General features: G+C 36.3%; 1 protein-coding gene and 2 long non-coding RNA genes across 3 annotated transcripts; 2 read left to right on the top strand and 1 right to left on the bottom strand.

The window, feature by feature from the left end:
* Positions 1-34,331: 34,331 nt before the first annotated feature.
* Positions 34,332-124,266, bottom strand: LOC103884724. The gene is made up of 10 exons (XR_004182635.1): positions 123,539-124,266; positions 123,060-123,308; positions 122,434-122,498; positions 121,315-121,367; positions 117,344-117,559; positions 89,270-89,415; positions 77,988-78,128; positions 57,610-57,814; positions 51,225-51,324; positions 34,332-34,416 (listed from the first exon to the last, which is right to left on the bottom strand). It is a non-coding gene; the product is annotated as an uncharacterized LOC103884724 (long non-coding RNA).
* On the top strand, positions 81,211-89,270 carry LOC110740442. Its single transcript, XR_002522270.2, has 3 exons — positions 81,211-81,745; positions 83,109-83,221; positions 87,615-89,270. It is a non-coding gene; the product is annotated as an uncharacterized LOC110740442 (long non-coding RNA).
* A 3,330-nt stretch (positions 124,267-127,596) lies between the features above and the next one.
* Positions 127,597-136,124, top strand: NPY2R (neuropeptide Y receptor Y2). Its single transcript, XM_009207748.4, has 2 exons — positions 127,597-128,229; positions 132,954-136,124. The coding sequence occupies exon 2, from the start codon at positions 133,002-133,004 to the stop codon at positions 134,145-134,147; it is 1,146 nt and encodes a 381-aa protein (XP_009206012.1). The 5' UTR covers positions 127,597-128,229; positions 132,954-133,001; the 3' UTR covers positions 134,148-136,124.
* The last annotated feature ends 8,055 nt before the right edge of the window (positions 136,125-144,179 follow it).

Below are 144,179 nucleotides of genomic sequence, written 5' to 3'. Positions count from 1 at the left end.
AAATTCCTGGCTGAATTAAAATGACAGATGAATTATTGTGTTTTACCAATGCTCTCATAGGTGTCTAAGAACACATGTATTCCTAATCAAAGGAATTTAATAACAGGTAATGTCATGATTATTATGAGAGCTTAAGTCCACTTAGGAAGCTGAATAATGTAGAAAAGTCAAATATTTCTGAAACATACACAATTCCTTGAAAAAATCTTCTTGAATCAAAGCACAATGCACAGATGTTTCATTGAAATATTAACAGATAGTTTTGATTTTTAAAACCTTTTCTTACAATTTTTATTACAAGACCTGTGTATCTAACTTCTAAACCAGCCCCCTGACAGAAACAAATTTCATAACTTTCCCAAATGTGAGATTCCATTTCCTTTCAAACCATATTTCATTCTTAGGAGATAGTGTTGCAATGAGCCACATTTAATAGTCTTATTCAGTGGAAAACATTTTCAAAATCACCACCTTTTTTAGTATCCAAACTGTTCTCTAGATTCAGAGAAATAAAAGAAAAAACATGCTATAAATATCTTCATTAAGCAAACACTATGCAGAATAAATGTGCTCTTTTCTCACCTCAGTGTAATTTTCAGTATTAAGAACAGTGATTATGTGGGAAAATTAAGGTTTTGGTTTCAAAGAAAGTACATTTTCTTAACTCAAGGATGAGATTAATTTTTTTCATATAGTGAGAATGTATTAGAAATAAATATTCATGCTAGTAAATATTAATGGCTATGATCACAGTTAATTGTTGTATGGTGTTCTATGTTATGGGACTGAATTATGTTTTACTTAATCATGCCTCTTGTTAGTCATTTATTTTATTTTATTCTATTTTTCAAATAAGGACATTTAAAATTTCAATAGTTTTGGGTAACAGGTGGTTTTTGGTTACACAGATAAGTTCTTTAGTGGTGTTTTCTGAGATTTTGGTGCACCTGTCACCTGAGCAGTGTACACTGTACCCAATATGTAATCTTTTATTTCTTACCCCCCACCCACCCTTTCCCCCAAGTCCCCAAAGTCCATTATATCATTCTTATCATTCTTATGCCTTTGCATCCTCATAGCTTAGATGCCTTTGTGAGTGAGAACATACGATATTTAGTTTTCCATTCCTCAGTTACTTCGTTAGAATAATGGCCTCCAACTCCAAACAAGTTCGTGAAGGCTATTATATCATTCAGTTTTATGGCTGAGTAGTATGTCGTGGTATTTATACACCACATTTTCTTTATCCACTTGTTGGTTAGTGGGCATTTAGGTTGGTTTCATATTTTTGCAATTGCAAATTGTGCTTCTATAAACATGTGTATGCATGTATTTTTTCATATAATGACTTATTTTCCTCTGGGTAGATACCTAGTAGTAGAATTGCTGGATCAAATGGTAGTTCCACTTTTAGTTCTTTAATTTTTATAACTGCTTATGTAGTTGCCTTTAGCACAAGTTTACAGTTCAAGTATGCAAATTGCTTTAAAAAACTAATGGTACTTACAAAATTTTTGTTTGACATTTTTTTGGCTAGTTCTTCTTGTCTCTTCTCTTCATTCCAAATTTCTACTTCTTCTGTTTCCAGATCCCTTGGCTAAAAGACAGAGCATCTTCCTTCAGCGAAGATACTCATACTGTAACCTAAAACATAGAAGTTAAAAAAAAAAAAAAAAAAAAGATTAGAAGAAAGGCAGAGCATATGTGATTCCTTTTAGTTTCCTGCTGGGATGTGTATGTATCCCCCTAAAATTCATAGTTGAAATCCTCACCCCTAAAGTGATGGTGTTGGGAGAGGGGCCTTTGGGAGATGATTAGGTCATGCATGGCATTGATGCCCTTTTATATGAGGCCTGAGAGAAACACCTCGATGCTTCCTCCATGTGAGGTTAAAATGAGAAGAAGCCTGTCTATAAGGAAGCAGGTCCTCATCAGACAGCAAATCTGCTGGCATCTGGATCTTGGACTTTCCAGTCTCCAGAATTGTGAACAACAATTCCCTGTTGTTTATAAGCCACATAGTCTACGGTCACAAGGCCTGCTTGCGGTTTGAATCACTCCCAAATTACTGCTGTTGAGCTTACCAGAATCTATTTCACATTTTTTCCCTTTAAAATAACAATAATAAATCTCTCCTTGTAATTATTGCAATCCCATCTTTTTTGTCTATATGTGACATAGACCTGCAAATCTGCATTATGGTGGGAAGATCCATTGGAGAGTCACAGGAAGCATTTCTGGCTAGATTTTGGTTCTCAGGGTTTGTATGAAAGCTGCTGGCTACCTGAGAGAGAAGAAGGGAAAAGGAGGGGCATGAAGGTCATTGCATGAAGAAAGCAGCAGTAGTAGTAATGAAGAAAGGAGAGAGGGCACTTCTCCTAGGACCCCTGATTTTTTAGGGTTAAGTGGTAATATCCCACCCACAAGCAGAGATTGAGCAGATAATTTTCAGAGAGCAGCTCTGCAGAGGGTATAATCACATCTCTGAGAGAGGAGGCCCTTTTGCCCCTGTCCACTTCTGGCTATGAGTGGATAAAATGGAGTGCCAATACTTTGAATGACAGTTGGAATACTGCAGAATCTATAGCTTTGTCATATCTGCAGATTAAATACATGCATTTTTTCTGTTGAGTAAACCTCAGTCTGTATCAATATCTTGAGCATGCATTTAACTGAGGAACATTAGTCTTCCCATGGTAGTATGTTTTGTCCTAGTTGAGATGAAATACACTCAAACTGCGACCTTGTGTTAAAAGTGATCCATCATGTTATACACATGTCAAACAAAATCCCAGTGACTGAAATACCATTAGCATAAAATAATCAGCCAATCTACAGGTAGTTTGGAATGCATACTTTTCACTTGTTTGCTTATTCCTTAATTCATTTAATTATTTTTTTTCAGGTTTTAGTCATGTGTCATTTTTTTCTGTTCAGAACTTTGCAAGGTTGAAAAAAAAAAAAAAATAAGAAGTGGCCCTTGAAGTAGATTCAGTGTAATGCCTTTGAGACACTTATTGACCCTTATAGAGTCAAGCATTAAAAAGCATTGTAGCCAGAATATATTTGTGAGCATGTGAGGTACTAGTGCAGAAGGGATTTCAGTGTCATTCTTACAGCAGATAGTGCACTGTGCTCCTCTAGCACCAAAAACATCCACAAGGGAGGATATGATAACTTGGATATTTGACTTTCCAAACCCCAAGTTGAAGTTTGATCCCCAGTGTTGGAGGTGGGGCCTAATGGGGGGTGTTTGGGTCATTGAGGCAAATCTCTCATGAATGTCTTGGTAATGAGTTGAGCTCCTGCTCCGTTAGCTCCCATGAGGGATGATTGTTAAAAAGAGCTTGGCACCTCCCTCCACTCCCATCTTTCTATTCTATTACCTTGTGATCTCTGCCCACACTGACTTCCCTTTACCTTCTGCTATAAGCAGAAGCAGCCTGAGGCCCCCACTGGAAGCAGATGCCAGCACCCATGCTTCTTGTACAACCTGTAGAGTCATGAACCACATAAACATCTTTTCCTTATAAATTTCCCAGCCTCATGTATACCTTTATAGCAATGCAAACAGAGGGTATATCATGGGTGTTGTGAGGTCTCAGTGACTCAGGTGATCTAGTCAATTTTGGATTTCCAGAGAGACCTTTTTTTTTTTAAAAAAAAAAAAGAAAAGTTCCATTGAAAATAGATGTAATGCTATATATTGGTGTAATATAAAACTAAGCACAGAGCAAGTACTTTTACAATTGCAAAGTGTCCTTAAATTCAATAAATTTACAATTAAGGTAGTGAGTGTGTTTATTGAGGCAAGCACTCATAATGCTATTTTCAAAATAACACGAAAGGAGAGTCACAACTGATTCAGCAAAATATGGCAGTTACCCAAGGACTTGTTTTCCATTCTAAATAGGTTCATTATAAAGTCCTGAAATTTTAACGGATTTTGATAGCCTTTGACCAAATAGAATGCCATTATATATTGTATAGTGACATTTCTTTCATATAGCAAGGGAGATTTTTTTAAATAATGAGAAAACGGCTCTGTGACTTAAAGTAAATCTTAGAGCAACTCACTTTTCATTCTTGTTTGATCATTGACAGTATTAGTAAGCTGTCCCTTCTGTTCCATGTGATACATCCAAGAACACAGAGAAGTGTTCTGCAACAGCCACTCTGCCCACAGTTTTAATTCAGCACTGAGTGTCATAGACCTTGCTGCTCTCAATTCATGTCTCTCCTTTTAATTTTACTTCCATGATTGGTCTGAAACTTGGTACTACTTAATTACCATGATCTTTGGTTTCCCTTCAAGATTTCTATTTTAGATTTCCCTGTGAATTTGCCTCCTTTGGCCACCTCAGGCTAAGTTCAGTTCCATCTGAACTTCTCTACCTCTGAAAGAACCTCTCTTTACTACCTTCTCATATTTTTCACTCTGTCGGCAGATTCTGGGCAAAATTATTCCTTTTACAACATAATTTCACATAGCTATTGTGTGGAACATTGCCTGTTTCATTTGCCTTAGGAATTTTAGGTTTCCTAATTATGGAAATAATAAAAAATGAATTAAGTAAGTGATATTTAAAATACAATTATTTTTAAAAATGGAGAAAACATTAGGACTTGTAACTTTGGGACAGAAGCTTGATGAACATGGAAGACCACCATGATTTTTCAGGATACAATGGCACTGAAGTCTATATCTCTCGAAGTTCTTAGATGACTCCAATGTAAACCAACATGCTGCGTCTGATTCTTTCCCAGGTACATTAGGGCTCTGACTAAATTACCTTCCACATGAGAAGTAAAATATTGCAAAATTGTGATCTCTGCTTGCTCATGCTGGGATATTTCTTGTTGCTATCAAGGAAGTTATATCAGATATATGTCAAAGTTACTGGACTGAGAGGAATTGGTATGAAATACGATCTGAGGACCATGAGGGATTTATCAGTGTCTTCATGTTACCTCAATCTTTTGCGAGCTCTTGCAGGTCAAGAGATGGAGGCAGGGGAAATCATAGCTGCGTGGTCACAGGTACCATTACCCCTCCTTCCTCTGCACACAATGGGTCTCCTTGGCAACACATTTTCTCTCTTGCCTTTGAAAATTGTTATAAAGTAGAAACAATTTGGGTTGTTTTAGCAATCAAGATGACTAAAACCAAGGCCAGGAAATAATTGTTTTTCTCCCCAGTAGAAAAAGAGCTATGCCATGAATGTAACTTAGTCATGAGTTAAGCATTTTACTCATACTTGATGCATCCTGTGTTTTCACAGGACCTTTATGCTGGCGTCCCATAAACTGGGTTTGAATGTACCTTGGAAACCCAAGTGACTGTTGCCAGGAAATCCAAGTGACTGCTGCCAGGAAAAGAACAATTCAAGATTCATTATAAGAACCAATTCTAGGGGCGAGGAAATCAAAGACTGGGCATGATCCATTTTCTGCCTTGTTTTCTGTTAAATGGAAGGGACCACAGTCTTGTTAGTTATCGATCAGAAAATAGTACAGACCAGCGCTGCAATTATTTAACACAAATTTACTGAGACTATGTAAATATTAAACTTGAAATTACTGATAAAAAACGTAGTGTGTCAACTAAGGATTTTTCTTGCAATCTTGAAAGTAAAAAGAAGCAATGTATTTAAATAGATGAGGATCATGCACTTCATTCCTTCCAGCCCTGAGTACAAATGAGATGGCATTAGTATCTCCCTGGCCTCTGGATCCACCTAGTAATATAGTATCTTTTGCATCATTTAAAATAACATAAAATTACCGCTGAGAATCTCTGGGGATGTCACATATGACAGCATGAAAGTGTTGTAATCCATGCTCTGCTTTAACCCTTTGGAGATGCCCATTTCTCTCCACAACCCCTAAAGGCATCCCCCAACTATTACTCTTTCTGGCAGTTCTTGCCCTAAGAATGCTGATGTCTACAACAAGGATTTTATTTCTTGATGTTCCAAATAGCCCTGTTTATATTGAGGTCCTCCATGCATTGAAAGATGAGAAGGCTCCCACATCTCACAGAATCCCTATGTGTACAGTTCCTTCAAATTCTGCCTATAGGCTTGCTTGCATAGACTCAGGCATAAATCCATGAGGCTTGGCAAGATCAGTAAAATTTTAAGCGTGACACCATTCTTCAACTTCCTAATCTCTTTCCTCCAGTCACTCATGTGCAATACCTCACCCTTCATTTCCAGTTCTAGCTCTTTGACTCCATGAGGAATTATTTTATTCTTAAAATAAACCCTTAGGAAAATTTGAAGAATGCAAACCAGCAGTTCCAAAGGTGTAGTCCATGTACCTCTGTTGCAGGGTGGAGGGGGTCCCTGAAACCCTTTTAGGTGGTCCATGAGGCCAAAAACAATTTTATAGACAGAAGACCTCCTTTCATTTACAGTGTTCCTAGATTGCCAGAAAGTTTGTGTTCTCGACATGAAGTGAGCACTCTTGAGGTCTCCACCCATACTAATTCCTCTGAAAACTGAAAAATAGCAGGATTTGCAGGAGCTAAAAGAGCGCCATGACTCCATAAGAAGTCCAGTGCTAAAGCTTAAGAGACTTTGGTTTTATGCAGGGCAGGGTGACTGCCCTGTATTGCAGGGCAGAAAAAAACCTCTGTGATAAGGGATAGAGCCGGTACTCTGTGAGACATCTGCCTGTGCTGCGCATGAAGTGAGACCTCATGGTCCCTGCCAAGTGGGTCCTCACTACACTGCCCAGCCCCTTTAGCTGGCTGGCCCAAACTGAACCGGCTAGAGACTGTCCTTTAGTAACTTGGAAGGAGGACAAAGATGATCTAGCAAGTGTGCACACATGACTACATTGACTATATTTGTCATGTATAACAGCAGTAAAGAATGTTGTTTTTTTAGAAAGAGAGAGAAGCCTGAGACAGGCACAGAGTAAAGCAGAGATAAGTGACCATGCAGCCCCAGAAAGTGAGCAGCAAGAGAGTACCTGGGCACCTTCAGTGTGGGGTGCCCTCCAGGTGCTCGTTTCAGGCTTTCACGAAGACGGTTTCATTCCCAGTTCTTTCATTCCATAAAACATCCCTTTCTACAAAAATAAATTTCCCTTTTTAATTTAAACTAACTTGAGTAAGTTATGTTCCTTAAAAAGCATACAATTCCTGATGAAGTTAGAAATTGATCAGAAAGGGCTGCTATTAGCCCACATGACACCATTGAGCGAGTTTTTAAAAAGCATTTTTTGGTTCTTCAAATAAAATATATTTCAAGTCAGTATATTATTTATATAGCAATTGTATAAAGTATATATTATAACATACATAATTTACATAACTAATATATAAATTATATATAATAATTAACTATTTAATATTAATAAATAGTCATGTATCTGCATTAGTAGAAAGCACTTGTGTGTAATAGGTCATTTTTTTTTCTTCTAGTTTTTCTTCAAATTCATGAGATATGGTTGATATGGAGGTAGAGGGTAAATTTATATCTTGCCCTGTTGGTGACATACCTGTACTTATAGTTTGCTGAAAGTAGTAGCTCTGATTGCTCTTCTCTTTTATTCTGGTATTCCATCAAAATTTTCAATGTTCCATTTAATGATACAGAATAGTGTTATTACAGTTTCTCTACTAACAGCTCTGGTTTTCTTTAATCCTGACATCTGTGATGAAATGATACAGTGTGAAGCAGGTCACTGTGCACTGAATACCAACTTCTCTGAGTCTAATGAGACAGAAGACCCACAAATACAAGTTACATGAAGCGAGTTTATCACTTGCAGATAGGCAGCAATACACAAAAGAAGCCTTGGATTCATTTCAAACAGGTTCCCCAAAGTTCAAGAAAGCTTCCTGGGCCAGATGGAACATCAACTCTGCATGCCTCGCTTGAACAGCAGCTGAGGACCTGGAAAGCAGTCACCCTAGGTTTCACATCCTGGGACCACTTGGTTCAATGCACTGAGACGTTAAAGCACAGTAAGGCAGGGTGGTGAGGATCCACTGCTTCTGGGGCTGGGGACCTGCAACAGAGTCTGGGCTGTTCTAGCCAGTTCTCCACTTGTCTTGGCTGTTACATTCCAAGCACATTCTACAATTATTCTTGAGAACGACACATGAGAACCTAAGGGGTGGGACGGTGGGGGACAGAATGAGTCCGTCCAAGGCCACCAAGGGAACTGTCCTGCATGTAGCAGTTAGTATGTTATCTTAAACTGTGTAACATTTTAAAACAATATGCATCTAAAAGTTTTTTAAATTTGAATGAAGTTATATTTTAAATAATGAATCCTGGAAGCAAATAATGTTGCACTTTAGACGCCAAACTGTTACAGAGTAATTCTTAATATGAATACATAGAACACTTTAATAATGAAAATAAATTTTATCAAATAGTGGCTTACATCATAAAATTACTTGTATATTTAATTTTAAAATTCAGCAATGTAATTTTAGTAAAATTAAAGGAGTATATGAAGCTACAATATGAAATATCAAACATAGCCACTGTGCTAAAAATAATAGGGGCTTAAATTTTTTTTAGAATATGGTGGTTAATGGTAAGTACATTACTTTGAAATACAGTCTCTTTGTTTAGAATATTATTTTAGATCTTGTTAAATCAACAATGTCTTGATTATTAAACAGATATAGATGTGTGTATATATATATAATATATAATGTTATATATATATATAATGTTAGAACAATGCACTGTATTTCCATCTGCCTAAAAGTTGGTATAACATACTGACTTCATTAGAAAGAAGCACTTTATTGGCATAATAATTTCAGAATTAAAAACATAATTTTTATATAAAACCTGAAAATATTATCAATGTGTGCTTTGTAAATTGCAATTCCCAACATAATTCTTTGGCTTCATACTTAAATGGGTAATTTAAAAAACAATGAAATAAAAAGACCAAAAAGTATCAGAAATGTTAGCAGTTCACAAATACCATGAAAAAATATTGAGTGTATAATAGAGTACTGGGAACAACTTTACATTCTCTATTCAAGGAAGAACTCTCCAAGGTGGTTTAAGCTGAGCTATTGCAAAAGTCCTTAGGTAAGAATTATTCAGAATGTTTCAGAAACAGAAATAAGGTCAACAGAAATAAGGTCAATGAAGCAGGAACATAGTGAAAGAAAGGGAGAAGGAAGAACAGAGAAGAGGACAAGGTGATGTCCTTGGCCAGGGAGGGCCTTAAATGCCAAAGTGGGGAGACTGGATTCTATTTCAAGGTTTATGGGACATCACTGCAGAATTATAAGCAGCAATGTCCAGCCTGGTACATATTTTGAAAAGACACTTTGGCTGCTCTGGTGGTGGATAGATGGGGATGGAAGAACAGTGGAAGCTGAGGAGATCAGTCATCACTATAGTAATTCAGATGAGCAATGATGGAGTCTTGGATTAAGGTAATAATATTGAGAAATATGAAAGAAAGGAGACTTGGGAATTATCTGAAGGTAGAGTGAAAAGACTTGTGTATATATTGATTTGGAAAGAGGGAAAAAAGTGATTCCTAGGTTTGAGGCATGGACAACTGGGCAGTTCGTTTTCTTATTGACTGAGACTGGGAAACTGAGAAGGAGTTGCTTGGGAGTATAGAGAATCAGGAATTCTGTTTGGGACACTTCATGTTTGAAGTATCTGGGAAACAAATATGTATAGATATATTAAGTAGTCAGTTGAATACATACATGTGAAATCTAAGGCTAATGCTAGACATAGATAGATTTTGAAGTCATTGGCATACAAGAGATATGACCTGCATGAGAGTGTTCAGACACGCAAGGAAGGCATAGGGACATTGAACTGAGACATGTTAAATTAGAGAGTAAAGAAAGGATGATAAATCAGCAAGGAACAGGCAGCTTGGTGGAAAACCAGGAAGATGGAGCCAGGAAAGAAATGAGAAAAGAAAGTGTCTTGAGTAGTAGTTAGTGATCAACTTTACTGAATGCCGATGAGTGGATAAGTACAATGCGAGTTGGGATGGGACCATTGGATTTGGCAACATGATGGTTTCTCAGTTTCCTTGATAGAAGCAGTATTGGTGGAGTGGTAAGGACAGAAACCCAGCTCAGGTGCTCTGTAGCTAGTGCAGGATTCTATGCTATGGTCCCATTCATGTATTAGGTTGGTGTGAAAGTAATTGTGAGTTTTGCCATTCAAAATAATTGAAAGTAATGGTAAAAACTGCAATGAGTTTTGCACCAGGCAATGTTCTGGTTGGGAGAGAATAGCATTATGATGACTGGAAAGAGACTGTCTGGAGAAACCAATTATCCTAGGATGCTGCAAAAGGTTTTTATCTGCATCCCAGCTAGGAAAAGTGATGATACAATTACTCCATGATGAATTTCATAACACAGAGTCTCATTGGTTGAGCCTACATCATGATTTTTTTTTGGTTGGCACAATCCAAAACTTTATTTCTGGACCCTAAAATTTGAATTTTGTTTAACTTTCACATGCCATGAAATATTACCTTTATTTTGAAAAATTTTTCAGCCATTTAAATATGCAAAAATCACTCTTAGTGCATGGGCCATACAAAACAGGGGGCAGGCTAGGGTTTTGGCTTATGGATCAGAATATACATCAAGTCGTTAAAACTGTGGTTAGGTTTAGGAATATGAAGGAGAAAAAAAGATAAGGTTTTTTTCCCTTTCACTTTTAAATTAAGACTAAAATCTTCAGATATAATTATTGTTTTATTTATTTTTCTGCAGTTCTGCAGTTGTTGATTTATATATATTTAAAAGTGCATCATTAGGTACATATATGTGTATGACCATCATATCTTCTTCTCTGATTGTAATGTAAAACTCTTTGTATTAAGATAGCATAACTGCTACTAGAAAATCCTAGTTATTTTACAAATCATCAATGATTTCGTAAAATATAAAATTCTTTCTATCTCACACAAGGAGTGATTAACTCCAGACAGGTTGGTGTGTTCCTTAAGGCCATTCAGAGACCAGGACTGACAGTCAATGCTACCTCCAATACATAGCTCCCAAATTTGCCTTGAGCATCAATATTGGCCAACATACGTGGGACATAAACATCACACGTGACTTTTAAAGGCCAGGCCTGAAAGTGGTATACTTCTGCCCATTTTCTCTTGGCCGAAATATAACTACAGGGCAACACCTAACCTTAAAGAAAGCTGGAGAGGTAGTCTTGCTGTGTGTATGCTTCAAATTTAAATAACAATCTGACTGGTTTAAAAATTATAAGTTGATTTGATTTCTTTAAATACTTTAAAAATATTACTTCATTGCCTTCTTGCTACTAAAGTTACTGTTAAGAATTTTCATATGGATCTGGTTCTGTCTTCTTTGTAGAGAGCTTTTAGAACTTTCTAATGTCCTTATATTTTATTATAAGTTCTACTTTTACTTCATATGATCTTTTTTGAATACTTCTATTTTTCATATGTTGGTAGTTCTGCTTCTATCATCCATATCTCCTAGCTTTTTTATGTATTACTTCTCATTTCCCTTTCATGCTACCTTTGGGAAGAATTCTTCAATATAACTAAGTGCACTAATTTATTTGTTAACTGTTTTCATCCTACAATGTATTCTAAACTGTCACAGCTACTTTACTTGGCAGAACTAACATGTTCGTTTCCTATATATGATTTCTTCCTACTTCACAATACTTTCATCTTTTTGTTTTTGAGAATATTTATCAAGCTTGTCTAAAATTATTTCTTCATTTTCATAACTGTATTATGTGATATTCATTGTTACTTTTGCTTTCTTTGTTGAAAGGATTGTTCTCCTGAGTCTACTCATATTGCCTTGCAATTCTATACACTCTTAGAATATCTTTCTGTTCTGATGTGTAATGCGCATTGGGGAAAAGCTAAAGGCTTGGTAGGACCTCTCATCTCTGTGAGTTTAAGGAAAGGGCAGGAGAGGAGACAGTGCACACAGACCCAGGCACTACAGAGCCACTCTATAGACCATCAGATACAGACGGATTCACCCTTAAAGTCATCTTAGACAGAAGCAGATTTAGAAAAGGTCATTCCCTTGATTTGATGTAAAGCCTGCTGTTTGGAACAGAGAGGAGGCAAAGAATGAATACCTGAGGGAAGCTCATCTTTCCATAACTGTTTACATCAACCCCTTGCTCCAGCAGTACTTTTGTGTTACCCTTGAGTTATTTTCAGTATTCATTTGTTTTTCCAAGACCAAGCAACCTAGGCTTGAGGGAATTCTTATGGTGATGGGGCGGACAATGATTGGAGGGAAGAATAAAACTTAATACCTCTCCTCCAAAATATTTCCTCACAGATGAGATGCGGCATTCTCAGCCAGGTGCTAATGCCGCTTGTACCAGGTTCCTTCTCCACACTTTCCCAGATGCTTTCAGTCAGTCTGGGGCTCTCAGGTGTGCATTCGTTTTTCAAATCATTGATTCCTCCTATCTCCTGTAATTTATGCAGGGCTAAGTCAAAGGAGGGAAAAAGAATAATTGTGAATCAGATTATTTGCTTTTAATTAAGATTATGTTACTTTTGGGTAAATAGAAATGTCAAATTTTACTGTAATCAAATATTTTTTTCTTTTGACTTTATTCCATGTGGTTTTCCCTTCAATTCAACTCATTTGGGAGATACAACAAAGACACATTAGAAACCTTTTCAGACATTGGTTTTCTACTTTGTGACTAGGGGGCACATAATAGTATGTGGGTGTATGTGTGTGTGTCTTCTGTTGCAGTGTCAAATACAGTGTCAAAGGTGAAGAATTTAAGCAACAAGCCACCTGAGAAGTCAAGCAGAAGTGTTTGGCATTGTTTTTCTAGAAGACATATCTATTTTACTCCATTTATCCATTTATTTTCTGGATAGTAGGGAGCTATTGAAGTTTTGTGAGTAAAGAATCAACGTGAGAATAGTAGTGTTTTCATCAGATTGCACTGTGCAACATAAACTGGAAGAAAAGATGGTAGAGAAGAGGAAGGCCATATAAGAAGCTATGCTGATGCGTCAAATATGAGATAATGGTTTAGACATGGGTTGTATTCACTTGTTTGTGTTGCTATAAAGGAATATCTGAGGCTGGGTAATTTATCAAGAAAAAAAGTTTATTTCACTCATGGTTCTGCTCTGCAAGAAGCATGGTGCCAGCATCTGCTTTTGGTGAGGGCTTCAAGGGGCTTTCAATCATGGCAGAAGGGAAAGGGAACAGGTATCATATAGCGACAGAGAAGAAAAAGAGAGAGTGGAGGAGAGGCCAAATTCCTTTTGACAGTCAGATCTCAAGAGAACTAATACAATGAGAACTCAGTTATTGGCAGGAAGATGGCACCAAGCCATTCATGAAGGATCCAATCCCATGATCTAAGTTTCTTCTACCAGGCCATGACTCCAACACTGGGGATCAAATTTCAACATGAGATTAGGAAGGGTCAAACATCCAAACTAAATCATGGGTCACTCTAACACAGTAAAAAAGAAAGAACAGAATGAAATTTAAGGACATTGAAGTTGGAAGTTGGAATAAGATGATTTAATGATTATACGGGAAGAGAAATGAAGAGGCAATAATAATTTTACTAAAATAATATAGAATAGAGAGAAAATGGTTTTTGATATGGAATAATGACCACAGTATAGAAATAAAAGAATGGGTTTAAAACTATGTTTTAGGAATTATTATAGGTCCTTAGATATATTTCAAGCCTTATAAAAGTCACTGCACTTAATTTAAAAAGAAATTATTATAAATGTTGATATAAAATAATACCCTCACTTAAATGCATAATATATAAATTTTATCCCATTGATAGCAACCAATGGCTTTAAACCTGAGTCTCCACATTAACCCATTTTTAATGTGCATGTTTCCTCTATATCTACCAATCTAGAATTCTTATCAAATATTAATCAGAGCCTGTTGCTCCTCAATGGTATTTTGTGAATTTAGGCCTGATAACATGGACACACTATATACCTGCATTCCATGCTATGGTTTGAATATTTGCCTTCCAAAATCCAGGTGTTGCCAATGTAATGGCACGAAGAGAAGGGACTTTTAAGAGGTAACTACATCATGAAGGCTTTTATCCTAATGAATAGACTGGATGCCCTTATAAAAAGGCTTGATGGAGAAATTTTAGAGGGAGTTGTTCCCTTCTTGCCCTTCTTCCTTCCACCATTTGAGGACAAGGTATTCTTCCCCTCCTGAGGATGCAGCAATAGCGGGCTATTTTGGAAGCTGAAAGCAGCCTTCATAGTTCCACCAACCTGCCAACACTGTGTTCTTGGATTTTCCAGCATCCAGAACTGTGAGAAATAAATTTCTGCTCTTTATAAATTACCCAGTCTCAGGCATTCTGTTATAGCAACCACATGGACTAAAACAATCTACCTGCAAAACAAGTTACAGAAATCTAGCTGAACTGCCATCCACAACTCGATGTATGTATGTAACCATATAGTTATCACATTTAAGGACTTTATAATAAGTACATGCTATTTTGTTAGTTTTAATCTGATTAAATATTGGGTTTCTCTTTAAGACTTGGGCTACACAATGGAATCTAGATATAGAAAGATTTGAAAGCTACTGGTTTAGAACACATTATGAAAGTTTGGAGAAACAGATGAAAATAATAGAACATTGGGAATGTAGGATTAAAAATTCCATTGATGATTTTGAGGCTGGTGATTGATTTGAAAATAACTCAAGTAATTAAAACTATGAGAAGGTATGAGTATTAGATGCACCCAAGGTATGAAGGGTGAGAAGGAGAATAATCTAGGGCTAAGATAGAAGGGAAATCAGAGGCTTAATCAGGATTTAAGGACCTTAGATTATTAGTCTTACTCTGAGAAACCAACTAAAAAAATGCCGATCGTCACTGAATTAATCTCTTAGCTTTATGCCTGTTGACTCTAAGACAAATGTCTGGACAGTAAAAACTAAACTCCAGAGAGTTTAGGAAGTTGTTAAAGGGGACTTTAAAATGTCTGGTAGAAGGAAAAGCCTGCCCAAAAGAAAGTAGTAAATGGCTAAATTGATTCTGTGATAAAGTAATGGTCCAAGAGAAAGTGTAGCTAATACAACTTTCTTTCTTTGTTTTTTTGAGATGGAGTCTCGCTCTGTCACCCAGGTTGGAGTGCAGTGGTGAGATCTCGGTTCACTGCAGCCTCTGCCTCCCAGGTTCAAGCGATTCTCTTGCCTCAGTGCCTCAGCCTTCCAAGTAGCTGGGATTACAGGTGCACGCCACCACGCCCAGCTAATTTTTGTATTTTTGGTACAGACGGAGTTTCACCATTTTGGCCAGGATGGTCTTGGTCTCCTGACCTCATGATCTGCCCGCCTTGGTCTCCCAAAGTGCTGGGATTACAGGAGTGAGCCACTGCGCCCAGCCACAACATCTTTTGAATTGACCAGAATGAGAGGGAGGAAAAGGGAGAGAGGAGAGCAAAGGAAGAGAGTAAAGGAAATGGAGAGGAATAAGGAGAGAAAGACTTCATTTAGTATCTGAGGTTAAAATAAATCCTCACTATGTATTTCAAGTATGCACAGTGTCAAATCTGGAGACAGATGGAAAAAGAATAATAAAATGGCATTCTATTATACAACGAGTTAAAAACAATCAAATTGAGAGATGGGAAACTGGAAAATAAGACTGGATAAAACCAAAGAGAGAATAAATGCAAAATAAGTCAAAGGATAATTGAGCACATAAGAAATGTATAAGAACTGGAGTTCCATCAAATTTCTCTGGAGCATGAGGAAATGCAAAACTAAACTAGGAGAGAAGGAAATGCAAAACTGAACTAGGAGAGGAAGAGAGTAGTTTCACAACAAGGCATGTAGGAAAGGAGGGGGGATTTCAATGAAGTGAGTCTGTTTCCATTTTCCATGCTCTGGAAATTACTTTTATTTCTCTCCCAGGAGGTGGGAACACTTACACTCCATTAAGGATCCCAGGCAGCTCTTGTCAGAGTTTATATTTTTTCACTCTCAATTTTTCTTTCTGATTGGAGGAAGTATTTTATCGTCTGCCTTAATAAACTGGGTAGAAAACAGAAAACTTGCTGTTGAATTCTAGCGTCTTTTCTAAAAGTCTAAGAAGTGATTCAGCCAGGCTTTGGGCAAAGTAAACGTTTGTCTTTCTGTTTATTTAGCTTTCTAAACTTGTTGCTTTTCTCCATATTGCATAATGAGTAAGCTTGTGCAGTATATTTCTGTATATATAATCTATTTAAACATGCATACATATTTATATACAGACAGAAAGACTGTGAGTGCAATTTCATGTACTGTGTCTCTGTGTGTTTATGTATGTATAATATACAATTCAGGAGGCTTTAGTGATGATAAGAATAGATTCAGTGAAGCTTAATGTGACACTTTCTAGGGATGGCACATTCACAGTAGCATAATTATACACATAAACTGCTTCCAATTAAGCCTTGTCTAAACCAAGTTTTGCGTTTGAGACTTTCTAATCTAGAAAATAAATGTAAAGCACTCTTGGGCCACAATCACACTGAATTATCTCAACTTTCCCATAAGGAATGTACACAAAAATAATCTTCTCTCGAAGCTGGAAAAATTGAGTCAGAATGATGAATAGTTCTTTCAAGAATCTATCATAAATCTAAAAGCATGTATAAAAATTCATGGAAGTTCCTGCTCTCTGTCTTTATTTTCTTAACAAGAAAGTCTACTTGAACCCACCTGCAGGTTCAAGGCAGCCCCAAATGCTAGAACCATTTCTGGTTTTTAGGTGGAAGGGATTTATCTTGTGCTATGATCTGGGGGACTAAACACAGCTGGAGCAAATCTGGTCCTTCCATTGTGTGTTAGTTCTGATAACATTTCCAGGACAGAACGTCTGTTTTGGAAACCGGCTTTGCCGTTGTCAGGCCCCTTTGAAGTCCAGTCCCAATTTCCAGGTGCCCTGCTTTTCACGGCCAGACCTCCTATCACTGAGTTCCACATCAGTCCATGGTGTTCCGCTCTTCTCACTTGGGAAGGCACGATGCCATATCCTCATGGCCCCTGGTGAGTACCTGCCTAGCCTCTGGTCTTCTTTCTATCACCAAGCCCACTACAATAGCAGTGTCAGAGCTTCAGGCCCAGTTCTCAGGCCCTGCCATCCATTCATTTGTGCTGTAGGTTTCTCCTCTCTCCTAGCCAGCTCTGCATCTATCAGACTCCTTCAATTAATCCAGTATCTCCTGATATTGGTGGAAATTATAACAGAAACATAACAACATTCATTTTGTGATTGTACATTCAATTTACAGGTTTATAATTTGGGAAAAAGTGAGTAAAGGCCAGCCTGAAGGTTGATATAAATTAATTAAGAACAACAATCTGCTAAACAAAATAATAAGGCATCAAGTAGAATATTTACATTTTGTGAGAGAATAAATTTTCCAAACACATTTCTACCTATTTACATAAAATACTAATGAATTCCTTGGGAATCTCATGCACTTAACAAAGCACTTCCTTTAAGGAATACTTTTCAGATAAATTCCGCTTACTTAGTAGGTTAATAACACTGCGTGTCTTTAAAAAATTTGTATTGATGGCCTTCAAATAGGCTGCTATTTCTCTTCACTTAGTTAAAATTGACAAGAGATTATTACAATAGTTTGAATTGTTTAGATTTTCTATTGTAAGTACTTCTGTAAACTGACAAACATATAAATGCTAGCAGAAGTACCTATAATAGAAAATCTACAGGAATCAAAGCCTCAATTTGAAATAACTGGCAAAAAATAATTTTTTTCTATGTTCCATTGAAAACTTGTACTGTCTGAGCAGTGTTAATACATGATCAACCTAATCATGTGAGGGTGAGAATGTGGCCAATGTAAAATTCAGTTCTCTTTTCTTTATATTCATTCTTAGTGTTATTTCCCTGCTGTTGAGTTTTCCCATTAAGAGTGTGCATAAGAAAGTAAAGGATCTCAGAGAGCTGGAAAGTGTGTGAATTGAGAAATATTTGAACCCCGGATCTCCTTTAGAGGTCATGGTGAGTCCCTGTGAAATGTCACAGAGAAGGACATTTTGGTGTCCTGGGGACTTGTGCAGTAGTTAGTAATAAGAACAAACGGGGAAGGGAAGGAACTAGCATGTTTTGAACTCATACTGTGTGCCAGGTACTTTACACATATAACTTGCTTATTGGGTTGGCTATACTTAGTGTTAGATAATGAGCGATTAGTTTTATTTCTGTTTTCATCAGTGCCCTTCGGACTAATGCTATTGTTTTTCTCATCTCTGAAAGGTAATCTTGCATAAGATTCACACAGTGTTATTCACACAGATCTCATAAGATTCATACTGTGTTGTTCACACAGATCTCATGTTCAAGTATTACAAATCTGATGGATATTGAAGTTTCACCTGACTTAAATTACAATTTAGACTATTGGAATAATCTCTGGTCAATTTTAACTAAGTGAAGAGAAATAGCAGCCTGTTTGAAAGCAGTCAGTAAAAAGTCTTTAAGACATATAATCTTTCATTTATCATCTGATTTATATCTTCTCTCCCATCCCTGCACCCACCACCAGCTTAGTGTTCTGGGGTAGGATAGGGGGGAAAGGGTCTGCTTTTAAAGAATTCTCCCAGGTTCTTCATCCTCAACTTTTATCATCCATGTGAGGAAGAGAGGAAAGTAGAAAGGGACAAGAATGTCTTCTATTTAGCTAGAGATATTCGCAGGCTTTTAAAAAGATATCAGATGCATTTTCATGTTCCACACTGGGCCATTCTCTCATCAGGCAATGATGTAGATCCCTTGGCAAACCCACAAGGGTCTTCCAAAGCTGCACTAGTCACTGATGTGGAAGCTGCTCTCTCTAGATAACCTGCAGCAACCTCTCTTCAGCCCCTGCTCTAGTGGTGCAGCTTACCTAAACTTTCACCGCATGGCTTTGTTTATTCTAGAGGACAGTCTTTTGGGGCAGAGTACTTTAAATAGAATGCAAACCTAGCTACCTTCCTTAATGTCCATTTTGGCCTATATCCTTGCATATCCTTTGCATGTCCTTATCCCACCAATATTCTGGGAGCTACATGGAGAAGACCCACATGATCTGCATCTAACAAGCATCCAGCCAGGGGTGGCAAACTCACCACTTGGAGACTACTGTTTTGGAAATAGTATTTTCTGCCTCAATCATTCTATAAAATATTCTGTATTAGTAGGATTTCTTCTTAGAAATTTTATCAATAAGAGTAAAATATCTCATGTTGAATTGTTTTGGGTCATGTTCTACTTTTCTTTCAAATAATTTAAATAGCAAACAGGAAACTATCTATCACCAAGTTCAGATCATAGGTGAATCTGGCACTCCTCTCCTCCCTCCCTTGCTTCCACTCTCTCTCCGTGTGATCTAAGATGGATTCTCACTCTGTCACCCAGGCTGGAGTTCAGTGGTGCAACGTCGGCTCACTGCAGCCTCTGTATCCTGGGCTCAAGCGATTCTCCTGCCTCAGCCTCCCAAGTACCTGGAATTACAGGCGTGCGTAGTCCAGCTCATTTTTGGGGGGTATTTTTAATAGAGACAGGGTTTCCCCATGTTGGCCAGGCTGGTCTTGAACTCCTGACCTCAAATGATCAGCCTGCTTCAGCCTCCCAAAGTGCAAGGATTACAGGCGTGAGCCACTGCGCTTGGCTCCCCTTCTCTTTCTACCATGAGTAGAACCCCTCACTAGAAGCAAAGGCTGATCTCATGCTTCCTGTACAGCCTGCAGTACCATCAGCCAAATTAACCATTTTTCTTTATAAGTTACCCAGATTCAGGTATTCCCTTATAGGAATATAAATGAATTAAGACAGTAGGCAACATGTTCTTCTCAAGGAAGGATAATTGGAATCAGGTATCATGGGGATAATAATAATAACAACAGCCAGCATGTAGTGGGAATTTACTGCATGCAAAGCCCTCTTCTGAGCACTTTAAGTCATTTGATCCTATAAGCATCCCTGTGAGTTAGGTGACCTTATCCTCATTGTACAAAGGTTAAATTAAGGTAATGGTCATTCCATTAATTTGCTCACATGGTGTTCCTGGGTTTCAAAACCATGTATTTGCAATCCAGAGTCCAAGCTCTTCTCTCTACCTTATACTCATTTTCCATGAGCATGAACATAAATAAATAATTAATTTTAATACTTTTTATTTTGCTTTTTCTCTGATCTCAGGTTGAGTTATTAGAGCAGCACTAATACCACTAAAGAACTGACAATGAAAAGGTGATTTATTGATGACTTTATTTTGTCTGTTAAAAAATCTAATAATATTAAATATTACAGATCACATCAATAGATATTTATGAGTTTTTAATTAAGAGGTAATATTTTTAAAATAAAAATTCTAGCTTGCTAGAAAGGATCAGAATATGGATTGAAGGTTTGCAAAGATTTACGTGTTTGGATATGTTGGAGGCAAACTTGTAATTTCCAAACAAAAATAAACACCTCTGATAATTCCTAGAAAAATGAATAAGTACTGAGGTGTTTTTACAGCTGTTCAGAGCTGTTAAAGCTCTGCATGCATGTGGCACAGGTTTGAAGAATACGAAGAAGTGTGATTGGGTGGTAGGAAGAAAGGAGTGGGAGTCAAGGTGACTTAAAGGTGTGACTACTGCTGATTCATAACCTTTACGTAAAACCTCTGGGATTTTATTTCAGTTCTCTGCATGGCATAAAATGAGGCACTGCATTACTAGTGAGTGAATTGTTACAGGCAAAAGTGAAGGGTGAATCTGTGCTTCTTACACTAAGGAATCTCAGTGTATGGAAAGTTCTAAGAGGGCAGGAAGGGCCTCTGCTTTAGGCCTTGATATATCCCCAGAAACCAGCAAAAATCCAGCAGAGAGCATGTATTCAACACATACACATTGAATGAATGAATTACATGAATGCTCTCTTATAAGAGTATTGACAGAAGGACTTTGTTGCTAATCTAGCTTGGACATAAGAATCTGAGTTTAACTAAAAAATGATTCGACCAATTTGCACTTGGTATAACCCCTGAGAATGGATCAGTCAGGTTGCTTTAAAGCAGAGCCTAAAAAGGGGAATCGAATCATGTACAAGTAATTTGTTAAGTGGGAACTGTTAGGAGATGGGGAGAGATGATAGCCAGGGGAAGGAAGACGAGCCAGGATGCAATTTCAGGTGAAGTCTAGTCTTAACCTGCTCCTCTTTGAAGAATTCATCTGTAAATTGCACCACACTTTGTTTTGCCTTAAGACAAGGGAACTGGGCTTTTCCAACCTTGGTATCAACTGTCTGCTTGAGAATTGTAAACCCAGAGGCAGAGGCAACAGCATCCGCAGTGAATTCCTCTGGAAAAGCTATCAGGTCTGAGCCCTGCAGTAATACAGAAGGCAGCTGTGGGCCTGGATAGGGCACCAACCACATCTTCTATTTCTTCACTTTGCAATTCCCAAATCATTTCCTTTGGGTTGTTTGAAATCAAAGACAAGGTTTTGGAAAACTTAGGAAAACAGAACAAATGCTGATAAAAATGCCATGAAGTTTCTAGCTCAGAAAATAGCTATCCTTAAAGCTGCATGGGTTAAATAAGTTGCTTTCTAACCCTCCCTCACTCCTTCACTGAAATCATCACAGTGTGACTCTTTTTGGTCCAATATTGAAAACTGTTTTGGAGACAGACAATGAGACAGTGAGGGTGAGGATGGGAGTGACTACTAGGCTATCACAAGCTATTTTGAAGCTTTGGGTGAAAACAATGGCCCCAAATATACACATTCCTGTGTATTTTAGCCAGAAAACCAGTGCTTCTAGAGAGCCTGGTTATATTATCTATATCTATGTCCATCTATCTATATCTATGTAATTTTTTTGCAGAGACACAGACTGTTCTATTCGACTTGTAGTATTTATACAGGTATAATATTTATATTAGAATTGTTTGCTGTAGCATACGTTTTTCCTTGGCTAGCTAAAAGGAATTCAACAGCTGTGGGATTTTTCATGACAATACTAGAAAATAAATTTAACTTATTTTATGAGACTTCCAGATCAGAAGATATAAGAAGTACCTTAAAGGGATAGAGATCCTACTGGCAATATACATAGTGTTTCCTTAAGAGTGATCCGATTGTTGTTCCTTTAAAGGAGGTAGGTCACTATTATTACTGTGGTTATTATTGCCTGGAGGATCTCTGAATAGAACAGACTGATGATTTTAGCAATGCAGCTCCAATATTAGTTTTCATTTCTGGTGTACTAGGTTTTGAGATGGCCTGAGAAGCATTTTGTTGCTATGGAGTCAAGGTCCTTTATTTATTTTACAAAGATGAAGTTTAGAATTCATAATATGATAGGAATACAAGGATCAGAACAGTCTTATAAGATGATATCTTCCTTTTGATATGTTGAAAGGAATGGCTATTACATTATTTCTTTTTGGTCAGCAGAGTCAGTTGCACAATGACAGATCCAGCCATGAATTAATTCAGAATAGTATCTAAAAGAAAAATGAGCAAGAGTTTTTTTTTCCTTATGTAACAGAAGAAGATCTTAGGGGATAAAAGGTAGCAGAATGACAATAATGAAGTATGTGTTGACAAACATTTAGTTAGTAGAAGGTATCAAAGTATAATAATAAGATTAGAATTAAAGAAAAATAATACTAGGAATCAAAAAATTAATCTTGCTCTGCTGTCTTTGATGGATGCAGTTTATGTTTGCAGTGATCAGCTCTATCAGAGAATCTTGGGAGGACACAGTTCACCCTCTGCAGCAGCCTATTTCTGGATGATGCCTGGGAATCTTCAGTTTATGTACAACTAATGAAATGGACATCCAGTGGTCTAGATAAAATGGTATAAGTCTTGTTAATTGAGAAACATGAGTCTAACGATCAATATCTTGGCGTTTTACTGCCATGCTAATTGTTAACAGCACATTATAACGTTCTTTCCATCATGCTTCAAGGACAGAGATCTCCAACGCTTTGGCCGAAGGATCAACTTTTCAGGCTGCAGATCATGCCAGGGATGCTTGGGTAGTCGTTCTAAAAATGGAGCTTGAAGCAGCTGGTGATAAAGCTGGAGGTAACAGATAAGCCCTGTGTAGTATTTACTCACATCACTTTGTAAAAGGTAGACTCTGAGGTTGGAAATGAAATTCTCAAACACATAGGATGGCTTATTATTAAGTGGTGGGAAGATAGCACTTGGATCCTAGAGGGAGCTGGTCTTGTTGCTATCAAGTCTGAATAGTAATACTTTAGTCTTTGAAGTTTCAAGAATTTATTAGAGCTTTGCTTACAATTCCATTGGTTCTCTCCACGTTTCCTGATCATTTTGGATAAAAAGGACAATGGAGTTTCAGAATAAAAGGTTAACTTTCAGCGATATTTAATCACAATACCAGTGAAATATGAAGCCCATCATCATTACTCCACCTCAAATTAAGAAAAGAAAATTGAACATTAATAATAATTATAATTAATTTATTACACATATATCATATAAATATATATAACTATTATAATATATAATGTAATACACATTATACATTATTTTAATTGCTTACAGTAATATATTATATTGTTGTTGTTATTATTATTGCTACCTTTGGAACTATAGCTCTTTGACCAGGAAAACCTTCAATTCACCCTAAGCATAAGTAAACAATAGCCAGAACATAGTCATAGCCATTGGGGCTGTACAAATGCTTACGACATTTTTATAAAATTTATCTGGAGGTATTCAAAGGGGTTGCCATTCCTTTTTGTGTCCTTCCTTTAGTCCTGCCAGGATCATGAACACTAGATGCGTTGATTGTTCTGGGATAGGGCCTGGGAGTCATTCGAATTTTTTAAACTCCACAGGTGGGTCTCGCATGAAGCCAGCACTGAAGACCAAGATCTAGAAGCAGGCCTGGTGCTGCTGCTTTGCTATGGGAGTCCAGGTAGCACAGGGAAAATAAGAGATTCTGAGGAACCTGTCCTCCTCTAACTGCTGAAGCCTCTGCCAGGGCTGCTGCACAAGCTCATTGCTGCCTGTCATCCAAGATATGTAGGAAACAACAATCAATAAGTAAGCTAAAATTTTTATGGAATGGAATTTTGACTGGGTAAATGTGTGTTTTAGAAAAGAAAAGATTGAAAGGTAATGTACTGCATTTTAAAAATTATTTTTATGTATTTTTGTTTTTTTGGGATGGAGTCTTGCTCTGTCGCCAGGCTTGAGTGCAGTGGCGCCATCTCAGCTCACTGCAAGCTCCGCCTCCCAGGTTCAAGCAATTGTCTTGCCTCAGCCTCCCAAGTAGCTGGGATTACAGGCACGCACCACCACATGCAGCTAATTTTTCTATTTTTAGTAGAGACAGGATTTCACCATGTTGGCCAGGATGGTCTCGATCTCCTGACTTTGTGATCTGCCTGCCTCAGCCTCCCAAAGTGCTGAGATTACAGGTGTGAGCCACTGTGCCCAGTCTATACTGCAATGGTTAGTAGTAGCAATAAAATTACCTCTTGATATTGGGATTGTAAGTACATTTTTCTGCTTCTTAATATGTTTCTATTTTTAAATAATAAATAAAAATCATTTTTTCTCTAATCAGAAAAATGAGTGTAATAAGTACCACTTGTGAGTATAAGCCTATACATTTATCAAGTCATTGCTCTTCACTATGATTATTTCAAGATAAATTTTTTTTATTCTGTATTTTCCTATCAATAATCTTATTTTTCTTTTGCCTAATTCCAAAAGACTGCTTCTTCACCAAATGAGTTTGTTACTCTTGCTGCTCACGAAGGCATTGTCTCTATGGGGACCCATGCATGTTACCTGAAGGTTATGAAAGCAAGGCTGTTTTCCTCGGACGTGACCTGTTCTCCACAGGAATGGTACTCTAAAGCTATATTAGATTTTGTTTCTTCAAACAGAATATAAATTAGTCTCTTTGAAAATCAAACTATCTGAAAATAAATTAAAATGCCTATTTAGTGCCCTGAACTCAGATCAATTTAGCTAAATTTCAGATTTTTCATGACAATAGATAAAAGTGTATAATATTGGGCACACACACACACTCACATATGCATAAGGTGACACTGAAACTGAAAGCTAGCAGCGCTACCACAGGGATTTAGTGGCTACTGGCTTTTTTGGGCACAATCCAAGGGGTTAGAAAGTTCTTTTGTAAGGGCTGCTACTTGAAATTATAGTCCATGTCATTAATGCGCTTCATTTTCCAGTCCCTCCAATCCCTGCTTTTACATGACCCTATGTCTTTGTATACATTACCATCTCTAGCTAGAGAGAGAGGGTAACTGGCGTAAGTGTGCACTTTGGGGTTATATAGATGTGGGTTCAAACCTATTCTTTTACAACTTGTTCATTATGTGGCCCTAAGAAAGTATTTTATGCTCCCTCAGCTTCCATATTTCCATCTTTAACATGTAGATAAGAACAGTGACTATCTCACAGAATCCTGAGACAATACTTGTGAAGGACTTGGTAACTTGAAAAACTGTTTAGTCTTTCTGTTTCTCACCCTTCTCTAACTCTTGTCTTTTCATAAAAACACACTCTTGAGACAATAAAAGATAAGATCATTGACTGAAGCCCTCCTAGTGGCAGAGGTGGTATGGAAGAGCAGAACCCATCCTCAGCCAATGGTAATGGATGGTCAGGGGATAGCCAGAAGTGCAGGGGCTTTCACATTTCACTTGCCTGTTTGTTTTTTACTTCACAGATGGGAACATTCACAGACTGGATCATTTTTTTTGCCTAGAGCTGAGGTCAAATAGAGACAACAACCCCAGATTGGTCAATTCATTCACCAAATTTCAGTGGGTATATGCTATGGTTTGTATATTTGTGTCCCTTTAAAATTCATGTAAAACTTAATCCCCAGTGGAATAGTATTAAGAAGTGGGGTCTTTAGGGGTTGACTAGGCCATGAGGGCTCCACATTCAGGGGTGGGATTAGAAAATCGCAGAAGGGAACTAGGCAAGCCCTTTCCACCTTCTACCACGTTAGGATGCAGCAAGTGGTGCCATCTTGGAAGCAGAGAGCAGTCCTCATCAGACACCTAATCTGCCAGCACCTTCATCTTGAACTTCCAGCCTCCAGAACTGTGAGAAAATAAATAGTTATATTTATAAATTACCCAGACTCAGATATTTTGTTAGCAGTAGCAATGGACTAAAACAGCCCCTTTTCTCTCCTCTCTCTCTCTCTCTTTGGGTGGGGGGTGGGGGGGATAGAGTCTCACTCTGTCACCCAGGCTGGAGTGCAGTGGCACAATCTCAGCTCATTGTAACCTCCAATTTCTGGGTTCAAGCAATCCTCCCACCTCAGCCTCCTGAGTAGCTGGAATTATAGGTGCACAGCACCACGCCTGGCTAATTTTTGTATTTTTAGTAGAGACGGGTTTCACCATGTTGGACAGACTGGTCTTGAACTCCTGGAACTCCTGACCTCAAGTGATCCACCTACCTCAGCCTCCCAAAGTGTTAGGATTACAGGCGTGAGCCACCGTACCCAGCCTGAATCTCCTTTTTGCAATTTGACCAATCCCTTCCTTTATGCTTGCCCAGCCTCACCTATTAAATTTCCTTCTTCTGCTTTCATACATGGTCACTGTCATAGAATAATGTAATTCTGAAGAAAACCTACAAAGAAAAGACATTTTACATAAGCAAGAGACAGGATCATTTTAATGTTTGTTGCATCTACACACTGATGTTAATAAAAACTAGAAACATCTCAAGCTGAGGATGATAAAAGTTCATACACAGGAAACCCAGGGTGAAAGTTGCAAGTGTGATCTCCTTTACTTGTCAGAGCTTAGCTTTCCTTAATGTTACGCCAAATAATTAGTGAGAGGTGATGGAAGTGTCAACAAGAAAACATGAATTATTTAAACTACCTGCTGAAGAACCTGAGTAGAGATACTGTAAAAACCCTGTGTTTCTTCATGACAACTGGCTACATTAATCATGAAGTACATTATCATGAAGATGACTATCCAAGGGGGAAATTACGAATATTAATATTGCAATGATAGATCCATAAGTATTCTTTTTCTAGACCACAATATACAATACGTACCCATGGGGACCTTTAGCTCATCTGAAGAAAAACAGTGCTAATAAAGACCGTGCTTCTCATACTGCCCTGATTATCTAAATGCCAAATGTTCAGTTATAGATATTTCAGTGATCTAAACTTGAGGACCGGGAAGCAGCTTCGAAATTTAATTAAATCCTCATTATTCACTCTACTAATTATCTAAATTAAATATTTTCTTTACAAATGAAGCCCCTAATTAGGGAAAAATGAATGTTAACAATTTTGTTTTGACTTAGTCATTTTTTTACATGGAAATAGGTTTGCTGGTTTTAAACAATGTGAAAACTGAGCAAAGGAAAAGTTCACTTTTTAAAAAACATTAGACCATTTGTTTCATTTATAAAATGTTCTAAAGTAAGCATGGATACATATGTGTTATTTGAATACATTTTATTTCCAATTCCATCCTTAGATGTAGCTTATATGGAGGGTAAATGGTTTCCTTGTTTTTTAGCCTGACTTGCTTGTTGCTTCTTCATTTCATTGTTCATGATACTGGAAGGCAAAAAAGGAGAGAGACACAAATGTTAATGTTCTTCGCACCTCTGGGTCAAAATGAATACGGGGATACCTTGAAAGTACAATTAACGTAAGCCTAAGTATGGAAAGATGGTGGATGAAGCAGAGTGAAGCGGGTGCTGTAGCACAGTTGCCAGTGGGCTACCTGTGAATGGCAGGCACTGTGTCAGGAGTGGAGGTCTCAGAAGAACAGAATCCAGGCACAGAGTGGGGAGAGAAGAAAATGAAAAAAGACTAGTTAGGTTGGTGAATTGTTACAGAGTCTACAATATTATTTCCTTCTATAACCCTCATCTTAACCCTAAATATTGGAAAATATACAAAAATCGTGGAATATTTGGAAGCTGGCAAAGCAGGGGAATAAACATGAACACAGCATGAGAAACGAAGCCACCTGTGCTACTGCAAAGAGTCATAAGGAGTTGCAGAATACTTGCGGTGGGCATTTTGGAGTTTAGGGAGATACAGTGGGACTGTAGGTCCTAATCAGAAGGTCAGATGGGAAGGCTGCAGAACTCCGTGTAAAATCACGGGCTTCAGCCTGAAGAATAGCACTGTTCTGCAGGAAGATGCCATTATCCTGAAATGAGGTACAACTTTTGGAGCAGTGTGAGAAAAGGGAACGAACATCTAGCAGCCACATCAAGGAAGTGAAGCTTCAATGTCAAAGGAAATTGAGAGTTTTCATAGCTTGTTGTTCTCCACCTGATTTGGAAGTGGAACTTTTGGGCTTGATATTTGCAAGTAAGGTGTCTGTATAAAGCATTATTTAAAAAACTTTAGGAAAGGATTGCATTCATTTGTATTAAGTTTAGTTATTGACTTGAAATAATGGTTTTCTTGACTGTCATCCCTTTTTCAAGCAAAGTAGGACATGAGAAGACTCAGTCCTCCACCTCCTGCTAGACAATGAACAAAATGAATCTCAAGCACCAAAATATCCATCTGGGGGCCATAACACAGCTGCATCTTCATGACACTGAAATGCAATTGTCTTAAACTACACTTGTGGATTGACTGGTTGTAGGAAGCACAATCACCACACTGAAACAGGTTTGACCGACGAGAAGCATGGGGAAGCATATTGTTTCAGTTGGGTTGCTTAGCTGCAATAGAATTTCTGATATGCCAGATGAGTCTGTCTGCCCTCCTCTTCTCTACATGACACACACTACAAAGCCCCACATAGGACTCCTTATTAAATCCATAAATTGTTGTAGACATAGGCTCCTTTTAGAGAGTCAGAGTGACTAATCTTGCATATGGGGAATTGTGTGAATATGTTATTATACTGAAGTTAGGAAAGTCGAAGTCTCTGGTCTTTCAGGAATTGAGAGAAAGCTAGTAGAAGCAGAGCAGTCATCGCTTTTAGATCATCAGGGTCTTACAAACAAGGATTTGACTTTTACCTTGAGCTTCTGTTAGCTTTAACTAGAGGCCTTTGTTTTTTTTTTAGAGATGAATCAGAAAGTCAACAGATCCTTCTCGATTCTTCCTTCCATTTTATTGTACTCTCTGTGCAGCTGGTTACCTATAAACCGTCTGTATTTTTCTAAATAAATAAAGTCTTGTGACCTTTGAAAGGCAGCAAAGCACAATGAAAAAGGCAAAACATGCTATGAGTTAGAAACACCATTGTTATCCCACCTCTGCTACTAGTAGAGGTGAATTGGAATGTGTATTTAATCTATCTATATATTTTTGCCTCATCTGTAAAATGAGAGTAACAGTCATTTAATTCTTTAAGTTTTAATGAGAAACACTCAATGACATTACATTTGGAAGCACTCAGTACCACGTCAGCCACGTATTAAATATCTAATAATTGTTCATGGTTATTACTAACAATTGGTTTGATTCATTTCAGTATGACAGGATATTTGTCTTGGGTTTTCATTTTTCAATTTGATATAACTAGTTTTTTTTGTTTTTCTAAAATTATAATATTTTATGTTAAAGAAGAGTGACATCTTTATTCTGTGCTGTTTATTCAATGCCACTGAAGGCAGTTATATTGCACACAGTCTCTACACAACTGGTGGTGATGAAATTGTGCCTGTCCCCTAGGTCAGGTTACGTGAATTTTGTTTCTGCCCACCTGCTGTGTGTCCATACACATAGCACTTTGGTAGATGTTACACCTTCCTGTCTTTGAAGAAGGAATCTGGTCCAGAAGAGAAAGCAGAGACACTTAAAATGGCTTGGAAACAATGGCAAGTCAACAAAAGCAAATCATTGTTACAAGATAAATATAATAGGTGAGAGAAGACAGTTGAGTGTGAGAGATTCTCAGGGAAGGTGGGTTTGAGTTGAACATGGAAAAGGTGATGACCATGGAATTTTGGAAATTAGCTGTTTGTTTGTCCTAAACAATTCAAAAGTTGTCAATAAAAAATATCTATTATAGCTGTAAAATGGAAATAAAGTAATTCTTAGAGTGAAAAAATATAAACATGTATTGTGACCCTTTATGAGCTGAGAATAATGTTAAGCATGTTTACATATTCAATAGATATGTTTTATTTACATGTACTAGTTGTTATTCTAAAATTGCTTTGTCCATTTTACTTTTTTATCTTTCATATTACTTGTGCTATCCTTTTATTTTTATTTTATTTTTGTACAAATGGTAAAACTGAAGCTCTGAAAAATAAGTACCTTACTCAAAGTTACACATGGTATGGAAGACCTAGAATTGAAACTCATTGGTTTGAGCATAAACCAATTTGTATACCATGTAAACTCATTAAAAATAAGTTAATTTATAAACCTTAGGGAAATGCTATAAAGAAAATTTTCTTCTTCTTAGCAAATTTTTCAGTCCTCCAGTAATAGGTGAATCTCTGCGTGTTTTTAACTAGTTGTATGTATTAGATGTGTGAGATCAAAATCAGTGGGTTACTTAGAACAGTTTGGTGAGAAAAATAAATCTCCTATAATAAACATGGTTTACAAAAAGGAAATGTAAATGAGAAAGTGTCTGAGATAGGTCTCAAATCAATTTTGAAGTTTATTTTGCTAAGGTTAAGGATGTACCTGGGAGAGAGGTCTATGCCTTTCTCCAAAGATGTTTTTGAGGGCTTAAATATTTAAAGGGGAAAATGGGCTGGAGGGGAAAAATGGAGGGTATGGCAATCCACATGTTGCAGGAGAAAATGAGCAGGTACAAGATAGTCAATTATGTATTCATCTGGAGCTGAGTAAATCAGCACTTTACATAAGATAAAGTGAGCATAGAGTAGCTGCCTGTGAAGATATTTAACCTTTTATACCTAGCTCTCTGCTTAGGAACAAAAGGAAAGGCAGTTTCTTGCATGATTCGGCTTTCAGCTTAATTTTATTCTTTGGTCATAGATAATTATGGTACTGAGTTTGTATTTTCCTTTCACATTTCTTCCCCAATTAAAAAAAATCTTTCAGAGAAAGCATTTTAGAAGAAACTGAGTCTCTGGTCTCAGGTTTTGTCTGATGACTCATGGTTGGGATGGTTTATTCCTAGACAGATATGTCCCACTTTGTTAGAAGAGCTCATTTTTAGCAGGTTGTGGAGTCTCACATCCCAAGAGGAAAATATAGTGGGAACACAAGAGAAATAAAACAACACACAAACAAAAAAAAAAAAAAAAAAAAAAAGAGGGAAGAACAAACCTGGAAAACCAAAATAGGCCATATTACCCTGAAGTCTACACATCAGTAGGTAGGTATGAAAGTGGTTTGTGTATATAAATAGGATGCTGTTATTGTCTTCTGAAGTTTACATTGCTAGCTTTAATTCACAGGGCTTTAAGATTAACACAACTTAATTTTTCATGTTTCCAAATCAGGAAAAGTGGGGAGAAAAGGAAAAGAAAAAAAGAAAAAAAATTAAAAACATTATTTTGGACTGAATTCAGTCCAAATTGTAGAAGATAGTAAAAATTGAAAAGAATTAGGTAGGGCTAAAATCTAGTTGTAGGAAATAATAATAATTGAAAAGAATTAGACAAAGCTGGAGTCTAATAGCAGCTGTACTATAGTTTATTTTGAAACCTGATTTATCTCTCTCCAATTCCCCATTTTTATTAAAGACAAAATCATAGAAGGATCAATTTATTTGTAAAATAAGTTTTAGTACTAGTATTCTTGGCTTGATTCTTTGCATCAAGTGCAGCAAGAATAATCATTTGTCATATAAGCTCACTGTTTTTTTCTTAACTGGCTTTACTGGAACTTATTTCGTAAGGTGTACAAAACTACACCTTTTTAAAAGCCTCAAGCCCAGACAAGGATTTCTCTGTGCCTGAAGTGAATTTCTCTGTGCCTTTCGGTGTGAATTGGGTTAATTTCTCTCTTTTCAAGGTCTCAAGAAAAATTGGGGCTCTGGATCTGTCAGAAAGTGACATTCTTTACTTACCACAGGTCAGAACCCTGTAAAGGACAAGGTATGGGGCCAGATTTTCCAAGGAGATTTCATCAGCTCTGCAGGTCAGCCCCTTTTTCTCAAGGCCACATGAAAATATGTTATTCCAGTCAAAGCCTTGGTAAAATAACCAGTGTCTCCAACTATGCTCTGTTATAAAAGAAAATAGATTTTTATTGAACTTTTGCAAATCACTATATGGTCATAAATTAATAATACTCACAAAATAGCTTCCAAATTTTGGAGAAATTAAGTTGAGAGAAAGGAATTATGTTCTAAATTTTGCTCCTAAGAATATACTTTACTAAACTGTTAAGAGCTATAAGTAGCTTAAAAGAGGATAAAGCTTTTTGTGTGTCTCAAAAATAAAACAAAAAGAATCATCAAATGTTTTAAGTAAAAAGTTGTAAAACATTATTTCAACCTTCTGTTAGTTCAGTTCATGCAATTAACTCCTGTTCTACTTGATATTGAGTTAATAATCCTTATGAATACTCTGGCTGTCCGTGAAAGTCCTGGAAGTTTTTCTCTCTATTCCAATGGTACTATCTCCAAAGTTATCAGAAACTTTTATTTACAAATATGCCTCAGAGTTCCATAGCTGATTATGAACTGCCCTATAAAAGTATCAAAGTTGGTCAGGCGTGGTGGCTCATGTCTGTAATCCCAGCACTTTGGGCTGCCATGGTGGGTGGATCACGAGGTTGGGAGTTCAAGAGCAGCTTGGCCAAGATGGTGAAACCTCGTCTCTACTAAAACTACAAAAATTAGCCAGGTGCGGTGGCAGGCACCTATAATCCCAGCAATTCAGGAGGCTTAGGCAGGAGAGTCACTTGAACCTGGGTGGCAGAGGTTGCAGTGAGCCAAGATCGTGCCACTGCACTCTGCACTCCAGCCTGGGCAACATAGTAAGACTCCATCTCAAAAAAAAAAAAAAAATCAAAGTTAAACAACAATTATGGATGACAAAAATCTTAGAAAAGCCATGAATGAAGACACAGTTCACAAGGAAATTTGTTTACTTCTGTGACACACAACAATTTTACATAATATCGTAATTATTACTGATGACATATACAAATAAATATCAGAATCACAGAACTCTCATATAATTTTAGAACATATACTAGTCACACGTTTAGATAAATGTCATAATCCAAAGAAGGTTAAACACCATTTCATATTTGGCAATCCTTCCTGCATGATTTTATTACAGCAAATAAGCTAAATATGTCTCTTCTGAACTTCTGGAGACTTAATATCAAAAAAATTAATGAGATCAAAAGGACTAAACTTTGAATATGATTTTAAAAGTGTCAAATATCAAAAGTTACTTGATATCACAAAATAGAACCACGGGTCATTGTAAAATAAGTAATTAATTTAGTCAAAGTGATAACTCAATGATTTCTTAAAACAAGGAAAAAAACATTTATTCTATGAGAGAGGAGACTTAACCTCTCAAACGACAAGTTTTAATAAAGAGAGCAGGAGGCCAATTGAATCTGTCTCTCAAATCTTATAAACAAATATATTAAATTTTAGTCACCTTGATCATTAGACATAGTTTTGATAAGTCTTTTTTAAACCTTCTATTTTTTTCTTAAATTAAAAAGTAGGTTAATGCTCCAAGGAAACCTTGTTAATCTGACACAGGGGCCAAGATGCTAGGGTTGCATCAGTGTGCCTTTGATATTAATGCTTTCTTTAGAGAAAAACTCTGAATTAATTTTCTCTCTCAAATTCAGCACTTACAATCTCACATGCCCACCTCTTTCATGGTAGTTCCTGGGCTTAGAATGGTTGATTAGTTTTAATTTCTGACCCTGTGTCTCAGGAACTTGTTTATTCTGTTGGTCATCTTCTCCTGGGTCTGAAAATGAGGCTTTAACTGTGGTCAGTGTTTAAGGTTTAGCAGTATTTGCTGTTCTTTATCGACCCAGGAATCAAAGCCCTGTAACTTAATAGCACAAAGACTTTAAAAGCAATACATAAAATGTTACATGGATGTACCTTAACTTTTCTATTTTTTAATTTCAAGGTTTTATTTATTTATTTATTTAGACAGAGTCTTGCTCTGTTGCCCTGGCAGGCATGCAGTGGTGCAATCTTGGTTCACTGCAGCTTCCAGTCTTCTTGGATCAAGCGATACTCTCACCAAGCTTCCCAAGTAGCTGGCATGACAGTCACATGCCACCCATCAAACCAATTTTTGTATTTTTTCTAAAGATGGGCATCTCACCATGTTTCCTAGGGTGGTCCCAAACTCCTGGGTTGAAGTGATCAACCTGTCTTGAACTCCAAAAGTGCTGGGATTACAGGCATGAGCCACTGTACCCTGTCAAATTCCAGTTCCTCCTAGGCAAATCAAGAAGTTAGTAACAATGACATAGGAATTATTTCAATAAATAAAATGTAAAATCTGTTAGACCAGTTATCAAAAGAAAAAAAAAAAAGCCTTCCACAGTGTGATTGCTTTTCCCTGTGTGGACTCCATTTAGAAAACTTTAAGTCAAACTAATGAAAATGGTGGTTGAATTAGTTGGACATAGAGAGTGTGTCCTGGGTTATAAGTGAAAGTTTTTGGATTTATAGAACAATTTAGATATATTAAGAAAAGCTGAGAGCACAGAATGTTATATTAGATGAAAACACATCCTTTATACATTTAAGAAAATCATTTTAGCGTCAGGCCACAACAGCAGTTAGAAACTGAAGGGAAAACAATTACAGTAGCTAATGAGAAAGTTAAAGGAGACAGTTATCTAAGGCCTTCTCAAAGAAGAGAGAAAGTTAAAAATAGTAAGATGCAATAAAAGTTGAATTTGGCAGTAAAAAAAATTAAAATCTCTTGTAATTGTATTAAGAATAAATGAATACCTTAAGAAAATTTTGTTGTTCTAACCAATTTTTTACTGTATTAGTGTTTTTTCATATCAAAGCCCAATCTCTAGAAAGACTATTATTTCCTTGTAATTATAGCCAACTTGATCATATAAAGTTTTGTTAATCATGAGTTCTCTTTTTATAAACCTTTTACAACTTACACAAACCATTTACAGCATGCTTGAACTTCCTGTTTTATCCTAAATATCCCTCTTTCTTAAATAACTGGTCATTATATTTTAGGATCAAAAATTTACCATACAAGACTCTTTCTCATATTAAATTATTTTCCTTTGACTCTTTCTTACCAAAAAATACCTTTATATATCTATAACTTTCTTTACATCTGTCATATTTACTATTTCAGAAATAACCTTTGAGTTAGAGAAAAACTATATTGCTTTAAATAAAAGTTTTTTACAAAACTATCTTCCAATTTTTTAAAAAAACTGGAAATGACCCAGACATTTAATAAATATCTATTATTTAATTCAACATAACTTTAGATTCTAAATTATATGTAAGTTAATTTATAAGTATTTATTTCATTAAATTTACCCAATTACTTTATTTTTAATAGATTGTTTAAGACAACTGTGGTAGTCCTCACTTAACATTATTTTCCTCTTAACCAATTTTACAAACTGTGAATTTCAGGTGTTTATCAAAGTAAAAATACTAAAGTTAAATATACATTGGCTTTTTGGCCAATAATTCAGGATTTAGGTGTTTTCATTAAACCAAACTATTAAATGCTTTATTTCTAAAAAAAAAAAAAAAAAAACACAAATTAATTCTCTTTTGGGCTGAAAGCTTTATAATCCTCATGCCAAATTTTGACACTTTATAATATCTAGCAGAGATAAGTATTGAGCTGCTTGACCAATAAATCTAAACAATAATGTATGTTGACAATACTGAAGACATTTATAATTTTATTTTACCAATAATTTTAAAACCAGCTTACTTATTAAGCTTTATTAGAGTCTCATGAACTTGAAAAAGCATTTGGGCTTAAATTTTTATTTTTCTAATGAAGCTCTTTTATATATATTTGGAAGTGAAACATTATACACACAACACATAAATACATAGACATATTAGACATGCAGACAGATTAGATCTTATAAATTCATAAAACCTCTTTTTCTTCCTATTTTTGACTTTCAGTTTCTTGATAACCTGTTTCATTACTCAAGGCAACTTGTCAGCCAGTTAGCCCTAAATTTGCACACTAAAGGAATGACTCAGGTGAAAATCAGACAGTAAAATTTACATTTCCAAGTGGAGAGAGAGAGAGAGAGAGAGACAGAAATAGAGAGACAGGGAGAGAGAGAGAGACAGAGAGAGAGAGGGGAAGAAAGTCCACTGCGCTAGAGGGAAATTAAAAATGGATGCCAAGTCAAACATAAAATTATATAAATCAACCATAGGATTTTATAAGGAAACCAATTTTATTTAGATGGGTAGTTTAAAATTCAGTCTTTATCTTTTAACTGGACCTCTGAACTCTAGGTAGAGCCCACACTGAATCCTAGGTTTCCAGAAAGAGAGATATCATGAAACTAGGTCATGAAATGCTTTTACAGTGCACTTTGTTACAAAGACGTTTCTGTAAAACAAACAAAAGAAAATTCTAAGCCTCCCCAAACAACTAAATGTACTCCTTCTCTCAGCCAAGCACATTATTATAAAGTAAACACTAGTTCAGGTCATGATGGGAATGGGTGGTTGTATATGCTTCATTATTACCTTCCTCCTTTTGGAATTCAGGCACAGCTGACCAGCATTAATGTTAAAACAGAGACCTTAAGACTGACAAAACAGAATCTTTGTAGCAATAAGATACCAGCATGACAGATAGCAGACCCTGAAATAAATTAAACTATTTTACCCCAAAATATATTTCTTTGGCATATTTTGAAATGGACTTGCAAAGCTGTTATAGAGAAAATCTACAGTCTGTAGAGAATTCCATTCCATTTCCAGATCTTTTTCTGATCCAGGAGAGAATTAATTAAGAGTCTGGCACTTTATAAGGCTGATAAGAAATATGTATAATCTATTCTCTCTGAAGTCTGCTACCTGGGGGCTTCATTTGCCTGTAAGAACCTTGGTCTCCACAACCCCTTATCTTAACACAGACATTTGCTTGTATTGGTTCTAGGTCTTTAGGTAAATTGTGTCAATCAATTGCCAATAAGTAAACCTTTGAATCCACCTATGACCTGGAAGCCCCCACTTTGAGTTGTTCCACCTTTCCAGATTGAATCAATGTACATCTTACATGTACTGATTGATGTCTAATGTCTCCCTAAAATGTATAAAACCAAGCTGTAGCCTGACCACCATGGGCACATGTTCTCAGGATCTCCTGAGGAGGTTTCACAGGCGATTGGTCATTCATGTTTGGCTCAGAAAAAATATCTTCAAATATTTTAGAGTTTGACTCTTCATCAACATTTCTCTATGTGGTTAAACCATATGCTTTGTCATCTTAAGCATGTAATAGTAGCCTCTGTAGCAATAGCTATTTTAGTCAAAAAACAAAAACAAAAACAAAAACAGGTAACACAATACAAAAGCAGGTGGTTTAAGATCTGAGAGGAATTTATTTGTTTATACTCTTGGGGAGTCCATAAGGAAAAACAGAGGTTTCTTCCAAAAAGGAGTCTGATGACTTATCTGATTTCTTTAAGGAATCCCAGGCTGTTAGAAATTATGTTAGGTCCTTCGTGTAGTGATCATGGCCAGAGGAGGGAGACACAGTCAGAAGCAAATGGGAAAAAACAGAATTCAGACTACTGAGAAGAAAGAGGAAAAAACAATAAACTTTTTCTCAAAAGACAAGATCCTAGAAAAGAAAAAAGGGGACAAAGCTCTTAAATATATATACATCTTGGGTATTTGCTTTAAACTTAACTGACTTTTAACCACTAGAGCTCTTCAAAAGGCCCTTAAAAATTTCTTATTAACATATTTTAGTTGGGACAAACTGCTGATATTTCAAAAGTAACACCAATATCAAACCAGATAAATGACTGGATTAGGAAACAAACTCAGGCTGTCATGGTGGAAAAAGGGCAGAATTATAGCTACTGAACTACAGCACGGGTTAGGTGGCTGCCATTACTTTTTCAGTTTGGCTTGGACAGCAAAAGGTAGACTTGTCAGGTAAATAAAGTCCCTCCGAGGGTCAAAAATTATTTTTTTTTTTGCTTTTTTGCTTTTTGTTTCTGTTTTTCCTTTTTTTTTTTCAGCTTCAGGAATTTAGCCAATCCAGAGGTCTTGTTTCCCATAATTTAGAATTTTCCTTCAGATTTTGCCAAATCAGGTAGTGTTGGTCAAACCAAAGGGGAAAAAGACCGTAATAACAAAAACAACAACAACAGAAGAAACAAACAAAAAAAAGTTAAGCAAAAGAACCAATTGCACAATTTATATGATTTTTGAGCTCTCTAATCGTAAGGAGATTTACAGCCAGCTGGTTGTTAGTCTTAACTTTAGTCTTTAAGGAGAATTTCCAAGAGAAAACTCCAATTCAGCTACTTACCTAGGAATGGAGTACTCTTGAACATTTTAGAAGGAGAAGAAAAAAAAAAACTCAAACTCACCTTCACTGTTAGAAGTGAGCTGAAACCCCAGAAAGAAGTTATCTGCTCTCTATCGTCATGAAAGTTGTCTGCTCTCTATCGTCATCACGCTTTCCTCATTGGAAGCGAGTAAAACTCCAGAAAAGGAGTTGTACAGCAAAACAAACCTTAGATCTTAACCAAATTTTGCGTGATCAGGGATTTACTGGAGAAGGGAGTTCCCAGGCCTCAGCAAATTGTCCTACTGGTTTAAGCAATAAATATAGCTCAAGCTGGTATAGATAAGATCACCGATCAGAGATTTGTCAAAGGTCAGGGTCACCTCCATTTCTGTTGGTCACCAATTTCTAAACCAAAAAGTATCTGAGACAGGTCTCAATCAATTTAGAATTTTATTTTGCCAAAGTTAAACATGCACCTGGGAGAGAGGTCTGTACCTTTCTTCAAAGATGATTTTGAGTACTTAAGTATTTAAAGGGAAAAAGTGAGCTGGATGGGAAAGAGGCAGGGTATGGTAATCCTCATGTTGCAAGAGAAAAGGAGCAGGTAGGGTATTAATCAATTATATACTCAGCTGATGCTCAGGAAATCAACACTTTACATTAGATAAGGTAAACACAGAGTAGCTACCTGTGGAGATATTTAGCCTTTTATACCTAGCTCTCTGCTAAGAAACAAAAAGAAAGGCACTTTCTGGAATGGCTCAGCTTTCAGCTTAATTTTATTCTTTTGGCATAGTGCATTGAGATCTCATGTTTTTATTTTCCTTTCACAGGACCAAAACAGTTTTTTTACAAAAAAGAAATGCTTAACAAATGTGTTTCCTAGAACAAACCTTTATAAATCTTAGCATCACAAATCATTATTCTACAGAAATATTTTAATATTATGGGAAATTCCTTTGTCTTTTTTTAGTAAACAGATTTTAAAACTCAACATTGATGACAAAATAGCAAATAAATATAAATTTAATTGAACTGTTATGGTAATTGATATGTAAACATTCCCTAATCTCATTTTTTAACTTTAAACAAGTATAATGGTTAATCTAAAGCTTTACTCTCTCAAAGCACTGGTGGTGCCAATAACATTTTACCATATCATATTCTCAGTAATTTTTTCTCAATATCTAGTAGTTAAAACTGAAAAATCCTAAGTCAAATATAATTTTGATCAAGAATGGATCCAATTTGGGACTTATTTTAAATTTTAAAACATATGAATATGTATTATAAATAAACTGCATATCTATCCGTACATCCATCCATCCATCCATCCATCCATCCATCCATCCATCCTCTATCCCCTCTCTGCCCCATTTCCTCTTCTCCCTCTTCACCTGCCTCCCTCTCTCTTCCTTTCTACTTTGGACCTCCCTTACCTCTCCTTTCTAGGGGAGGGGAAGAGATTTAATTCATCCTTTCTATTCTTAGATACAAGTTTATTTGAGAGTTTTCTGTTTATATTCATAACATTGTGAGGTAGCAATGAAAATATTGCCTATCCTAATATGCACTAGAGCCTTATGTGGATTTTTATCTCATAAACATTTTTCAGCATTTTTAGTAAAGAAACATAATTCTCATATCAAAATTTCCAAACATAAGAACTCTTCTCAACATGAAGCATTTTTATAAAGGATAAGGAATTGCATGATTTGGAAAGCAGCAGGAAATGGACAACTTGGAAAGAACTGTCTCTAATTTTTAACTGGTTTTGTAGAAAGCTTGTTTCTGAGACCTGCTGGGTGTCCAAATTGGTTCATGGGTTCAGATAACAACATTAGAAATCCTTTTAGAACAAAAATAATGGAATCTCAGGTCTTCTGGGAAATTCTGGATCAACGGATGATATCCAATTTCCTCAAAGGTTGACTTCAGTTGAAAAGTTATACACATTTATTCTTATTTTAACTATTTTATAAGATCCTGACAGATAGAATGATTGTTAATAGTATGACTGAGTAAAATATCTAAAATTTTGAACCTTCATTTCCTTCATCTTCGAAATTCTATATTATAGGTTTGTTAGATGACTAAATTAGATAATATATGTAGATGGCATCCTGCCTGAATTATCAGTCAATATGACCGGTATTCATGATTACGGTAATAATGACAATGACAATGACAATGATGCTATCAAAGACAAACTCAAAGCTTTGCTATCTATGTCAGTTCTTCATGTAATAAACATTCCTTACTCTGATTTCAGATATTCTACTGCCCCAAATCTCCAACTGGATGTTTCATAGGTATCTAATATTAAAATTTATCTTTAACAATTTGTAAACTTCAATTTCTCCCTCCAGACCTATTAACCAGTATCATCTACACTCCCATTAACTCCCCCTTCCCAAGCCTGCCACCATGACACTATCCTTATCTTGGCACCTGGCATCCTCAGAATGCCCCAGGTCTGCTCTCCCGGACAGAAAAATGTCCTCCTATGTGTCCCCCTTGCAAGCACACCATCTGCCTTCCCTCATGTCATCTAGTCTCTCATCTCTGCCTAATCTGAGAATGAAACTGGCGACTACTTACTGGATGCTTTTTCCTTGACAAGCACAATAATAATTATTTTAGGTCTATATCACATTGAAATTTTTCAATAGCTTTTTCATTTACAGATGGACATATCACCTCACATTCATTAGGATGACCATTATATTTTTAAAAAGTATTGGAGATAATGTGGAGAAACTGGAACCCTTGTGCACTGTAGGTGGGGATGTAAAATGGTGCAGTCACTATTGAAAACAGTATGGAAGTTCCTCAAAAAATTAAAAATAGGGGCCGGGCACAGTCACTCATACCTGTAATCCCAGCACTTTGGGAGGCTGAGGTGGGCAAATCACAAGGTCAGGAGTTCAAGACCAGCCTGGCCAACATGGTAAAACCCTGTCTCTACTAAAAATACAAAAAAATAGCTGGGCTTGGTGGCAGGCACCTGCTACTCAGGAGGCTGAGGTAGGAGAATCTCTAGAATCTGGAAGGTGGTGGTTGCAGTAAGCCAAGATCATGCCACTGCACTCCAGCCCAGGCAAGAGTGTGAGACTCTGTCTCAAAAAAAAAAAACTTAAAAATAGAATTACCATATGATCCACCAATCCTACTTCGGATACTTATCCAAAAAAATTAAAATCGGGATCTCAAATAGATATTCTCCCTCCTATGTTCACTGCAGCTCCATTCACAATAGCCAAGATGTTGATGCAAACTAAATATCCATCAATGAATGAATGGAGATTGTGATATATATATATATATATATGAATATTGTTCAACATTCAAAAAGAAGCCCTGCTCTATGCAACAACATGAATGGACTGGGAAGACATTAGCTAAGTAAAATAAGCCAATCGGAAAAGGGCAAATACTGCATGATTCCACTTACATGAGTTATCTAAAGTAGCCAAACTCATAGAAACAGAGAGCAGAATGGAGTTTGTCAGGGGTTGTGGGGAGGAAGAAATGAGAAGTTGCTGTTCGATGGGTGTAAAGTTTTAGTTTTACAAGATGAGAAAGTTCTAGAGATCTGCTGTACACCCTTATGCTTATAATTAACAATATTGTACCTTACACTTAAAAATTTAAGAGGGCAGATCTCTCATGTTACGTATTTTTTGATCACAGTGAAAAACATTATGCTACATAATGGGGATATTGAAAAGAAGACCACAGTTTACTTCTACAGTTGTCAGTTTCTAAACTGAAAAAACAACCCTTAGTATGAACTATATTAATTGCAGCACTGTTATTAGACTCTGTCAACTAAGATTTACATTTTAATTCCTTTGATAATACACAAAGTAATATACTATCTTCAGTGAGGATTATAAACTCTGATGTCTCAATATGCAAAATGCAAATTTGAAAGAGAAACATTTTGTACATATTTTCTGGGCATATTAATTTTTTGAAAGTAGCTACTCTTAGTGCAGATGGATTTTCTCTTTTTTTTGTCCAGCTTGTATGTACCTCAGACAAGAAATGTTCAGATGTATTCCTAATAGAACTTTATCATGTCTGGACAAACAAAATCTCAGCAATATCAAATACATTATTATAAAAATGTCCTGTAATTAGATATAATAATCTATGAATAATTAAGCCTTGCAGAGAGATGGCACAACAAAACCACACAAGTTGTAAGGTAGCTTTTTGCCTTCTTTTCATATATCCCATAATAGTTATGTATTATGATGACAATATTTAAGAAAAATGACCAAGGAACAATGCTCTGATAGGCTAAGATGTCACTGATACTTATTATATTTTAAAAAATATGTCTTGTAGTTAAGTCATCCAAAAACTTTATTGATAATGTTAACTTTTGTTTTTGTAGTGTTTGAAAGTAATATAGTAATTTAAAAATTAAGGCCAATTGAAGCTTAAACTTTATATTGATCCCAGTCATATTGTCTAGCAACTCCTATTCTACCTCAGTCTTTTAATTTTATGTTGTTAGCATATACTTTTTAAAGTAGATATATAATAGTTGTACATATTTATCGGATACATGTGAAATTTTGATACACACATATAATCAAAATGTAATGATCAAATCAGGGTATTCAGAATACCTATCACCTCAAAAATTTATTATTCATTTGTGTGGAGAACATTTTAAATCTTCTCTTCTAGCTATTTTGAAATATATAATAAATTATTATGTCTAACTCTAGTTACCCTACTGTGTTATCAAACATTAGAACTTATTTCTTCTATCCAACTGTGTTTGTACCCATTAACCCAGCCCCTCTTCATCCCCCTTTCCTCAGACTCTTCCTAGCCTCTGATAAGCATCATTCTACTCTCTCCCTCCAGGAGAGCTACTATTTTGACTCCCACATATGAGTGAAAACATGAAATATTTGTCTTTCTGTACCTGACTTATTTCACTTAACATAATGACTTCCACTTACATCCATGTTGCTGCAAATTGCAGGATTTATTGTTTTTATGGATGAAAAGTGTTTCATTGTGTATCATTCAGTTTTATAATTCATCATTCCTTCCTCAATTCTCCTATACCACTCAATTCATTCTTCCTTCTAGAAACTCTTATTTGTGATGTAATTATTGGCTTAGGTGCTTATCCCCCGCCCTCTTTCAGAATATAAGTTATCTGAAGCAGGGCTGTATTAGTCCGTTTTCACACTGCTGATAAAGACATACCCGAGACTGGGAAGAGAAAGAGCCTTAATTGGACTTACAGTTCCACATGGCTGGGGAGGCCTCAGAATCATGGTGGGAGGCAAAAGGGACTTCTTACATGGCAATAGCAAGAGAAAATGAGGAAGATGCAAAAGCGGAAAGCCCTGATCAAATCATCAGATCTCATGAGACTTATTTCCTACCATGAGAACAGTATGGGGGAAACCACTCCATGATTCAAGTGATCTCCCACGAGGTCCCTCCCACGACACAGGGGAATTATGGGAGTACAATTCAAGATGAGATTTGGGTGGGGGCACAGAGTCAAACCATATCAAGGGCTCACAGATTATTACTCTTTGTACACGCAGAATTTAGGGTAGTGTCTGAAACATGGTAGTTGATCCAAGCAAAAAATAATATATTCAAATATTCTACAATATGCCCACCTCAGACACATAAAAAAGATACTAAATGTTGTTTTTATCCTATTTTTTCTAAGGCCCTGAGCTCTTAAGTTCACCCAGGGGAAGTAAACTATTTCTAAAAGGGACATAAAGTAACACGACATTAAAGTCACTGGATATATGAGGCTGTCACTAGACATAATACATCGGCCACCACGGTGCTAGATTTAAGTCATCCAGGCTATATTGTTAAGATGACTTTATCAAATCTTTCTTGGAAAAGCTGTAACACAAATCTTGGACAATCGCTTCTCTTAGCACATGTTGTTTATAAAACTTCAGTAACTAGAGTGACCTTTGTTTCTCTGGATGAACCAGAGTATAGCCATGACCTATCCCTGGATTCCTAATTTGCTTTTTTGCCATGTAACCTGGAGAGTAAATAGGATGAAGAACTTCAGAATCCAGTTTAATTAATGAAAGGGTTGTGGTTCAGGAGTTAAATGGCCTAAAATTCCTCCACTGAACAATTAATTAATAATTACTACTGGCACTTACTTATGCCAAGCTCTGTAAAAGATTCTGAGTGTTCGTAAATATCTTTTCTCTTTTCCCTTGTTAGTGAACATATTTTATCTTTCTTCTTTTTCTTTACCTTTTCACTCTTATTTAGGAGTTTATTCCACATTCCTCCTGGTTCTTGTTTCAGCTCAATTCCTTCTCTTGAGTCAAATGGAATGAAATAAATAAAGTCATTTTATCTTATTCTTCTTTTTATTTCAAAGAAAATTCAAACATGATCAAATTGAGAATTTGCTATTTCCCTCAGTATATTCTGAAAAAATAAATATATTACCCTCAGGCTCTTACACATAAATATTTTACAATGATTTCTTTCTTGAGTCTAATTTCTCTTGTCAGCAAAAGATCCAAATTTCCACTGTCGTCCTATGCCATTCCTTCTCAATTTTATCACCAGATTCATAATTGGGCCCAGGTCTCTCCCTCACGTATAGTGAGTACCCAATACATATTTGTATGGGCATCTTAGAAATTGATTATGGTTGGCTGAGTACCGGTAAAGGTAATAGGGTGTAGGTTCATGTTTACAAATATCTTGATAGAAATTCCCAGAGAGGCAGGAAGGAATTTTCTCTAAATGCTTAGGCACCTTTTACATCAAGGCTAAATCCCGAACGTTAAAGACTAGGTAGCACAAGGTGCCGACCTCTTCAGAAGAGTTCAGATGAAGAAAGGAGAAATCCTGTGCCTGTAGACTTCTTGAGTGGAGGAAACCCAAGAGATCAGAGGTTCTTTAGGACCCTGAGTTACCCGTAAAAATGACTGACCAATAAAATAAAATGCCTCAGAAAAGTGACCCACTGGAATGAACACTCTAGTATCCCAAATGCGTTAATGATAGGATTTGCAGATGCATAAAATGAAGGTAGTTTGGGCAGGAGTTGCTTTCTGATTGACTTGTCTCTAGCTGAGACGTTGTGCACATAAGTGGTAGTTTGAGGTCTATTAAATTGAGTGTCTATAAAAGCTTGCGGACTCCAGTCTGCTGTGCTACCTTTATCTATTTCTCTAGATTTAAATCTCAGGATTTGTGTTCTGAAACCTTACATGGCTTGGATTTAGTCTTACTCTAATAAGTAACCAATTTCTTCTTTATTTTCCACATGCAATCTTCTCACAGTTTATGGAAGATTTTTGCAAATATCGCTATGACACCTTACTGTCTTGTATTTATACCTTTTGCTTGTATCTTCTCATACTGTCTGTGGGATTGTCCAGGAGACTTACTGGCAAATGAAACATTTGCAAACTTGATGGACACATATGCTGAAAGTGTTTGCCCATTGAGGCTCACCCTCTTTCTGTTCTTGGAACTCTACTGCCATTTCTGAAAAACTAAGCTCCAGTCAACTCCCAGACATGTGAAAGGCCATCCTTGATAATACAGCCACCAGCCATCTTGCCAGCTGAATGCAGTGCTTGAGAGAACTCAGTAGAGAAAAGCTTAGCCCTCACGGATCAGAAGAACCACCTGAGCAACCTTCGGAATAGTGTGCTAAATAAATGCTTGTTATTTGGAGTGACTGCATTTGGGGGTGATTTGCTTTGTAGCCAAAACTAACTGACAGAGAAAGTGATACCTAGACTTGAGTGCTTCCATAACAACAAAACGAAACATGTGAAATCAGCTTTAGGACCATTCAGTGGGCAGAAGTTATAAGACGTTTTGTGAAATCTGGAAAATTGGCAAGCAAATTATTAGTGGAGGATGAAAAGATTGTGATACATATTATGTAAGATTACAAAACAATAGTAAAACTGTTGCCTAGAGTAATTTGGAAGATGAAAAATGTGGATCTTGGAAAGATAATTTTCAGGAACACTTTAAAATTCTATTGGCTTCTTTTAGTTTTCTGTGATAAGTTATAGGAAAAGAGAGATAAGCTAAAGAAAGAACTGATCAGTTTGCAAGCAGAGCTCATATGGAATAGAGAGGAGCCAGGGTGTGCTGGATTGGGAACATAACTGTTTCTTATGTGAAGTCTATCTAGCCAAGAAAAGATTCTCAAACTAAACTAAAACTTGAGGGTGTTTATCAAGATCAGGGCACTTCCAGTAAAACATTTATTCTATGTCAAGATGAAATCAAGGAGTTTAGAAAAATTTATGGTGATATCTAATGGACTTAACTCGACAAAAAGACTTCTAAAACCCTTAAAAGCATTGCCTCATGGCAGCTTAACAAACTGCCCAAAGCAGAGAGAGGCCAGTTTTGAAAATAATTGTGGATATGACTTTTGTTAAATGATATATAGAAAGCACATAACCTTGTTAAGGGAGTTATATCAGCAAAGGGCAGCTAACCCAGAAAACAAAAACAAACAAACAAAACCTTGAGACAGTTCAAGTAAAGTAGAGGTCTCTATAAGGAACTTAAATCAACAAGCAAAAAACAAACAACTCCATTAAAAAGTGGGCAATGGACATGAACAGACACTTTTTAAAAGAAGACATACACATAGCCAATAAGCATATTAAAAATGCTCAATGTCACTAATAATTAAAGAAATGCAAATCTCACACTAGTCAGAATAGCTATTATTAAAAGTAAAAAAATAACAGATACTGGTGAGTTTGTGGAGAAAAGGGAATGTTTATGCGCTGCTGGTAATAATGTAAATTAGTTCAGTCATTGTGGAAAACAATTTGGTGATTTCTCAAAGAACTCAAAGCAGAATTACCATTGGACCTAGGAATCCCATTATTGGATATATACTCAAAGGAATATAAATCGTTCTACCATAAAGACACATGCATGAGTATGTTCATTGCAGCTCTATTCACAATAGCAAAAATATGGAATCAACCTACTTGCGTATCAAGGTAGTCTGGACAAAGAAAATGTGGTATACATACAACACAGAATACTATGCAGCCATAAAAGGGCATAAACTCATGTCCTTTGCAGGAGCATGGATAGAGCTGGAGGCCAGTATTCTAAGTGAACTAACACAGGAACAGGAAAATAAATACCACATGTCCTCACTTACAAACAGGAGCTAAACATTGAGTACATATGGTCACAAAGAAAGGAACAACAGACACTGAGGCCTACTTTAGGAGAGAGGGAAGGAGAAGGATGCAGATCAAAAACTATCTATTGAGTACTATGAGTATCACCTGGGTGACAAAATAACCTGCATATCAAATCCGCTGACATACAATTTACCTATGTAAAAAACCTGCACATGTACTCCTGATCTAATTTATAAGGTAAAATTAATAAATAAATAGAAGGCTCTGGACAACCTAATTTCTATTGGAGGAAGACTTAGAGCAACTCAATTGTCAACATGGGCAATTTATTTTTTACAGAAAAATAAGAGTGCCTTGGAGGAAGGATCCAAAAGTCCAGGGAACTATAGTGAAGAATCAGGGAGGAAAATGTCTAGGGATCCTCTCCAGTGAGCAGAACAACATTCTAGTCAATGAACATTTTCTAATCCTTGGTGTAGGGTTTCAGGCAACATTTGCCCTGCCAGGTTTCAGAATTGTTATGGACCAACGATTATTATGGCTTTTTTTGTTCTTTCTCTGTCTGAATAGGAGTATTTTTTTTTTTCAGTTGCTCTGACCCTGTCTCAATATTATATTTTGGGTGAATTGAGAACCAAATAGTTTATCTTTTTAGTTGATATGCTTTGATCAAGAGGAGTTGCAGCAGAGTTGTTCATTCCCACCTGATTAAGCCTCATACTGTAATTTTATGAGGTTTCTGGTAGTTTTGGGAGAGGATACAAGCAGAGTCCTCTATCTTAATGATGGGAATATTTTTTGAGAAACATATTATTAGGCTATTTTGTTGTTGTGTGAAAATTGCAGAGTATACTTACGCACACCTAGAGGGTATAGTCTACTACACACCAAGACTGTATGGTATACAGCCTATTGCTTGGTAGGCTAAATCCTTTACAGCATGTTACTGCACTGAATACTGTAGGCAATCCTAACATGATGATATTTCTGTATCTAAAGATACCTAAGCATAGAAAGGCCACAGTGGAAATATAGCATTATAATCTTATGGGACCACTGTCATACATGTAGTCTGTTGTTGACCAAAGTGCCATTTTGCAGAGCATGACTATATTTGTGATGTGGGAGGGATATGAATTTTTTTATGGGCAGAGTGAAATTAGGCCAGATTGTTTGCAGAATGGCTGCTAAAATTCCTTTCCTAGTATCCATGACCCTTGGTAGTTCACTCCTACACTGACTTGGGAGTGTGACTTATTTGTACTCCCATGTGACTTACTTCAGCAAATGGGACATTGGCAAACTTGACTTAACAGTGATTGTGAGTTGAAAATCGATCTTTTCCTGACCATTGATATCTTCATCCTCTATGTAAAGAAGTTATGGCCAGCCTGTTTGATGAGTGAAACTTAGCCAACCACCACTGTTACCCTACATGCCCCTGCCAACCGCTAGACAATTGAGTGAGGCTCTGCTAGGACACCGAGTTGCCAGTCACTCTTCTAACTAAATATGCAAGGGACTTCTGAAAAAGTTATTTAGGTCTATCCAAATCATGAGAACCAAACAGGCAACCCACAGGATTGTGAGTTAATAAATGATTACTTAAAACACTAAATTTGAGAGTGGCTTGTGATGCAGAGTAAGTTAACATTTTGTTTAAAACCCTTATCATATTATACTTCAATTACCTGTTGGGGGTCTGTACCTATTATTGTACTATTATCACCATGCTGCAACAGACCATGTCTTAGTCACCATTGTATTCCTAGCACCTTATATAAATCTGGGAGATAATTGGGAAGAGAAATGTAACGAACTCTATTGCCCTTGAAAAATTTAGAACTGATTGTATCACTTCCCTAGTGAAAATTCTATGATATTTAAGCACGTATAAGGAGATATTTAATATTTATAAATGCAAGTTAAGCTTATAGCATGCCTTTTAAACAAATTAATAATTCTTCATCTTTATCTTCCCGAACTATACAATTTTTATAAAATTAATGCATTAATTAATTCATAAAAAAAATTATTAACACCTATATCAGGCATATAATATGCTAACATTCTAACAAGAGAAACAGGGCTAAAAACAAAGGCAAACACAAACACAAAAATAAGAAATATCACCAATGCAATAATGAACATACATATTGGGTACATTAACTAGTACAAAGGAGAATATCCCATTCAAGAGGCAGTGTAAGGAAACACTTCAATGCTGCAGTATGAGGCTGTAATTGTCAGGAAGAAAAGGGAAGGGAGGAACTTTTCTGGCAAAAGGAACCACATGAATAGAACAGAGTGACACGAAGCTGCAGGGCACGTGGAGGTGTAAGGTGTTTCCTACCTTTTGACTGTAGGGGGTGAGGGGTCAAGTGCGGCGCTTGCCTAGAGAAATGAAGCAAGGATTGGTTATGACAAACTCTGCTCCCAACAACAAGCATTTTGGGAATTCTCCAAAAGGCATTCTAAAAGGCATTGGGAATACTCAGAGGGTAACAAGCAGAGGTGAGCCATGATAAAATGTGTGTGTTGGATCAAATAGTCCCAAAGTGGTAAAATATGACAATGGTCATTTTTTTTTTTTTAATCCTACCAATTCTAGAACACATGGGAGAAATACTATGACTTTTGTTGCATGTTCTGAACCAGAAAAAAAGAAGAAAACGTTGTATGCATGTCCATCAATTCAGTGTTGCTCATCTTGTATTCTAAGTTCCTTGGGAGAAAAGGAGGGAGTTTTGTTGATGAATTACCCTTGTCAAATGCTTAATACTATGCTGTGCATCCAGTGACCTCTCAACTCAAATTACTTGATGCTCATGAAGCAAATACTCAATAAATGTGTATTTTAAATGTAACATGTTTTTCTGCTTACTTCCCAGGCATGAAGGGTGTTTAGATTGAATAGATTCAGAAGTTCAGTTCAGTTATAATAGAAAATTATTTCTTCATTTTAAGATGCATTTAAAAAAAGCATAATCCATCAACCACTTAAAGGTTATTTCCAGAACTCAGACTTGAGGAAGTTATTGTACTTTGCGTTTATAGTGTCATCATTTTGTTTAAACAAATGTTTGTTTTTACTCTCTTCCAGTTTGTATTTTTTTCTCCTTAAAAAATTCAGTCTTGAATATGCTGAGTGAAATTAATAATTTAGTAAAACTGGGAGGTTGAATGAGGTATTGGAAGGTCTCGTTGGCTGCTGCTGGATAGAAAGAGCAGTTGCTTTCCCACCTGTGACGAATGACCACCCTCAGACACAGAGGACTGATTTCAAAACGAGAGCTGCAAACCCTATCTCCATGAACAGGATTCCCTAGCCATTAATAATAATGTTTTCGAATGGATACCCCTGCTAAATGGGCCCTCAGATGCCACTTTTCCTTTCTTGAAAAAGCATTCATTTTTTTTCCTCCTTCAATTTGATAGAGCTAAGCTCAAAAGAATCACATTGAATCACATTGTCTGAAGCACTGTTATATATGGCCAGTTAACCGATAAACTGACATATCTCAGATAAAATGCTACTATTTTAGGGACAGCCTTATACTTACCAACTGTCCATATATGTACTTCCAATATTGCAATACAGGAAGTGGTAGTGAAATCCTCAGGTAAACGGGAAGAAAACATTTGTATGACCAGGGATGGGACCTGTAAGGAGAAGGGTGAAATCTTGGTCAGATTAAAAACAATGGCAGTTGCAGACAAAGGTGTCAGAAGTGCTGGGGATGATACAGATTTCTTGATGTGAGGGACTAATGTTGAGCCTTCTGGTCACCTCCCTCAGTTTGTTTATAAAAAGAAAAGGAACTGCTAACATTGAATCTTAGAGACAGGCTTAAGAAAATCTAATTTTCTCTGAGGTAGCTGAATATCAGGGTATAAAAAACAAGAGAAATTATTTTACATCCCTTGACAGCTATTATGCTTACTGTACTGAGCGTGCTCAGAACATAGGTGAAGAAATACGTTTGAGACTTGGAAGCCACATCTGGCAAGTTCATGTCTCAGACTCCTAACTTAGATTCCTTCACTGAATCATTTATGTTTCTCTTTGGTACTAAACCATCATTTAATTTAGCAAGGGCCCTATGTTAATGCAGAAATTTTTTATACCAGATATTAATCTTGGGTCTATGAATCATGAATAATTTTTGAAAATCTGGATAGCAGAGTGGGATATGGGAATTATCCAGTCAGGTTTCAATAAAAAATTTCTTCCTAGAAACAAACCACAAAATGCACATATCTATAAGAAAACAAAACAAAAAAAAATAGGAAGAATACAATAAAAATAAAAATAATAAATTGTGACATTCACATATGGTTTCTCTTTTAAAAAATTACAAAGTGCCATGGAACATGTTGTTTATAATTAAATGAGGCATAATTGCCACCACTCTTAGGATACTTTATCAATGAAGGTTTCAAATTGGGAAACTAAACTTTGTTGTCCATTATTATTATTATTGTGTATCTTTGTTTAGATTAAGCCTGGTTTTTTGACTGGAAAATATTAAAGAAAATGAAGTATTTTTGAGTTTATGTATCCTCTGCTTTTAAACTCTATTTACAAATATGATAAAACACAAAAGTTATCATTTTTTCTTGTAAGGAAAGATATTTGAAGTGGAGGTATCTCTGCCCCATCCATCTAGAAAATACATCATGTGGTATAGAGTATTTTTCTGAGAACAAGGCTCAATTTTAACATCTTTGAGTATAACAAAACCTTGAATTTACTTCTTAAAAAGCCTCATACTAAAGCATGCTACAAGATTACTTATCCTCTTCAAAAAGAAGAAAACCCTCCGTTTAAGTGAAGCCCTAGATATGACCAACACACATGTGGGTTTCAGCAGAGGGAGAGAATGAAAGTGGAGACCTTTGTAACATTGCATCTCTTAAGAAGTGCTGACATTTTCTTTACACCAAACAGATCAAGTAAGCCAAGGAGGAATTGGTGCTTAAGGAATTTCACATCTCTGAGTGAAACTCCAGATGCTCCTCTCTATAGCAAGTTTCTGGTTTAATGTTCTGTTTTTGGTGAACATTTGTCAAATAAGTGAATAAACGGTAAAGAACACATATATGAACAGTGCTAATACTTTATGTATTATTGGATTTAACTTGCTGTTATTTTCTAAAAATGTGTGCATCTATTTTCATGAGGGTTATTGGTATGTTATTTTCCTTATCAGGTTCCACTATTGCGTTTATGCTAGCCTCATAAAATGAGTTGAGGACCTTTCCTTCCTCTATTTTTGGAAGGAGCAAGAAATGTATGATTGTGTTTGTTTGATAGAAGTCCCCAGTAAAACCATATGGGCCTGGAGTTTTCTTTGTGGCAAAGTTTTTGAAATGAAATTATCTTTAGTAATTGTAAAGTTACTCAGATATTCTTGTGTCAATTTTTGTCAGTTTTATTTTTCAAGAAATTTGTACATTTCATCTAAATTATCAAATTTGGTGGCAAAACTGTGTTCATGATATTCCTTTAAACTGCTTTTAATATATGTAGGATTCATACAATTCCACTTTCTTTCTCAATATCTGTAATTCATGTTTCTTCTCTCTCTCTTTTTGATAAATCTATCCAGAAGTTGGTCGAATTTATTATATTTTCAAATAACTAATTTTGAGATTTGTTCATTTTTTCTATTGCTAGTTTTCTATGTAATTAGTTTCTGCTTTTTATTATTTTCTTCAATATACTTTGGTCACAATATACTATATTCCTTTTCTAATCATTTAAATCTATAAATATCTTGGTGAGCACTACTTTCACTGCCCAAGAAAATTTTGATATGTTGTATTTTTATTTTCATTTCATTTAGAAAAATTAAATATATTTAATTTCTTTTTTCATCCATGGATTTTGTAGAAGTTGTTTAATTTCTAAAGATGTGGGGTTTCTTAGAGATCAGATTACCATTGATTTCTAATTTTATTCCATTGTGATCAGTGAATATATCCTGCATAATTTTTATACTTTTTTTTTTTTTTTTTTTTTTTTTTTTTTTTGAGGCCAGTCTCGGCTCTGCCAGCAGGCACCACCCGGTGCGGTGGCGGATCTCAGGATTCCGCTGCAGCTCCGCCTCGGGTTGCCATTCCTCGGCCTCAGCCTCCCGGCAGAGTAGCTGGGACTGAGCCCGCCACCTCGCCCAGCTAGTTTTTGTATTATTTCTTAGTAGGGCGGGTTTCACGTGTTAGCCAGGATGGTCGATCTCCTGACCTGATCCATCCGTCTCGGCCTCCCAAAGTGCTAGGAGTACAGGCTTGAGCCACCGCGCCCGGCCAATTTTTATACTCTTTTAGTCTATGGAGACTCTTCTTGGCCCAATATATGACCTGTCTTGGTGAAATTACCATGTGCACTTGCAAACAATGAGCATTCTTTGTTATTGGGTGTACAGTTCTACAAATATCAATTAGGTCAACGTGGTTGACAATGTTCAGCTCTTCAATATCTTTCCTAATTTTTTGTGTAGTTCTATCAATTTCTGAAAGAGCATCAATAAAATGTTCTATCGATTTCTGAAAGAGTATCAATAAAATCTATAATTATTAATATAAATTTATCTATTTATTTATGTCAATTTCACCTCATACAATTTCAATTTCTATTAGGTATATACTCATTTAAAATTGTTCTTATAAATTACTATTTTTATTATTATGAAATATTTGTCTTCATCTTTGGTAATAATCTTTACTTGATATTTTTCACTATATCTCATTTTGCTATACACATTCTGACCTTCTCCAGCTTACTGTTTGTATGGTATATCTTTTCCCATCAATTTATTTCCAATATATGTATGTGTTTACACAGACCAACTATCTGCTAGAGACCAAAAAATCTGTTTTCCTTTATCTGAAAATGTCTTTAATCTGCTTTCACTTTTCAAAACCATTTTCACAAGGGTATAGATTTTAGGTTCACAACTTTTCTTCCAGGACTTTAAAAATATTGGCCCACTATATTTTGGCCTCTATTGTTTTTCATGAGAACTCTACAACCATTTGAAAGACTGTTATTTTGTAGTGTTATCTTTAATGATGTTCTTAATGTGTCATTTTCTCTGATGTCTTTTAAAATTTTCTATCATTGTTTTTCAGAAGTTTGATTATAATATGACTAGATATTATTTATTCTGTTTGATGTTTGTGGAAATTCTTAAATGCATAAATGCATATCATTCACCAAATTTTGGGATTTTTGGCTCTCATTTCTTCAAAAAATATTTCATGATTTATTCTTTACTGCTTTTCCTTTGGGGACTCCAATTGCATCTCAGTGACTAATATTTCTTACCAGTCAGTGAAGAGCTTTCAAATCTTTTATTTTTAAAATCTCTTTTCTGTACCTTTTTCAGATTGAATAATATCTATTGGTGTATCATCAAAGGTACGCATGCTTTCCTTTGTCATCTTTATTCCTTTAATAAATTAATTCTTTGAATGTTTTATTTTTGTTATATCTTTCAGTTTAAGAAATTTGATGTTTCTTTTTTTTGTTATACTTTAACCTCTGGGATACATGTGCAGAATGTGCAGGTTTGTTACATAGTATATACATGGGCCATGGTGGTTTGCTGCACCCATCAACCAGTCATCTACCTGAGGTATTTCTCCTAATTCTATCCCCCCCCAGAACCCCTCCCCATGACAGGCCCCAGTGTGTGACGTTCTCCTGCTGTGTCCATGTGTTCTCATTGTTCAACTCCCACTTATGAGTGAGAACATGCGGTGTTTGGTTTCCTGTTCTTGTGTTACTTTTTTGTTTATATTTCCTACTTTTCGTTCCCTGCAATTACAATTTCTTTTATGTCCTTATGGCATTGTTGTAATAATTGCTTTTAATTCCCTGTTCTAATTCTAACAACTGGATCATCTTGGGTCATTGTTAGTTGTCTTTTCTGTTGAGAATGGGTTGTGTTTTCCTACTTCTTTGTAAGTTGATTAACTTGAACTTGTTAATGTTAACTTGTGAAGACTTTGGGTTCTATTATTACCCTCAAGAAGTGTTAATTTTTTTTGTTTGTTTCAGTAATTAACTTATTTATTTATTTTTTTCAAACTCTTTCTTGGTCAGCAGTATGTATCTCAGTTCAGTTCTTCTAGCTTTATCTGTAGTGCTCGGAATCTGCCACACATATGAATAGTTTAGGTGTAAGCCAGGAGTTTAGGCTTTATTTATTTACAGAATTTGGAGCTTCCTCTCTCTGCCTTTCTTCTTTCTGGGACCTGCCTTTGATCTTTCAATGGCTGTGATTGTCCCAAATTCTGTCTTCTGGTTCTTTAACCCAGAAGTTTGGTGGTTTTCTATCACATTTTTAAACACCTTACCAGGCACAGGTTGTGAAGGTCTGTCAGTGTAGACGTCCCCTAAAAGGAAAATGTGTCCAATGCTGCTCCCTTTTTCCAAGTGCTGACTCCCCATGCCAAATTTTTTGCTTCTTCCCCCTCGTTCTCCTCCTCATCCTCCTTTTTAAAATTTCTTCTCTAGTAACTTCTATAGTTGTTTTTATAATTACTCCAGAATGTATAGTTGTTTCCTGAGAAGGTTCAGCCTAGTATGAGTTTACTTGACCATTATTGGAAGTGGAATACACACGATTGGTATTTGAGCACAAATTACATTTTCTTTATAGAGAAAAGGGAGGCCTGTCCTTAAACAAATACTTTGAGAAGCATTTGACAATTACCTGAACTCTTTGGCAGGTATTTTTGGCCAGATGTTGTAGTGAATCTGTTAATTCCAGGTTCCTATAGTCACCATTATGAACGCTCCTGAAAAACTATGATACCCTGGCTAAGCTGCCATTTCAGACAAAGATATTAGAGGTGGAAGAACCACAGATATTTTGCTATATTGTGTGAAGTGCTCCAGCAGGCTGGAGTTGAGAGTAAAAAACTATTCCAGACCAAAATATAAAGACAACTGAATACACCTGGAAGAATTATCATTTTGAAAATCACTTGTGTCAGGCAGCTAGTACTCACCAACTCTCTATAAATTCCCCACATTTCTCAGCCTCCCTTACAGTTATGTTGGGTTTACATGACTAATTCTAGACTATGCATTGTAAGTGCAATGACACCTATCTCTTCCGAGCTAAGGCATTTTAGAGTTAGTGGGCTGCCTCTACCGTTCTTTTCCACTTCCATGGAAACCTCAGTGACCACATGCTCTGCATGGCATAGTATTTCTATTGAAGGGGGTTGCCTGGCCTTTGACACACTTGAAAAGAGCAAAAATTAAGACCTTATTTTATTTAGCTACTCATTTTGGTGCTGCTCTGTTGTGTCAGCTATTTTTAAATACCTGAATATATTACTATACAGTTTTAATTTCTATTCAAATATGATTTATAAGTTTTTTATTAAAACTGCCCTTAGAAAATTTACCGAAAAAGTTTACTTATCTTTAATTGCAGGATTTAAAAATTTGTATGTAGTGCCTTTTTCTCCCTAAGAGTAGTCAATTTTTACTCTCAAAAAAGAGGAAATATTTTTATACCTAGAGTTCAGAATAAAAGATATTTCCAATAGAATAAAATAAATGTATAATATTTTTATTATATAATTGAGTTATTTAATTTGGTCATCGCAGGGAAGTTTTCAAAAGTTCTTATGCATGAATTGAAGGTATTAGATTATGAAAGGGTTGATGGCTTCTAGAGTGATGCTGTAAACATATATGTTTGCTCTATTTTGATACTTTCAGTCACCAAGTTATTCTGTCACAGGATAAATGATAGAGTCTTAATTTCCAAATATTGCTGCAATAATGCAAACTCTGTGATGCCACAGGCATGACTTTTTGGAATTCTTCAACTTGAATCTAAATGTGAATATCACACATTTTGACCTACGTATATATAATTTTGGCAAAACCACTCTCCCATTATACCCCTAATTCAGTTTCACCTGCTTCTCTTCTCCAGTGCAGCTGGGGTGTCATTCTTGGAGGAGCCCTGCCCCTACTGCCATTGGCATTGGTTTGCAGATATTTATCCTCAGAGGCCTTCTCTTCTTAGGCCATTTTAACATCCTGCTCAAGAGCATTGAAAACTTACTAGATGGATCCAGGACCTCTTCACATCTTAACTGAAAGGAATCACTAAGCTCTTTCCTAAATGAAGATGAAAATTAAATAAATCACACAGGTCAACAAGAAAAAATGCCTGAAAAGCACCTCAGTCTTGACAAGCCCAATATAAAAACCCCTCACATCTACTCTCTGCCTACATTCTTGGAGAAATATTCAGTTTCCCGCCCATCAGCCTTGATATTCTCCCTTACCCCACCTATCTCCTCAATCCTCAAGTTCTACCAATGTTACCTCAAAGAATCTCTATGATCTATCTCAGTGTCTCCATCTCCATTGCCAGCAATCCAGTTCAAACCACTGGTGTTGCCCGCCTGAGCTGCTGCAACAATTTCCTGTCCCCAACAGCCTCCCTTGCCTCTATCAAATTCTCATTAGAATTCTATACCCAGAGTGATGGTTTTTAATGTGCAAGCACAATTATGCCATGTCTCTGTTTAAAGCCCTTTTATTTTTCCTTGCTCTTAGGAAGGAGAACAAGCCTCATAATATAGAATACAAGGATGTGAAAAATCTGCCCCTCAATAGCCACTCTGGTGTTACTCCTCACCAATCGCCCCTCACTCTTGCTCCTCCAGTAATGTTGCCTTCCTTATGGGTCTGTCAGAGCTGGTCAGTTAGCCTGGTACATTCTACATCAAGTTAATATACATTCATCTTCATGTTACCATATTACATCCTAATGAAACTTCCTAACAGGTCTTGATGTTGTGTTTCCTCTTACCTCTTCATGTATTTTTCTTCATAGAACTAAAGATTGTATTTATACATCTAATGTGTGACTTCTAAAATAGGTCTCTCTTCTGATAGATAAGGAAGGTGCTATGCTTATTTTAGCTCACCATTTTATTCCTAGAATCCTCCTACTATATAATTGAAGCTCAAGAAATATATATGACTATATGAATAAACAATTAAATGAAGAAATATAGCAGATTATCTTGCTAGATACATTTAATAGAAAAAGAAATACAGGAATAATAGAGTGCTATATACTATTGCCTAATCCTAGGATTGAAGGGTAAGAAAAGGTAATTAGAACAACCTTAATGCCAAATCTCCTACTATAAGTGGGAATTCCAAAATGAATCTTTTCTTTCTGCTTTTTTTCATATTATGAATGCCTCAATTTAAAAATATTCTGTCATTTTTATTATGTTTCTAGATCATATGTGCATAGAGGTAGCAGCATTTCTAGTATTAAAAAAAATTAGAATGATTGACTATGGCGCCTGATAATAAACTTCAAGAAATGGCCTAGGATTTAACAAGTATGAATTATACAGTGCATTTATACAAAATAATGAACTTTTTTTTTAACATATTCACCCTGTTCCCAAATACTGTGTTTATTGCAATGTTATGAGAAACATTATTTTAAAAGTCAAATCTACCATGCATCATTTGTTTGACAAATTTATGCCTGCAACCATCATTTCTCTTTTTTTAAATTTCTACTTAAAAAGATGTGTCATATTTTGAAAAAAGAAAACAAAGAATTGACAAGCTTTCACAAAGACAGAATTTCTACAATTGTGTCTGCAGAGGAATCATTAGTGTATTTTTACTCATGACTGTTTCATTTCCCTTTTAGTTGTGTTTGCCAGATTTGGAATCTGGCTGTTTGGATAAATAACCAAGATTATTGAATGCTGGGTAAATGAGTTGCCTGAAGGTTGACTGGTCTGGAAATTTATGTCTCAGGAGCCTTAAGAGCTCTCTCGGGACACTGACCTAGGCGTGCTAAGGCGTACTGCCTCTTTCTGTCTCAAGGACATGTTTCTATTTGGAAGATGAAACACTGCATTGATATTAGAGATGGATGGTTTTTAATTCTGCCTTGTGATCTACAAGAAACTAACACTATGTTTTAGTGACTTAATGAAGATGAAATGAGTGCCTTTTTGTACAAATACATTTTAATTTTTTAATTTGTATTTTTTATTTCCATAGGTTTTGGGGGGACAGGTGGTGGTTTGTTACATGGATAAGTTCTTTAGCAGTGATTCCTGAGATTTTGGTGCACCCATCACCTAAGCAGTTGTACAATACATTTTCATACTTTGCTTACACTGGGAAGTTTGTTAATACCTACGAAAGTTTCACAATCAAATACTCCATATTCCATATTTAAGAATATATCCTATACATATATTTTCACATATGCATAAGAACCTGTGGTCAATGATATTCATTATAGCAGAAGAAAAAAACTTAACCTAACCAAAAATGTAACTGGTTTAGTAAATTATGGCATATTCACTCAATTGAGTATTATGTGATAATTTCAAATGAACATATTATATCTGTAGGTCCTTTTTATAGAGGGGTATGCTGTTTCTCCAATTCACTGAGAGTTTTCATATGTAGGGAATTTTCCCTTTAACAGTCTACATTGAACCCATGAATTATTCAACAAATCACTGGATTAAGTGGATGATTCTAGTAAAAGCCCACAATTGTTAGAGTAACTTTTACTCCAATGAAAATTAAATAAATCACACAGGTCAACAAGAAAAAAATGTCTGAAAAGCACCTCAGTCTTGACAAGCCCAATATAAAAACCCCTCACATCTACTCTCTGCCTACACCTCTCAAAGTGCTAGGATTACAGGCATGAGCCACTGTGCCCAGCCTATCTCATAATTTTAATTTAAAGTACACTGCGTTTCTTTTGGTATATTTATGAACTCCAGATCACTCCATGTCATAGAATTTCCTTAGGGGCTAGAACATTCAATTCTTCTTAACTCTGCCATTTTCTAGTTGGTGACCTTGGGCAACTTAACTCTTCATTTTTCGCATCTCTTAAATGAGGTAATAAGAATACTTATCTCATATATTTGTTATGAAGATTAAATGAAAGAGTTGACATATCATGCTTAGGGCCCATACTAAGTACTCAATAATTCTTACCTATTTATTATTACTATCATATTCTCTATTCTAAAAATCAATTTTATATGTGCCTAAGACCTTAAAACTTTAATATCCCTCTTATATATAGTAATAATTATGTGAAACATTGTATTTGGACAATTATGTCAAATAAACTAAATATTAACTAGAATATTTTACATTTATAGCTCCTTTTTTGAAACTTTAATGTATTGAAAACTCAAACCAGCTTGGAATAAATTTCATATTTTTTTCTTTCATCAGTCAGATTGATTAAACCAAAAAGGAGCTGAAAACATGTATTTTTTTAGTCTTAGAGTGGTATGGGTGATAATGTAAGCAATATAATTGTTAAATAATTGAGGCAAAAAATGAATATTTTGAATAAAAATCTCTATTTGCATTCATTATATTATTATAAGCATATAAATTGGTTGAAGTTTATAATGAGCCAATTGCTCTCCAAATACACACTATGAATTTATTTTTCTAATTTAATATTATACACTGCTTACATTTCTGAAGTGCATGGTGGGGAGGTTATTATGTTATTATGGCTGTTATTTTATCCCTAAAATGGCATAGTAGGGATATATAAATATCAGGCACTTGACATCTTCAATTTTTACTTTAAATATTATTATATCTGTAAGTCTTACATGTGTATTTATTATATTCATGCATGACTGATTTTGAAATTATTCCTTGGCTACAATTTCTATTGAATTTGATATGTCATTCATTTAATTTTTAATTATATTTACTGTTTTTTCTTAATGTTCATTTTTATTATAACTAGTTCTATGATCTAAAAGAGATATAATTTTTATCAGTAATTTATTGAGACATAATTTACACACAGTAAAGTGCCTAAAGTGCCAAATTTTAGACATAATCATCATTGAATTTTATCAAATGTATATACCTGTGTAATTCTCTTCCAGAAAAAATATATATATGATCGTAAATATCACAGAAGTCTCACTCTGTTCCTCTTGATTACTATACTGAAGTTTAGATTTGTCTGTTTTAAAACTTCATGTTTAGTGAATCATACAGTAGGTTCTATGTTGTGTGTAATTTTTTCTTTTGCTCAACATTATGTTTATTAGATTCATTTAAGTTATTGTGTGACACGTTTATTCCTTTTTCATTGTCAGATAGTTTTCCGTTTTATGAGCATGAATAGCGTATTTCTCTAATTTGCTTTGGATAGATTTTTCCATTTCTTGTCTATGAACAAAGCTGCTGTGAACATTTTTCTATATATTTTTGGTGCAAATATGTACTTATTACTGTTGGGTACATACATCGTAGTATAATTACTGATTCACAGGTATGTTTTTGTTCAGCTTTAGTAGACATTCCTAAATAAATTTTCAAAGTGGTTATAACTAATATATATTCCCACTGATAATGTATAAAAATTTCATTTGTTTCACATCCTCAGAAACATTTGGTATTGTTATTCAAAGAACAAGTGGCGGAATCTCATGTTTTCTTTGGTTTCATATTATTTTGCATTGTTTTATAATTTTATTACATTTGATTTATGTTCTGTGCACTTAACTTATTGTAAGTGTATATTTCAATGATTTTCAGTAAATGTAGATGGTATTGAAACAAACCTCAACAATTCAATTTAAGAACACTTTAATAGTCCCTCAAATATCATACATGCCTGTAAGTATTTCATGTTTTCTCTTGCCTAAAACTCAGAAAACCACTGATATGCTTCCTGCCTTTATAATTTTATTGTTCTCAAAATTTCATTTAAATAAAATCATACAACATGAAATCTTTTGTGTCTGTACTTCACTTAGCATGATACTTTGAGGTATACCCACATTATTTTGTTTATGACTAGCTGTTTCCTTTTCCTTTTCTGAGTACTATTCCACTGTATGTATATATCACATTTTGTTTATGCATTCGCCAGTTGATGGACATTTGGATTGCTTTCAACTTTTGGCAAATAAAAACAATGCTGCTATGAACATTCATATGCAAGTCTCTGTGCGGAGGTGGGTACTCATTTCTTTTGGGTTGATCCCTAGAAGTGGAATTGCTCGGCTGTATGACAAATTAGTTTTTCATTGCTGCATAACAAATCATCACAAAGTTAGTGATTCAAATCAGCACCCATTTATTTTCTCATAAATCTACAGGTCAGAAGCCCAGGCAGGCTTAACTGGGCTTTCTGCTTAGAGTCTCACAAGCTGAAGCCAAGTTGTAGGCCATTTGGGCTCTCAAATGGAAACTGGAGAAGAACACTTCCCAAGGATCAATTGTTAAGTATTGATGAAAACCAGTTCCTTGCAGTTGTAGAACTGAGGTTCTCATTTCCTTGCTGGGAGGTGCTTTCAGCTTCTAGAGGCAACCCAGATAATTTATCAGGCAAACCAGCAATGGAGCAGCAAATTCTTCTTTTGTTTCAGATTTCTGTGAATTTCCCCTTTTCTACCAGCTGGAGGAAATATTCTGTATTTAAAGGGCTTGTGTGATTAAAATGGGCCCAACTACATAACCCCCGTTAGACCTCAAGCCAACTGATTAGTGCCCTTACTGACAATCATGAAATCCCTTTTTATATTATAACCTAATATAATTACAGCTACAATGTTTTATTACATTAACAAGTCTGAGGGTGTCGGGCAAGAAATCTTGGGGACCAGTTTTTAATTCTACCAACTACATATGGTAACTTACGCTAATTTATTTTTAAAACTTCACTATTGTTTTGTAAAGCAACTCTGGTGTATTACTACAATCATACTGTCATTTTATGAAGCTTTTAGATTTTCCACATCCTCATGAAAATTTGGTATTGTAAGTTTTATAATGCCCATTATATTATACATGTAGTTGTATTTCATTGTATTTTGATTTTCACTTTATTTATGGCTAAGTATGTTAAACTTACTTTTGTGTGATTACTAGCCATTTATATTCTTCAGTGAAATGTCTATTTAAATATTTTGCCAAATTTATTTTTTTTAATTGAGTCATAAGAGTCATATTTTCTGGATTCAAGTTGATTATCAGGAAAATGATTTATAAATATATTCTATGATTTTATGGTTTGTATTTTCACTTTCTTGATGATGACTTTGAAGAAGAAATGCTTTCACTGTTGATAGAATCCAATCTTTTTTTTTATGGATCATGCTTTTCATGTCAGATGTAAGAAATCTTTGACTAACCAAAGGTCATAAAGATTTTCTTCTAAAGGTTTTATATTTTTAGCTCTTACATTTAGAACTATGATCCATTTTGAGTTAATCTTTGTGGGTGATGTGCAGTAAAGGTCTGTTTTAGTTTTCTATTGCTGCATTAAATTAAGTCATAAACTTAGAGATTTAAAATAATACACACTTATCTCACAATTTCCTTGGGCTCACAGCCTGAGTACAGCTTAGTTGGGTCCTTTGCTCAGGATCTCTCAAGGATGCAACCAAGGTGTCAGTCAGGCTGCATTCTCATCTGCAGAAATAACTAGAGAAAATAGAGAGTCACTTCCAAACCTATTCAGGTTGTTGGCAGAATTCATTTCCTTATGACTGTGTGACTGAGAGCACAGGACTTTTTTTGGTTGCCTGCTGAGACTGACAGTTCCTTGCTATGTGGGCTTCCACCACATGGATGAAAACTAAATCAAGTCAGCAAGGAGAGTCTCCCATGCCAGTTTGTTGGGACAGAATCTTATAATATTATGCAATTATGGCCATGACTTCTAAATACTATTGCCATATAATATTATCTGATCATGAGAGTGACATCCCATTACCTTTGCATTTTTTATTTGTTAGGTGCAAGTTATGGGTTCCACTGACATCCAAGTATAGGGGATTCAACAAAGGCAGGGACACATCAAGGTGGGAAATAGCACTCTAGAGTTTGTTCATCGCAGAGTCTAAGTTGATTTTTTGTGGGAGTTATTTGTTAATTATAACAATAAAACTGAAAACCAGAGAAATGGATGGAACATTTATTATTTGGAAATTTTTCTGATTAATTATATATTATTATAACTAAATGTCATATTATTATATATATACTTCATATTATTTTATATTGCTATTATATTATGGGAAATAATAGAAAAATAAGAGGGTTTTGATCAACTGGTGAACTCAGAGCAAAACAGCAATCTTATAATAAGAGATGTTATATGGAAAAGGAATTAAACTTTTATAGCTTCATGGGTAGAATTAAGGTTATTGTTTAAATGTATAAAGAAGGAGATATTCGCAAGAACAGAAAACCAAACACCGTGTGTTCTCACTCATAGGTGGGAATTGAACAATGAGATCACTGGGACACAGGAAGGGGAATATCACACACCAGGGCCTATTGTGGGTAGCGGGGAGGGGAGAGGGATAGCATTAGGAGATATACCTAATGTAAATGATAAGTTAATGGGTGCAGCACACCAACATGGCACATGTATACATATGTAACAAACTTGCACATTGTGCACATGTACGCTAGAACTTAAAGTATAATAATTTAAAAAAGGAGATATTTTAACTTTGAAAAAATGTGTTAACATTAGAATGGTTTAAATAACTGGAAATTTAGATATTGTTCTTACTTTAAGGAAGGTTTCTGGTTTCTGGTAGTACAAAAAGATCACTATTTTTAGTTCTGTTTTTTGTAACATTATTTATTAGTTATACATTGCAGTCATTACTATAATATTGTGAAATATTTGCTAGGTATTTTTGCCTGCTATCCCCATTTTTTCATTGACACTTTCTTTATTTAGTAACTGGGTCATCCTGTATTTGTTGCTATAGGCAAGAAGCATAGAACAGAGAAAACATATTCTTGCCTAGATTCTAAATTTTAAACTTTAGGCCTTGCAATGAATGGAAAGGATTCTGGTAAAGATAATACACTTGTAAAAATACTTGGATTTTTAGAAAACCATGGATTCCTGACCTTAGCATAAAGGTCCTCCTTGCTGTAGTGGAAGGAGAATTAGTCCAGGAGTAGTGAGAAGAGTTTAGACGACAGCAGTTTGCTGATAGTGACTATTCCCTGAGCTCACGCTCCACCAGAATAAGTGGAGAGGGATGTGGCAGTGGGGAACTGTCTGCCATATCCTGGATAAAGTGGGTGCCAACAGTAAGAGCAGCTATGGCTGCCTGGCTTGTCTAGGCAGATGAGCAAAAATTCACCCCACAGCACCCCTCTAGGCTTTGTGATAATTATCAGAATCAAAATGGAGTCACTAGTATTTTTTCGTTTGTTTTTTAAGAAAAAAAAAAGTAGTTCTTTCCCCCCTGACAAACAGAGCCAAGGAAGACTATGAAGAAAGGGTTCTCAACTCCTATACATGATAACAAAAGTATCAGAAAAACTCTGTGTATTAGTCTGTTTTCATACCGCTATAAATAACTGCCTGAGACCGAGTAATTTATAAAAGGAAGGGGTTTAACTGATTCACAGTTCAGCATGGCTGTGAAGGCCTCAGGAAATTTACAATCATGCCCGAAGGTGAAGGAGAAGCAAGGCACCTTCTTCACGAGGCGGCAGGAAGAAGTGACGAGCCAAGGGGGAAGAGCCCCTTATAAAACCATTAGATCTGGAGGGAACTCACTCACTATCACGAGAACAACATGGAGGAATCTGCCCCCTTGATTCAATTACCTCCACCTGGTCTCACCCTTGACACATGGGGATTATTGGGATTATGAGGATTACTATTCAAGATAAGATTGGGTAGGGACACAAGCCTAACCATGACTCTCTGCAAAAAACACAAGCTTGCACAAAGGCCATCACAACCTTACACAAAAAATGCTTCTGCAAGGATATCTGCCCAGCAACTGCCTGTTCAATCTTAAACTGGCATCACCTTTGTTATTAATCTTTGTAGCCAAAGATAATTATCTCAAAACAATTATATAATCCTCATTTTTTCTCTAAAAATGTTTGTCTTTATTTACCTTCCTGAATATTCATATAATTACTATGTCATGTGTACTATTGTACACATGTGTACAATCTTCTACCCTTGAATCAATTTCTTTTTTAATTTTAGAGAGCCTCTCTCTCTTTGTTATGCAAGTTGACATAAATGGTGTCAGAAATGGGACTTCACTATTAGAAGGAAACCAGGTGATTCTTGGGACTGATATGCAGTACTCACTTCAGTCCCTCAAGCTCTCTTCTGCTTCCATGGCTCACCTTTTCTGCCCTGGTTAGTATTCCCTCAAGCTGAACCTCCTCTCTCTTTTTGGTAGAGGTTTTTGGACATAATTTGGGATCTGGTTTGGATATAAGGTCATTTTCAATAAAGAATCTTACATCCCTGGTGGGATGATAAAATACTTTTTGCCCTGTCTGTTAAGTTCTTTCTAAGATAGAGCCAACTGTCTTTTGGATCAAGTACTCTAGTTTCTACAGAATTTACATTCTGTCTGAGAGGCATGTCTTTTCTAGTGAATTTATTTTGTTGATCTGCACACCTCATGTAAAATTTTTGTGAATACTCTTACCATAATTTATTTTGATTTGGTTTGATTCTTCTCATGCTTGTTTCTGAATATCTTCTAAGAACAAAAAATAAACATTCTAAATGATGAATGAAGTATGGGTAATTAAAAGCAATTAGGGTGGTTGTCACTATCTAAAACACCAGTGGAAACTCCTGACACTCTTTGAAAGAATTTGTCAAATTTTCTTTGCTCTGGAGAAATTAATAAGAAACAAAATGGGATTCTCAAACCTTACTCTGTGCCAGGTTTCCTGGGATTCCAGTCAGCTATATATGATGACCTGTTCTTGTACACAGTTTTTAAACTAAAGGGCAAATTACCTTAAGGAAAATCCAGAGCTTAAATGATCTTGACTTGAACTCTTTGAAAAACCTGCAACTACAGAGTTAACCTGTAAAGCCTGCTAAGTTCTCTAGCTCTCTAATTTTTTTTTCTTTTGCCTACTTTAAGCCTGCTAACTTTTCTACTGGTGTTGAGATAAAACTTATTATTTATGCCATTCCAGCAAAGACAAAAGTCTTAAAGGGCTTTCAAGTTCATGAATTTAAGGATTACCACAGGTCCATCATAATTGTTAGTAAAATGAAAATATAAATATTTTCAGAATTGTCAGCATACATTTTTGCCTGGGTTTACTAGCTAATAGTTTTAAATTTGTGTTTGATAGATAATTTAATTTGTCAGCATTTGACACAAAGATTATAAAGCTATAAACTCAGCCTAAAACAGAATAATCTTTGTATAATTCTTTGAGACGTAAGACTAAACTGACTTTGTTGGTTTAATAAAAATAGTTGTATCTACTTAGTTATTGGCAAAATACCCATATATTTAAGTTTCTTACTTAGGTAGATGCCTGATATTCACAGTATATAAAAATTATCAACAGGGAAATAACTTGAAATGATGACCAGCTTTTTCTAATATCTCAATTTTCATAAGTAATCTAGGTAAACTGTTAAATATTAAATAAATTAGGTAAATATCAATGGAATAATTATCTATAAATAAACTTTTCATGTAATTTGAAATATTAAGATTGTGTTATGTTAAATTAAGTAATACTCATCAAATGTCTGAATTATTTGCAAAAAACATTAAAAAATGAAATTATTGAACACAAATATAAGTTTCTTCTAGGCTTCTCAAACTTTATAGAAAGGCTAAATATATTTGGGTTATTGATATGCATACATATTTTGTTATAGGGAAACAAGTTTGTATAAATTATAAAATGGTTATTATCTATGAGATACTGATATGTGAGAGTTCAAAATTGCTTGCTAAAACTTAATGTTGCTAAGGGTTAAAATTCTAATTTGCATATATATGTATACACACATAAAAACATACATATGTAAAATTCTATATGTAAGATGTGCAAAACAAGAAGTTTTTAATGAGACAAATTATAATAAGCACATAAAATATCCTTTTTTTAAGATAGAAATAATAATTTTGTCTAATTTGGAGGTTATTTAAAGGTCATTTCAAAATATGAGTTTAAGAAGGAAATAGAAACAAGACTCAAACGAACCGGAAGTAGAAGTAGAACCAGAAGAGACATAAATAAAGTTATGGGTATGAAAGTGAATTTTTGATAATAAAGGTTAAAAAGAAAAGAGAATAATTTTATTTGAGAGATAATTTTATGACAAATTTTTATCCTAAACTAAAATGTCTGGTCATTTAGTAAGAGGAAGTATAGAATGCATAAATTCCAGGCATTTCATAAATGGTCTGAACAAGTAGTGATAATGTTTGTGAAGTAGGAATTTATGAAAGTTATTATGTGCATGATTAAGTTGCTGCATCTAGAAAGAAATTATTTATAAGTATTTCTAAAACTTGAGCTTTGATATTAAAGATACACTAAAACAAAACTAAAAATTTGGTTCCCTATGTTCAAACAAGGTTTTCTTAAAGTATTCATTTGTTCTTAGTAAAACTGCAAAAGGTATTGATTTTTAATTTTTAAATCTGTTTCTTTAACAGATACCTTCTAAACTGTTGAAAGTTTCTATTTTTGCACATTTATTCCTGAGATCCACTAAATTTTCCTTGTTTCAGGGTGGAAATGCTGGCTTTTTCATTCAGAATGGTAATTTCATTTCTTGAGGTAAAATGTCTCATTTTCAAACTTCTCAGATGTATATCTCAGAGTTTCAACTCTTGCTGTATCTCACTTCACATGATTTGCAGGTCATGAATCATTGCCTTTGGCTATCCTTCTTTCTCCCCATAGAAAGACAGATAAAGCGATAGAGATGGAGATGGAGATGGAGATGGAGATAGAGACAGAGATAGAGATAGAGATGATATAGATATTTGTTTGGCTGGGGTGATAACTCTCTTTTTCAGCCTTTTCATCAGCTCCTGTAATTTTTTTCCTAGTACCAACTTTACTGTTACGGCCTAATGCTGAAACCTTCCAAGACCTAGAAAAGCAATGTCTTCCTTCAGTATAACTTGCTTCCATACTCATAGCTTTCATGATGTGTCTGAATTATTTCATGTAGCCAGTAAGCTTGACATGCTTTTACTTTTTTCTAAGAGCCATGTATTCCCCTGCTCAATGTACTGGCTTTCTTGTTTACGTTCTTCTCTAATATAATGTACACTCATAACCTTGTGCATATATTCTTCTTGTGTCTGATTAAATTTAAGTACTCTTTTCATCAGGTTCAACTTCCAGGTTGTCTAAATGGGCTTCCCATTAGGAGAAACAATCTCATTATGGGCATTTTCTCTCTACTTTTTTGGCAACTGGCCTTAAAAAATAGAATTTAGGTTTTATTAAGATAATTTCCTATGTTGTCTTCATTAGGTTTTTGATTACTTAGGAAAACTGATCTTTGAAAGGGTTAAGGTTTTTAAATCCATGTAACTTTATGTATTACTTTGGATGTTGATATGGTTTGGGTGTGTGTCCCTTCCAAAACTCATGTTAAAATGTATTCCCCAATGTTGAAGGTAGGGTCTAGCAGGAGATACTGGATCATGGGGCAGATCCTTCATGAATGGCTTAATGTCACCCCCTTGATAATGACTGAGTTCTTGCTTAGTTAGTTCATGTGAGATCTGATTGCTTAAAGGAGTCTAGGACCTCTCCCTTCTCTTTCTTGCTTCCTTTCTCACCATGTAATATGCTGGCTCCCCCTTCATCTTCCACCATGATTGTAAGCTTTCTGAGACCCTTGCCAGAAGCAGATGTCAGCACCACACTTCTTGAACAGCCTACAGAACCATGATCCAAAATAAACCTCTTTTCTTTATAAATTACCCAGCCTCAGGTATTTCTTTAGAGCAACCCAAGTATGGACTAACACAGAAAATTGGTACCAAGGATTAGGGCATTGCTGTAAAGATACCTGAAGACATAGAAGTGGCTTTGGAACTGGGTAATATGCAGAGGTTGGAAGAGTTTGGAGGGCTCAGAAGAAGGAAGAGAGATAAGGAAAAGTTTGGAGCATCTTAGAGACTGGTTAAATGGTTGTGACCAAAATGCTTGTAAAAATGGAGCCAGGCTGATGAGGTCTCAGATGAAAAGGAAGACATTATTGAGAATTGGAGTAAAGGTAACTTGTGTTATACCTTAGCAAAGAGCTTGGCTGCATTCTATTCATGTCCTGGGAATCTATGGAAGTTTGAACTTAACAGTGATGACTTAGGGTATCTGGCAGAAGAAATTTCTAAGTAGCAAAGCATTCAAGAGGTATCAATCAGATATGGGAGCAAAGAAATGACTTTGCTTAAAGTTGAAGTTTATAATTAAAAGCGAAGCATAGACTAAAAGTTTGGAAACTCAGCAGCCTGGCATTGTGGTAAGGAAGGAAAGAGCATTTTTTAGGAGAAGAATATAAATGGGCTGCAGAGCAACCACTTTCTAAATACATTAGCATGACTAAAAGGGAGCCAAGTATTAATACCCAAGAAAATGGGAAAACGGCCTTGAAGGAATTTCAGAGATCTTCAAGGAAGCCCCTTCTTTCACAGACCCAGAAGTCAAGGAAGAAAGAATGGTTTAGTGGACCAGGCCCAGAGCACTGCTGCCCTGTTCAGTCTCAGGACACTGCTCCTTGCATCCCAGCAACTATGGCTCCAGTCTTGGCTCTACAGGCCCCAGATACAGATTGGGCTGCTGCTTTGAGAACACAAGCATCTGGAAACCTTGATGGCTTCCATGTGGTGTTAAACCTATAGGCACACAGAATGCAAGAGTAAAGGAGGCTTCAATGCTTCCAACTAGATTTAGGAAGATGTATCAGAAAGCCTGGGTGCCCAGACAGAAGCCTACCACAAGGGCAGAGTACCTACAAAGATTCTCTACTATGGCAGTGCCAAGGAGACATGTACGATTGAAGTCCCCACATAGAGCCCCCACTGGGTCACTGGCTAGGAAAGCTGTGGGAAGGGGGTCTTCACCCTGCATCCCCTAACATGGTAGAGCCAGCAGCAGCTTACCCCCTTAGCCTGGTAAAACAGCAGGCACTCAACTCCAACTGGTGAGAGTAGGCACAGAGGCTGCACCCTGCAAAACTAAAGGGCAGAGTTTGCCCAGAGCTGCCCAAGGCCATGTGAGCCTACCTCTTGTGCCACTATCCTCAAAATGTGGGAGATGGAGTCAAGGGAGATTATTTTGGAGCTTTAAAGTTGAATGTCTGCGCTGATCAGTTTCAGACTTATGTGGGGTCTGTTGTCCCTTTCTTTTGGCTTATTTCCCCCATTTGGAATGGACATTTTTACCCAATGCCTATACCATCATTGTATCTTGGAAGTAAATAACTCGTTTTTTATTTTATAGGCTCATAGGTAGAAGGAATTTGTCTTGAGTCTCAGATGAGACTTTGGACTTTGAACATTTGAATGGATACTGGAGATTTGTAACACTTTTCCGGACTATTGGAAAGGGGTGATTGTATTTTGTAGTTTAAGAACATGAGATCTGGGGAGCCAGGGGTGGAATGATATGGTTTGGATGTAAGTCCCCTCCAGATCATCTTGAAATGTGATTCCCAATGTTGGAGGTGGGACCTAGTGGGAGGTGTTGGATCATGGGGGCAGATTTGTCATAAACGGTTTCGCTCCATTCCCTTGGTGATGAGTGAGTTCTCTCTCAGTTCATGCAAGATCTGATTGCTTTAAAGAGTCTAGAACCCCCCCTTCTCTCTTTCCTTCTTCTCTTACCATGTGATGCACAGAATCCCCTTTCAGCTTCTGCCATCTTTGTAAGTTTCCTAAGGTCCTCAACAGAAGCAGATACTGGTACCGTGCTACTTATAGAATTTGCAGAACCTTGAGCCAAAATAAACCTCTTTTCTTTATAAATTACCCAGCTTCAGTTTTTTTAAAATAGTAATGCTGCAGTGGACTAACACAGAAGTGTTTTGATTATTACTTTGCTTAAATGAATATGTATTATTGTAGAGTGACCTGTGATTCTGTTTTGATCAAGTCATTTGACACTTTGACATCTTTTACAGGTTTCCCTGGGACCAAAATTCTGAATTAAGTCTCTTTGGTGTAAAATTAACTGAGATTTTCCAGTTGGGTCCCTAGTGAGCCTTAAAGAATGTATCTCTTATAGAGATATTAAATGATTAAGCTCACCTGGTAAATTGTACAGGAAGCATTGTCAAATGATAAGTTGTACTAGATGTTCTTCCAGTTACACTTATGGGTATGTTTTTGACATAAATGTTTCAAAAGTGATATCAATATATAGAAATCTAGTAAGTTATGAGGCATAATTCTGGTTATGTTAATTCTTTCCTAAAGTTATATTTTTTACGAGTATGTTATTTATGTGAGTATTCTAATGATTATATAAAATTTATAAAAGTGTTGGTTTTGATATGATGCTATCAGTCATGATTCTAGATGTGATCTTAAATGCTGTATTTAATAGAAACAACTCAATCTCCTTGTCAATCATCAGATTTTTAATCACGGCTGTTGAAAGTTTTTCTCATACATAATTATTGGTTTGAATTCTTCTTTAAAAGCATTTTGAAAACTATACTCCAAAATTGCCTCATGAAAAAGACTCTAACAAGTACTTTGTGGACACAGATTTCTGATAACTTTAAAATCGATGCACAAAAAAAAAATTTTCCAGACTCTAATAAAAACAAATGAATTTATAATAGTGCTAATGAAAATCAAGCAAAATAAAAAATCAATTACATGAAATTCAGTAACTTCTGAAAATAAGGTTTTTATGACCTTTATTTGAAGGACTATTGACTGTTTACTTAAATGCTTTATTTTCCAGATTTAAGAAAATTTTCCCTCTTAAGTAATCTATAATTTACAACAATTTGGTAAAGTATACTTGTGTGAACAAAGGTGGAAGTATTTACTTTTTCTTCCTACTTGATTCCCCAAAATTCAGAAAATATTCATGAGTATTCTTATGTTTATGACAATACAGTTATTTGCAATAGTTTAACAAAAAATTGGATCCCCAGCATCTCCCTTTAACTTCTGCCATCATTGTAAGTTTCCTAAGGACCTCACCAGAAGCAGATGCTGGCACCATGCTACTCATACAGGTTGCAGAACCTTGAGTCACAATAAATTCTCTCTCTTTATAGCAGGATATAATTGGTTACATTACTGAGGCTTTGACTGAACTAATATTTGAGAATGTGCGTAAAATGCCTGGCTTTAAGGATTCCCAGTCTTATAGTGAGTTGGCAGATAAACAAACAAACAAACAAATAAACAAATAATGTTACTTACTGGCAGGCCCAAGAACCTCAAGACTGTAAGTACAATCTAAAGTCAACCTTTGTTTGGTTTCCTGCCTCAAGAGGTTTTAAAATCTGGTATTCCTATGTAATCAATGCAGAGAGAAAAAATGTTTCTAAAAGAAAAACTGTAATACACCTGTTAGATTGCAACCCTATGCATTGTTTTCAAATTCTTCTTATCCACCTGGAGACTAGACTAGATCCTAAATTCTCTAATTTTATTCAATATTTGGCTACAACTGTCCAATTAAAATCAAAATTTCTATTTTCCTGAAGCCCTAGCTGAAACTAGATGCATTTTAAGAAATAAAGCTTGTGCCTGATGTATGGGTTGCACAGAAAGTCCACTAAACTGCTGGATGCAGGAGAAGGTTGACATTTTTACACTGTAGAAAGTTCTTCCCAAGACATCAGAACAGGACTGTGTATCATAATGAGATTCTTACCCCTCTAAAGGCCTACCTTTTTATATAGCAGGATGATGCTGTATGTAATGAAATTTCACAACCAGTATCTTCTTCTGGTAACTTAATAGAACTTAACCGAAAAAAAATCCCTTAGAATCCTTTAGTTAAGTAAGAAAAGTATCTGTACAACTGCTAATACTGCTTGGTGGACCTGGAGAAATCCCTCTGGGAAAGTTGAGACTCATATACACAGAATTTAAAAAACAGGTCACATAGTTACAACTTAACTCCCTAAGGTCATTTGATTTACTAAATTGATTGCCTTTAAGCTTGGGTTTATGGCTGAAAACTATTATACAAACTGAGATTGTCATATTAATATTAATTTTATATTGTATTTTCCCTTTTAAAACTTGTTATCTATTACTTGTTAAATTTTTTATGGCAGCACTACCTGCTGGCCCAGCAATTTGAGTTGATAACAAAAGACTGTGGAACAGACAAAATTGAACTCAATAATGGACTCCAAGTAGATTTTGGTTTAGAGTCATTCCCTTCAAAACTCCCTTGCTGCTGAAATGTGGCTTTAAACAAGTTTTGAATACTGATTCCTAGTTGCTAATCATTCCCCCAATGTGGGATGAGACCAGCAAGCAGGAAAGATTCATTCAGGCACAAAGGACCATTAAAGCTTAACTGCAGGATAATAGATCTGTGATGCTTTTGGAAAAAAAACCTTGATCAAAAGAGGCAAATGTGAAAGCTGTCAGAATAAAAAGAAGTCACTAATATTGAAAACAATAACGAACCCTGACAGATAGAGCCAGGGAAGTCTATGGGGGAGGGGTCTCATGCTTGTATGCACCATAACAAAGCTATCACAAAAGACTCCACAAAAAACAAACAAACAAACAAACAAACATAACTTTGCACTAATGTCATTGCAATCTTATACTAAAAAAACAAAATCCTTCTGCAAGGACATCTCTCCAGCAACTGCCTGTCCAACCTTGAACTGGCATCACTCTTGTTATTGATCTTTGCAGCCAAGGATAATTATCTCAAAAGAGTTATGTGATCCTCCTCATTTTTTGTTTTAAAACTTTTATCTTCCTTTACCTCCCAGAACAAGCACATAGTTTAATATGGTACGGATATTCCCACTGCAATGTTCTACTCCTGAATAAATGTAATTTTCTTTTAGAGAACCTCTCTCCGTTATTTAGGTTGACAGCTCCAAGCTGGCAAGAGAGCAACAGCATCAGCCTTTATGCTCAGGGTACAGCATGGCACAGACCTGAAGGGAACTTTTTTCAAGGAACAAAAATAATATGCCAGGATTTTCATTTAATAAAACCAAAATCACAATGGACATAAGGTGGCTCAGCAGATACCAACACATTCAGGTGCCAACCTAAGCAGATACCTCCCTCCCTCGTTGTCTGCCTTGAGTCTGCATCATTCAAGTCTTCCTGGAATTTAAAAAGCAATCTTAGGTAAATGTCAAGTGAGGATCCTTAAACTTACAAAGATTAAACATCTCCATTTGGAGAAGAGAGGCAAGTTTAGTTTAATAATAAAAACAATAAGGAGGATCACGTCCACCCTTTAGATGAATATCAAATTTAAGAAAAGAATAAGGCTGGTCAAAATGGCAAATGTGTGGATAGTTGACCCAGGACTCAGAAAGCAATAAATAACTGATCAATGGACCACATCCCTCAAGATGAAATGTAATGGGGACAATGTGGACATAATGTAAATACTTTAGTAGATGACATGGGCTTAGCTGCAGAGTGTGTAAATAGCTAAAGTTTCAATGACCATTAAATGCATTAATAAAATTATAATTACGAGGAAAGGTGGACAGTTCTAATTAAAGGCACTAGTCAAGGTATTCTTGGAGTAGTGTGTGTGTATGTGTGTGTGTGTGTGTGTGTGTGTGTCCTGGAAATGAGAATTGAGGGGACTAAAAAGAAAAGAACTGACTTATACGGTTGACTTCACATGATAACGGCTATTACATGAAAGAGTAATTAAATTTTTCTGTGGTCCTAGTGGATAGAATTAAGGCCACTTGCAAAATATATACAAGGAGAGAATTTTTTAACCTAGAAAAAAAGAACTTTTTACACATAAAACTGTCTAAAGATAGAGTAAGTAGTGAGTTCCCTGTCACTGGAAAGGAGATTCTGGTTTTGCAGTGAGGATCTGGAGGGAGAATTCAAATATCAAATGGGTAATAGAGGGTCAAATAAATTTTTAATCCTTCCCAAGTCTATGATTTCATGGTATTATAACAGTTAGACTTTTGAACTATGCAGAAAATTGGAAAGGAGTTTGAAAAACAGAGAGAATGATTGTTAGAAATCATTATAAGTTGCAGTGGCTGCTTCTGGAACCCAAATAATTGAAAAGGTATACAAGCTAAATGTTTTCATATTTTTATAATCCAAAATGCATTATGAATATTTCCTGTGCCATTGCATTTACTAAATAATGTAAAACCCTTGACATATATATTTTGCATGAAATGAATAACCTAAGATGCAGAAACACCCTGTTGATTGATGCAATCCAGTGGGCATTTTTGAGATGGCAAAGCCTCACTGAGAGGCCCCCCGGTACTGTCTGCCTCTGGACAATGTAATGAGGACATGGAAAATCTATGGCTTTCTGTTGCCTTCACATTTGCATCAATTGGGATGATTTTAGGAACATATCACAGAAAATCCAACTAAACAATGATATGGTATAATACTACATTGGGTGGTAGGAAGCCCAGGATAAGGTAGTTACAGGACTGATGAATTCAATGGCTCAGTGTTGTCAGGTATTCAGGTTGAGTTCTCTGTGGTTCTTGTTGACTTTCCCTTCATAGCTGCAACCTGGCTGAACAATATAAACCACCACGTAAGCCACTCATCACACATGATAATGTCTAAGGGGAAAAAAAGAGTGTTTAACAAAACACCACTGGTAAAGGAGATGAGATGACCCTGAGTGACTTAGGTTAATTTACATTTTACCTTCTGTGTGGGGCCAGAAGTAGGCCAATGAGTGTTCAATGTCTGAACAAAATCAGGGGTTTTTAGCAGGGAAGAGATGCAATGGAAGAGGTATGGATTTTGTCTAGGTAACGAACAGTGTCTGCCACAGCTTTTTGTGCCAGGCTCCAACGCCTGTTTTGAAACAAAAATACCGTAGCAGTGTGTCACATAACAAAGAACCTTACCCAGGCTAACGGAACAGAAATTCATGTCTCACAGATCAGGAAGGAAGGTATTGGTTGGGCGATGCTTCCTCTAAAACCTGTAGGAAACTCCTTCATTGCCTCTTCCTAGCCTCTGGTGTTTGCCAACAGTCCTTGGCATTCCTCAGCTTGTAGATACATTGTTCCAATCTCTGCCTCCATCATCACATGGCTGACTTCCTCCTGTGTGTCTCTGTCTTCTCTTCTTATAAGGACACCAGTCATATTGAATTAGCACCTACCCTAATGACCTCATTATAATTTGATTACAGTACTAAGACCTTATTTCCAAACAGGGTCCTATTCACTGCAGTGCTAGGGATTAAAATTTTAACATATTTTTGGGGGAGAGGGCACAATTTAACCCATAATACTTACACAGTGACACTCTTCAAGGGATCCCAACCTTGCCTGTATGGAATCTTCCTCTGTAAACAAGGTCCAAGGTTTCTTCTTCTACACAGTAGGGGTATGGAGACACCAGGATATATTGATAAGAGCACCAAACAGTATGGTATGCTGGAAAGAGCATCAAAACAGTTTGAAGACTTGAACGCTGTTTGGATCATCTTAGGAAAGGCAATTATTTTCTCTTAACCTGTTAGTTTCCTCACTGTTACTCATCTAAGAACTTCCCAGGCAAAAGGTACTCTGACCTAAGAGCATTGCTTGCCTCATGCCAGAGCTGTATGGCTCTTTATGGAGATGAACATATCTGACCATTGCCTGATACCATTGAACATTCATTTATTTTACTCATTTCTGGTGCAACATTTCCAAAGCACTCTTATTACAAAGTCTTCCCACATGATGTGCTTATAGATGTGAATTTCCTTTCTCCAAAATTGTTATATTTCTCAATATAATTTGAACCATTGTCCTTTAAATGTTGTGAAAAAAATAAAGATTTCAGGTTTTTTTTTCTTTCTAAATTCTTGGTTGTAAAATGTCATGTTATTTTCCTTTAGTACGTCGGGTTTACAAGGCAATGCGACCTTCCTGTTTTTTGTTTTTGTTTTTTTTCATTTATAATGTCTTTACTTGATTAGAAATGTGTAATCTCAAATGCTTGGGGTGTAATAAGGAATACATACTAATTGAGATTTTTTTAATTGCAAAATAATAGGAAAGTTTATGGGTGAATGAACTTATTACCAGTGGCATTTTTAAAGAAAAACACTCTCACCTGCATTTCCAGGGGCAGAATGGTTCAGAAGAAAGTGAATTTCTCGAATTCCACTGACTTCTTTAACAAACGTTGATGAGCTTGGGTGTGTGAATAAGCAAGCCCAGTGCAGGTCTAGCTGAGTTGGCACGAGGTTAGGGAAAGGGGCTGTATCAACAGATGAATGAGATCACTTCTTCTCCTCCATTCCAGGATAGTCAGAAGGGTTCAAAGAGGCTCAATGATGAGAGTTGCCTCTTATTCTGGGTCAGGACACACACTCATGCCTTCGTAACTATTTTTATTAATGTTTGTGTCTGCCTGATATGCTTTCTTCTTTTTATTCTAATGGAATATGCCTTCCTATCCACAAGGTGGGTCTATAACATAGGCTGGAACCATCGTATCATCCCATGACCCTGGTGTTCTGGATTTTTTGTTGCAATATCATACCCCTTAGTAGGAAATAGGCTGATAAAGCTGAGCAGTGTGAGGAGGCATAGCACACATGCACCTACTTCAGATCCGCTAAGGAGGATGAGAGGCAAAGAACAAGCTCTCAGAGGGCTGGGCTAAAAGCCACAGAAAACAGTGGATGAGGACATCAACCCAGGGATAAGATAGTGTTTTTTTAAGGTACCTTCATTTCTGCTGTAACATATGTATTCCTAAAATTTACTGCACTAGACAAATCATGCAGTAAGAAAGACAGGGTATATGGGAGAAATGGGTCTGGGGGCCCAACACTCAAAAACTGTCAGTGACATATTTTTAAAACATGGGAGCCTGATAAGAGCTTGGAGTGAGTCGAGATCGCACCACTGGGCAACAGAGTTAGACTCCGTCTCAAAAAAAAAAAAAAGGTAATATCCTGATAAAAATGGCAGCACAGTTTTACCCATATTAAATGGTTAATTTTTAAAATTTATAGTAAATTTGGCACTTCACCTGGAGAAAAATTGAATTTCCTTGTATAACTGTGCATTGGAAGGGCTGCAACTTGTGCATTATTGTGAAGTGGCAGAAGAAAGGTTATTTGGAGTTGAATAGAAAGTTGTAACCAGAGAAGATAGGCTCAGCTTATCACACATGCATTGAAGCAAGCTAGCTGGTAGATGGTTGAAGTGTACCTATGCGTGTGTGTTTCTACATGTTTTTATTCAGGTGAATGCAGTTTTCTGTGTTCACCTAGTGGACAGTATTGTGCATAATCAAATTAGTGTTATGATCAACTTCTTGCCTAACATATCAATCACATTGAAACAGAGTTGCATTTCAGAAACAAGCATTATAGTAGAACAAACTATATTTCTAGAATACAGCCTATTTTTTCTCCAGTTACCTAAAGATATTTCATGGAAGCATATTAAAATAAAACCCATCCCACTTAATAATCTAACAAAAAAATTGATTCTTCCCCACAAAATATATGCAGAAGACATAAAACTAATAAACCGAAGCCATATTCTGAGATCCATTTTTTTAGATTTGTTTTTGTTTTACTTTATTATTTTAAAAAATTCCAATAGATTTAAGGGTACAAGTGGTTTTTGGTCACAGGGGTAAATGGTATAGTGGGAATTCTGGGCTTCTGGTGTACCCATCACCCAAATAGTGCACATTGTACCCCATAGGTAATTTCTCACCCCTCACCCCCATCATCATCCCCACTAGGGTTGAGAGCCAACTTCATATGGTTCTATGACATGCAGCTTGCTTTAGTAAAACCAGGATTAGGAGCACTTGCTGTATATGAGGCAGATCCAGCCAATCAATATTTATAATGCTGTTGTCATTGTGTATGTGTGTTTAAAATGTGTCTTTTCATTAAATTCCTTTTTTCTCTGAGGACAAATAAGTTAATCACACAACAGGAGTGGAAAAAAATCAATTGTCATTGATTTGGCATAGTCCAAATATTGCTGTCTGGCATAGTCCAGGTCAATTCAGCATTTCCCTCACAATTCTGATTTCCAATTTAATTAGAAAAAAATACTCTTTAGGATGAACATTGCAAATATTAAATTTCAAATTGTTTTTATTGTTTGTGACTTTATTTTTTCATGTAGTACCCTTTGTGTGTGTTTGTGTGTGTGTGTATTATATATTTCTTTATGTGTATATATACATTTTATTTTATTTATATATATATATATTTCATTAAATGATTTTTAAAAGTACAGATTTTATTTTCTTCATTCTGCTCTAGAAACCGGCAAGCTTGAATAACATGTTTAGGGGGAAAAAAAGCAATTAGAGACTAAATGTAAAGATGCTCTAGACTCAAAAGGGGTTAGGTCCTAGTTCTTCACTCACTAACTTTGTGAATTGAGGTGGTTATCTAACATTTTTGGACTCTAGTCAACCTGATGGATTGACTGGGTTCTCCACCAACACCTATAAAATGGCCTATCACTCATTCTCATCCTCCTTCCTCTCACACAACAGTTTTTAATCTTTAGTTCTCCACCAACACTATAAAATGGCCTATCACTCATACTCATCCTCCTTCCTCTCACACAATACTTTTTAATCTTTAAAAAGTTACATGTAGTCTGTGCAGAGAGAGGTAATATCATTACAAGAACTAGAGAGTTTATAGTAAATTTAAAAAAGAGTTAAGACAGGAAAAAAGAGATTAAATTTCTGACTGATTTATATTTTCTCCTAAATCTAAATAAGGAAAAGTACCAACAGACTCTTGACCTTTGAAGGGAGCGTGTGCCCTGTGACCACTTTCCTTATTCCTGTCCTCACACCCTGCCTTAAATTCATGTTCTTTCTCCAACAATTCCTCCTTCTTAAATCTCTTTGATCTTGTCTTAAGCTTCTTTTCACTGCAAAGTTCTACTTTTCCCCACAACAGTGGTTCTAAGTCACTCACTCCATCATAATGCACCATGAGTCAAGCGGAATCAGGAACAGCACAAGACTTTAGCCCCACGGTCTCTAAGCTTTGCAGAAAACTAAGGTGGAGTGGGGATAGTCAGCAGATGGTTGTGGGAAGGGGATTTGTTCTGTCCCATGAGCAAATAGTGGCACGGGTTCTCAAATCTAAATGTCTTTTAGTGCTACTCTCAGTGTGTGCTCTCCTAAGGAAGGATAACCATTTATTTTTTTCCCCTGGGGGAAGCATGGAAAAACCCATATGATAAGAAAATTTAGCAATATCTTTCCCACTGTTGTGCAGAAAAAATGGTTTTCTTTTTTTGGATTTTTCTTTTTTTCCCCCCCCTTTTTGGCAGGGGGAAAGTGACAAGGGGAGGAGGAAGGGTGCTGCAGGAACTGGAGACTTCGACAGCTGCTGTCTTTGTGGCTCTGGGAAGGGTTTCAGTTTTAATTACATTGTTAGAATTCAGAATCTTTTTCTCATAGAAAGCAAGTAGTTTGAATATGGTACTTTTATCTACTTAAATGTAAGTTTGGTATAGTTATTAATTAAGACTACAACTATACAGTATTTTGCGGTCTGTAAATCCTGTTTTAGAATACATTCAAGGTTTTTGAGTGGTTAGAGAGATCTTTATGTTGTTCAGATTATACTTTTTCATCAATTTAGTGGCTATTACTGCATTTTAGGATAGAACATATTTAAATGCCAAATAAGGCTGTATATGGTTAAAAGTCTATGCAATATAAATATCTTAAGTAAAAATTAACAACCTTGTAATTTTTTTTTATAATTATACCATTTGATTATTGGCTTCCAATTGGAAAATGTAAATTCTAATGACAAGAAGCATTATGAAAAGTACAGAGAAATATTTTATAATAATAAACAGTTCCACTCATCAGGTATCTATAACATATTCAATTTGTATGAACCTAATAACTTGAGCTTAAACTATAAGTCAAAATGTGACTGAACTAAGGGAAAAAAATGTACATCCAAATTCCTGTTGGAGATTTTGACACATTTGTCTCAGTTCCTGATGCAGTAAGCAAGGAAAATAAATGGAAAAGAGTTTTTTCAAATAGGAAAAAATAGCCAGGATTATGGTTAAATTTAGTGGTACAAGGGGACTTTTGGTATTCTAGTAATGTTGTATGTGTAGACATCAGTGATGATTACCAGAGCTATCACCAATTTGTGATAATTCATTGAGTTGTACCACTAAAATTGATGCTTTTTACTAGACGTTTTCATTTGATTAAAAATTAATCTTTCAAAACAGAGAAGCGTCACCTCCCAAATCCCCCTTCTCCTACCTACATTTTCTTAGATAGATACATGTATTTTGGGGTTTTTTTGTATACTGTATAGGAAGAAACTAACATTCATTGACTGTATGCTGTACACCTGGAGGCATGAACTGCACCTTGTTTTCCTCTAGTCAAAAGCATTTGGACTCCAAATATAAATTTTGAAAGGGAAAGGAATCTGTACCTGTAATCATCTCCTCACATCTCAGTGTGAAAAATAATTTGGAGAAAAAAACAAAAGTTGGTGAGTAAATAGCATGTTTGTTCATAGAAACAAATAGAAAGTTAAGTAGCAAAATCACAACCTCAAAAGCTTTAGTAAAAATAAGAAATGTAATCTTCATTAGCCCATAAAGTAATCAAAATTAAATGTGAATTAAGATTTCTACAATTCGCAATAACAATTATTATAGCAATATAATGATTATATTATAATATTAGCTATTAAGAATATATTAACAAAATAAAAATGCAGCCACGTATGATTAATACAGTGCATTGCATATAGTAAACGTTCAAATATTAACAATATAATAGATAATATATTTGAACATTTATTATGCATCATGAACTGTGTTAATCATATGTGGGTGCATAATAATATTACCACAGACTTAGAGGCTTAAAAAAGCAAACATGTATTATCTCAGTTTCTGCGATCAGACTCTAGGCATAGCTTAACAGGATTTTTTGCTTCAGGGTCTCCCAAAGCCATAATCAAGGTGTCAGCTGGGATTGCAGTCTCATCTGAGGATCAACTGGGGAAGAATTTGCTTCCAAGCTCATATGGTTTTTGGCATTGTTCAGTTCCTCATAGGCTGCCAAAAGGAGGACCTTAGTTTCTTGCTGGCTGCTGGCTAGATGCCATCCTTAGTTGCCATGTGGGCTTCCCCAACATGGCTGCTTGCTTCCTCAAGGGCAGCAAAAGAGAGAGAGAGAGTCTCCTCCCAAGATGGATATTATGATCTCATGCAATGTAATCATTTATATGTAATCGCATGTACTTCATTGCCTCGACTAGCCAGAGGCAAGACATAGGCCCTACCTATACTAAATGGAAATACATGATACAAAGCCATGAATACCTTGTTAGGGATTATGAGGGCTACATTGGAGTCTGTCCTTCACATGCACAATACACATTTACATGGTTTATCTCATATATTGCCCACAATAGTTCTAGGAGGTAAGTACCAAAAATGCTTCTATTTTACAGATGAGAAACTCTGGTCACAGAAAGGTTAAATTACTTGTTCATTAATATATACTGGATTGTGTTTCAAGGCAGGACATGTAGAAATTGAGGTTATTTGCCTTTATTGGGTTATGGCTTATTATTTTATAATTAATAAAAATGTTATAAAGAAGCAGATTGCAAAAAAGTAAAAATATTTTCCAGTATTATAGAAGAATCTACTTCAATGGATTATTAAAACACTTATTCCATATTATTCTTATCTATTTGAATAGGTAGCAAATCCCCTCTGGAGATTCAAAAAATATTGAACCTGAAATTACATTTTGTTAGTCTATTCCACTATGTTGATGAAAAGTACAGATTTCTAGTATTTTATTCATATGTTCATATTGGATGCTAGATTGCATATTTTAGTGATACTGTTCCACATATTGAAGATATATTTAAGCCCAGATATGGAACTTAATTAAAATTCTCATTAATCTGTTTCAGCATGATTTAGAAATATTTTTTATCACATTTCTAAAAGGAAAATAAGAGGAAGAGAAGGAGAGAACTGATGTGACCCTAAACATTGTTAGTAATTAGCTGCAGGTGAGCTTTAACGTGATATGATGCCACATGTTGGTCACAGGGTTCACAAGTGACTTCTTACCATGTTCAACACAAAAAGCAGCAGCATGATGAGGCTACCGAGGCCACTTGTGGGTCGGGCAGCTGCACCATGCCTCACTGTTTTAAAGCAATGTGGAACCCGACTCCCTCCCGTCTGAGGTAAACAGAAGCAAGGCTCTTCTCTATGACAGAGATCAGCCACCAGAGCAGACATTTTCCATACATTTCCCAAAGCATAGCCGTAGAGCACAACTTTCACACAATTTTAATAGGTGTTCCATAAAATAAAGGGTATTATAGTCAAATGTGTTTGAGGAATATGAGAATGAGTGTAATTCGTTAAGTTTTCACATGGGGTTTCCCTGGAGATTTATGCTGTCCTGTACTGTAATAAAAGGGGTGTACTATAAAAAAAATTCCTATAGTTCTTCAATCATTGAATGTGGCCAGAGTTTTCCTCTAAACACAGTTGGGAGAAATGCTCCTGGAATTAGGACCCTTTTATTGTAGTAAGTAATATATATTTTATATAATTTTTTAACATTCATTTGAAAATTTACTAGACGTGTTTCTAGTGAAGAGATTTCAGAAAGTCATAGTGTTGAGTCAGCACTGACAATTGCACAGCATTTCATTAGTGACAATGAACATGATAAGAATAGTGATGATGATTATTAATATTAATCAAGAGTTTGTGATGGATACTGTCGTAGGAATTTACATAGGTTATCCCATGTGATCATTTTATAGATAGGAAACTGTGATTAAGAAACTTGTCAATATCACTTAACTGGTAAACCACAGAACCATGATTTAAATCCGCACTGCTTGAGTCCAGGCAGAGAAGCTCCAAAACTACCAGCCACATGTGGCTAATGGAACATCTTAAACCCTTTATTTTATGGAATATCTATTAAAAGATGTGACTGGTTTAAAGTGAGATATTCTGTGAGATTTTGAAGACCTCGTATTAAAAAAAAAAGCCCTAAGTATCCCATAAATAATTTTTTTTAGTTACATACTTTGGAAGCACTTTTTGTACTATTAGTAGCTTTGTTATCCAGTATGAGTTCTGTGAATCATAAAATAAATAGCATAAAGTGAGGCCTTAGAGGAGTAGATAACACCTGTTTCAAAACACTCAACCTTACCACAGCACAGCACACTTTTGTGGATGGTTTCTAGTAGTTCGGCCAAATAATCAACAGCAAAGAGTGGTGACCTCTGTCTCTAATGCTAGCTTTCACTGCATAAGAGTATCCAGTGGCACTCAGAGCATGCGGAAGATATATGTTGACAGGGCGCAGTAGAAGATTTTCTGTTTAAATATTTATAGTAAAATATTTCGTAAATAAGTAGCACTACAAAACGTCAGCTCGCCAGGCAGTGAATAATAAATTATGTGTCATAGAAACTAAATCTTGGATTGGTTAAATAATTTACTTAAGTATAAACAGCAAGTAAAAAATAGAGCAAGGATTTAAACCCAGGCAATTACACCCAGGAAAATCTTCATCCAGTGCTTCTGATCCCTGGTACTCATTAGAATCACCTGGATAACTTTGAAAATATATAAATATTTTGGCCACATATGAGATTAATTAAATCACAATCCCAGGAATTGGGTCTCAGGCTTATTTATTCATTTATTTGTTGTTTTTCACCATTGTTTATATCTCCATGATCAAAATTACCCCAATCAGAGCATAATTTATCTGAGGTCCACTGGATTCTAAACATCTGTTACCCCTCACCACCAGCCCCAGCGAAAGCCTTCTTTCTGTCAGAATAAGATGTGTAAACCATGATCCCAGCTGGCCTTCTTAAATCTACTCCCTGCCTTTTAAACTCCACCCACATTATTTTAAATTTATTTTATCCTTTCTTTTTTTCTCTTTGCTTTTTAAATTTCATTAGGTTTTTGGAGAACAGGTGGTGTTTGGTTACGTGAGCAAGTTCTTTAGTGGTGATTTCTGAGATTTTGGTGCACCCATCCCCTGAGCAGTGTACACTGTACCTAATGTGTTGTCTTTTATCCCTCACTCCCCTCCCATCCTTTCTCCTAAGTTTCCAAAGTCCATTGTATCATTCTTATGCCTCTGAGTCCTCATATCTTAGCTCCCACTTATGAGTGAGAACATATGACGTTTGGCTTTCCATTCCTGAGTTGCTTCACTTAGAATAATGGTCTTCAACTCCACCCAAGTTGCTGCAAATACCAGTTTTTTCCTTTTTATGGCTGAGTAGCATTCCATGGTGTGTGTGTGTGTGTGTGTGTGTGTGTATATATATATATATATGCATTTTCTTTATCCACTTGTTGATTGATGGGCATTTGGGCTGATTCCATATTTTTGCAATTGTGAATTGTGCTGTTATAAACAGGCATGTGTAAATGACATTTTTTTCCTCTGGGTAGATTCCCAGTAATGGGATTGCTGGATCAAATGGTAGATCTACTTTTAGTTCTTTAAGGAAGCACCATACTATTTTCCACAGTAGTTGTACTAGTTTACATTCCCACTAGCAGTATAAAAGTGTCCCTTTTTACCACATCCATGACAACATCTATTATGTTTTGATTTTTTGATTATGACCATCATTGCAGCAGTAAGGTGGCATCACACTGTGGTTTTGATTTGCATTTCCTGCAGGCATTTTTAAAGCACTCCAGAGGATACTAATGTGCAATGAGGATGGAAAAGCATGGCTTTATGCCATATATTGTCTCACTTATACCACAAAATTTTGGTACACCTCCAAATTCTCTTAGCTATGTTCCTTTTTCTCTGTTTTTTTTTTTTTTCTTTTTTTCATGGTTAAGAAGGCATACAGATTACGTATTGAGGAACCATATTCATTCAGATAAAGCCACAGACACGAATTCTCATGGAAGCCTATCAAACATAAACAGGTAATCCTTAAATGTGCTTTTCTCTTTTTTAAGCAGTATTTTTTTAGTTTTCATTAATTTGGTTTTACTTCCTTTGTGTTGCTTAAAAGAAAGATTTTATTTCTCCTGCAGTCTAAATTCATGCATGAAAATGTTTCTACCTCCAGGGCTTATGTACTTTAATACATGATTTAATGCTTCAATAAATAGGCATTTAAACTGTTTAAATCATTTTGGGATTAAGTTCAACTTAATCATTTGTTCGAATGTCAGTATGAACTGCAGTTTTTGGACATCTGTAGGTGATTCATTTACTCCATTTCTGAGCATTAGATAACTGGAGTTTTCTGGCTTTCTGATCAGAGTTTTTGCATTGATCTTTTTCAGAAAGACTCTGGGATTATAACATGGAAATAATGAATTTCTGACTGCAATTGGTGTCCAAAAAGCTAAGAACCAAGTTTCCCTTAAGTAATTAGCTCCATATTCAAAAGAATTAAAGTGTATGTACCAGGTACGATTATAGGTACCTAAATGTTGTTTCATTTATTTCTCATAAATATTCTATTCACATTTGCCAAATGCTATGATTTCCATTGCAGTAAAATGGGTGAGAAGAAGGTCCCCTGGATGGTAAGTGACAGAGCTCAGATATTTGAACAAGGAAATTTGGCATATCATTGACTGAACTTTGTATATATATATATATATTAAATCCCTACTTTGAAATCTGTTTTAAGTATTTGGATCAGGATATATTTCACTCAGTAAACAGCCTAAGAAGAGAACTTTTACTATATAAGGCATAAAGGAAGACTGTAGATTTAAAAATTACATTTTGGGAACTAAAATTATACATCCCCATTCTGGGAAGATAGTTCTCTTCCATCCCTAATAACTCTGAGACATAGCCATGATATAAAAGAATTTTGGGAACAAGTGTAAAAAGTCTGAAAGTACGTCTGAGGAAGTGCAATTTGGAGAGTTCAGGAGAGAAAGGTTGTGAATATAAATTTTCTAATATTCAGGCATTGCCATGATTCAAATAATTACTTTTGATAACATAAAAATTATTACACAATACTAAATTTGACCATACTCATTTTTATTCATTATGACTATTTTACTACAAGGATGTAAAATTGCACTTAATAAACCTGAGTTATTCTGAAACTATTCTCTAATAGATAGAAAATTTTTAAATCTGTAAAAACGGATTTGGATCTTAATCTTCTATATGAAAGGGAAAAGATAATTCATTTGTGAAGCCTGAGGACCCACCTTGCTCTTCTATCATAATTTTCCATAGTTAGTTTGAGAGGGTCTTGCACAAAATATGACTGAAACGTGAAGCAGCAATTTTAGTGTATCATTAAGACAAATTTCACCAACCGAGTACCATTTGCAATAAAACAAGATTCAGTTTTGCCATTATAATTTCAAGGAGTATGAAGAAAGAAAAAGAAATGATGCAAATTCAGTATAATCTGCCAAAGCATTTGTAAATAACACAGAGGAGATACAATCAGTAAAAATGCATGTATTTAAAGTTCTTAAAAGGAGAAGAGGAAATCAGGTCTACTTACCTGAACATCAGTTAAACCCCAATGAAGAAAGAAAGTTCTATCCATACTCTCTGTATTAAAACCAACCTCACTTCTGCCGTCTGGTCGTGTTTCTCAATATCCAAATCTTAGGCTAGTCTTTAGTCCTGTTGTTTTTCTTGGTATTGCTATGAAAATGGAAAGATCATTTTGCTTTATGTGTAACCAGCAGATTTTAATGTTGATAAAAGCAGCTAGTTGCAATATTCATATAATAGTGATTTGTCAGTTTTTATGTATAATTTTTTCAAAAGCCTATTCTCAAGTGTAGTATCAAACAAAAATGACAAGATACTAATCTACTAGCTCATCTTTGCTCACATGTCTGAGAAAGTGATGTGTACTAATTTTCTCTTTGTTCCAAGTGATGGTGGTTAAACTCTGATCAGTTCAAGCAAAATATAAAAATAAAGAAAACAGAAAAGAAATAAAGAAAGAAGGAAAGAAAGAAAAGAAAAGAAAAAAGAAAAAAAAGAGAGGGAGGGAGGGAGAGAAAGAGAATTTAATGGGTCGCACACACCTAAGAAGGGCCAAAGGTCATGCCATTGAAACGGGCCCAATTGTCCCATAGAACTGATATTTATGGGATTTTGTGAATCCCATAATCCCAAATCAACCTTCCTGATTTTAAAACTTGAAATGTACATCTGTCTCATCTGAGTTCCTACCTCAGGAAAACAAACTTCAGACAAAGAACTGAAACTTATCAGATCACCACATCCAGAAAATGAGATGTCAGACGTCTTATCCATCATGTTTGCTTCCTTACCCCTCTCTAATTCCTGTTTTCCCTGCTCTAAAAACCTTCCAATTTTAGTAGGTTGGTGAGATGGATTTGAGACTGAATATCCCTTCTCTTGGCTGTAGCACCCTATTAAAGCCTTGTCTCAGTGATTGGAAGTCTCTGCAGTGAGCAGCAGGACCTAGTGAAGCTCTGGCATTTCGCTAACACCAGCAGCGCTGCCTCTTTCCCTCCATCTCTCAGTCTTGCATTGAACTCTGTTGGCTTTCTTCTCGGGCAGGGTCTTTCTATGTGGTAGATGGCCACTGGCAGATCAAGGAATATAATGCTCCCATACTGACCATACAGCTTTGTTTTCTCAGGATAGTACGGGGCTGTGCCCAATGTGTTAAACTATTAAAAGTTTCCCCTTTTCCTTTTATAATTCTTCTGTTTACATGATAAATTAGGTGGTTATCCTGCCTGATAGCTGGTGCAGCCACCATGTTAGGATACATAAACACAACTTCAGTCTTGTGTCCCCACAGATCTTTAACATTTACTCAGCAAGGGTAGTCTCTTCTTCCCTTGTGTGGCGGTCTATTCATGCTGCTTTGGCAAACCTGCACATACTAGGTAACTTACAGACAATGGGAATTGATTTCTCACAGTTGTGATGGCTGTGAAGTCCAAGACCAACGCACTGGCAGATGTGGTATCTGGTGGGGACCCAGTGTCCCTTCCAAAATGGTGCCTTGTTGCCACATCCTCCAGAGGAGGTGAGCTCTACCTTCACATGGCAGAAGGGACAAAGTGGGAGGAGGATGAATACCGTGTTCCCATGGCGGGAAAGAAAAAAGGGACTAAGCTAGTTCCCTCCAGCCCTTTTTATGACATAATCACTTCCTAGAAGGCCCCACTTCTTAATACCACCAGAAGAGAAATTAAGTTTTAACACATGCATTTTGGAGAGGACACATTCAAACCATAAGATTCTGACACTGGTTCCCCAAATTCATATCCTTCTCACATACAAACTGCATTCATTCCATCCCAATAGTTCCAAAATCTTAACTCATTCCAGCATCCACTCAAAAGTGTTAAGTCCATGTTCTCACCTAAATGTCATCAAGTCAGAGATAGGTTAAACTCAAAGGTGTGTTTCACTCTGAGGCAAATTGCTCTTTAGCTGTTAATTTGTGAAATCAAACAAGTTATATGCTCCCCAAATACAAATGGCTAGGCAGAAACAGGACCCACACTTCCATTCTAAAAGAGAGAAATAAGCCAGAAGAAAGGGTTAACAGATACCAAGTAAGTCCAAAACTCAACAAGGTGAACAACATTAACTTTTGAAGCTTGACAATAATATTTGACTCCATGTCCCACCTGTGGACACACTGGGGTGGAGGTTGGCCCCCCAGGCCCTGTGCAGTCCCAGAGCTCATGTTTCAGCTCTCACGCATTTAAGTCCCCTGCCTACAGTTTTCCCAGGCTGATGCAGCATGCTGAAGGCTCAATAGTTCTGGGAGTTCAGGCATAGCCCTGCTTCCATGGCTCCAATGGGCATTGCCCCAGTGGGGTGTCTTTGTGGTAGCCCCACCCCTGTGGTAGTTTTCTGCTGTGCTCTCTGAGGGATCCTTTTGAAAGCTAGGTGAAGGCAGTCATGCCTCCCCAGCTTGTGCACCCTACACACCCATAGAGTTAGCACCACATGTATGCCATCAAAGTTTACAGCCTATATCTTCCAGAGCAGCAGCCTTAGCCACACCTAGGTCTGCTTGAGCCACCACACCAAAAGCCCCTGCCTTTTATCACCACCACAGTGGGAGTTAAGTTTCACCATAAATTTTGGAGGGAACCTACCTTCAAACCATAGCACCTGGTTGGAAACTTACCTCGCATGGCATTTCTGCTTACTCTGAAGTTATAAGCAGGTCTATGGTTCTGTGTAGTCACAAAACAGTCTAATTTTACTTATAAGAATACGTCTAGTCTAAGAATTTAGTTGCTTGCTTTAAAGTTTCTTCAAATATTATTCCTCCCCTCCTACCAAGCTAAGGCCAGAGGTTGGCAGCTGCCTACCTTTGAAATACTGTGAGGTTATCTGCTCTTGTTCCTCATTCACACCTTTCCTTGTATCTTAACTACTGTTTTAAAACCACCAAGATGAATGTCAGGGGAAGATGGAGCTATGTCAGTTTAATAGCTCTCCTGGAAGAGGCAGTACCCAAAAAGTGTGAGTTTCAAGGCAGCAAAAAAGTGGCAGTAAATATTTATCTTGTTATCAGTTTAACTACATGTTTGTTCAAGATTATTTTAATTCTTTTAATTTTATTGAGACATTTTATTGCTTAGCATATGCACTAGCTTGACATATGTTTCATGTACTTTTGAAAATATGTACATGAAGTTATAAAGTAAATTTTTATATAAATGTCAATGAGGAGGAATTCGTTGATACTGCTGTTTAAGTCTTCTATAACATTTTGGTTTTCTGTCTACTTGTTCTGTAAGTACTGAGAGAAGAGGTAACTATATTTGTGTATTTGTTTCTTTATCATTTTATTATTTGTTTTTTTCATATATTTTGAAAGTGATTTGAAGCATATGAAGTGTGTGTGCATTTAGAATTGTCAAATCTGAATAAGTAGAAACCTTCATCTTTATTAATGAAGTCCCCCTTTGTCTATGATAAAATTCCTTGTTCTGAAGTCTGTGTTGTCTGATATTAGTTTTCATTAAACTTGGAAACCCTGCAGATATTTCTTCAAGTATTTTTGCTGTTTCTCCCTTTCCTCCTTTTGAAACTCCCATTGCCCAAATGTTAGACAACTTGATATTTCTTCACAGGTCACCGAGTAATTGTGTATAATTAGTCCTTTTTCGCCATATTCTTCATTTTTGCTAGTTTCCATTTCTTTATCTTTAAACTCACTATACTTCTTATTTCCTGCAAAGATCAATTTTCTGGTAATTTGATTTAGTGACATTTTTATTTTTTAGTACTGTATTTTTCATATCTCAAAGTTATCTTTTTCATACATGCCATTTTTTTCTCTTGATTATGAACATTAATGTTTCCAATGGCAATCCTGAGAATATTCAACATAATTGGAATAGCTTTGTTAATGTTCTTGTGTGCTAATTCTATTAGATCTTTATTTCTGTGTTTATGTCTGTTATCTGATATTTTTTTGATTATGGGCCATATTTTCCTGCTTCATTGTATGTCTACTTATTTTTGACTGGATGCCAGATATTGTGGTTTTTTCTTGTGTGTGCCAGATTGTATTGTATTCCTTTAAGTAATGTTGAAATTTTTGTGACAAGCTGTCAAGTTACTTGAGGGACAGTTTGATTCATTTGAGGTTTGCTTTTTTTTTTTTTAATTATACTTTAAGTTTTAGGGTACATGTGCACAACGTGCAGGTTTCTTACATATGTATACATGTGCCATGTTGGTGTGCTGCACCCATTAATTTGTCATTTACATTAGGTATATCTCCTAATGCTATCCCTCCTCCCTACCCCCTCCCCACAATATGAACTAGTGTGTGATGTTCCCCTTCCTGTGTCCAAGTGATCTCATTGTTCAATTCCCACCTTTAGTCAGAACATGCGGTATTTGGTTTTCTGTTCTTGCGATAGTTTGCTGAGAATGATAGTTTCCAGCTACATCCATGTCCCTACAAAGGACACGAACTCATCCTTTTTTATGGCTGCATAGTATTCCATGGTGTATATGTGCCACATTTTGTTAATCCAGTCTGTCACGGATGGACATTTGGGTTGATTCCAAGTCTTTGCTATTGTGAATAGTGCCGCAATAAACATATGTGTGCATGTGTCTTTATAGCAGCATGATTTATAATCCTTTGAGTATATCCCCAGTAATGGGATGGCTGGGTCAAATGGTATTTCTAGTTCTAGATCCTTGAGGAATCGCCACACTGCTTTCCACAATGGTTGAACTAGTTTACAGTCCCACCAACAGTGTAAAAGTGTTCCTATTTCTCCACATCCTCTCCAGCACCTGTTGCTTCCTGATTTTTTAATGATTGCCATTCTAACTGGTGTGAGATGGTACCTCATTTTGGTTTTGATTTGCATTTCTCTGATGGCGAGTGATGATGAGCATTTTTTCATGTGTCTGTTGACTGTATGAATGTCTTCTTTTGAGAAATGTCTGTTCATACCCTTTGCCACTTTTTGATGGGGTTGTTTGTTTTTTTCTTGTAAATTTGATTGAGTTCTTTATAGGTTCTGGATGTTAGCCCTTTGTCAGATGAGTAGATTGCAAAATTTTCTCCCATTCTGTAGGTTGCCTGTTCACTCTGATGGTAGTTTCTTTTGCTGTGCAGAAGCTCTTTAGTTTAATTAGATCCCATTTGTCAATTTTGGCTTTTGTTGCCGTTGCTTTTGGTGTTTTAGACATGAAGGAGTAAGGAAAGGATCCAGTTTCAACTTCCTACTTATGGCTAGCCAATTTTCCCAGCACCATTTATTAAATAGGGAATCTTTTCCCCATTTCTTGTTTTTGTCAGGTTTGTCAAAGATCAGATGGCTGTAGATGTGTGGTATTGTTTCTGAGGGCTCTGTTCTGTTCCATTGGTCTATATCTCTGTTTTGGTACCAGTACCATGCTGTTTTGGTTACTGCAGCCTTGTACTAAAGTTTGAAGCCAGGTAGCCTGATGCCTCCAGCTTCGTTCTTTTGGCTTAGGATTGTCTTGGCAATGCGGGGGTCTTTTTTGATTCCATATGAACTTTAAAGCAGTTTTTTTTCCAATTCTGTGAAGAAAGTCATTGGTAGCTTAATGGGGATGGCATTGAATTTATAAATTACCTTGGGCAGTATGGCCATTTTCACAATATTGATTCTTCCTATCCATGAGCATGGTATGTTCTTCCATTTGTTTGTGCCCTCTTTTATTTCACTGAGCAGTGGTTTGTAGTTCTCCTTGAAGAGGTCCTTTACACCCCTTGTAAGTTGGATTCCTAGGTATTTTATTCTCTTTGAAGCTATTGTGAATGGGAGTTCATTCATGATTTGGCTGTCTGTCTGTCTGTTACTGGTGTATAAGAATGCTTGTGATTTTTGCACATTGATTTTGTATCCTGAGACTTTGCTGAAGTTGCTTATCAGCTTAAGGAGATTTTGGCCTGAGGCAATGGGATTTGCTAAATATACAATCATGTCATCTGCAAACAGGGACAATTTGATTTCTTCTTTTCCTAACCAAATACCCTTTATTTCTTTCTCTTACCTGATTACCCTAGTCAGAACTTCCAACACTATGTTGAATAAGACTGGTGAGAGAGGGCATCCCTGTCTTGTGCCAGTAAACTGGATCTTTTCCTTAATCCTTATATGAAAATTAATTCAAGATGGATTAGAGACTTAAATGTTAGACCTAAAACCATAAAAATCCTAGAAGAAAACCTAGGTAATACCATTCAGGACATAGGCATGGGCAAGGACTTCATGTCTGAGGCTTGCTTTTAAAGCCTTTTAGAAGGCTTGTTTATAGTAGTCACTACCCTTGGGTTTATTTAGCCCCCACTTCTAAGATATGACCAATTTAGGATCTTAACTGACTGCCCTGTGTATACAGTGAATCTTTTCAACTCTGGTTAGTGGCAACTCATATATTTTCAGACCCAGCATGAACTCTTGGGAGTTTTCTTCTTTGGCAACTGCTGTTTCCAAGGAATTTGTCTTTTGTTGGCTCATGCAATCTCACTTTTTGAATATACAGGTTGGTTTTTAGTCAAGACCCAACAGGACCCCATGCAGATTTTGTGGCTTTAACTGCAAAGTTTCCTCTTTTTTGATACTCTATCCCACAAATTCTAGACTGCTTGATCTGTCTAAGCTCTGGTCTCCATCTCCTCAAGTCAGTAAGACCAGTGGAGGAATCTCACTCTCTCTTCCATCATCTTGAAATTTTCTGCTGGAAGAAAGCTGATGAGCTCATAGTGTTCATTTCAGTGGTTTACTTTGTCTGAGAGACAAGTCCTATACTTTCTATTGTCTAGTATATAAAGATAGTTTTTTCTATATATAATTTTTTTTTTCATTGCTTACAACAGAGGGGTGATTCCAGACACCATTACTTTCTTTTCCGATTTTTTTTCTTTTTCTTTATTTTTTCTTAAGATGGAGACTTGCCATGTTGTCCAGGCTGTTCTTAAACTCCTAGGCTCAGGCAATCCTCCCGCCTTGGCCTCCCAAAGGGCCAGGATTACAGGCGTGAACTGCTGCACCTGGCCTGAAATTGTTACTTTCACATGGAAGCAAAAATGCTACCATCAGTAATTTTAAAAATAACATTCCTGCTATGAATTTTTTATTTTTTATAAACTTTAGATGTGTAGTTACAGAAAACTTTTTTCTTTTAACACAAAGAGTGCTAACATCCACTTGTCATGAAAATTTGCTTGAATGCACTTCATTACACAGATGATTTCCTACATCTTTCCTCAACTTGAAACAATATGATTGCTCAGTGGAATACATGGAATTACTTTTTTAGATATTCTTTCATCATTATACTTTTTATATAAGTTGACATGATAATTTTTTACCAACTTGTATGGTTTACACATTTTGTGATTTTGTTATTTTGTAATAAACAATAGTTTTTATCCTTCTATTTTTTTCTAACATTCCAGGGAAAAATTGAGGTTTCCTAAGTCTTCCCTTAAATCTTGGAACTCTAATACATATATTTGATGACTATTTTTTCTTTGCGAAGTCTTCCAATTAGGCTTCATGTTTTTTACAGTTTTTGTATTAGAGTAGCCATGTTAATAAGTGTCTATTTGTATGAGAAATAAGAACACCCAATTTTAATATTGTCTTGATTATTGACATTTTCATTTACATTTGACATTTTAAAACATATTTATTATATATAAATAGATTATATGTGATAGTAATGTCTATACATTTGAACTGATGAAATTACGTTTTATTGGTGATTCAAGTAAAATAAGTAGTCTAAAATTCAGTGATGAGATTTTATCAAAATGGTGAGCAACTGTTAGTAAAGTTGAAGACATAAACAAATTATAGTTTTCCTTTCTTTGTATTACTAGAAAAGTCAGAATGATTGAAACTGTGCAAACATACTTTGTACTTTTTACATGACATGGAGGTCATTTCCAGGATCAGTTATAGGGTAATTGTAAGCTCTTCACATGCACAATTACCCAGTAGTGCATTCGAACGTTACATAGTACATGGATAACTTCTTATAGTGAGGAACTGCCCTGACACTTCAGGATATCTAGATTCTTTTGATCTCATTTACTAAATGATTGTGGTACCCTCCAATCCGCCCATCACTGTGGCTTCCGAAAAACCCTCACAAATTTCTGAAGCACAGAATTCAGGATGTTATTATCAGTGGTGTAAAATATTCAAAGAGTTAGGGAGAAATAAATGTTGGAATACATATAGAATATGCCAACCATTCATCTATCTCCTTAAGGATCTTCTGTAAAAGAGCATTAAAAAAACCCTTACTATGGTCTGAATGTGTCCCCTCAAAATTCATATATTGAAATCCTACCTTTAAAGGTGATGGTATTAAGAGGAGGAACTTTTGGGAGACGATTAGATCATAAATGAGATTAGTACCCTTATAAAACAGGTCTAAGGGAGTTTTTTGCCCCTTCCACCAAGAGAAGCCACAGTGAGTTGGTGTCACCTACACACCAGAAAGTGGATCCTCACCAGACACTGAATCTGCTGGCACCTTCATCTTGGACTTCCTAGCCCCCCAGGAGAGTGAGAAATAAACTTTTGTTTTCTACAGACTACCCAGTTTATGGTATTTTGTTTTGGTAACCAAAACAGACTAAGACGTTCCACACCAAGGCATTGACAAATACATTGGTGGGACTAGCACAAACTTCCTTAACACACATGGTAGTGGGTTTTCTTTGTAGAGGAAGGATGAACATGAACAGGTTGCCATTAAAATGGGCTCTCTGAATTCAATAGGGATGATGGAATGTCCCAGTTGAAGGAATCCAAAAAAATACAACTTGACTGTCAGGTGCAAGGTGAGTGTGGTTTCCCCAGTAAGCAGTAGAACTAAAGGAATAAGCAGAATGGTTTGTTGCACAGAGAGAATAACTAAAGGCTAATTAATCATGGACTCCTTAAGACCAAAAGAGTTATCAACCGTCTAAGTTATTATCTAAGTTACATTATATAACTCCTTGATTCCAACCACATTGCTCCATCGTACCCCTCACACCACCACCAAAAGGAAAAGCATTTTTAAAACTGTGTATAATTTGAGTTAGTTACCATGTTTCTGGAGTCCACTGGTCTTAGTTGTATACATATTTATCCTCTTCAGAATTTAAGACAAATTGCACTAACTACCCCTAAAAGCAATATGCATCTGTCACTTGTGGGTGTCTTTGGATTTCAGAGGTAACACAAAACTGCATTTGGTCATGTTTCCCAAACTAATTTAGTGATAATTCAGAAATCTGAAATGGGGACCAGAGAAAGAAAAGTTTTGGTGGCTGCATCATGGAATACTGTAAGCTGATGTCACTCCGTTCTTTTGAGTCAACAGAGTGAATGATGTTTTAAGTGTCTGTGCTATGCAGAACCTCTCCCAGGCCACAACAGGAGAGTCACAATGAAGTTCTCTTGGGTTTTAAAGCAAACTCCTCTTCATCGAAAAATATTATTTTAAAATAATAGATTCTGACCAAGAATTATTATTCTTGGTTTTAAACAGGAACTTGGAAGATAGTAACCACGTGAACATGGACACAGGGAGAACATTCAACCCAAGCTCCTCATCATGAGCTGTTCTAGGTTTTGTTTGTTTGTTTGTTTGTTTTTTGAGATGGACTCTCACTGTTTCACCCAGGCTGGAGTGCAATGGTGAGATCTCAGCTCACTGCAACCTCCGCCTCCTGGGTTCAAGCGATTCTCATGCCTCAGCTTCCCAAGTACCTGGGATTACAGGTGCCCATCACCATGCCCGGCTAATTTTTGTACTTTTGGTAGAGATGGGGTTTCACCATGTTGGCCAAGCTGGTTTCGAACTCCTGACCTCGGGCGATCCACCTGCCTTGGCCTCCCAAAGTGCTGGGATTACAAGTGTGAGCCACCATGCCCGGCCGAGCTGTTCTAGTTTTATTAATCTGTTAAACCATAAGTTCAGGTATTCTTCGGAGCACTCCATCATCAAATAAATGTGTTAAAAGCAATTCTGTGGCCTGACCAAGTAATGAATATACAAGTTGTATAAGCAATCAACTCACACTCTCTCTGTGTGGTGCCTACTTTGCTAAACAAATGCCTCTATTTCAGAGCACATTTATGACCTCATAGGAGAGTTCCCTATGACCTCAGGGCTGAGGAGGAAATATAGGAGTTTTATTTCCAAATGACTTTGCATAATAATCTGGTTCCATCCAGAAATGAAATGCTGTCATTTTCAACAACTAAGGAAGACTTTAAGAGATAGCCTGGAAGGGAATACACTCCAAGTTGAGCAGAACTTCAAGTGAAACATCTGTTTTTCACTGTTTGTTTGCTTGCTTGCTTGCTTGCTTTTCTGGAAGATGAGACGGCCAGAGGCATGGATCTACATACATTTATGGGCAATTTTTAACGATTTTGTTTAAAGGATTAGAGAAATGGGGATAAGGAGACTTGCAAGAAGAAGGCATCAACAGATGTTTTACAAAGAGCCTAGAGTGTGAGAAAATGAGTGAACCATTGGAACCACTGGAATGCTTGCTCCAAGATAGAAAGCATCCAGCAATTAGGTGGACAAGACCTTCTGCTCTGCAAAGTGGTTGCTTACTGGATTCACGAATAAAATGACAATAGTTGTAGGGATTACACATGGATTCAACAACATGGAATGCCATGCAAAACACTATACCCTCAAATCCCCTAACCAAACCCCAAACCTATATACTAAGCAAATCAACAAATCATTTACTTCACAGTGAAAATAACAACTATAAGTTCCATTAGTGAACTCCATCCCCTCTCTTATCTCCAAATGTATCATTGTCACACTTCTTCCTCCTGTCCCCCTTTAGACTCACAATAGGAGCTGTACACCCAGTTTAGGGATAATACCTCTCCTTTACTCTTGATTATATCTTGTTCCATTTTATTCAAGCCTTGGCTATTATACCTTTTACCCTTTCTATAGGTCATTTTCAGGTACAGCGAAGTTCCATCTTATTTAAGAACGCTCTCGGCCGGGCGCGGTGGCTCAAGCCTGTAATCCCAGCACTTTGGGAGGCCGAGACGGGCGGATCACGAGGTCAGGAGATCGAGACCATCCTGGCTAACATGGTGAAACCCCGTCTCTACTAAAAATACAAAAAACTAGCCGGGCGAGGTGGCGGGCGCCTGTAGTCCCAGCTACTCGGGAGGCTGAGGCAGGAGAATGGCGTAAACCCAGGAGGCGGAGCTTGCAGTGAGCTGAGATCCGGCCACTGCACTCCAGCCCGGGCTACAGAGCAAGACTCCGTCTCAAAACAAACAAACAAACAAACAAACAAACAAAAAAAAACAAAAAACAAAAAAACGCTCTCTTGACACTGAACCCCACCTGTAGCCTCAAACAATATTTCTCCTTTCATGCCCAGATAAGTCCCTTGACAGACTGGCCTACCCTGGTTGTCTCTACTTTCCCAAGTTGCTTTTACCCTGAAAATCCAAAGTTCATCTTGTACCTATTCTTACTAGATTAGAGACATATAATATCAAGTAATTGTTAAACCCAGAGAAATAATTTCTACTTGGAAATGTTTTAAGGTATCTCACATTAAACTTTGAGAAGCCCATACTACTTGTATTTGTTCCAAGGCTAAAAAACAAAGCTAAGTACACTCTCTCCACTCATAAGTAAATTTGGGTCAATTTCTCAGTCCTAGAGATCCTCCAAAGTACACACTCTCTCTGCCAGGAATGACCTGTGAAGCTGGGGCTCCCTGAGCCATAAAAAAGGTCTGAGACCTATTTTCTTCCATTGACTTTGCAGGCAGTGGTTTCATATACCAAGTACAATCATTATTTCTTAGTGTTTTATTTGTCATATCTGAATAACTGAGAATCATTCTCAAATATTGTGCTGCATGATAGCCTTTACTGCACAATCTATTTGTCTAATTTGTGTCTGGTAAAATGTAATACAAATTATTATTAAACATATGCAACTAACCGTATTGCCATGAAAAGTAAGGGAAAGCAGTCAAAATATTTGTTTCTGAATTCTGTCAGTGAAAATCCAATACTATGGAAAAGATATATTCCATTTTATTTTTAAATACATAGTCAGCTAAATCAAAGACTAGACATAGATTAAGAATAAAGAAACATAGCTTCCACATATTTTCCTTGAAAGACAAAATCTTTGAAAAAATATCAATATTCCCAATAAATAAACAAAATTAAATGTCCCTTATCAGTTTATTTAGTCCTATGCAGTTAATGTTTGTTCCACTGGATCCTGGGTCAGCCCTCTGCTTTCATGAAGTCATCTGCCTCTGGACTCAAAAGAGCCCCAGAAATCCTGACTCAGTTCCCTGGCACAATTTCAAAGATACACAAGGCAAGTCTGCCTGGGAATCCGTGTGCAAGAGTTTATTCTTTGAATTATCCATTATTAAGAGTTTCTATTACAGTCCCTTCCTTGACACTCTGAGACTGTTCTTGGCCAAAAGCAAAAATTCTGGTCTGAGTTAATAGCAGGGTTATAAGCCTCAAAGTAAAGCTTATAACTGCAGATGAGACAGACTAGTGTAGTTAATTTATTGCAATAACCAGCAATATTGGAATGAGAAAGAGTAAAAATCCTGTTAGGTACAACTATAGATACATATTACATATATACATATACATATATATATATATATATATATATATATATATATATATTTTTTTTTTTTCTGAGACGGAGTCTCACTCTGTTGCCCAGGCTGGAGTACAATGGCATGATCTCAGCTCACTGCAAACTCCACCTCCCAGGTTCAAACGATTCTCCTGCCTCAGCCTCCCGAGTAGATGGGACTGCAGGCGCCTGCCACCATGCATGGCTAATTTTTGTATTTTTAGTAGAGACGGAGTTTCACCATATTGGCCAGGCTGGTCTCAAACTCCTGATGTTGTGATCTGCCTGCCTCGGCCTCCTAAAGTGATGGGATTGCAGGTGTGAGCCACTATACCCGGCCAACATATATTTTTAATAAAAATTCCTTCAATATTTCCTCAAACATAAAGACATATGATAGTGAGGTCATTAAAACACCTCCAAGGTCTTCCAGTCTATTCTGTAGTCCCTGAAAAATTTATAGTAGCAACATTTCACCTGTACAAAATTATCCTTTGATTTAACATTTTTCCCCATGGAGTTCTTATAATACTGTTAGTACCAGTTAAGAAATATGGAGCATAAAAAAACTAGTTATTTCTATGTCCCTCTCTTCATAATGCAAATAAATAATTTTTTGACTTCCTGGAGAAAATCTCTAAGTTAGTTTTCAATATTAAAGAAATGCTTTTTTGTTTTGTTTTGTTTTGTTTTTGTTTTTGTTTTGTAAATGGAGGATCCAATTTTGGTACAACAAAAAATCAAACAAGTTTTTGAAAGTTTCTTGTCATTTGATTAAGAGAGAATCATGTGTGCCTGGTGAATAATAACTGCCTATCTATTTAATCAGTGTGGATTATAGTTTTTTAAGTAAGCATAAAAGAGAGTCACACCATCTATTGCAAGAAATATTTGCTTTTTAAGAGGTGAGTGAAATGTGTCTTCTTTTGTTTTGTAAATAAAGGACATGATAAAACACATACATCATTTTTACACCTCCGAAAAGTGAAAAGAGCAACAGTACACATTCATTAACAAGAACCAAAGTATTGCCACTCTGTAACATACCATGACTAAGAATCAAAGTGACATGTGTTAACAACTATGCCTCATGATCAAGGTGTCAGTGTTCTTTCCTACTTAAAAATTATCCAGGGATCCAAAGATTATTTACTAACTAGACTTAATATTAGTCCAAGTTTATACAGTTAATTAAGAATCTTGGATGTCATGTTTTAAACTAACACATTAGAAAACATGATTCTGCCTATATAAAACAATTTGTCAGACTTGTAACTCAATTTAGTTTAACACAACTTTATATTAACCATAATGATAAATCATATTTTAGGTTATTTGATTAGTAAAGCAGTGTAAGAAATTTAGTAAGTTCAGATGAACTAGTGTCAACTAATGTGAAAAACACAAATCTGAAAATCACATCAAGAAAAAGCCATATAGCTGTGTACATTTATTTATTTTTTGTTTCTATTTTTAAATTGACAAATTAAAATTGTATAGATTTATGGTGTACAACATATTTTAATATACGTTTGCATTGTGGATTGGCTAAATCAAGCCAATTAACATATGAATTACCTGATATGCCTGCTATTTTTTGGTGTGTATGGCAAGAACACTGAAAATCTACTCTCTTAATAATTTTCAGGTGTGCAATATAATGTTAGTAACTAAACTCATCATGATGCACAGTAGATCTTTAAAATGTATTCCTCCTAACTGAAATTTTGTGTCCTTTGACCAACATCCTCCTGACCACTCCCAGCCTTGGTAACCACTGTTTTACTCCCTGTTTCTATTAGTTCAAATATAGCTGTGTTTTTAAATCAAACTCATTCAAGTAATGTGATTTATCTAAGAATTTACCTGGACTGTGTAAACTTCAATTCTTATATAAAAATATTTCTTGGCTATCAGTAAAAAGGAAAAAATTCCTTAAAAGTCTAACACATATAAGTATGAAAAGTTCAGCTTCTTTATTTTCTACAATTTTGGAGAAATATGAGATTTATGTTATTCTTATTATTCTCTATGAAGTAATTAGAACAGAGCTCCTTTAATTAGAGGAACTTCAACATCTAATTAATTGGAACCTAATGGAAGTAGGAAATAGTTTATACTGATGCAACAGACAAAGGTTTTTCTCAGTTACAGATGTGCAGGCATACAACTTGCAACTCCACTCTCTGCTGTGGGTAAATTAATCACAGAAACTCACTATGCCAGACCTCAGAGAGAGGTCCTGCTTTCTAGTGGCCACAGAATGATTCCTTAATTGATTTGTGTGCACAGATAAAACAAAATATTAAGAAAGTAAGCTCTCTACTATTTAGCATGCGACAGGAATAGATCCCCATCATCTTGGCAAGAATCACCCAAAGGTCAGATCGTAAGACTGGTTTTATGGTCATTGTTGCCATTATTGAGGAATAGCATTTTCTATGTGCAAATGGAATGAGACTCTAAGAAAGACAAGAACCAAAAACACAAAGAAACAAACCGGTAGATATAAAACTTAGAGAACTGGAGAGTCAGCAAAGGTCAAGTTTGATTGCTACTTCAGGAGCAGCATGAAAAAGAGAGAGAGAGAGAGAGAGAGAGAAAGAGTCTTGCCCTTAGGCAGTGCAGTTTAATTGGCTTCATTAAATGAATTCACTTGGGCATCTTGGCAGTGCCTCCCAAAGAAAATTCTCAAAATGTAAAAATAAAATAAAAACAGGATTCATACAAATACAAACAGCATGTGTCAAATATTTTCTTCATTTTGTTGAGGAAAGAGTGAAATGGTAAGGTGAGTTCAGAAACTATTCATGGCTCTGGTCATTAGTAGTTAATTTCATTGCAAATAAGATTGCCAGTGTAGTTGCAAAAAATGTTTAATGTCATACAGAAAAATAAGCCACTACCTTTATCTTTTCCACTGAAAAGAAATTGCAACTACAGTGGACAAAAATATGTAAGTTAATATGTAACCTAAATCTAGGACCTTTAATCTGTTGTCAACAGTGAGCAGAATGAAGAACTTTCTCCTAGATAATGAAATAAACCTTTGGTGGGCCTGGCAAACGATGCTTCTGAATATCATTGAAAAGACATGCCATCCACTTTTTTTAAGGCCTTATTCCAACGTTGTAAATATTTTCACATAACACACCCCGTAGGCACTTTGACTACAACAGATCTAAAACTAAAACCATGATTATTTTTCAAAATATGTTTCTCCTTTTTACTTCCTCTTTTGGTTAGTGGCTTCACTATACATTCAATGACCATGTACAAAGCTTGATAATCAGGCTGTCTCCTCCCTAACCTCATTCCCCACACAAAAGAATCACCTGTTCTATATACATTATATCCCCACATCCCTCCCTCCCACAAAACATTTACATTGCTACCAAAATGTTCTTACTAAATCTCAAAGTTTTTGAGATCTTCTCTCTAAGCTTAATCCTTGTCAAATTTTTGCATCCTAATGTCTCTGATTCGGTGTTTTCAGACTTGTGTGTGCATCAGAATCACATGAGGCGCATTGTCTGTAGACTCTAAGGTGGTTCCTGATTGCCCCTGTCTCCCAGTATTCAAGCCCTTGTATAAATTCCGCATCTTGAATATAGACACTGTGTGAATTGCTTCAAAACAGTAGAAAGTGGCAAAGGTGATGGGAGGTCTCTTCCATGATTGTGTTACATACGAGTATAACTTTCCTCTTGCTAGCAGACTCTTTCCCTTGCTGACTTTAATGAGGTAAACCTCCACCTAGAGAGACCTATATGACAAGGGACAGAAGAAGTTTCCAGGCAACAGCTAGCAAGGAGATGAAGCTCTCAGTCTGACAACCCACAAGAAACTGAATCCTGCTAGCAGCCATCTGACCTTAGAAGCTGATCCTTTCCCAGTCAAACCTCAGATGGGACCCCATATTTGTCCAACATATTGACTGTAGCCTTGTGAGATATCCTGAAGTAGAAGACCTGGATAAACCGTGTCCTAATTCCAGAAACTCTGAGGCAATAAATGCTTGTTTTAGCTGCAAAATTTGTGGTAGTGTTTTATGTAGTAATAAATAACTAATAAGGGAACTTTTAAAAAAATATAGATTTTCAGGCCTCTTTAAATGTGGAATGGGGACCTGAAATCTGCAGAGCTTTTTTAAGGCTCTTCATGTAATTCTAATGTTACAATATGCCTGATTTGTGAATCATTGTTGTAAGCCACATCCCTCCCTCCCACAAAACTTTTACATTGCTACCAGAATGTTCTTACTAAATCTCAAAAATGACCACACTTTTTGTGTGCTTTCAACCTCTCAATGACTATACATTATCAATACAATAATGCAACTAGCTGGCATAGAGTACACCACCTTCAATTGTGCAGATACTATGAACCTCCTCAGTATAATCTTTCATCGTTTCACCAAAGGCATACTATACTATACGGAGCCGGTCCCCGTGTCAGCACTAAACTATGTCTCCATGAATTGGCCAGAGTGTTTCCTCTGCTTAGAATTCCTGTCCTCTGTCTTAGCCCCCATCTGTTTGTATCTAGTAGATACAAATAAAATGTTAAATCTTCTGTGAATCATATGTGTATCATAGGACTTATCACCTTGTGACATAATTATTTTTTAAAATGTATCTCTTGTCCACTAGATGGTGGACTTTTGCATGGGCTAGACTCAACCTTATGAATCTTTTAGAGTAGCATTGTTAGAAGTTACATATCTATCGCATGCATAGAGCAAAATTCATACCACAAAGTTATTGTTCAGTATAATATAAAATGAATAAAAAATGTGTTCAGCCCTAATTGCTTATAAAATGCCATATATACCATCTTGCAGGGGTCCTACTTCTATGTTTCCTAATTCAATTTTTTATAAATCTAATAATATAGGCGGCTTTCATTATTTATGGGAATTCTTCAGTAATTCCATTGGAAAGCGAAGAATCCTTTTGAGAGCATGTTACAATGTTACTTTTACATATCCTTACTCTTCCTTTTCTTTAAGTTATATTGAGCTGTTTGTCTTTTAAAGTTCATCTGTATTCAGTGATATCAAATTATTCATTTGAACAAATGCTTTTCTCTCTCTGGAAGTCACTGAATGTACATCAGGGCTAATGCTTAGATTTTCAAATCCTGGGAGAAAGAAAATGCAGCTCAGGCCCACACATAAATAGACATTTAAATGTTTTTAAAACCAGTGCAATGACTCTGCAAGAATTGCATGGGCAACATTTGAATTCGAGTAAAATTTTAAAAATCTACGTTTCAAATTAAATAAAAGGTATACCTTTCTCATGCTCTTATAACTGCTAGGGAAAATGCTAAGATTAAAGAATGACTCTATTAGTTGAGAGTGAGTTAGATACCTGTTTTCAAGTATTGTATCATTTCCTTGGAAAGGTCAAGAATATAGCTATTTAGAGTTTTGAGTTTTTAAGAACGGAGTATAGAAAACATATTTTGTAATCAAAAAGTAGATTAAATAAATGATCAACCACTCAAAAGAAAACAGGCAACACAGTTTCACAACCACCTTTCTCTTATTTTTGGCTTTCTCCAGCCTCCACTTCCTACACTACATTAGTGAGTAAGGGACAGATAGAGTAAAATAAAAGGAGGATGTTCATTATATATTCTTGTTCTGTTCTCGAGTACTGTCATGTTTTAAATTAAATACTTGAAATGTACATTTTCTGTACAAATAGCAAATGCAGTTTAAGAACTGGGACAAAATACATGACAATTAGCTCAGAAGTTCATTCAATGATGTAAACCAGAATTGCCAAATATCAATAGCAATTTACCTTGAATTTACCTGGGTGCACATTCAGAACTTTAATGTATGAGGTTATGTCTATATTGGTCAAATGAAAAGGCAGGCGATTCAATATCCACACATCTTTCTTACTCAGGGGAAAATAAGCAAATTTGTAGTTTTTCTATGTTGGCTCTCTCACTGTTACACAAAAAGCATTTAAATGATTACTGTTTGTGTTTCTCACTATATGTTTCCCATTCACACACTTAATTATATTTTCAGAATTTAAATTTCATTTGTCAAAAAATAACTATGGTTTTTTAATTATCACAGAATTTTATTGCTGGAAGAGAGTTTTAAAGTTATCTATTTCATTGTTTCTCAACTAGATAATTACATGTTCAACTGGTAAAAATAAAGTATCTTTGTGTTTTTGGAAACCCCTAAACTAAGGGAGCAGAGAAGAGGCAGAATAGAAAGAGGTGAAGAAGAGAATGGAGATACATTCCCCTGAAGGCTGTGGGTAAAGAAAAAGACACAGGCCCTCAATACTCTGCTGAGTGGATCTTTGTTTGGTTAATGCGAACCTAGATCCACATCTCATTTTCAGGTGAAGTGAGGACCATAAAATCTCATCTTCTTTGTCCAATAGGAAGTACAAAAGCACAGGCATTTCCTAGCCAAGCAAGCTTGCCACCTTACCACCTAAATGTAATGCTCATAATCTTGGCTCTGTAGCCTAACTGGAAGACTTTTCTTTCTTTCTCTTTGCACTTTTCTAAACTTATGTGAAAACTTTCCCATTTTTTTCAGATGTCTGGCAAATGCATAGTGAGGTACACTGAACTACCATACAGCTAGATGGCAAAACACATTTCACATTAATGTTTTCTACTTCTAATGGGAAAATAAAATTTATTAGAGGTAGATACTTATGTTTTCTCCTTTTGTAACTAAGTGGCAAACACTTATTCATCTTTTTTTTTTGAGACGGAGTCTCGCTCTGCCGCTCAGGCTGGAGTGCAGTGGCCAGATCTCAGCTCACTGCAGGCTCCGCCTCCTGGGTTTACCCCATTCTTGTGCCTCAGCCTCCCAAGTAGCTGGGACTAAAGGCGCCCGCCTGGTCGCCTGGCTAGTTTTTTGTATTTTTTAGTAGAGACGGGGTTTCACTGTATTAGCCACGATGGTCTCGATCTCCTGACCTCGTGATCTGCCCGTCTCGGCCTCCCAAAGTGCTGGGATTACAGGCTTGAGCCACTGCACCCGGCCTATTCATCTTTCAATCCTTGCCTGAACTTCATCTCTACATTCTCAGTTTTCCCAGAGAAAATTAACCATTCATTTTACTTTGCTGGACTAAAATTTATGGCTTGTGGACTTTCTAATGTTGCATTTATAACATTGCAACTTATTTTTCACTTGTCAACACTTTAACCAGACTTTAAGCCTTTTGGAGCAAGAACTGTCACTCTTATTTCAGGGACTGGTAAAGTGGCTGTCACATACTCCATACTCTATAAATATTTTATTTTAAAAGGTTGTTTGATTATTTGTAGGGCAATATGGATTCTAGAAATCATTTATGTTTGATGAATTTTAAAGTCACCACTTTATACATCACTTTATGCAAAATATCATTCTCTGAGTGAGTTTTCTGGTGATACTTTCATCTTATCTTTCTGTGTTCCAGTATTTATAGCATTTTTCTGTAAGGAAGGGGCATCAGTGTTCTCTCAAGTCCATTTGCTTTAATCCTGAAACTGCAAAGTAATTCTGGATCATGCGTACTGTCTTTCAATACAGGATTATTATAGTATTCAAGACAGCTGCAAGAGATGAATGCCCTTCCTTTGTTTTGTAAGCTGACCTGTTGATGTAACCTGTGGTTTTATATTTAAGAAGGCATAAACAGTTTGCAATTTTGTATCTGTTAGAACCAACTCCAAGAGGTTGGCAAATAGAAAATAATTTCTGTTTGAAATTATGTCACCTGTCTGATTTGAGGTGAGGATATATTAGTGAAGACATTGTGAAAAAAAATCCTGGTAGCTTGCTTATGACCATTCTAATCATTCCACGGGATAATTTGTAATGCTCAATTTACGTTCTTGATCTAGGTATTTATGATAATTTTTTAAAATCAAAAAGAGTCCATTTTCAGTCTGCATAATATGTGATTTTCTATAGACATATCTTGTTCTTAATAAATATATTTAATATCTCACACACTGTTTTAAATTTTTCAAAATTAATTGTTTAATAGTTTTCAATTTCTACACTCTATCATTGGTTCAAATACCCAACAATGAGTAACCAAGAGTTTAGTAAATGTAACTTGAAAATACGCAAGACTTCAAGAGAGGCACCACTCTTATGACTAAAATTATTGTGAGAATAAACCATTTTCTCAGCTCCAAACCTCAGGACAGCTGGTGTTTTCTAGACCCAGTCTCTGGAAGTGAGGAAGAAGAGAAGGAATCATTGCTGTGTAGGCTGTAGAAGGACAAGGCCCAGCACTGCCTGTTGTGGGTAATAACCCATTTAGATTTCCATTCACCTGGAATATCTTTTCTGGTATGAGTGTCCATTTTAAGTAGGCAAGAATGCAGTAGTAAGGGAGGCCACAATAGTTTTAAAGAAATCTGGTGTTTGAGAGTAAAGATATTATGAGAAGGGATTATAGGATCAAACAAAGGTATTTAGCTGAAAACTGATGAATAGAGAAAGGAAGCAAGATGTCCATTGGATAATAATAACAAGTATTTTTAAAGAGCTTACTCTGAGCCATATGTGGAACTCTTTAATCCTAGAGACTCTATATATACTGTCCCATAGAATCTTTACAACAGCTTTATAGGTTCAATACTATTACCCCTTTTTCACAGATAAGGAATATGAAGCCCAGAGAACTTGTCCAAGTAATTTGCCCAGAAGCCTAATGGCTTATGGGTGGCATAACAAATATTTAAATCCAAGCAGGCTAAGTCCTCAGCCCATTTACACATGATCATGAGGCCACAGCTATCTCTGTTAGATGTGTGAGCCATTATTTATCCACGGTGCAAGCAGGAATTAACTTCAGAAATAAGGGCACACCTGAGAAATGGGATTCAAGGAGAAATGGAAGGATTTGCGTCCTTGAGTCAAAGGGAAATCTACTTTCCTTAGATGGTGGGGTGGATAACTTGTACCTAGAAAAGGAGGTGAAAGCAAGAAGGAGAGACTTGTTCAGTATTCTCTCTAAGAGATGTGAGGTCCACCTAGGCATGGCACTGATGGAACAGAGACTAGGACATTAAGAGGGATGAATTGTTCATGCCTCCATAGTTTTACCTGTTAATAGGAGGAATATTTGGGACATTCACTACCTTTTCCTACCTCTCTAGTACATACAAATATGTGAGAAACATTTATCGACATCTGTGTTTAAGAGGCACCATGCTAGATGCTGATGATACAGCGGTGGATGAAACAAAACATGGAACCAACCACAGATGAAACAAACACAGAACCTGTCTCATGTTCTCAAGGTCTAGCTGGGAAATAGGTATTCATTAAGGTGTAAAATAATCATATAAAAATGTGAAATTGAAAGTGCTACAAGTGTCAAAGAGAGACACACAGGGCTAAGAGCTCTCTGATAAGGAAATTTAACCTGCTTAGCATATTAATGGACTGTTTCTCTAGGGAAGTGAGTCTCTGACTTTTTAAAAAATATACATACACTGTTTGTCAACTGTACCTCGACAAAGCTAGAAAAATGGAAGTAAATGGCACATATTTTCTTTCATGCAAGATAAATAATTCCTAGAGGTATACTGTTCAGCATAGTCTTTATAGGAAATAATATTGTTTTATATATTTTTTTTCTTTTTTAAGTTTCATTTTAGGTTCAGGGGGTACATGTGCAGATTTGTTTCATGGGTAAACTTCCTGTTGCTGGGGTTTGGTGTACAAATCATTTCATCACCCAGGCAGTCAGCATAGTACAGGTAGTTTGTTGACTCTCACCCTCCTCTCACCCTCCATCCTCAAGTAGGCCCCAGTGTGTTTTGTCTCCTTCTTTGTGTTCATGTGTACTCAATGTTTAGCTCCCACTTATAAGTGAGATCATGCAGTATTTGGCTCTCTGTACCTGCATTAATTTACTTAGGAGAATGGACTCCAGCTACATTCACTGCTACAAAGGACATGATTACATTCTTTTCTATGGCTGTGTAGCATTCCATGGTGCATATGTACCACATTTTCTTTATCCACCACTAATGGGCATCTTGGTTGATTCCATATCTTTGCTATTGTGAGTAGTGCTGCAATAAACGCATAAATACATGTGTCTTTTTGGTAAACAATTTGTATTCCTTTGAGTATATACCCAGTAATGAGATTTCTGGCTGAATGGCAGTTTTGTTTTAAGTTCTTTGAGAAATCTCCATACTGCTTTCCACAGTGGCTGAATCAATTTACATTTCCACCATCAGTATATAAGCATTCCCTTTGCTCTGCAACCTTTGCAGCTCCTGCTATTTTCTGACTTTTTCGTAATAGCCTTTCTGACTCATGTGAGATGGTATCTCATTGTGGTTTTGGTTTGTATTTCTCTAGTGATTAGTGATATTGGGAATTTTTTTCACATGTTTTTTGGTCACGTGTATGTCTTCTAACTACAAAGTTAATTAAGAAAAGAGATATATCTCCAACAATTTACAATGGACAACTTATAGCTACAAAGAATTGTATCAATGGAAACTAAATGTATTTTAACATTAAATCTGTACAAGCAACAGGAAATAAAGAACTCTGCAGCAACTTCTGAAGAACATAACATGTCAACCTGAATAATTTAGATTACATTCTCTCTCTCTCTCTCTCTCTCTCACTCTCTCTCCCCTTCGTATGTATTTATCCCTTTATTTATTGGCCTATTCACAAGATATTCACCAATTAAGTGCTTCTTAAAAGTAGATATAAATGAAAAAATATTTGGGGAGTTTGATAATTGCAGATTGCGTCTCTCATGCCAAGAGATTCTTTGACCTTAGTGTCCGGGGCAGAGTCCGGGAATCTGCATTATTGTGAGGAACACCAGACAATTTTGATGAAGGGAGCCAAATCCTAGCACCACAGTTGAATAAATACAGCCGTAGTTTTTTTTTAATAATCTCTTCCATATTTGTATTTTATCCACTATGCTTATTTAAATATAATCTTAGTATTATAATATAACCTATATTTTATTCCATCTATTAATAGTACCCTCTTACTGGTATATAATATAACATACAATCCACTTAACAGAAGGCAATATTTACATTTTCTGTATGCTTTCCCTGTCTCAGGTAAACTCAATTAGGTAATTTGAATCTCCAAACAAAACGATTTCTTTATCAAATTTAGATGTGCTAGCAGACCAAGAGCAAGATGAATGAACCAGTCAGAAGCTTTACTACAGCTATTTTTAAAAACTTCCATGAAATAGAAGAAATCACAAAAAGATGCCAGAAGACAGAGTTGTTAGAAGATTATAAGATGGTATAACATTTGTTCTTAGTTATTAGTGTTAAGAAAATAACTCAGTGATGATAAAGAAAGTGTAGAACGGATTCCAAAAAATGAAAGTTTTATTCAAGTGTCATCTACATGTTAAAGGATTAAATTGAAGGTCTTAGTAATTATTTTTAAGAATAAAAAAAATCATAAATGCATTGCCCTTGCATGATAATACTTAGCAGATCTTGCTGCTAAAATCCAAAAATGTAACTAAACCAAAATTACACTCCTTTTACATCCTGGTCAGTGTCTAACATTTTATAGTTACAGCATTCTTCTCTCAGCTTCACTTTTTCTGCTTCATCTTTTTTTCCCCACTATGGGTTGCTGACACCTCAGCATGAATTACCTCAGAGGCTTTCCTGAGAGTAGGTTATCATGGAGGGAGGGAGAGGATAAAGCACTAAAAAGAAAATTCACATACTTTACCTTTTAAACTTTGAAAGAGTCATGAATGGTGAAAAGAAAGATGCTGAAGATAATGGCCAAATGCTAATATAATTATCTTGAACAGAATGATATAATCATGGGCTCAATGGGACTGAAATTGAGATTATAGATTGAAGTCAAGGCAGTATGGAATGGCAGGAGTGACTGAAAGTAACTAGGGCTCAGAAAGATGGTCCATGTCTTTTTGTGCATAGGATTTGAATTATGTCTGGAATTCTTTTGAGTAGTAGTTTGAATTAGAGAAGAGAAAAAGATAACCAAAAAGCATTTTAATAAGGGAATAGGGAAGACGTGCAGGTTCTTGAAGGAGAGAGTCATAGTCAAGAGTGGTGAAGCTGAAGTAACAGAATTTCCTATGGTCCCGTGGTGCCTTCCAGATGTACCAAAGAGGACTCTCTGGGGCCAGGGGGGGGATCCCATAATCTGTATACTTATAAAGTACCTCCAGTGATTCTTGTTCCAGGAAATCAGGGACCCTGAACAGAGGGACCAGCTGAAGTCACGGCAGAAGAACATAAATTGTGATTAATACTTTTATAATTTCTTACACCTGTCTTTACTGCAATCTCTGAACATAAATTGTGAAGATTTCATGGACATTATCACTTCCCCAATCAATACTCTTATAATTTCCTATCCCTGTCTTTACTTTAATCTCTTAATCCTGTCATCTTCATAAGCCGAGGATGTATATCACCTCATGACCCTGTGATGATTGCGTTATCTGCACAAATTGTTTGTAACGCATGTATGTTTGAACAATATGAAATCTGGGCACCTTGAAAAGAGCAGGATAAGAGTGATTTTCAGGGAACAAGGGAGATAACCATAAGGTCTGACTGCCTGTGGGGCCAGGCAGAACAGCGTCATATTTCTCTTCTTACAGAAAGCAAATAGAAGAAAAATCACTGAATTCTTTTTCTCAGAATGGAATAGCCCTGGGAAAAGAATGCATTCCCAGGGGAAGGTCTTTAAAATGGCCGCTCTGGGAGTGTCTGTCTTATGCAGTTGAAGATAAGGGATGAAATATGCCCTGGTCTCCTGCAGCACCCTCAGGCTTGCTAGGATTAGGAAATTCCAGCCTGGCGAATTCTAGTCAGACTGGTTGTCTGCTCTTGAATCCTGTTTCCTGTTAAGATGTTTATCAATGACAATATGTGCCCAGTGGGACATGGACCTTCATCAGTAATTCTAGTTTTGCCCTGGCCTTGTGATCTCACTCTGCCTCCCTGCCCTTGTGAGCTTTTATTTCCCTCTGAAGCATATGATCTCTGTGACCCACTCCCTATTCGTACCCCCCTCCCCTTTTGAAAAAAAACTTGCTGGTTTTGCAGCTCAATGGACTTCCGTCAGCAGACGGAACCTGCTGACATGTGATGTCACCCCAGAGTACCAGCTGTAAAATTTCTCTCTTTGTACTCTTTCTCTTTATTTCTCAGACCGGCCGACACTTAGGGAAAATAGAAAAGAACCTATGTTGAAATACGGGGGGCTGATTCCCCTGATTATTCTAATATGGGCCTTCAGTTCAAAGGAGCTCATCTAGGCTATAGAGTTTGAGGGAAAGAATTGTGTGGATGAGACAGTAAAATTCTTATTCATTTTAAGAGATGTCATGAATTAAATAGCTAATAGGTTGAGTTCCACACTTCACTTTTCCAGAACTAGCTCTGTTAAAAGAAATTTTACACTCTCTCTCTCTATATATATATAATTTTAATTGCTCAAAATAATAAAGTTCATTTAGGAAAATTCAAAAAGAAAGATGAAGAAAGAATTAATATAGCACTCATGGCATAAATATAGTTAACTTTTGTATATATTTACTCTGCTTTTTTTTTCATTCTCATGTTTAAAAATATGTGATTAGAATGTACATCCAACTTCATATCTTGCATTTAAAATAAATACTACTTTTGTGGTAAACATTTTTCATTTTATATCGTTTTTCAGTAATGAGTTTAGTAGTGATGTCATATTTGAATGACTATTAAATTATGTATAGGTATCATATTTCTGAATAAACCTAAGTTCACAAATGGGAGTGTAAACGTGCTTATAATTTATGCTATTGTGTGACTTCTCTACTTTTCCTTATGTGCCTGTATGTCCCTTCTCCCACTTCTTTCTTCCTTCCTTCTTTCCTGCCTGCTTTCCTTCCTTCTTACTTCCTTCCCTTCTTTCCTGACTGGGAGGAACTCTCTGTCATCCTTGCTAGAGTGGGATGAAGCAGAACAATTGAAAGAACTCCATAAAATACTGATGTATGCATGCTTGCACTTATATACAAGTTTTTATTAAACCCTCTCTATAAGTGAGAAAAAAAAATAGATTCCTCATAGTAACTTTCACTGAAAAACATCTTTGTGGGGTAGTCATATGTTAAGGAACTAACATGAATAGCTAAATTAAATTTATGTTTTATTCATATGTGAACAAAATATAATATTCATAGGCAGCCGGGCGCGGTGGCTCAAGCCTGTAATCCCAGCACTTTGGGAGGCCGAGATGGGCGGATCACGAGGTCAGGAGATCGAGACCATCCTGGCTAACACGGTGAAACCCCGTCTCTACTAAAAACTACAAAAAACTAGCCAGGCGAGGTGGCGGGCGCCTGTAGTCCCAGCTACTCGGGAGGCTGAGGCAGGAGAATGGCGTGAACCCGGGAGGCGGAGCTTGCAGTGAGCCGAGATCGCGCCACTGCACTCCAGCCCGGGCGACAGAGCGAGACTCCATCTCAAAAAAAAAAAAAAAATATTCATAGGCATGGTCTGAGAGCAAAAACTTCATGGTGTCCCCAGGCCAAAAGAAGCACCTAAGACTACAACTTACTAAGTAGATATGCCCAGTTGAAAAACATACATATGAATTGAAGAAAACTGTATTATTTTATTCTTAAATAAACACAACTACATACTAATGAGATATATGTGTGCCTGGTGGGCTCTGTGCAACTTCTCATACCACTTCTACTCTCATTTCCTGGTCCTCACTGACTTTCCACATGGTAATTTCTTTTGATCACAGCAACTATTTCTTAAACTAAGCTTCATAAAAATATGTCATCAAAAGGTGTGTATCACAATTTCATACTGACCCTGTGAAATAGCTCAAGCTGTACTTTGTGCAGTACCTAGTGGATATTAAATATTGGTATCTAACCAGTATTGAGCATGTCTGTGCTCTCCTCTGAAATGTCAAATACACCATTAGCACTCATGTTAATTTGCTGTGGTGGCCTGGATTACATCAGGGCAAAACTGGGAACCATGCACTTAGCATCATCTGAAAATTTTAATATGTTCTACGTGTTTCATAGTAATGTGCCTGATGAAAGCATTAAATAGCATGAATATGAATAAATAACCCTTTTTCAATGGAGTCAAACCAAATACCAAATTAGTAAATTTCACAATTAGTTATATATAAATACATGTACATAAAATATATATAATTTTTAAAATTAAACATATTTTTTAAAATTAAACAATATCCCTATGATATAAAGTACTACATATTTTTTATATATTATATATATATATATATTTTCAGTTGGGGAAAGCTAAGTGATTTTACTGACTTTCAGAGTCAGATGCCCTTGTCAAATTTAATATATCCCTCTTGTTTTACAGTGGAGAAATCCGAGGTTCAGATAGATTAAATGACACTTACAAATCACATAGCAGGTGAATCACATATTCAAGACAGTGCTCAGATCTTCCAAGACCAACTTCTATGCATTACTCAGCAATCAGGCCATGTATAGAGTACAGGGAGTTCTCCACAGTTCCTTCCTCCTGGGCTATGCTCCTCAATGAAGGTAGTGTTGAGAATGTGGCAGTTAAATATTGAAATTGGCTACCAGGAAACCTTGTGTTGTCTTCTTGCCTAGAGTTTTAACAAGTTTAAATGCCATTCAGTTAAAGAAAACAAATACAAGGTAAATCTACATAAACCTACAGTCTGGAAGTAGAAATTGCCTCTCAGTGTAACCTTTCCTTTTTGCAAATTGTTTATGTGTACTGAACACCATGTTCATCTAAGTGCACACATTGCAAATATCCCTTCTATTTTCATTGTGTGTTCTTACCTATTGGGCTTCTATTGGCAGATAAAATTTTAGATTTTGCAGTCTCTGGCTCTGATAATCACATTAACTGCAAGCCAAAGAGTAAAACTGTCATTGTGGAACTTCAGAGGCTGCCCTTCCTTTCCCAGAAAGTTGCTCTTTAATGCATGTATTGAACAAGCAAATAGCATCTAAAATATACTATAAGGCCCTAGGAATATAGCTAACAAGGGACATGAAAGACTTCTTCAAAGAGAAATACAAACTACTGTGCAAGGAAATGAGAGAACACAAACAAATGAAAAAACATTCCATCCTCACAGATAGAAAGAATCAATATCGTTAAAATGGCCATACTGTCCAAAGTAATTTATAGATTCGATGCTATTCCCATCAAACTACTATTGATATTTTTCACAGAATTAGAAAAAACTACTTTAAAATTTATATGGAACTGAAAAAGAGCCCATATAGCCAAGACTGTCCTAAGCAAAAAGAACAAAACTGGAGGCATCATACTACCTGATTTCAAACTATATACAAGGTTACAGTAACCAAAACAGTGTGGTACTGGTACCAAAACAGAAATATAGACCAATGGAACAGAACAGAGACCTCAGAAGTAACACGATAAATCTACAACTATCTGATCTTTGACAAACCAGACAAAAACAAGCTATGGGGAAAGGTTTCCTCATTTAATAAATGGTGCCAGGAAAACTGGCTAGCCATATGCAGAAAACTGAAACTGGACCCTTTCCTTGCACCTTATACAAAAATTAACTTAAGATGGATTAAAGACTTAAGTGTAAAACCCAAAACCATAAAAACCGTAGAGAAAATCTAAGCAGTACCATTAACAACACAGACATGGGCAAAGCCTTCCTGACTACAACACCAAAAGCAGTTGCAACAAAAGCCAAAATTGACAATAAACTGAAGAGCTTCTGCACAGCAAAATAAACTGTCATCAGAGTGAACAGGCAACTTATACAATGTGAGACAATTTTGCAATCTACCCATTTGACAAAGGTCTAATATTCATAATCTACAAAGAACTTAAATTTACAAGAAAAAACAAACAACCCCATCAAAAAGTGGGCAAAGGATGTGAACAGACACTTCTCAAAAGAAGACATTACGTGGTCAACAAACATATGGGGGGAAAAAAAGCTCAACATCACTGATCATTAAAGAAATGCAAATCAAAACCACAATGAGATACCATCTCATGTCAGTCAGATGGTGATTATTAAAAAGTCAAGAAAAAATAGATGCTGGAGAAGCTGTGGAAAAATACAAACGTTTTAACATGGTTGGTGGGAATGTAAATTAGTATCAAACATTGTGGAAGACAGTGTGGGGATTCCTCAAGGATCTAGAACCAGAAATACCATTTGACCCAGCAATCCCATTACTGGGTATATACTCAAAGGAATGTAAATCATTCTACTTTAAAGACACATGTACATGTATGTTTACTGCTGCACTATTTACAATAGTAAAGACATGGAACCAACCCAAATGCCCATGAATGATAGACTAGATAAAGCAAATGTGGTACATATACATCATGGAATACTATGCAGCCATAAAAAGGGATGAAATCATGTCCTTTGGAGGTTCATGGATGAAACTGGGAGCCATCATCCTCAGCAAACTAATGTAGGAACAGAAAATCAAACACTGCAGGTTCTCGCTCATAAGTGGGAGTTGAACAACAAGAACACATGGACACAGGGAGGGGAACAACACACACTAGGGCCAGTCGGTGGTTTGGGGGTGAGGGGAGGGAGATCATTAAGACAAATAGCTAATGCATGTGGGGCTTAAAACCTAGATGACGGGTTGATAGGTGCAGCAAATCATCACGGCATAAGTATACCTATGTAACAAACCTACACGTTCTGCACTTGTATCCTGGAACTTAAAGTAAAATAAAATAAAATAAAATAAAATAAAATAAAATAAAAAACTACAAATGCAAAAAATATATATACTATAAGGCAAAGGGATGGGTAATGATATTTCTCTTAGACTATCACCAATTTATTCCCTCCTTTGTATATACATGCCCTTTTCCCATTCACAGGTAGAGTATATTCCTCTTCCCCCTTTGTATATAATGTATCTTAGAGACTTGTTTCCCCAAAAGATCAGCAGGACAGATGCTCTGGGCTTTGGGAGGTCATAATAAGCCTTATAGTTTCTGCCTGGGTCACATAGAACACTCTCTTTTAGAAGCTTCTCTCTTTCGAAAGCTAAAATCCATGTAATAAGTCTAAATACTCTGAGATTGTCATGTGTAAACAGGGGGAAGCATGAGCCTCCAGGTACTATCACCAACTCAACCCAGGAGCCAGGACATGTGAGTCAAGTTACCATCACTCTTCAGTTGATGCCACATGGATCAGAGATGAACCGCCTAATTGGGCCTTTCCTGAACTTCTGATACACAAAAAACAACATAAAATAACTGTTTTAAGCCACTGAGTTTTGGGGTAGTTTGTTAGATTGCAATAAGAAGGCAGAGTAAGATGATCACATGCCCTTTTAATATCACATTGGAGCATCATCTTAAGTCTGTAAAGGTCAGTTGACTTGCTAGGTTAAAGTGACCTATTTAGTTTGACTTATTGTGTGCCATATTGTCCAGCCTCATAAAGTTTGATGCAAACTTATAGAAAATTGTGAAATTTTGTTTTTCCTAGCAGAGATGCAAATAATTTCTGCCTGGTGAAAAATATAAGTCCAAAAGTTATGGCTTTATAGCACAGGAGGATATCTACCACTTTTGCATTAATGCATCAGTCTTACCCAGGATTCTTTCTTTCACTGACTATATATGCATTCACTTTTGGGATCCTACTTTGAATCAGCTTTGTTGTTGTGCAGGTTTTCTTTAATCAATTAAATAGATCTTTGACATACACTCACCATATATTTTGTTTGAGAGTAATGTCCTTAACCTTGGAAACTATACTTTGACATATGTAAAAGATTGTTCTTCACCACTGGGTTCTCCATTGACTCAGTATCACATATCCCAGTTAAATGCACTGGAGAAATATATTTCATAAAGAAGACAGTATCCCAATGCTGGCTAAAGCCAAAAAGTATTTCTATCTAGGTTTACAAAGGGTTGGGGTACCTCCTCCATAAAGCATTTCTCTAATTCTTCCCATACACAAGATTCATTTAAAAAAAAAAAAAAAAAAAAAAACAAATGGCCATTCTTCTTTGGGATCTCAAAGCTTCTGTCAGAGTCCACTCACAAATTTCAATCTGTTCAGTGTATTTCTTTATTTAAAAGCCTGTGTACCCTTAACAGACTAGAGACAATCAATAGCAGGTCTGTGTGCAATTCCTGACCAGTGTCTAGCATACAGCCTCAACAAAGATTTGTTTACAGGAGTGGTGGGTAATAGAATCGTTTATGGATTTTATATAATTCTTTTGTATAATAAAAGAGTAACTCTCAGGCAGGAATCTAGACCCAACATAGTGGCGTTACCCGCGTAGCAGGCCTTTTGTTAAAGACTCCCTTCACCCTTGTACACACCCGCAGACTTACATGCGTCAGAGTTCCGGCTGGGCAACCACATTCCCCCATGACCTGCAGCTCACCTGCATTCCACAAGTTGGTAAACAGCAGTTTCAGTTAACAGTTTCCAAAGACCCCTTCCTCATGACCCTTACTCAACTCCTGCCCTAGTAGTTTCAAGACCCCCCAGACCCTGTTTGCACAACCAGCTTCCCTACCTCTCAGGCTATAAGAAGCCCCTACCCTCCTCCCTCAGCACGACTTCCTCGGCCCGCACCTTTGGACCAAGGAACCTCGCCTGCGAGTTCTAATGAAGGCTATTCTCACTGCCATTTGCCTTGTGTCTTCATTCCCGGTTCGGCTCCAGCCTCAGTTTACCTTTACAGTAATGAGTCATGAATTAAATGCTACTTGCTTTATTCATTTCATGTTCTGAAATTTTCATTTTGAATAAGACATTTCACCATCTCCAAAACGCTATGTGAAAACCGTATATAAATCTTTGACTTCCCCTTTCTCGGGAGATATCAATAGTAGTTTAGCATGAGAAAGAGCTTTGATTTTACTTGTACTCTTTTGAAAAAAAAATTAAAACTTAAATTTGTTTTGAGTGTATGATTCAAAAATATGTATCAAATTATGTTTCTATATGCTACAAGGATAAACACTTATTAAATAAAATTGAAATTTCTAAAAGGGTGCATGTTTCCTCTTTAGCCATGGGTCTTCTGTGCATGTTTCAGATAATCAAATGAAAATTTGCATTGATTAAATTCTGAATTCCACTTAAAAATGTCCCTTCCTTTGTTCTTAGTTAAAATTCAAACTATGAATCATTTGCATTTAAATACCCTTTTAGATTTGGTTCCTTACCAGTATCAATATCCATTTGGTTGATTGCTAAAAAGTAAAAATCTCAGCAACGTGCTGCATATGTTGCTTATAATCCTGCTTAATTGCTTTGAATCTGCAATTAAAAACTCAAAACAAAAATAAAAAGCCAAATCCAAGGAAATAAAAATCATAGCAAATGATATGCCCAATTTAGGAAGTAGCATACATTTTACTTTGAATGACTACTTGCTTTTCTTGAATAAGACACCTGCCTTATTCATATTGCATATGAACATTTTAAGAAATTTAGCCTACCAGATTTGTGAAGTTCACTATTTGATGACCATTTCTTGTCCATTCAAACTTTACTGGACCATTCACTACAAATGAAGGTAAGAGAAGGAAGTCAGTTTTTCATCAGAACAAACACAATTAGATTTACTAGTTTTTCAGAAAATGGAGTTTTTTTAAAAAAAAGACTACTTTAAAATAGTACATTTGTGTAGACTTTTTTATATGTGTATTTGATGCAGCCCCAATTATGTCTGTTCAGGTATTAACTCCTTCTGCTCCTTCTCCTCCCTGAAGGGAAAAGCAGGCATAGATCCAAACAGAAATATACGTATGACCTATTGAGAATCTATATTATAACCAAATGGCCATTAGGATATCTAGGTTTCATAATTTTTGCTACAAGGCAGTTATTGAAAGTTTAAATACTATTTCTATAAGAGGGACTTAATAAGCTTAAAAATAATCACTTAATGTATTGAGCATTTAAACAAAGCAAGACAATTAGTTTTAAATATGCTAAACACCATAACTACATGTTCGCCTAGTTTGATTATTAATATTTCCTAACTAGGAACTTATTAGGCTTTGTTTGTTTAACCTAGGAAGTTAAGTACATGACTTTATTAGCTTCTCTGAGCTTTTCTTACATTATTGGAGTTAAGAGAATTCTTCCATTTGAGCTGGCTGTCCTCACTCTTTGGTCCTGTGCTCTTCCTCCTTTCCTCAAATTTCTTCCTTTTGGTCAGTAGCCTGATTTGTGGGTTTACTTCTTTTCTTCGGGAATCAGCTTCCACATTTCAGCCGAACTTCACTACTTTGTTCTGTCTGGGGTTTAAGTCAGATTGATATGGCTTGAAAGTTATTCAATAATCTCTCAGGAAACCCTGATGTTAAGGCTGGAAAAAAAAAATTTAAAAATAAAAATAAAATAAAACAAAAAAGAAAACAAACTAGCTTTCTGGCAGAGTGAAACAAGGAAACCTTGGAATCCAAAGAAACTTATTCTCGTGTGCTTTTTTTTCTTCCTAATTTAGTTTCCCCATATCCAAAAAGTCACCACTTCAATCTTCCCCACCTGGGGTCACTGAAATTTTATACTGAACACTTTATATAGACTCCATGTTACCTGAAGTGTTTGCCTTTTCATGGAAGAAGCTTCTTGGTTTTCCCATCATTCAATTTAACCTTTGTGGTTAAGGTTTATGTAATGTGAACTTGGCTTAAGGAAAAAATTGTAAAATGCCTCGCTCTTACTCCCTGCTGCATTTATGTGAAAGAAATAACTGGACAAGGGTACTGCAAATATATCCAAGATAATTTCTCATGGTTTTGTCCATAACAACAATAACTCATGAGAATATAATCATACAGTTTATGACTAGGCAACCATTAAAGGAAGGATATTTATTTATATTAAGGAAATGGAAATATGTTTTTGACATTTTTTTAAGCTTAAAAGTTGAGAAAGCAGGCTAAAGTTAATTAAAAGTAGAGATTTTACACCAATATGCTGATGATGGTCATGCTGGATGATGAAAGTTTAGACTTTATACAGTCCACCACTTACGCTCCCTATGTGGCTACAGTTGTCATTCTGCATACTGGGGTGGGGGGTGGGGAGTGAAACGATTGGTTTCAGAAGCCCTGCATATGCCAAAACCCAGGCATATTCATGTCTGGCAGTCGGCCCTGCAGAACCACATATATGAAAAACGGACCTTCTGTAAAGGCCATTTCACATCCGCAAACACTGTATTTTCCATTTGTGTTTGGTTGAAAAAGATCTGAGTATAAGTGGACCTGTGCAGTTCAAACTGTGTTGTTTGAGGGTAAACTATATTTAGTTTTACATTCAAATTAACTACAATTTAATACAACTTAAAATTTCAGTTCTTCCGTTGCACTAGCCACATGTGAAGTGCTCAATAGTCACATATATCCAGTGGCTACTGTACTGCACAGCACAGGTACAGAACATTTCCATTATTGCAGAAAGTTCTGTGGGACTGCATTGTTTGAGATAATGTCTATTTCTTCTTTGCTGTTTTTGTTTATTCTCACTTTTTACAATGATTATAAATAAGTTTTATAATGAAAATAACAATGAAATTCTTTATACCCTGGGGGAAGCATCTTTGCTATTAAAATGAAATTACACTGAAGGAAATCTACATCATGATTTTCTTTATCTAATAAGTATGTATCACAAGTGGTCCTCAATACTGATATTATTGAACTTTTTCTTTTGTAATGAAGAGCTTTTCTGAAATTTCATCCAGCTATCTAAAATATTTGGATTGTTCAGTTATTCAACAAATCCCTTACTGTAGAATTTCCTTGGGAATATCTATTCAACCAGATATGGAAAAGAACATTACTTATTTGGCAACTAATCTTTGGTTGTATTCCTCTTGTATTTCTGTGCATTGAGAAATGGTCAATGGGGTAGGACAAATGGTAGTAGAAGTATGTTTTAAATATTTTAGGAGATTTGTCAAACATCAAATACTAATATCACAGGTTACAATATTGGAGGCCCAGGATGAGTCAGGCTGCTATCTATCTATTTATCTATCTATCTATCTATCTATCTATCTATCTATCTATCTACCTACCTACCTATTATTTCTTATTTATTTTGGCCTGTCCACTAGGAGTTTTGAATTTTTAAAAATTAATTTTGCTTATTTAAAATTCAGAAGATTTTTAACAATATGGATTTTGCTTCTCTTAAAAATCAGATCTGACAATACTGAATCGAGATTTTTGCAGGCCAGCTGAGTGTAATCTGAGAAGCAATCTCCCCATTCAGCTATAGCATGTGCTTTTGTGCTCTTCAAGGTGTTATAGCAATCACCATTTTCCACACTCTCCTACAACCTAGCTTGCTGGTCCATTTATGTCATTGGCCCTAACCATGCAGGCATGTGAGTTTGAGTCTGTTCTCTATTTGAAGAGCAGTCACAGCACATATTCTGGTTAGAAATGGAATTTCCTGAGCAACTAAATGATTTGATACAAAAGAAATCAAGCATCAATAATCTTGTCCTATTTCAATTTGGATTAATCGATATTTCACCACCAATTCCACAAACTCCTAATCTCCTGTCAGTGTCATAATTGGGTTTATGGACATTCATCACAGTGGTTTGTTGTTACTACAATACACAGGATAAGCATGCACATTTAAGGATATTAATTAGACTGTGATGCACAAAAGTGTCATAAGCTAATTCCCACAGCTATCCTTGATAACATGATACACTATAAAGTGACTTTAATTTCAGTTTATCAGTTTCTCATCCAATTCTAAACTTTATTAAAGGACATTAATCATAGAGATCATTTACTCTTTTGAGGTTGCTGACTAGATGTCTGTGGAACTATATGAATCTACTAAGACAAATACACATCTATAAGAGAGTGAGACACATAGTTGTTTATGGCTGCTAATATGCTTCTGAAAGGCAATTTCAAAGAAGATAAAAACTGTTTTGTGCAATCAATATCACTGAAATCAGTTGAATTTTCCAAAGCAATTGCTCTGAAAGACAACACTCATCTGCTTTGCTGGATATTTGATTTGTTTTTGTGGTTGTTGTTTAAATCCATTTCTACTCTTTCAATAATATACCTTATTGGTATATAGTTCATTCTTCACCAGTGTAGATATATTAAGAAGAATGGACCCCGTCACATAGAACACATATTTGGGCAAAGAGTACTTTCTTAAGGAAAAAAAAAAAATCTACAAAAAGACTTTCAGCGGAACTGTGTAGAACACGTTGGATATTTCCAGTTCTGTTTACCTTTGTTTCTAGGTATTTGAAAAGCCTGGACTGCTTTGTTTTATAAACAATTCCTATACTCCTGTGGGCATAATTCTATATTAACTGAAGATTAATCAGATTACACTGTAAAAATGCCTTACAGTTGCAATACTCTTAGGGTGTGGAAAAACCCTGAAGGAATTGAAAGTCCAATCCATTTGAGAGAAGCCTTTAATTAACATCTTGGAGAATATGTATTGCCTTTTTTTTAAAATAGATAAATGTATATTTTTTCCTTTTAAAGTAGCAGAATCTGATTTTTAGTCTAATCATTTAGGGGTATATTTCAGAGAAATTCCAAGCACACCAATATAACCATCCTTATTTCAGAAATGCCAATGCATAGAGGAAAAGTAATGTGTGCAAAGCTTCCAAACAGGATGGTTAAGTAAAGACTTAGGTTATCAGTATCAGGCTTTGGTTTTTTAAATGTAGGTAGCTCTACTGCCTCCTCTAAAAACGAACAAAGGAAAGAGAGACTGGCTGCAAACTTTTAGAAGGAATGGCTTCGAATAGTGTTCCTGGGAGGAATCCCGAGGAAACAGACGCTGCTGCTCTGCTGATCGTCTCCACCATCCTGTTTTGCTCCTACCCACTAATTCAGCCTGGGAGACTCTGGGCATCAGCGGAAGGCTTCACCACAAGGAGACAGGAGCGAGTATTCCAGAGGCATGCGCTCCTGGTGGCACGAGTGGCTTGGGTCAGGATCAAAGAGTGAAGGATCCAGAAGTCAGCTATCAGGAGAGAGAGAGATTGTGTTTTATTCGTGTCCCATAGCTTTCATATCCTATGTCTATCCTAGCTTTTGCCCTGAGCCAGAGCTCATAACACAGGTTCCTGGCTATCGAGTCTGAATCCGCACTACCCAACTTATAATCTGTCTGCAGACACCTGTTAGGGAAATTGCTGATCATGGGCAGCAGGATCTGAACTTGCTTTACCTTCTTGTTTGGAGCACGGGGACCGCCCAGCTCCAGAGGAGCACCAGCGCGCTGCGCCCCAGCCCTGGGCGAGGGAGCGGAGGATTTGTTCTCGGTGCAATCCTGCTGGCGCTTTTCCGGGGTTCTGCGCAGATCCAGCTCCCCATCTCTGCTCCTTACACACAAAAGAAAACAACTCTCGATTGGAAGTTGTGGAATTTTCTCAGCCCCTACGAGGCGCAGGGATTCTCCAGCCCCGGCCCTCCTCCCGCCAACCTGAGTTCTCCTGCGCTCGCCTGCCCTGCTCGGGACCGCAGCCACTCAGCCGCAGCTGAGTCGGTCCACCCCGCCTTTGCCCTCGCCTTTCCCCGGGGCGGATTTGGTGAACTCGGCCTCAAGTCCAGGAGGTCTGTCTTCGCCGGGCCATCTCTCGCGGAACTGGGGGGGAGAGAGCAAAGGGAGAAATTCGTGGAAGGAAAGGGAGGTAGGGGTGGTGCAAAAGCCCAGAATATCAAACTTGGGGGTGGCACAGTAGGTGACAGCAGCAGCTGCAGGTGGTGGCTGGGGACCCGCGAGGGGGCGCCCCTCTGGGTAGGGTCTGGCTGCGCGGGCTTGCAAGCCCGGAAGGCGGCGGAGAGACCCTGGACACTGTTCCTGCTCGCTCGCCACCAAAACTTCTCCTCCAGTCCCCTCCCCTGCAGGACTATCGCCCGCAGCCTCTGCACCTGTTTTGTTGTCTTTAAGGGTGGGGTTTGCCCCGCTCCCCAAGCTCCCATCTCTGATCCTCCCACCCTCACCCCCCACCCCTCGAGTGAGTGCGGTGCCCAGGCACGCTTGGCCTGAGAGGTCGGCAGCAGACCCTGCAGCGCCAACCGCCCAGCCGCTCTCACTGCTCCGGCTGCCCGCCCGCGCGGCGCGGGCTGACCTGGACCCTAGGAGCGGACGGAACCGGACTTGCCTTTGGGGACCTTCCAGGGCCCTCTCCAGGTCGGCTGGCTTATCATCGGACAGACGGACTGCACACGTCTTGTTTCCCGCGTCTCCGCAGAAACGCGAGGTCCGGGTCAGTAAGTGTAATTCCTAACTCTGATTCAGCTCCTGGGAACAAGGATATTCCTAGAGGAGAGCTCGGTTCCTATGAAGAGGGACATGAGGAGGTCCTCATGAGTGTATGGACTTTTTCCTCCTCCCTTAGGCGGGAGGTGGAGGTTTGGAGGATGTAATACCATCCCCATTTTCTACTTTCGCTAGATTTTCCCTTTTCTGTTGAAGATTATTTACTTTTTCCTCGACCCTTCTTTGAGATAGGTCATTATCTTTCCAGAACAGTAAGTTGTTATTGTTCCTGCCTCTTTAAAAATCAAACACTTGTCTAAAGCAGAAGGTCCTATTGGATTCTCCAAAGCTGTTCAAGAGGAGACACATTCATTTAAGCGTTTGCTCATTTTCCATCAGAAAGGCTCACCCACTGGCAGGAGCTTTCGGTGATGGGGAAAGAGGCAAAACTAAAAGCTTTAAGACATTTTGCAATAGGTACACATCATTTAAAATTCAGTGACATGAAATGGAGATGCTGCTTCCAAAGAAAGGCTTCCCACACCCTTTGGTGAATATTTTCAACTTTCTACTGACTACTCAAACAATCATGTCATGTATGTAGCATTCTTGAAACTTCCCTTCTTCCCCCTCCCCCGCCCCCATTCCTAGAACTAATTAGTGTAGGCAAATGCAGTGCTTTTGATTTCTGAGATTGATTTTTGAGATATTTTTTCCCTGGGAAAAATGTTCTGGAAGATATTGTGCTTGATAAGATGTGCAGCTTTACTAAGGCCAACTGTGGCAATATTGTTGCAAAAAGCCCCCAGAGATTTAAATATCTCCTCAAAGCATGAACTGGTCTCTGACTCAAATAATTTGAAGTTCTTTGAATCTTGGGTGGTGGGGTTTCAGGGGAAGCCCTGAAACTCTTTTCCTATTCTGCAAAGAAATGTTTCTATAACAAAGTTTCTAAGGATTCCCTTATTCAGGATAATTGTACTGGTAAAATTCTCTTTAGATGTCTTAAATAATGTAAATATCTCATTTTGCCTTATTTCAAAGAAAGGTTATTCCCTTGTCTTCTTGCTGTTTCCTTTGTGTGCTTTTGATGGCAACTTCCTGTGTGTACCATTTTCCTTTTCCACTTTTCCAGAAGTGCTGTCATGAAATGATGCATTTTCTGCTCTGGGTAATGCTTGACCTGGCTAAAGGCCAGTAACCTGCTTAAGCACAGCTAACACTGTGTATATTCCAATAGCTTGTAGATCAATAACCATTCCTTCAGAGAAGTTGTAAATAAAAGCATTTCAAATTTTATAAAACAAGACTGAGAAGAAAAAGCAAAGCAAGTCAATAAATCAAGTATACTCCTCCTCCTAGTATCCTTCAATCTCATGCTTCCCCTCAATTTAGTCAGGTATAACCTCCAAACTCCAGGCTCTTGGAGTCTTTTTAATTCTGTAAATGGCTTGTCCGGAATGAGTAACCATACTCTGAAATCAGTCTCTTTCTTAGTCTAGGGTAAATGGTGTGGCCTATCAAATATACAGTCCAAGATTTGAATGGTTTGTTTCAAGTTACTCTAATTAGTAAGGAATGGAAGGCACATGTGAAAAGAGGCTGGGGCTCCTTGGAACATTCTATGTGAAATTTATGCAGAGGGAGCTGGAATATATCAATACAGCAAACACTTGAGTACATGGAAACTCCCATGTCTCTCCACATAGTAAGGCTCCTGTGGAAGGGGGAGTGGTGATAGACAGAGAGACAGGGAACAAGGGGTAAAGAAAAAAAAAGCAAGAGAAATGGAGAAGGGGAGAGAGAGTTGGGGGAGCAGAAATCCTTGAAATAGAAAGTTTTCTTTATGGGGTATGCTGACAATTTAAAATGTTATAATCAGAAATTAATTTAACAGGGTCTCAGGACAATTTTTTTTTGTATAAGCAGTTATTTCTATATTGGAATAAGAAAATAAGCGTATAGATGTTATGTCACAGGAAAGAACCCTACATAGGCAGTTGTCTTCAGTAAAGGAAAGGTTCAAAATTATACTTCCCATTTTGCTGACATTGATTATTGAGTAAAATTGTGCTTTCCTTTAACTTTATGTTTGTTCTGTCAAATTGCTGAGTGTCTTTAATGTACTAGATAGTGTGTTAGAGATTAAGCAATGGAGGAAGAAGGTCCAGGTTCTGTCTTCAAAGAGATTACTGTGGTGGGTAAACGAATGAAAACAGTCACAATGTGGCATGTGGTACATGCAGCATTAGAAGTGAGCACAGGGGCTTGGGGTAACTGAAAGGCTTCCCAGTTTAAAATGGTGAGGGCAGAGAGGGATGAAAAAGGCTCAGGTGTTACTGGAATTGGAAGTAAGGCAGTATGACAGAAGTGGACAGTATATATTGGGCTGTCAGGAGAGATGAGGCCAGAGGGATACGCAGGGATGAGTTCAAGAAAAGCCTCGAATGTCAGACTAAGGAGTTGGGATTTTCTTCTATAGGCCAGTGTTGTCAACCTGTGGGTGCAGATCCTTTCGTGGGAGAGCAAATTAATGAAAGCATATATATATGTTATTATCAGATCATGCAAAACAGAATCTATTTAAGAATGTAAAAAAAGAGGAATTTAATGCAGACAGTTGATTAAACAAATGATAGAAGCCAAACAAGGGATGTTGAGACTACCTAGATATTAGCAAGCAGGGAGTCATTACTGCCTCCAGCTGGATGGATATGAGGAAGAGGTAGTGTGACCAAGGCCCCCGGACCAGGGACATCCTCTGGAATCAGAATCACAATAGGTTTGTCCCATGAAAACCAGAGCTACAGAACTGCTGCAGAGGCACTGCCCAGAGCAGAGAGGGAGGAAGAAGAAAATAGTGGCTTCTGCCTTCCTCCTGCCTGCCAGTGCCTCCCACTGACCAAACCCAGCCAGAATACCAAGGACTTGGAGCCCGAAAATGTAGTCTGCAGGAGTCAGCCCTCCTGTGGTGCAGAGCAGAACAGAACAGAGGAAGGGTAAGGGAAGGAGCTGGGGGGCCCACAGGTCCAGTCAGGCATTATCTATGGGCTTAATAAATATATGACTCTCTTACCAATGGCATTAGATGCTATTAATTACAAACACATTCATTGAAAGGTTCATAAAAACAAATTCATAAAAGAAGCTCTGAATAAACAGCGGCAGCCTTCTGTGATTATGAATACCTTTGAAAGGTACTACCACTAGGGTGTTGGACTCTGAATGCTTTAACAGAGTGAAAAAATGAAACTTATATTAGAAAACAATACATTATACTGTTTCAAACAATCTGGAGACATTAAGGAAAACAATATGATCACATTTGAATTTCAGAGAAAAAAAACATTTTAATGAGTAGGTATTGTCCAGTAAAATGTGAGAGCCTTGGAATAGAGGTACTATCCTCTTGTCTTCAGCTGGCAAAAACCCTACTTCAAGACAGGTTTTTAAATGCATGATGAATGCAGGTTTGAAGAAGTATAGGCACCAGGATAGTAAAGTCACCCTGGCATTGAGTGGACACTTGATTATTTCTGTTAGGTGAATGAATTAATTAATAAATAAAAGCAAAAGAGGATGGGAGGTAAGTTAGAAGATGATTAGAGTAATTATAATAAGAGATTAAGAAGAATAAAATCAATGTTGTAGAAATGATGAGAAAATAACAGGTGGAAGAGATATGTAACATACTAGTCTGTGGGTTCTCTTAAATGTGGGGGCTAACAGAGATTTCGAGAAAGCATGAAATGCTATATGTTAGTTTATTTAAGATAATTCAAAAAAGCAACTATTCCAACCCAAGGGTCCTTAGACCACTGAGTGGATTTAAAAACAAACAAACAAACAAAAAAACCTGTGGTATGTAATACACCATGGAATACTACTCAGCCATAAAAAAGAATAATACGATGTCTTTTGCAGCAAGTTGGATGGAGCTGGAGACCGTTATTCTAAGTGAAGTAACTAAGATGGAAAATCAAATACCATAGGTTCTCATTCATAAGTAGGAGCTAATCTGTGGGTACACAAAAGCTTACAGAGTAGAATAATGGACTTTGGAGACTAAAATCTGATTTTACTGCTATACAATTCATCCATGCAACCAAAAAACATTTGTACCCCAAAAGCTATTGAAATTAAATTTTTAAAAGGTAGCTCTTCTACACATTTTAATACTATTTTAAATACTAAATCCTGCACCACGAACCGAATCTGTTTGATTCATCTCAGATAATTCATAGTCCCAAGGTTCAGGTACCAGACAAATAGTTTTAATATGTTCCCCTTTCTTACACAATTTGTTGCTGTATATTTATAAATTTGAAACAGTCAAGATATTGAAAGAAACTTTACTTTTTTATCTACCTGAAAATTAATTCAATGAATTTATAGTGTTATAAAATTCATAAAGTTTATAATGTTCATCCCACTTAAAATGAAATTAATCCATTTGGTAGCATTCACTTTGGAATTGTGTCTATACTATAGGTATTATACTTTATCATCATAGCATATATTTCAGAGATCTGATTTCATTGATCTAATTTGACAATAGACTTATTAAAAGGTCTGTTTCATTCAAATGTTTTGCTACGCACAATTTTAGAGAGTAGAGGATATTTTGATTCCCAATCAAAATTAAACCAGTCCATTTGTGAAATTTATTTGCTTCACCTTTGTGTTTTCCTCGTTCCATTCGTTTTGTTGTTGTTGTTGTTGTTTTTCTTTTTAGGTTGTAGACTCTTGTGCTGGTTGCAGGCCAAGTGGAACTGTACTGAAAATGGGTCCAATAGGTACAGAGGCTGATGAGAACCAGACAGTGGAAGAAATGAAGGTGGAACAATATGGGCCACAAACCACTCCTAGAGGTGAACTGGTCCCTGATCCTGAGCCAGAGCTTATAGATAGTACCAAGCTGATTGAGGTACAAGTTGTCCTCATATTGGCCTATTGTTCCATCATCTTGCTTGGGGTAATTGGCAACTCCTTGGTGATCCACGTGGTGATCAAATTCAAGAGCATGCGCACAGTAACCAACTTTTTCATCGCCAATCTGGCTGTGGCAGATCTTTTGGTGAATACTCTGTGTCTACCATTCACTCTTACCTACACCTTAATGGGGGAGTGGAAAATGGGTCCTGTCCTGTGCCACCTGGTGCCCTATGCACAGGGCCTGGCAGTACAAGTATCCACAATCACTTTGACAGTAATTGCCCTGGACCGGCACAGGTGCATCGTCTACCACCTGGAGAGCAAGATCTCCAAGCGTATCAGCTTCCTGATTATTGGCTTGGCCTGGGGCATCAGTGCCCTGCTAGCAAGTCCCCTGGCCATCTTCCGGGAGTATTCACTGATTGAGATCATTCCGGATTTTGAGATTGTGGCCTGTACTGAAAAATGGCCTGGCGAGGAAAAGAGCATCTATGGCACTGTCTACAGTCTTTCTTCCTTGTTGATCCTGTACGTTTTGCCTCTGGGCATCATATCATTTTCCTACACTCGCATTTGGAGTAAATTGAAGAGCCATGTCAGTCCTGGAGCTGCAAATGACCACTACCATCAGCGAAGGCAAAAAACCACCAAAATGCTGGTGTGCGTGGTGGTGGTGTTTGCAGTCAGCTGGCTGCCTCTCCATGCTTTCCAGCTTGCTGTTGACATTGACAGCCATGTCCTGGACCTGAAGGAGTACAAACTCATCTTCACAGTGTTCCACATCATCGCCATGTGCTCCACTTTTGCCAATCCCCTTCTCTATGGCTGGATGAACAGCAACTATAGAAAGGCTTTCCTCTCTGCCTTCCGCTGTGAGCAGCGGTTGGATGCCATTCACTCTGAGGTGTCCGTGACATTCAAGGCTAAAAAGAACCTGGAGGTCAGAAAAAATAGTGGCCCCAATGACTCTTTCACAGAAGCTACCAATGTCTAAGGAAGCTAGGGTGTGAAAATGTATGAATGAATTCTGACCAGAGCTATAAATCTGGTTGATGGCGGCTCACAAGTGATAATTGATTTCCCATTTTAAGGAAGAAGAGGATCTAAATGGAAGCATCTGCTGTTTAGTTCCTGCAAAACTGGCTGGGAAGAGCCTGTGTGAAAATACTTGAATTCAAAGATAAGGCAGCAAAATGGTTTACTTAACAGTTGGTTGGGTAGTAGGTTGAATTAGGAGTAAAAGCAGAGAGAGGTACTTTTGACTATTTTCCTGGAGTGAAGTAAACTTGAACAAGGAATTGGTATTATCAGCATTGCAAAGAGACGGTGGGTAAATAAGTTGATTTTCCAATCTCATTAGGACCTGGACTGGGGAGCTGTGTAGTCCATGGTTCCCTGCTTGGCTGATGAAAACATCACTGAACAAAAGTTTCTCCAGGGAGCCACAGGCTCTCCTTCATCACGTTTTGATTGTTTCTGTTAATTCTCTAGACAAAATCCATCAGGGAGTGCTGCGGGAAAAGATTGCCAGCTATATGAATGGCTTCAAGGAACTAAACTGAAACTTGCTATATAATTAATATTTTGGCAGATGATAGGGGAGCTCCTCAACACTCAGTGAGCCAATTGTTCTTAAAACCAGTTGCACGTTTGGTGAAAGTTTCTTCAACTCTGAATCAAAAGCTGAAATTCTCAGAATTGCAGGAAATGCAAACCATCATTTAATTTCTAATTTCAAGTTACATCTGCTTTATGGAGAGATTTAGATAACAAGCATACAACTTGATAGTTTTATTGTTATACCTTTTTGAACATGTATGATTTACGTTATTATTCCTATTGGAGCTAAGTTTGTCTACACTAAAATTTAAATCAGAATAAAGAATAATTTTTGTGGCATGCTGTAACATTTCCCAGTATTTATAAGCAATTTTCGCACAGGTACATAGCTCTCATGTATTTAAAGAACATTGCAGTGTTATTTTCTTTGAAATTCATCCTCCGTGGACCCATTCATACTAAATAAAACAATGTAATTACATTAAAATGGACATGTCTGGTAAGAGGTAAACATTGGATTCCCTTCATCTTGCAAATGCTGTATTTCAACCAATTTCACATAAGTTATTTATCTTCTTTTCAAAATAATTAGCTATATTTTTATATAACATGAATATACACATAATAAAATTGTTCCTGTAAATTGTAGAACATAGATGCTACAGTATTTTTATTTAATTATTTTATGAATAAAATTGTTATTTCAATAGTACCCAACCAAAGATGCTTAAAAGCCTTCTATGTTCATAAAAATAACAACTGAGATGTTAAAGTAGTCATACGTCTTTAGATGGTTTTAAGTTTCATTACAGTCATATTTTTGTAAATATGACAGAATTTGTGAATATATTTTTTAAAGCAAAATCCTCAACTTGCATATTATATATAGTTATGACATTAATTTTATGAATTGGAGAGCTTCACTTTATGGATATATTTAAAATTCATACTATAGCTCGTATTAAATTCCTTCCATGATAGATATAAAAGACTGGTTTTTAAGTGCACTGCACTTCTGGAATACTGAAAAAGAATGAAAACAATATGTAGATTAGGTAGAATTCTTTAAGAAGTGAACAAAAGGTAATGTATATCTGTAATATATAATCAAATGATTCATTTTTCTGTTAGACTCAGCAAATTGTTCAAAAATAACTTTTTGTCTTTTAAGTAGCAGTTACTTTGCCTAAGATGCTAATAGGAAACTATGGTTAAAGATGTACCCTCTCCCTTGGTGAATTATTACACTGTAAGAAATGTATATGCTACTGTGTTACATGTTGTATTAGTAATCTAATTAATGATTTAATTAACACATATCTTATCCAATTCATTGTGTCAATTCATTAATAAAATACTTTTTATGTAGTGGCTTTATGTTGAAATTAAAAAGTTGGGAAAATTAGAGAAATTGTGTGGAATTTTATATCAGAGTGCTTGTCTAAGACAAGACTATAAGACTAATGCAACTAAAAAAGAAAAATAAAGGTGGCTGTTCCACAGTTAGTCAAGCTCTCTTTCCATTCTGTACCTGAACCTGAGTCAATGGATCCACTCCCATGACTATAATTACAATACATAATATGAGGATATGTGGGTCTTCATTTTTCAGACAAGACGTTTCTTCTTAACTTCAAATCTGTATCTTTACCGGCGAACAGACCATGTTCACATGGGTGTCTCATCAGCAAATCAAATCCAACATGTCTCAATCAGAACCTGCCATTTCAATGCACACCTCATCCCTACTCACCTCCACGTTGTCCTCCTGTATTCCCTGTCTCATTCATGACAGTACTATGTACCTATTTCCTAAAAGCCTTACGTTTTGGAATCACCCTTTACAAGTCTCTTTATCACATGTATCTAATTAATTCCCACACCTTGTTTTAATTCCTACATATTTCTTTAATCAACTTACTTTTTTCCATTCCCTTGGTCCAGGTTATTGTCTCCCCAGACTGCTATTATGTTTCATCTGGATTAATATAGGTGCTTCCTAATTGGTCTCTATATCTTGTTTTCTTCCCATCCAATCCGACTTTAACCCATTAGCCATAGCGATTTTTCAAAAACTCGGATTGTATCAAATCACTCTTCTGATGAAAACACTTTAACATCTCCTCATAATTCTTATGATAAACTCAGAATCTTCTTACGACATGGAAGGTTGTTTAGAACCTGACTGTGCCTGTGTTTTTTATCTTATATACTTTTTATCCACTAATATTTGCTGCTAGATTTTAAGCATAATGAGGGCCAGGACAGGGACTGTCTTAACCATTGCGGTTATCACAGGTACTTGCAATTGTTGACACCAAGTTAGTAGTCAATAAGTATCCTTCAAGGAAATTGAGTTTATGAAGTGAAGTATATTTATTAAAGCCAAGACTTGAAAATAGATCTGCAAGGTTGTAAACCATAAATGTTTCCCATTTTAGTATATGTATTCTAGGAAAAGAAGGTTTTAGCTACACAAGAGTCCAGGGAAGATGCATATTTGTTCAGAATCAGGTTGGTTTTCTTTTGTTTTTTGAAGGCCATTAAACATAAAAATATGCAAAGTATAAAGGGCTCTATACATAGATTTCATCCATGGCTCACTCAAAATTAGCTAGAACTTTGTCACCAGGAAAGAATGGAGGAGCAGTCATGATTTAGATAGCTAGAGAAGTCATTGCAGATATTTCTAGCAGAAAGTTATTTAATTGAAGAAATTAAAATCTTATAAAACCACTAGAAGAGCTATGGAATTTAAAATTAGGAAAAGTATCCACTAGTATTGAAGAAACCAGGAAGTGCAAAATTACAAGAAACTGCTATTAATGTGAACAGTGCGAAAGTGGATGATGTACAGGAAAAGTGCAGATTTATCTGTAAAATCTTATTGCCTCCCGCTAAGCCCACACACCTGCCCATCTCTACTGTAGATCCACTAATGCCTTTGGCTTCTCTTCTGTTTTCCAAAATTTATACAACTCTAACTTTACTGGCATGGATCTAGGGAAATGTTCTTAGGTTTCAAATCCATAAGATACAGGGGAGAGCATGGACGGGAGGATATGGCACTCAGTTGCTATCAGACAGTCTGGCAATCTTGGGGTGTAATTTCTAGTTTCAACCTCATCCTCTCCTTAGTACCTGCTTAGGTTCTCCAGAGTTACAGTGATGCAAATTGACTACATCTTTTCCTTTTCTCTTAACAAGGCTCCTGTGTCAAAAATACTCTTTAAAACTGCCCCACTTGTACAGGTAGACTGAGGAGTAAAGTATAAATAAAGGCCATTTTTCCTACAATGGGCTGATTAGAATGGAGGAAGAAAGGATAAATCCTATAGAATTATACCAATACTGGAACAATGATCTAAAAACTACAGAAGAACCTAAATTCTGGATTAGCTTCCTAGGATGAGCAAAAGGAAATAATAATAATGTCTCAGGGAGAGAAGAGTCTTCAAAATTTTGAAATTGATAAGAGATGAAATATTAATATATATGGTAGCAAAAGATAAAAATGTTATTTTTTCTTAAGAAAACAAAAAAAATTAAAGAAACAACACAAAGATAGTAGAGAATGCAAACAACTCAATGATTTTATCCCATGACATTAAACATAGGTAAGAATTTTGTTAAGGAGTTTCTAAGGACTGATTTGAGGATTTATAAAGATAACTGTCTGTCAGACCATTGACATTTTTCTGCCTTAGTACACTTGAAAGCTGTCCACAGACTCCACAAGTTCTCATAGATATGGAAGAGGTTATAAAAAGAATAGTCTGCAGGTTATAACAATTCACATTCATGTTATCTGTAACTCCAGTTAGATTGTGTAATTGAATGGAAGTAAGTGAAAATGGCTAACCCCGAATCTACTCTCCTTTATAAACAAATAACTTGCAATTTTAAACACTTTAACAAATTACTTGCAAAACACCACATGGCTGATCATGACAAAGGATTAAGTTATAAGAGTAAAATTAAAAAGCTATATATCTTCACAATAAATGAAGGAAAACAATAACAAGTCAATAATTATTTTTAAATTAATTTTGCCCTTGTCATAGTAAATTAACTAACTATAAAAAAGAAAGTACATATGTATATACATACTTACATTTAATGACAAATGTATCTCTTTGATGTACACTATCATCTAATATCACATATTATCTGTGTATAGAACATCTAACTATCTAAAGGTGGTGACTAGCCTTTTTCCAAATGACCTATTTATTTCCACCATTGTCCCTACAGGAGTAACTACCACTGGGCTGTGGGTGGAGTAGGGTGAAGAGGAAAGGAGAATGCACTCTGGAATGTGAACCAAATAATTTGTATACACGCAGTTTGAAAAAGCTCCTTGGTGAGTGTAGCCTAGTTTCCCAAAGATGACAGATATCAAACTGGTGCTTATCATTTTGAACACCGACACATTTTTAAATGATTAGTACTCATTAGGATACACAAGCTACAATCTGCCTCCAACGACTTGTGAATTTTTGGAGGGCACCTATTGTGCAATCATTTCTGTTCTCTGGTTTAAGCAAATCAGAACTTGTTTCCAGAATGCAACTGAGAAGGGAGAAGCAAAAGACTTCGAGGGGCATACTTAATGTTAGCACTACTGCATGCATTGTGCGTAAGTTGAAGCCAAATATCATCAGTCTAAATACATCTACAATAATATCTGGATCCCATCAGACGTAACCGTATTGAGGGATGTAACAACAGGATCTAGGGGAACATAGATAATGTAATTTTATGTTCACTGAAGTAGTAATAAAGGTTTGACCCTGAAGGATTGTTTCTGCCTTTTTATTCCAGGAAAAATAATTTACTGAAAATAAGAACTTCCTACTTACTTACAAAGATAATCCCATCTAAACAGTTGCCTCAATAGTTTTCTGACAGATATGGTTTGTCTCCAAGATACGGATTTTATATTTACTTTCTGAGATTTAGCTTAAAAGTCTAAAATTAGATGGAGGCATTCCTTACCTACGAGGACCCTCATGAGAATTGCTTGTAATTGTCATTATATCCAAGACAGCACAAAGCAGTTTATTATAGTCATGAGTATTAGAATGTTTTTTAAAGAACAGGCCCCCCAACAGATAATTTTTAGTGGATATAATTAGGAAATATGAATGAAATTTTGGAACTGTCAATATTGTGATGTGGTGCTAATCTTATTCAAAACACGGTTGAACATACACCTTGAGCAGTTTTGCTACTAGTGATAATCATTTGTCCTGATATAGTCACCATCTGCTGTGGTTTGTATATTTCCTTCAAAATTCAGGTGATGAAACTTAATGGCCAATGTAATGGTATTAAGAGGTAGGGCTTTTAAGACGTGACTAAATTATGAAGGCTCCTTCCATCGTGAATGATGTTAAATCCCTTATAAAAGGGGCTTCATGCAAATTTGGCTGTCTTGCCTTTCCACCTTTCACCATATAAAAACACAGTGATATCCCTTCCGGAGGTGGTAGCAATAAGGCGCCATCTTGGAAGCAGAGGAGAGTCTTCAACAGGCAACCAAACCTGCCGGCATCCTGGTCTTGGACTTCCTCATCTCCAGAATGGTAAGAAATGAATTTTACAAGTTATCCAGTCTCAGGTATTTTGTTATAACATTGAATACATTTTATCCACCAACACATTCTTAAAGATAGTTGCATGATGGTGCAACAGAATTATGTCATCCTCGCAGAAAATACATGGCTTTAAACAAATTAACATCATCATGCACAGAAAGCAAGTGGGTGAATCTGCTTTAGGCAAGGCTCAAAGCTGAAGCTAGAAAATCCAAAGCAACAGCCAAATCCAAGATAACAGACTCTTAAAGGGGACATGGAACTAAGTGTCAGCACCTGGGCAGGAACTGGCTCAAATCAAGACCAGATGAGGGGAGAGAGAAAAGGCTGCACCAGTGTGGCTATGCAATGCTGAGGGAAAGGTCCTGGGCCAAGGTGGGAAACATCTTTGATATGCCTCTTCTTCTGTGAACTGAGTAAGCTTATGACACCAACACTATTTTTGTTAAAATCACCTAAAAGTTCTCATAATGCTCCAGAGTAACATATTTTAATTTAATTATTTTTAAAATATAACTTAGAGTTCCTTCTTTCAACAGTTATATAATAAGTTTGTTGAGGCTTAAATAGTAAATTACTGTGTTAATTGGCTCCTGATTTTCACCCAGCTGGGGATGAGGGTATGCTGTAGAAGAGTGTGAAGAGTGTGCTGTATGTAGCAAGAGTGTTTATCTTCTGTGGGAGGAGGAAGACATCGAAGGGAAGGTAAGAATGGAAAGGAAAGGGCAGAAAACAGTCTAAAGAAATGGGTCAGAATATTTCCAGTACTTTTCCATTTGCCTAGATTCAGTAAGTCAAATGGTTATCTACTCACTGGAAGGTGATTATTTTAGTCCTCATAATTCACAGAGCATTGGTGGAGTACCTAGAAAGGTTCTTGCCTCAGTAATGCAAAATAATTGGACCCAAACTAAATGCTTATCTAGTTCTTCTCAACAAATCTTAAGGCAGCACTGGAAGGAATCAAACTGTTTCTAAGAAATTTAAAATTACAAAATATAGCTCAAAACATTTATCAGTATGCAAAATATATATAGGATGACACAGGAAAACATTTACAAATTCTGTCATCTAATCAAATATTACCAGGCATAAAAAAGCAAGAAAATAAGACCCATAGTGAAAAGAGAAATAAATCAATCTAAATTGATCCAGAACTGATACAAGTGTTCAAATCAGCAAAGAGATTAACACATAAAACTATTCTGTATGTTAAAAAATTTAAGTAGATATATGGAAATTATAAAAAGTTTTCAAGACCAAATATCTGGAGATGAAAATTACAATATCTGAGACAAAAACTATATTGGATGGGATTCATGGCAGACTAGAAATTTCAGAAGAAAAGATTAATAAACTTGAAGACACAGCAGTAGAAATTATGCAAAAGGAAACACAGAGAATTTTAAAGAATTTTAAAAATGTAAAGAGATTCAGTGATTTGTGGGACAACTTCAAATGGCTTTATTATGTGTAATTGGAGTCACCAAAGGAATTGTGGTGAGGAAGAAACAATATTTTAAAAATCAAGATCACTTACTCCTAATGCCATCAGCAACTATATTGAATATAAATGGAGAGGCAGTAACCAGTGGCACATACCTATGTAATACCAGTGACTCGGGAGGCTGAGGCAGGAGGATCACTTAAGTATAGGGATGTGAGAGCAGCCTGGGCAACATAGTAGGACCCCTTCTCTAAAAGACGTTACAAAAAAAAAAAAAAAACAAATAGCCTGGCATGGTGGCTTGCACCTGTAGTCCCAGCTTCTTGGGAGGCTGAGGCAGGAGGATTGCTTGAGCCCAGAAATTTGAGGCTGCAGTGAGCTATAATCCTGTCACTGCACTCCAGCCTGGGTGACAGAATGATATGCTCTTTCTAAAAATTTTTTTTAAATGTAGATAGTCTAAATGCCTTAATTTAGAGGGCAGAAATTGTCATATCTGATATAAGTTGTTACAAAAGTATTGTGGTTTCTACCATTACTTTTTTTTTTTGAAATGGAGTTTCCCTCTGTCACCCAGGCTGGAGTGCAGTGGCACGATCTCAGCTCACTGCAACCTCCACCTCCCGGGTTCAAGCAATTCTCCTGACTCAGCCTCCCAAGTAGCTGGGATTACAGGCACGTGCCACCACACCTGGCTAATTTTTGTATTTTTAGTAGAGACGGCATTTCACCATGTTGGCCAGGCTGCTCTTCAACTCCTTATCTCAGGTGATCCACCTGCCTCGGCCTCCCAAAGTGCTGGGATTACAGGTGTGAGCCACCGTGCCCAGCCTCTGCCATTACTTTTAAAAGCAGAAACCGCAATTCCTTTTGCACCAACCTAAATAAAAGACTCAACTATATATCATTAAATTATTTTAAATACAGAAATAATTCTATAAAATATGAAAGTTATGATTAGAATCCAGAATGCACATGTTATAACTTTGTTAATATAGAAATAATACCATGACACCAAAACTGTCAGATTTTGTGAAGGCAAATTGAGAAGAACTGGGAGTGTACATTTTTTAAAAATAATAAGCTAAATTGACAATGTCAAAAGCAGCTAAACCAACTTATAAATTTTAACTATAAAGATTAAATATATATGTGAGAATAGAACAAGCAAGATCAAATTTTAGCATGTATGAAAATCTCTGATACATGTTAAAATGCTTATTCTTAGATCCTATTCTATTCTTACAGATTCTGAATTGAAATTCTCATCTGGGCCCAAGAAACTGCTTGGTAAATAATTACCGTTGGTAATTTGATGTAGATGGTGTCTATGTGTCACATAAATAAATATTCTGGTTTAATAATTAAACCAGCCAAAATATGATGGTGAGAAAAGATGGAAGGTAAGAGTAAAATTAAGTTCTTTAAAATTACAGATGTATATTCCTCAGAAGCATTATATTAAAAAGAGAATACACCATGACCCAGTGGGATTATTTTGATTTAACATTAGAAAATCTGTAAATGTAACTTATTATATTAACTTAATAAAGAAAAAGCATATAGTTATCACAGTAAACATCTGAAAAACATTTATATCAATTTCTGATAAAAATTGATATTACAGAGTCTACAATTTTGATTTTCCATTTTAATTATTTTTTACCTACTTTATATTTCATAGATTGAGAGACAAGTTAAACATTTCGGGTGACTATTTTATGATTTATTTTTACCTGTATTCCTTACATTTCTTGTAGACTTTTTTCATAATTAATTTTGATGTTACCTTACTTGGTGCCAAAAAAATATTTCATGACAATTGAATCTTTATTTTTGCCTTGAATTTGACATTATTTGGTAATAATATTACAAACCTTTTTTCACTTAATTTTCATTTCTGTGTTACATCTTTACCAATTTTTTTCACTTAAATATCTGTGTTTTGCTTTATGAAGCATATTTCTTTTGTACAACACATTATCTGGCTTTGATTTTAATCTAAGTCTACATTTTTTAATTGACTCATCTCTTTTATATTGATTGATCTGGTAGGAGTGTATACTCCTTAATTCTGACTTTTTTTCTATATTGAATATGGACTTTGTTTTTACTTTAAATATCTAGTCTATGCTTCCCTTAGTTTGGTGGTTGGGGTTACAGTGAAGGTTGTAATGGTAATAATGTGCGTGTTGTATTTTTGATAGTTTCTGAGACTTACATATAGTTTTTATGTCTCTCAATGGTTTTAATACTATTATTTCTTGATTTAGTAATTTTAGAGAATGTCTGTTGACATGTTCCCCACCATGAAAGATTAAGCAAATAAAATTTAAATAATGTAATATAACTACACATTACCAAATAGCTAAAAGTAAAATGAAAAAAAAAGTACTAATGTTGATGAAGATTTGAAGCA

This window comes from Papio anubis, chromosome 3 (assembly GCF_008728515.1).
Source record: "Papio anubis isolate 15944 chromosome 3, Panubis1.0, whole genome shotgun sequence".
NCBI classification, from domain to species: Eukaryota; Metazoa; Chordata; class Mammalia; order Primates; family Cercopithecidae; genus Papio; species Papio anubis.
The sequence above is the reverse complement of the archived record's forward strand: the minus strand, read 5'-3'. Positions and strand labels throughout refer to the sequence as shown.

What these genes read in the sequence shown, in the direction of transcription:
- NPY2R (XM_009207748.4), top strand. Translation starts at nt 133,002, where the DNA reads ATGGGTCCAATAGGTACAGAGGCTGATGAGAACCAGACAGTGGAAGAA.